The following is a 121896-nucleotide window of genomic DNA, read 5'->3' as shown; positions in this document are numbered from 1 at the left end:
GTTTGGTGGAAGAGGTTCCACAGTGATCACAAAAGCATTTATGAAGCCTTTGGGACATGGTTGTTGATCGTATAAGGTTATTAAAAAGGACCCTTGCTTCCTAAATTGTTTCAGTTAAACTTTAACACACATTCCACACACAAACCTCAGATCTATACACACCACGATGAGACTTGCCAAAAATATGATCCTCTCGAGAATCATAGATATTTGGCATGAGTCAATCTTTTTCTCTATCAATTTTTTGTGTGGAATATATTAAAAATAAATAATGACAGACCTCACAGCCAAAATGTGGCTTCTGAATATATTCTTAAATAAGATTTATTTTACACCTCAAAACAGAAAAGTATGGGGATCGGGCACGTGGTACATTGGGAATGTATTTACAACTGTAGTTTACATTTTTTTGGTGTAAGCTCAGAGAGAAATGTTAATACAGTCATAATAATTGCACTTCATAAATATCCACTGTTGCCAGCATTTCCACGTGACAAAGCCTCAGCGCTCTCTCCAGTTAATAAATTCAATTTACCAGTGAAATTTGACTGACCAAAGAAATGCTAATTTAGGACCATAGGACTGCTGCACTGATCAATTATTATAATTTGAAAAAATATTTTCACTCGAGTCCCTCAAGCCAAGGCATTAGACATTTCAGTAATTTAAGTGCAGTACATTCAAGGGAAACTCACAGTCATAATAAATATTTCAATGTTGTGAATCCTAAAGTCAACGAATGACTCGGGCTCAACGCGTCTCAACCATGGGCTGAAACGGACCAGGAAAAAGCAGTGTACCTTGTCTCATCTCACATCACCCGAGAGAACAGGGCATGATTGTTACACATCAAGACTCCCCTTTGGTCCCAGCTCTCACTCCTCCTATATGATAGTGCCCAAAAGTGAAAGGGATATCCCACTTCTACCATACTTATAAAAGGGAGGCATGACAGGATTAGCACTATAACGGAACGAGGTCAAAAGCCTCCCATAGCAAAAAGCTGATTCAGCCTCATTTTCAGATTCCTAAACTGGGGTTTCTTTGTTTTGGGGGGATGGGTGAGTTTAGGGGACACAAATCTAGGGATTAAAAGGAATATATTAAAATAAATATATTAAAAGATGTATAACTAAACCACACACAAGAGGTCATGCTGGAAAACCTCCCAATCATACAGTAACAATCTTCAAAAGTGAGGGGGGGGAAGCATTTTTTTTTTTTGCACATTTTTTTTTTGTAAGTGTTTTCAAAATGTACTGTAGATTCCAGTGTTGTTTAGAGAAGATAGCTCTCTGGCTAGGTTAAAGAACCAGAGCAGCGACTATGCCTTATACCAGGACATCAGAAACTGCACGTCAGCTTGAGGAGGAATAACAAGAAACAATAAAAAAGCATTTTGAGACACTTTTCCCCCATAGCAGCCTATGCATATAATATACCTACAAATATAGAAAACAACAAAAATAGGTTCAAGATTTCAAGTTTCTTAAATATATCATATCCAAACTACCCAATTCCAAACTCCAAAGTTAACAACGTTTTTAAACTCCAAGCAGTGCAATTTATGGGATCCATTATAACAACAATAATTACTAATATTGTCATATATTTTTCATTCAACATTGTGACGTTTGTGTGTACACGTCTGTGTTTGTGTATGAGTTTTTGAGTGTGTGCATGTGTATGTATGAAAATGTGTGCGAGTATGATGTATTTCTTTAGGGACTTTAGAAAGCAGCCCTACCCTTTGGCCCTTTGGGGCCTTCTTTGTGACTATAGCACCCCAGTTGCGTTGTATTTGGATGGGGGAACAACAGAGGTGGCTGTATGCACTTTCATATCAAGCTAGAATTCACCAAAAAAGTTGAATCAACTCAAAACAACAACATCAACAACAAAACAAGAAAGGAACAAATACAAATAAAATCACCCCCAAATTCCTGTTGGCAAACCACACTATGGGACATCTGGAGAATCTTCTGTCAGGGCACCCAAAACCACTGAAACCCTTTTTCTCCCTGACTGATAAATAACCCCTCTGGGCTGGGAGGGAGAAACCCCCCAGCCGTCACCCAATACAAGATCCACTCTCACACCATCGCTTCCCTCCCTGGCGCCCCCGAGCTGCTTCAAGCAGTGCCAGTCTCAACAAGCCTATACGTCCCCAGGAAATCAAGGTCTTCTTCTCTGTCCCTCAGCTTTTGATCCAGATTTCGCATCATTCATTCATTCATTCGTGTCCCCTGGCTCTCGCCCTCATCCTCCCACGCTCTATCTGTAAACTGGGAGGCGGATGTGCGCGTGCTGGTGGTCCAACAGCCGTGGCACTGACACTGTCTCGTAGCCTTTGCCCAGCATCTGCTCTTTGATGCAGGGCGGGTGGACGTCGTTGATCAGGTACTCCAGAGACTGCAGGCTGCTGCTCAGCACTGATGTGTTGCACAGCTGGCTCTTACTGGGCAAGCTGCAGCACAGGCATCCCCCGCTCCCGCTGTCTATTGCGGGGTGGTGGTGATGATGATGGTGGTGGTGATGGTGGGGATGATGGTGGTGGGGGTAGCCCATCTCCCTGTGCCCCCCTGTGGCTGGCCCTCGGGTGGTGGTCCCCAGGAGCTCCTGGTGCGGGTTGTAACAGTCACTGTCGGGGGTGACCAGCACGCTGTTCCAGGGTGGGGCAAAGTACTGGCCCACCGAGAAGTTCCCATGCATCCCCATGCAGTTCAGAGGGGAAGAGCTGACCTTGTCCAGGCACCCCCCACCCCCTCCACTTCCCCCCGTCAGGTGGTAGGGTCTGGAGGAGGAGGAGGATGACACCTGCGCCTGGGCCATGATCCCTGCTCCCCCCGGGGCACCACAGCTTTCAGGGGACTTACTGATGGCCCCTCCTCCCCCGCTGCCCCCACTGTACATGCGAAGCACAGCCTGCTGCTGCTGCTGTTGCTGTTTCTGCCACAGGATGTAGTCCATGCTGTCCGAGTATATCCCGGCCTTCATGGCCTCGCCACTGTGCACCGCCAGCGGCAGCCCTGCCCCTGTGTACACCAGGTTAGGCTGGGGCGCCATGCCGCCCACGTAGCCACCTCCCGAGGAGCAGGAGGATACCCCCATGATACCCTGCTTGGAGGGGCTGGGGTTGGTAGAGGGTGCGGTGGAGGAGTTTGCACCCTGGCACACCTGCTGCAGAGCCTGGGCCTGGCAGTGCTGGTTGATTTGATAGATGATGCTCTGGATGGAAGGAAGGTTGGACTGTGGGGGTAGCTGGACCAGGCCTCGTCCCCCTGTCACAGGGATCCCAGAGCCGGCCACAGTGACGTTAGGGGGCACCGAGAGGGAGAGGCCAGGGGCCTCGGGGGGCTTCGAGGGTCCAGTGTGGTACACCATCCGGCAGTGGCCATTGGCTAAAGTACTACTGCTAGGGGGAGGGTACGGGGCGACAGCTATTTGGGCTGGGGAGAGCTTAGTTCGCCTGCCTTCCGAGTTCTTGAGGACCCCCTTAGTGGGGGCGAAGGGGGAAGAGACCTTGACAATGGCCAGGAGGCCTGTGTAGCCGCCGGTATGGAGGTGTGGGTAGGGGCTGTAGCGCTGGCTACCTGTGGTGTCAAAGCCGTTCACAGTCCGGTTAAGGTGCTTGTGCTGGGGAACTCTGATGTTGGTGGGGAAGATCTTGATGGAGAGTGGGCTGCTCTGCGTCTTCTGGGCGAAGGCATCCAGCTCAGCCACGCTGGGGTAGCGGGGAGAATGCATGGGAACCACCATCTCACCTGCAAGATAAATAGACAAGAGACACATGGGAGTGAGCACAAGAGACAGAACTAAGCATGGGACAAAGTAAAGTGAGTACAGGTCACCATACTTATAGGTTAGGACATTCAACAAGCACAACACTTACACAAATGACTGATGATTAGCTGAGAGAAATTGATGATAAAAAGATTGTGGGAACTGTTTTGTTAGACTTCAGTGCGGCTTTTGACATTATCGATCTTAGTCTGCTGATGGAAAAACATGTGTGTTATGGCTTTAAACACCTTGCTATATTGTGGATAAAGATTTACCTGTCTAACAGAATACAGAGGGTGTTCTTTAATGGAAGCCTCTCCAACATAATCCAGGTAGAATCAGGAATTCCCCAGGGCAGTGGTCTAGGCCCCTTACTTTTTAAAATCCTTACTAATGAAATGCCACTGGCCTTGAATAATGCCAGTGTGTCGAGGTACACGGATGACTCAACACTATACAAGTCAGCTACTACAGCGAGTGAAATCACTGCTACGCTTAAGAAAGAACTGCAGTTTGTTTCAGAATGGGTGGCAAGGAGTAAGTTAGTCCTAAATATTTCCTAAACTAAAAGCATTGTACTTGGGAAAAATCATTCACTAAACCTTAAACCTCAAATAAATCTTGTAATAAATAATGTGGAAATTGAGCAAGTTGAGGTGACTAAACTACTGTAAACGCTCATGGTCAAAACATATTGATACAACAGTAGGTAAGATGGGGAGAAGTCTGTCCATAATAAAGCGCTGCTCTGCCTTAACAACACTGTCAACAAGGCAGGTCCTACAGGCCCTAGTTTTGTCGCACCTGGACTACTGTTCAGTCGTGTGGTCAGGTGCAACAAAGAGGGACCTTGGAAAATTACAATTGGCCCAGAACAGGTTAGCACGGCTGGCCCTTAAATGTAAAAGGAGAGCTAACATTAATAATATGCATGTAAATCTCTCATGGCACCAAGTGGAGAAGGAATGGACTTCATCACTACTTGTTTTTGTAAGAAGTGTTGACATGCTGAATGCACCGAGGTGTCTGTTTAAACTACTAGCACACAGCTCTGACACCCATGCATACCCTACAAGACATGCCACCAAAGGTCTCTTCACAATCCCCAAGTCAAGAACATACTATTGGAGGGGCAAAGTACTACATAGAGCCATGGCTACATGGAACTCTACTACACATCAGGTAACTGATGCAAGCAGTAGAATCAGATTTAAAAAACAGAAAAATACACCTTATGGAACAGCGAGGACTGTAAAGAGATACACACAGGCACAGACACACATACGACACGCACTCTACACACACATGGATTTTGTATTGTAGATATGTGATAGAGAGTAGTGGCCTGAGGGAACAGACTTAATGTGTTGTGAAGTGTTATGAAATGTAATGTCATGTAATATTTTAAATTGTATATAACTGCCTTAATGTTGCTGGACCCCAGGACCCCTCCATCTCATTTTCACCCCCTTATGTGAAAGTATATCCCTCGACGAATGGATCTTTAAAAAAAAAAAACTAATTCTGTTGAAGGCTGGCACCTTAGGCACTGTTAAATCAGTGCTTTGTGAAATTAATTCAGACTCTCTTTAGCGTCGAATTGGGTTAGCCTTTGATATGAGGAGAGGAGGGAGGAGGGGAAGGGGGTATAGAAGCATATTTAATTGCAGTGGCACAGTTGAGATTTATAAGTAGTATCGCTTACTGGGTTTTACCCTTCCTCAATGATTCGACCCAGGACTACTTGGAGATGGGGCGATGGAAACCCTAACTAAAATCACAATTAACCATCTGTAGGGAATTCTTAACCTTGTTTTAGGGTGAGCTAAATAATGAGAATAGCAAGTCACGTTTAATACAATGTGTTTCAACTCTGCTGTTACAAAACAATAAAGAATTAACATAGTAAAGTGTAACTCCAAAAGGTTTAGTTTTAAAATCTCTGAATTGTAAAGTTTAGATTAAAGTTGGCATATGGCTTATCTAGTTTTTATTTCTCTGTAATTTCAGTATTGGGGTCCACAGAATTAACTAGAACACATAGTAATATGCAGTCATATGTACATATGTATGACTTTAACACCAGCTAGATATCATGCCTAGTGCCAGAATTCCACTATCATAAGCAAGATCCTCTGTCACTCACAACTAAATGGTGGTTGTGGTATGCTACCTAGTACTTGGAGCCATTCCAACCCCCAAATGAAATCCCACAGCGTCTGAGTTCGGTCACACAGACTAGTATTATTGGCCTTTACTCAGGTAGCAACAGCTTAATCGACCCAGAGATAAGGTGGCAAATCAGGAAAATGTCCCTTTCTAAAAGCCCACCATTATTTGTCAGTGTTGGGCGGTAGGGTACAGAGATTGGATTTAAATGATATTCAAGCAATTTCATGGCTACTTAAAGTTGACAGACAAAGGTTTCCCTGTTTTTCCAAACCTTTCATCATACAACAGCTAAATACATCATAAAATGATCTGCAATAATATTTTGGTCGGGGTAGATGTTGTATCCTTGACATAACACTAAAACAGGCATGACTACATGTCAATATGCTCTTTTGGAAGGTCTGGAAAGGATGTCATTTGAGGGCATTGTGAAAATTGCAGAATTTGAAAATGTTCAAATTCCACATATCTCTGAGCTCACATGTTCGATATTGTACTGTTGAGAACATAATCAGAACTCAATTTCACATTTGATCAAGCTAATCTGTCAAGAGATAACCTTGATAGTCTGGCTGTAGCTAGCTACTAGGATTTCAAAGTAGTTTATATTTTTCACTCGTGCTGATATGACAGTCGGTGGTCGGAGCAGATTTATGCTGCAGAATGAGAAGACAAGAGGCTGTTCTTCTAGCTAACTATAATAAATCACTTGAAACGACACTACTGTTTACAGTGATCTTTATTAAGGGCCAGCTCAAAGTAGTAAGAGTATTTGTGTACGAGTATATGCTTTTCAAAACAATTTCACCAGGAGAGATCATGAATGTTATTGGCTAGCTAAACCACACTTGGGCTAGCTAATGTTTGCTTACTAGCTAGCTAACCTTGAGTTTACAGTACAATTAGTAAGAAAGGGTCTAGCTATCTATATATGGTAACATTTGATCAGAAATAGCTTCATTGTTTCCACATTTTGGTTAGCTAGTTAGCTTTCTGTCTGCAATGGCTGCAGCCAGTGTAGCTAGCTAGATAGTTTACTTCTTGGGAAACAATATGTATGCTAAGTTTATTAGCTAGGTAACTAGCTGGTTAACATTCATTATACATGTGTTGTTTCATACAACCAGTCTTACCAACTAAAACATTTAGCTAGCTAGTTAGCCAGCTAGTCTTAGCTGTTTGAATGGCAGCCTCAGCACATTAACTGGCAATACACTGTCTAGCTATAGCTATCTAGATTATATTATATTCAGATTATATAAATTATTATATTTCCATAACCAAAAATATAGCATTTTCAGCTGTTTAAAGCTGGTGTACAAAGACGCAAAAACGAAACTTAAGAACGGGAAGCATATAAATAGTGCACAAAGAACAGATCTACCACTTCTAAGACTTGCTTTCAGTGAGAATTTACAGATCTATACCTAACATTTCTATGTCAATTTGGTCGGGTCGCCAAAAAAGTTATTAATTATTAAGTGTTATGGTTTTTGTGGAGACCTTTGCCTGTCACCTTTAACTATGTACAACAAAAAGAGGGGTATCGGGGGAAGAACTCAATTTCACATAAATTTCAATAAATCATCTGCTACCAATGACTCGCAACCCCTTAACAAAATGACATTTTTATGCAAAAGCGAACAAAAAAAAACACCAAGACTAAACAAAATAGAAACGTGCCAGTCAGCGAAGGTCGTGGTGACCTGAGGAGTTTCGAGGCAGGGTGCTGTATGAGCGTGACTCACTCCATTTCAGTTTAAAGAGACTTTACAGCCAAGCAGTCACCAACTCTTATTCTTCTGCTCCCATTACTGATAGCATGGGAAGTTCATTTCTACTATCCAATGGGCCTCCAACTGTGAAAATGATTCAATCTACAAGATCCATATCATAAAGGAAATAAATTGGGAGTTAGAACGTGCATATTATTCGTGTCTGTGAAATTGTGAATGCTCCAACTACAAGACAGGAAAAGCATATTTTATTTAACCCTTATTTAAATAGGCAAGTCAGTTAAGAACAAATTGTTATTTTACAATGACGGCCTACCCCGGCCAAACCCTCCCCTAACCAGGGCGACGCTGGGCCAATTGTGCGTCGCCCTATGGGACTCCCGATCACGGCCGGTTGTGATACAGCCCAAGATCGAACCAGGGTTGTAGTGACGCACTGAGATGCAGTGCCTTAGACCGCTGTGCCACTTGGGAGATTGTTGAAGTAAATAAAACATATTGATGCTTCAAGCAAATATATTAGGTCTACACATCACAATCTTTTCAATAGTCAATGACAGTACTATCAGACTCCAGCATCACAATTGGTCCTAAATAAGACAAGAGAGGCAATGTAGTATCCCTGTCCTGGAGTCAAATGACCAAATCACCCTCTAGTTGCCTAATGAGGGGAATGTTACTCATATTTTTCATAATTTCATAATTAATCAAACAAATTGAAATGCTGAAAATCCAGTTTTCTACGTCAAACGGTTTTGTTATATTTTAGTCTTCTGTGATGTACGTATATAACGTGTAATATTGGGATGCAAACTCGAAATATAATATGTTTCAACTGTATATCTGACATGGTACAGGTGTTTTTAAACCCATAACCATGTGTGTGAGGTGTATACTTTTGTTTCAAAGTAGAGTTGTTTAAGACTATTAAGAAACACTGTGACCCTGATTTAGCCCACTGGAGTAAAAGGTAAACAAGAAATACAATGTTATGTTTATGGCTATAAATGAATCTGATCACATTGTAATGGGTTGTGCTGAAAGGGTCATATATGACTCAAACCAAGGATGACTGTCCTTAGAAGGACACAGTACATACGTAGGAATGTCCTAATATGGACACCTTACATGCATGAACATAGAGATCCAGATCAGAGGGCAGTAGGAATGGGGATGCCTGACTGGGGCACAATTCTCCCAACCTAACCTTCCCTGGTGACAGCTTTGGTTGCACCACTCTTTGATGTTCCCACAGGCAGGGGAAACTGACAGAAGACTTATTTAATGTGCTCCAAAGGAAAAAAATCTTGGCATTCGCCGGTCCACATGCAAAATGGGCCGGGTGCATTTTTAAATAAACATATTTGATCATCACATGGTTTAAATGAGGAGCGATATTCTGCTTTGGCATATCAAGGGGCTGTGCCCCTCCTCACCCCCCTGCAACATGCCCATCATTCCCCCTAATTACTGCCACATGAATAAAAAAAACTTTGCAAAACAACCAGAAAATTCATTCAAGGGTGGCTAATTCCCATTCCTTGTCAGTGACTGAGTCCATATTTTCCATGTCTGACTTTACTGTGCTGTCTCTCCTTCTGCTGCGGAGAAAAGTCCCACTACTCCCGATCTCCTCAGTCTCCTTCCATCTCTCCCTGGCTCGCCCGTTGTTTGTCAACAGGCAGAGCCTTTGGGGAGCGACCTGGCATCAAAGGGTTTCACACTTCAGAGGCCACAGGGATTAGGGGCTTGACAGGTCCCACAAAACCCATCTCAGCCCCACAAAAGCTTCTGGTTATTAGAGCCTACTGGCACTGAGGAAGAGGAGGCAAATGAGCGTCTGTGCTCTTTCGGATTCTAGTTGCCTACTATTCTGTTTGTTGCAGAGTTGATTAAATGTGACACGCACGCACAGGCACACACACACACACACACACACACACACACACACACACACACACACACACACACACACACACACACACTTTGACGTGCATGGCCAGGGCATCTTCATCCGTCTTCTCCCAGGAGGAGCTGTGGGTTTGCAGGATAAGGAAGCTAAGGGCATGGAGGAGGTGAAAGGAGAGCGCCTAGCGGTGTTGAGGCCAGCTCTGCAGCGCTGCGGGACTCATTGGCTCCAGCTACAGCGTACAGATGTTACTGGCTGATAAACAGCCACCGAGGTGCCCGCCACTGCCTCCGCTGAGCTTCCCTACCTCCTCCTCACAGGGCTAGGGTTTCCTGTACACACACTCATGTGTACACATGTACACACACATGCACCTACGTGCATATGCGCACACAAACACAGTAGCATCAGTGGAGCATGTTGTTATGCTCTGCTCTGTGCGCTCTGCTGAAATGTAGGGCAGGGACGACAACAGGTGCCTGTGCAGGCGACAGCCTGCAATGCCTCCTGGGCTAAATGCTTCACACTTGCTTCATTTCAACACACGACAGCCTTGTACGGATTAATTATTTCCCTTGGGGATGGAATAAGACACTTTTTATTTTCCACAACAAGGCATGAGGTGACGACCAGCACTCTCACATGCACATCTGAAACGGCATCTCCGAACAGAGAAAAGCCGGGAAAGACAAGCACGGCTTCATAGCGTAATGTTACAATATCACGATCCAAACCCAGACTTCATAGTGAGGTCATCCTCATACCATACGTTTCAATTGCGTATATACTATAGCAGTGAAGATAAAAGTGGTAGAGCCAGCACCATACAGCTAGTGGTGGTGAGAGCTGGGAGCTGGGTTGGGCTCCCACGCCAGGGAGAGGAGATGGCAGGGAGGCAATTAACGGACTGACCTTCGTCCTTAATCACCCAGCGCCTGGCACACAATGCCTGTGTGTCAGAGCAGGCACATCTCGAAATGCCATGGCTCATTAGCGCCTCACACCCAAGTGAGAGAGGCTATGTGTTTGTGTGTATACACTATAGCATGGCAAGACAGAACTGAAGTGAACTGAACAGCAGAGGGCCTTTTTCAACAGAATCGTGAAGCTCTTTAACCCCTAAGATTTATTAGCATAATCAAAAAAAATCCCCATAAAAATATGTCAGTTTAAGCTACAAATATATGTTTTTTTTGCATTGGATGAGTCTCAATCCACCAAATCCGCCTATGTCGCACTTCTGCATCTGCGGTGAAAGGTAACAGAGCTAGAGCAGTGTCTGTCAGACCATGAGACATCCCCTCTATGGAAAGATGAGACTCTCACAAACACAACAGTGTTCTCCGTTTTACTCTACAAGTGTCAGTCGGTAGAGCCGACCTGCCAACTTCTGTCTGTAGCCTCCAACCTGTTCGGGCTACACACTAATATTTTCATATTCAGGCCTCACAAGACTCCTCTGAAAGGTCCCCTGGTACTAGTTGAAAACATTCATTGAAGTATACAGTACCAATCAAAAGTTTGGACAGCTACTCATTCAAGGGTTTTTAACACACATGGAATCATGTAGTAAACCCAAAAAATGTTAAACAAATCAAAATATATTTGAGATTCTTCAAAGTAGCCACTCCTTGCCTTGATCACAGCTTTGCACACTCTTGGCATTCTCTCAACCAGCTTCACCTGGAATGCTTTTCCAACAGTCTTGAAGGAGTTCCCATATATGCTGAGCACTTGTTGGCTGCTTTTCCTTCACTCTGCGGTCCAACTCATCCCAAACCATCTCAATTGGGGCCGTCATTGTAAATAAGAATTTGTTCTTAACTGACTTGCCTAGTTAAACAAAAAAAATAAAAACAATTTGGGTTGAGGTCGGGCGATTGTGGAGGCCAGGTCATCTGATGCAGCACTTCATCACTCTCCTTCTTTGTCAAATAGTCCTTACAAAGGGTGGCTATTTTGAAGAATCTTAAATATAAAATATATTTTGATTTGTTTAACACTTTTTTGGTTACTACATGATTCCATATGTTATTTTACAGCATTCTGCAGAGATACACCATCCCATCTGGTTTGCCCTTAGTGGGACTATCATTTGCTTTTCAACAGGACAATGACCCAACACACCCCCAGGCTGTGTAAGGACTATTTGACCAAGTGCCTTTTTTGGGCTACATTTTTTTAAACAATATTTTTGAAACTTCAAGGGGTCTTAAAATTAAAAATCAAATAGCAAAATGATCCTTGTTATGACTTTCTTAAAACAATTCCATATACCTTAATAGTACCCTCCTCCCCCGGCTTAGACACTTATGGGTTAAAAGAACAAAGCAGAGGGGGTGGATGTAACTGTTCTCCCCTCTGTCTTTTGAGTGACGTGGAGCTCCCCAAGCACATCGTCCTTGGGGTGCCCTGTGCCATCTTTGTGGGTGGTTTGTGTGCGCGTGTGTTGCTCAATCCTGAACACTCAATTAACACTCCTTTAATTAGCCAGCGGTACTCTGAATTCTGATGAACTCATTTTTTCTGTGTATGGGGTTGGAGTCGGGAAGGGTACGAAACAGCAATAAGGAGAGAACTGGGAATGGGATCAGACTCTAAAAAAATCCATTGAATTTGGTGCACTTCTTCCAAGTGAGGGGTCAAATTGTGTTGATCAATAGAAGCCGTGGCAGATGGAGTGAGCAGGAGAACGTAGAGTTAGGCGAGGTGGAGGCAAAGGAGAAAGTGAGGGAGGGGAGGGAGGGAGGGGAGGGAGGGGAGGGAGGGAGGGACGGAGGGACGGAGTGAGGGAGGGAGGGAAGAAAAATCGGAGAGCAGAAAAGGAGAGACAGACAGGGATGAGGAGTCAGAGGTTGTGCAGAGAGAGTGCAGTATGAAATTCAGAGGAGCATAAAACTGCTTTGCATTCTAATTAGTGGCTTAATTGAATATTCACAGGAATAAGCCGGAAAGAACTGCCTGAAATCCTCTCCCTCCTTTCTCCCATTTATTAGAGCTCCAAATGTTCTAAAATCGTGAGCAGGTTGGAGACATTTCTAGTTAGTAGTGAAACCAACGGGTAACACCGACACATCAGATGTGAGCATCTGCTACGTTCTCAATCTTTACTCTCAGCCAGTGTCAGCAATGTGTTGCTTACTTATACACATTCATCCATCCCCTCTTTCCTTCCACAGCAACAAAGCCAAAGAAAATACAATTTCAGTTCAAAAAAGAGGGTTGTAAAGACCATGTGGTTGAGCGGTTTGCAATGATGTCTTCACAGAACGATGAGCACATAACACGCATTAGCTTTGACCAAATAAGCAGAGGCTGCGAGGATAACAGGGTTAGGGCAATTCCAACAGGAGTTGATTCGTAGTGAGAGAAAGAGCGAGAGAGAGATGAAAGAAAACACTAGGTCAGCAGCAGTGCAACATCCACCAGGTTCACCGGGAACTTTTTCTCCAGAGAAGAGAAGCTGCTGTTAAATGTGCATGAGCTGTCAGCACTAGCGAAGCCCAGAGAGGGCATTATCCACTGCAGCCCGGGGCCCCATCACCCACCCCCATGTGTCCTTTTAAAACCACAGGTCCCTATAAATTACAATGCTTTTAGGCCAAGCCATGCTAATCTACTTTTTTCCCCTTCCACCATCCTGCTGCATATTCAATCTATCCTGTCTCCACGGAGCAAGCAAGCGACGCGTTGCCCTTTCCACCTCATTGTTATGGAGCTACTCAAGTTAATAATTCATGTGTAGAACAGCCTTCGAATCCCTCATGCTTGAATCACTTACTTTGGAAAAAGTTTGACTTGTTCAAATGCATTGCCGTTCGGGAATGGAACGATTTGAAAGTGCATTGTTGCGAAGGGACACCCTTGACCCGTGCCTATCGTTTGGCCCTGGGCTAGATAGACCCTGATCCTATGACAGACATCCTCTCCGCCACCCTCTGTTACCAACACCGGACAAAAGCTGGGCTATGAAAGGAGGCGCAGGCGGGGGTGTATGGGGGAGCTGGAGACGGCTTTGCTCGCTGAACAATACCTGCCTTGTGCTAATGGAGGTGTCATCTGCCACAGGGCTGACTAGTTAGCGATTACAGGCTGGCCCTGGATTGCCGTGACAACTGCTGCAATGCACAATGGGCCCTGATAGAGCCAGCTGTTTGGTCCTCTGCAATTAACCCTGCATCCCTGTCGTCTCAGCCAGGGCGCCGCCTCTAATTGACTATTGGGCACACAAAGCAGGGGCTGTTGGCCAGACCCCCAGGACAGCACCCCCCCCACCTCCTCGTCGGAGGTAAAAACAATAGTAATAGTGCTCTGCCGACTCGGCCATCAGCCAATCAAAAACCTGGCTCCCCCGCAGGAGCGTTCTGAGGAGAGCGATGGAGAGAGAGACACTGCAGAAGAGAGGAGCATGTGTGAGCCAGCGATCAACAGGGAAGAGTTGCCTGGCGGCGGGGGGGGGGGGGGACACGTTGAATATGCCCTCAGCTAAGGAAACTAATCAATTCAAGTCCATGTGGGGGGGAGGGGGGAGGAACCCTGCTGCTTACTCTACTCGGCAACAGGAAAAAAAGGAAAAACATTCCAGGTGCACATCTATCTAGGTTCATCTCAAGGTTGATGATTATTTACTAGGAGACGGCGTAGAGTTTTTTTTATATATACGATTCAAAGATTAGGCTAGCTATAATTGTGCAAATTTGTATCAAAGCTCATGATGATGATATCTTGAATTATGATGATGATGATGATACATAGGTTCTACAACCCCACCCCCATCTGTGTACTCCCTGTCCCTGATGGTTACCCTGACTGAGTAACAGAGATATAGACATACTTCCTATAAGGCTTTGGAGGGAATTGAGAGTGTTCTACTAATGGCCGGTCGAGGCACTCTGCAATCTCCACCGTGATCTATCACAGCCAGCTACTGAGTCATAAGGGCTGTGTCAAAAATGGATTTAGAAATGAATATGGGAAAAAGCTCGGACATGACTCCCAAATGTAATATTTTATTTCATTAGAGTCTCTCGCCTCGGATTCAATCAATTAATTTCCCGGCAAAAGCTTTAGCCTTCGGACACTGTGAGCACCTTTCCTTTTCTCAGGGTCTCAGTATACTGGAGTATCTTAGGTTAGTCTTGGTTTGATCTGTATAAGCTTAGGTCTGGGAGATAAACTTCACTGTAATACATTAGCTTTAACAAGTAGACAAGACCATTTTCTCCTCATTTTAGCATTTGTTCCCCCCCAAAATCTTGATACAACATCTAATAAGTCTACACACTCCGTACACAGTCTTCACATTTTACTGCCTTGAAATTTAAAGGGAATAAATTCATCAAAAAAAAATTGGTACCGATGTCCACAACCTACTCCCGATTTTCAAAGTCAAACAAAAATGATTGAACATTTTGTAGAGGGCTGCATTCCCGACAGAGATCAATGCGGCGCGGTCTGCATTTTTTCATGCTGAGGACGGGGCCGGGCGGTCAGACAGAACCCCCCCGCAGATTATTTGGAAACGGCCGTCGTTCTGCTTTGTATGCGTCAGCCTACCTGTTATATTAAAATCACCTCTTTGTCACATTATTCACACACTCTCAGAACTCACCGGTTCAAGTTCAGTAGCCTACCACTCCTCCCCTAGTTGGGCCTGCGAGATCAAGTGCACCTACAGTACAGTAGACCTATGTGTGCGCTCAATGAAATAGAGTAGGCTGCCGAACTGCCAATCACGTGGCCAATCACTGTTCAAGGAAATGTACTTAAATATGATTAGGCAATAATTTACTACAGTGTCTGTAAATACAGTGCCTCCAGAAAGTATTCCTACCCCTCGACTTTCCCCACATTTTGTTGTGTTACAGCCTGAATTTAAAATTGATCAAATTTAGATGAGACACCCCATAATACCAAAGTGGAATTATTGTTTTTAGACATCATTTCTGGAGTCGGGTATTCAACCCATTTGTTATGGCAAGCTTAAATAAGTAAACATTTGCTGAACAAGTCACATAAGTTGTATAGTGATTAACATGATTTCTGGTCCCTCAGTCAAGCAGTGAATTTCAAACACAGATTCAACCACAAAGACCAGGAAGGTTTTCCAATGCCTCACAAAGAAGGGCACTTATTGGTAGATGGGTGACAATAAAAAAAAAGCAGACACTGAATATCCCTTTGAGCAAGGTGAAGTTATTAAATTACACGTTGGATGGTGTCTCAATACACCCAGTCTCTACAAAGATACAGGCGTCATTCCTAACTTGCCAGAGAGGAAGGAAACCGCTCAGGGATTTCACCATGAGGCCAAAGGTGACTTTACAACATTTACAGAGTTTAATGGTTGTGATAGGAGAAAACTGAGGATGAATCATAACATTGCAGTTACTCCACAAAACTAACCTAAATGATAGAATGAAAAGAAGGAAGCCTGTAGAGAATAAAAATATTCCAAAACATGCATTCATGTTTGCAACAAGGTAAAAGTAAAAGTGCAAAAAATGTGGCAAAGATACTGACTTTATGTCCTGAATACAAAGCGTTATATTTGGGGCATATCCAACAACACAATACTGAGTACCACTCTTTTCAAGCATGGTGGTGGCTGCATCATGTTATGGGTATGGCTAAAATGCTTGCTCGCTAGCCTAACTTCCTTTCATGGGCAACGATAAGGCAGCTAGTTTACATTAGACAATTACATCAAGCTACATATTGAACTACCATCCTCTCAGGCCAGGGGCACAATGTATACATTTATGTTTGGATCAGAATCGTCTTAAAAATATTTGGCCAAAACGTAGAATTAACCACAAGTCCAAATCCCTATCGCCATTCACGGATAATTTAGGAAAGGGTCAATTTTAGCTAGCTAGCAACTATCTAGACACCGGAAGAAAACAACATGAGATGCAAAAATTTAACTTTTTTCCGTCAATTAAGTTTTGCTTTTGATGTGATGTGATTGGTGGGAAGCCAAATCCAAACTGGCTTCCATTGACACTCTTTTTTTGGTGCGCCAGGACCATTCACAGTTGAACTCACTCAGTTTAGCTCAATGCTGATTGGCTATTCTTTTATACTTTTTTTAATCAAGGGAGGTCAAATGCTTGCTGGCTTCCCCTGCATTCAATGCTATGGGCGACAACAATGTTATAGTATTTTTGACCAGACAGCATCAGATAGATGGGCTACGCATACAGAGAGAGAGGGGCGCTGTTTCACTCGCTCGGATGCTTTCTCCGGAGAGATACAGTCAGCCTCTTGCAAATTGAAGGAAAGTTATGAAACACAGTGATATGAAAGATACATTACATAGCCAATTATTTGGGGAGCCTGGCTTCCCTTGGCATCCATCAATTCGCGCCACTGGTAGAATCTGGTTCAAAATTATTCACAGCTGTAATGGCTGCCAAAGGTGCATCCATCAAGTATTCACTATGGGGAGTGAAGACATATGCAATCAATATGCAATTATTTTTTAAAGAAAATGTTATTGCATTTTTCTTTCACTTTGAAAATGTGAAGTAGGTTGTGTACATCGGTGGGAAAACAACCCAATTTAATACATCTTTAGCTTTTAAGGCAGCAAAATGTGAAGATAGTGAAAGTCTTCACACCCATTGCACAAAGCACTGTATATAGCGCTAGATCAAACTACACTGAACCAAAATTTAAACCCAACATGTAAAGTGTTGGTTCCATGAGCTGAAATTTAAAAAAAATCACACTCACAAAATGCTAATTTCTCTCAAATGTTATGCACAAATGTGTTCACATCCCTGTTAGTGAGCATTTCTCATTTGCCAAGATAATCCATCCACCTGACAGGTGTGGTATATCAAGAAGTTGATTAAGCGGCAATATCATTACACAGGTGCACCTTGTGCTGGGGGCAATAAAAGGCCACTTTAAAATGTGCAGTTTTGTCACACAACACAACGACACAGATGTCTCAAGTTTTGAGGGAGCGTACAACTAGCAAGCTGACTGCAGGAATGTCCACTAGAGCTGTTGCCAGAGAATTTAATGTTCATTTCTCTACCATAAGCTGCTTCCAACATCGTTTAAGAGAATTTGGCAGTACGTCTAACCTGCCTCACAACCGCAGACCACGTGTAATGACACCAGTCATGTGAAATACATAGATTAGGGCCTAATTCATTTATTTCAATTAACTGATGTCCTTCTATAAACTGTAACTCAGTAAAATCTTTGTGTTTATATTTTGGTTCAGTATAATTAGCTGGTTTGATGTAGCAACCTGCTTTTTATGGGCTGTAGGAGAAATGACTGAGGACTGATTGTTTCTGAAGAAAACAGGGCCTAACACACACATGCGCACGCTTGCACGTACGTACGTACGCGCAGGCACACACCTACACCATCCTTTTCAGAACATATCCCCCAAACCTCAGCTCTTCAGCTGAACCTCACTTCCTCTAGTAACTAACACCGTGCATCATTTGAAGAAGTCTGGATTTTCTCCTTCCCTCTACCTCCTTTCCTCCTTCTATCTTTCAGTCTCCACCCCTCCCTTTACCCCTGCTCCACGTCTCTTCTCTCTCCTTGAGTAAGTGAGTTCCATTGGGGGTGCTCGCCGAGTGAAATCACCTCGGGCGAACACTTTATTATCTGTAGTCAAAGAGTCACCACAAATACCATTCTACACACACAAGTGTCACTTTCCATTTGTCCGCTCTCGGGCTGCATTAGCTCAGCCGAGCCTGGAGCAGAGCCTCGTCTCAAGCCCAGCCGAGCCTGGAGCAGAGCCTCGTCTCAAGCCCGGCCGAGCCTGGAGCAGAGCCTCGTCTCAAGCCCAGCCGAGCCTGGAGCAGAGCCTCGTCTCAAGCCCAGCCGAGCCTGGAGCAGAGCCTCGTCTCAAGCCCAGCCGAGCCTGGAGCAGAGCCTCGTCTCAAACGCGGCCGGCAGAGGAAAAGCAACAGCATGGGAAAGCACCACAGCATTCCTGCCCTGCAGAGCCCTGCACACACCTCTGCTACAGCTCCACTTGACCTGGAATTCCTCTTATCATTTATAGGATTATTATTAGAAGGAGGACAAATCCTAGTAGCGCTGGTGGCCATGTCATTATGGTGCCTCTATAGTCATTTTAATATACAGAAAGACCATTTCCATATGTCACGGTCAAAGAACTCCTATGGCTGAATATTCAATGAAGTTGCCGTATCTTGCTAAATATTCATGGATATTTCTTGTTGTTGGTCATCTTGGCTCCACGTAGTTCTGCCCTTGAGTTGTTACTGTCTATTGATGTTTCGTACCATGCCGTGTTTTACATTTCGTGTGGACCCCAAGACGAGTAGCTACTATGTTAGCAGCAGCCAATGTGGATCCTAATAAAGTACTCAAAACTAAAGCTCAGCGTTGTTTGTGCAGTGTGTCGTGTGTCATGGACAGCCTGTATGCACCCTATTCCATTTGGGCTCTAGTCAAGAGTAGTGCACTACATAGGGAGTAGGCTGCCATTTCAGATTGTGCCAAATACTTATGTTTAATCCCCACGGATAAAAAGGAGGTTGCTGACTATATTAAAACAGCGATTCTAGCCCTCCATCTCCCTGTTTGAGCAGCTAGCTAGACCAACAACAACAGGGAGAGATAGAGAGACACATACAGAGAGAGACAGAGAGAGACAGAGACAGAGAGAGACAGAGAGAGAGAGACACACACAGAGAGTGAGGCACAGAGAGAGAGAGACACACACACACACACACACACAGAGTAAAGAGACACAAGGAGAGAGAATGAAAGAGAGAGAGAGAGAGAGAGAAAGAGAGAGAGAGAGAGAGAAGAGAGAGAGAGAGAAGAGAGTGAGAGCTGGCCGAGCCGGTCCCTCTTTGTGCTGGCTGGGGAGGAAGAATGCAGTCTGTCAGCAGTAGCAGCCATGTCGGCTCTATTGTGGGACAGCGGCTTGTGCACCAAACAAACAGAGAATCTGGGGCAACATGTTAACCCCCACACTTCACGCGATACCCGACAAACAAAACAGGCCAAACAAAAAGAACTATGCATCGTTGTTTGTTCCCATGAAAGACAAAAAGGGTGTTCCAATCAATCCTGTAGAAAAAAAACGACTGAAAATGTTTCATCTCACACCGCCGGCAAAGCCTGTAGCCCCAAGCTCATTTCAAGCCCCGAGCCTCGCCAGTCTTTTTCTTTTCCATTTGCAATAATTTATGGGGCCCAACGGGTGACATAATAAATTAGAAATTGAAAGGAAAATTACTTTATTCACCGGCCTGTCCTTCGATTCGATTGGAGTATGGCTGTGACGAGACTGCCCCTCTCCCTGAAGCAAGCCTGGGCCACCCTCATTGTGCACACAGCATGGTCTAGAATGCAGAGCGTTATCAGCAAATACCCCGAGTCAGCAGCACTAGCTAGCGGCGGGCGGTTATGTGTTGCGACTGGCACACCAGCCGATATTGTCATGTGCGATTAGGCCTGTGCTCAGGAACCTGTGAACTCATTCCTGTGGCATCAAAGTCACCCCAGCCCCCTGCTCTCTCCCTCCCTCTCTGTCTCTTCCTCCCGCACTATTTATCTCCCTCTCTAGTCCCCGTCCAGCCCGGCCCCCTCCAACACAATGTCGTCCCCCCCCCCCCCCCCCATTGCGTTCTGTGTTTGAAGCTGCACTCCAGAGCTGAGGGATAAAGAGCCAACATTCAATATCAACCCAGACTGGTTTCCAATTCCAAAACAGTACTAATGGCCTTTTTTACATGTATATATATATACGCTAATGATCCCTGAGACATAGGGGTCACCCACAGCCAACGGACCAGCATGCACTGGGGCACTTGTTTCATCTCTTCACACCTCTCCAGATGATAGCCCTGATAAACCGGGACAAAGGGAGGCTCTGTGTTAAGCAGCGCACACGCACACTGTACCCGTCTATATCACCTGTGATGACAACGAGGCACCTCTCCTGTCCTGGCTGCCTTCCTTCAGTAGTATTTGCCACTGTGCTACACTATTCCCTCGAAAGCCTAGAAATGGACCCGAGAGCTGGCGGCAGCACGCGCGCACACACACTCCCTCCACGTACACAACCAAACCCAGAGTTTGAGTACGGGACCTGAGGACTGGAGATTGTAGGAGCACACAGAGACAGAGGTAAGAGATGAGGCAGAGCTGAACGGAGCAGCAGAGGGTGGGAAAGGGAGAGAGGGAGGGAGAGGGGGGGGGGGGGGGGGGGGGGGGGGGGCGGCCCTGGGCAGGGCTGTCAGACTGGAGGAAGCGCTGGTTCGCGGGCCTGCACGCAAATGGGAGAAGAGAGGCACCCGCAGGCTGCCTGAGGCAAAAGCCCGGGCCCTTCTGTTCTATCATTTAGGAGACAAGTCCTCCACTGATTCCCAATTAATATTTAACACTGCACAGACAACAAGGCCCCGGCTGTCTGCACTACACCAGCAGCCAGGGAAGAGAGAGAGACAGGGAGAAGGAGAGGGAGCTATAGGGAGGGAGGGAGCGAGCAAGGGAGCGAGAAGGGGAAAGAGAAAGGCCATAGATTTAGGAGAGCGACAGAGAGAGAAAAAGGGGGAAGAGCCAAAACAGACCGACAGATAGAAAGCAGCAGTAAAGATTACAGCTTTTCAGAAAAGAAACACCCTCCATTGACTCAAATCACTGTCCAATATGGATGGATACCGTGGTCTGGATATATGAGTAAGGAATTTCATTTGAATGTGTGGTTTGAATGGTTCCTTTTAGCCCTCAGGGACCCCCAAAGCAGAGGTGACAGTCAGGGTCAGCAAAAACACTCCATCCATGTTACACATCTGACACAGTTACTGAACACTGCTCTAGGTCTAATAGGTTGGATGGCCGACCCTCTGATAGTTACTGAACACTGCTCTAGGTCTAATAGGTTGGATGGCCGACCCTCTGACACAGTTACTGAACACTGCTCTAGGTCTAATAGGTTGGATGGCCGACCCTCTGACACAGTTACTGAACACTGCTCTAGGTCTAATAGGTTGGACGGCCGACCCTCTGACACAGTTACTGAACACTGCTCTAGGTCTAATAGGTTGGATGGCCGACCCTCTGACACAGTTACTGAACACTGCTCTAGGTCTAATAGCTTGGATGGCCGACCCTCTGACACAGTTACTGAACACTGCTCTAGGTCTAATAGCTTGGACGGCCGACCCTCTGACACAGTTACTGAACACTGCTCTAGGTCTAATAGGTTGGATGGCCGACCCTCTGACACAGTTACTGAACACTGCTCTAGGTCTAATAGCTTGGATGGCCGACCCTCTGACACAGTTTTTATTTATTTCACCTTTATTTAACCAGGTAGGCCAGTTAAGAACAAGTTCTCATTTACAACTGCAACCTGGCCAAGATAGAGCAAAGCAGTGCGACACAAACACAGAGTTACACATGGGATAAAAAAGTGTACACGCGCACGCACGTACACGCATATACAACACAGTTAAGATGGGCCACAATAATTCAAGTTAAAGGGGGAGCCATGCTTTTAGCATTGTGCTGTGGCCAACATTCGCTCAAGTGTTTTCACAGTCCATCCCTCTCCTCTCTCTCCTCCCCTCTCAGTCCATCCCTCTCAGTCCATCCCTCTCAGTCCATCCCTCTCAGTCCATCCCTCTCAGTCCATCCCTCTCAGTCCATCCCTCTCAGTCCATCCCTCTCAGTCCATCCCTCTCAGTCCATCCCTCTCAGTCCATCCCTCTCAGTCCATCCCTCTCCATCTTCTCAGTCCATCCCATCCCTCTCCATCTTCTCAGTCCATCTCCTCAGTCCATCCCTCTCCATCTTCTCAGTCCATCTCCTCAGTCCATCCCTCTCATCTTCTCAGTCCATCTCCTCAGTCCATCCCTCTCATCTTCTCAGTCCATCTCCTCAGTCCATCGCTCTCCATCTTCTCAGTCCATCCCCCTCTTCTCTCAGTCCATCCCTCTTCTCTCAGTCCATCCCTCTTCTCTCAGTCCATCCCCCTCTCCATCTTCTCAGTCCATCCCCCTCTCCATCTTCTCAGTCCATCCCCCTCTTCTCTCGCAGTCCATCCCCCTCTTCTCTCGCAGTCCATCCCCCTCTTCTCTCGCAGTCCATCCCCCTCTTCTCTCGCAGTCCATCCCCCTCTTCTCTCGCAGTCCATCCCCCTCTTCTCTCGCAGTCCATCCCCCTCTTCTCTCGCAGTCCACCCCCCTCTTCTCTCGCAGTCCACCCCCCTCTTCTCTCGCAGTCCACCCCCCTCTTCTCTCGCAGTCCACCCCCCTCTTCTCTCGCAGTCCACCCCCCTCTTCTCTCGCAGTCCACCCCCCTCTTCTCTCGCAGTCCACCCCCCTCTTCTCTCGCAGTCCATCCCCCTCTTCTCTCGCAGTCCATCCCCCTCTTCTCTCTCAGTCCATCCCCCTCTTCTCTCTCAGTCCATCCCCCTCTTCTCTCTCAGTCCATCCCCCTCTTCTCTCTCAGTCCATCCCCCTCTTCTCTCTCAGTCCATCCCCCTCTTCTCTCTCAGTCCATCCCCCTCTTCTCTCTCAGTCCATCCCCCTCTTCTCTCGCAGTCCATCCCCCTCTTCTCTCGCAGTCCATCCCCCTCTTCTCTCGCAGTCCATCCCCCTCTTCTCTCGCAGTCCATCCCCCTCTTCTCTCGCAGTCCATCCCCCTCTTCTCTCGCAGTCCATCCCCCTCTTCTCTCGCAGTCCATCCCCCTCTTCTCTCGCAGTCCATCCCCCTCTTCTCTCGCAGTCCATCCCCCTCTTCTCTCGCAGTCCATCCCCCTCTTCTCTCGCAGTCCATCCCCCTCTTCTCTCGCAGTCCATGCCCCTCTTCTCTCGCAGTCCATCCCCCTCTTCTCTCGCAGTCCATCCCCCTCTTCTCTCGCAGTCCATCCCCCTCTTCTCTCGCAGTCCATCCCCCTCTTCTCTCGCAGTCCATCCCCCTCTTCTCTCGCAGTCCATCCCCCTCTTCTCTCGCAGTCCATCCCCCTCTTCTCTCTCAGTCCATCCCCCTCTTCTCTCTCAGTCCATCCCCCTCTTCTCTCTCAGTCCATCTCCCTCTTCTCTCGCAGTCCATCCCCCTCTTCTCTCGCAGTCCATCCCCCTCTTCTCTCGCAGTCCATCCCCCTCTTCTCTCGCAGTCCATCCCCCTCTTCTCTCGCAGTCCATCCCCCTCTTCTCTCGCAGTCCATCCCCCTCTTCTCTCTCAGTCCATCCCCCTCTTCTCTCTCAGTCCATCCCCCTCTTCTCTCTCAGTCCATCTCCCTCTTCTCTCTCAGTCCATCCCTCTCTCTCAGTCCAACCCTCTCTTCTCTCAGTCCAACCCTCTCCTCTCTCTCCATCTTCTCAGTCCATCCCTTGCAGTCGTCCTTAACTGGACTGAATGGTCAGAGGCCAGGGGAAACCGGTCTCAGTCACCATAGACAGTGCTGGATATGGACAGCAACTGTAAAATGATTCATCCGAAAGATGGTGTCGTTAATAAGAGCATTACAATATTGTTTATGAAGAAAGAGTCCTAACCTTGGCAGTGACAACAGAATCTCACAGCCCCCATGATACCAATGTGCAACACCTCCGCAGCATCCTACGCTCCAGCGCACTGAGTGCTCAGCTCAAGAGATGGCGGGGGCTACCATGTCATTTCCTGTGGGACAGCAGGGGCCGTGGACACTCCTTCCCCTACTAGTAATATGGTGCCACTGTCATGCACCTGTGATGCGCAAATGCCAGCTAGCTGGGAGGGGGTTTGGCTTGGAACGGGAGCCGACAGTATGTTTCTAAACCAAGTCCCACTGTGGCCAAAACTAGAGCGGTGGCCTGCCTCCCAGAGCCTGACCGCACTATGCAGTAACAATACTCCACACCCCCACCCACACGCCACCTACTTGCCCCATTAACAGACGGCAGAGGGCAGAGCAAAGAGGCATGGCACTGTGGGATGCGGCCCGCCGGAAATGATCATCTGAGTGCCAGCGCTGAGATGCCCTCCACCATCCTGGCACAACAGAGTGGCAGTGAGCATGAGACAGGCTGCTGATGCTTGTACTGTTTGCTCAGACTGTGCCGGTCCTCAAAACCATGCTCAGACCTGGGTTCAAATAGTCTTTGATTTCTTTTCTTTTTTAAATGCCAAATTAGGGCGGGTTTGAACTTTTGGGACTATTCCATTGGTTCCATGGTGCCAAGCAAGCTCAATCAAGTGTAGGTAAAGTTGTTACCTCATGAAAACAAATTGGTGCATTCTAAAACAATTATTTTTATATGGGTGGCTGTTGTAGAGATACACTTAGGGATACTGAGAAGAGTGTATATCAGGGAGTGTGGGCAGGGGGTGGAGCATGGAACGCTTGGCTGTCAATCACCTCTCATTTTGAAGAAAATCCTTCTGACCTCTCTTTCCGCTAAAGCGGAATAAGTGGAATAATGACAGCGGCAGGCCGGCCATGTGCAGTGAGTCTGTGGAATTCCAAACAGGGGATGGAAAAGAGGCAGTTCAATCAGTGGGGAAAGGTCAAGTGCATGCAGATTCTCCCCGGGTCCACCGCTGCTTCTCTCCCTCTTCTATACCCTCCCTTTCTCTCTCCTCCTCTCTACATTTCCACTCCAATCCTCTCTCCCTCCGGGCTCACAGGCAATCAGGGAAAAGGTTGTTATTTCTGCTGCCACTCGTGACCACATTTAAATATTCTACAGAAACCCTTTCCCTTTCTCTCCCCACTTAACAGGTCGTGGAGGTACAGTACTCAAATTGGATATGGAAGGGTAATTCTACTGTCATGTCTACCTCTGGCTCAAACACGAGAGAGAGCGAGAGAGCGAGAGAGCGAGAGAGACAGAGAGACTGGAGTCATTATCTGGAACATAGGCTGTGTCTATATAGTACACTACTTTTTGACCAGGGCCCACAGAATATCAGCATCGAAAAAGAATGACTAGAACTGACATTCCCATTCTTTTATTTCTTGTTCTACTCATTCTCCATGCACCTCCCCGATTGGCTTCCAAGGACTGCTGGATGATGATGTCAGCATGCCTTCTGGACATTGGGTTTAGAGCCAGCGCCTGCTGTTGGCTGGAGGCATGACAGGGAGACACAGATTGAACCTGAAGTCTGATCCAATCACAGGACAGAGCCCGAGAGGTCTGATCCAATCACGGGGCAGACACAGGAGCGGCTGTGACATGTGCGGTCTAACGAGGGAAGGACCTACGGCGGTCCGACCGGGGAAAAGAAGAACCCACCAACGTACAGAACCCATTCTGACAGGCCTGTCACAAACACACCATATGGATAGCCACGAGCGTCATCGTCACTCCTGCTTATCTTGCCAACGTTAAACCCACCACACAAGAAAATAAATGACGTTACAGAGAATAAAATGGCCTGGACACATTCTTACATCCTTGTCAAATTGTAGACTGAAATCATGTAGGTGAAATGCTGTAGAGAGTACAGTACAGTGGCTTCTGTCTGGGACTAGAAAGAGGTGCTATGGAAGGGCTGCTGCGTGCTGCTGTGCCGTGGTCCCTCCTGCCCAGCCCTCTTAGAGCTACTAACTCAAACCTCAGAATCCTTCTCTGTCCACACATCCCTTTGTAGGGAGAGGCCAGTTCCACAAGGGTAGGGGGCTGAGTGGCATCCTTCTCCCCGAAAAGCCCAGGGCCTTCCCTCGCTCTCCTCTGACTGGGCTTCCCCTCCCTGGGGAAGTGCTTGACGAGAGACCCTGGCTCCACCGCCGTCTCCTCCCCTGCCTCCGTCTAGGGCAGCGTATACATTAGCTGCAGACAGACATGATGTGGGGGGGGGGGGGGGGTTGGACGCTACAAATGTCACCTACAAAGGGAGATTTAATAAAAAATGACAGGGCCTGGCGCAGGGAGAATGCAGCCACATACTCTGGGAATTTGGGGATGCTGAAAGCAAGTGTCTATGATTTATAATTTAAGTAATGCCTCCACACTCCTTTTAATTCCAAGGCCAGAAAGATAAAACGTTCACTCAGTTTCTTTCGTCTCTGTGTTTCATAACTTTCCTTCAATTTGCAAGAGGCTAAATGTATCTCACTGGAGAAAGCATCCGAGGGAGAGAAACGGAGCCCCTCTGTCTCTGTATGTGTAGGCCATCTATACTTACTTACTTACTGACTTTATTGTCCCCATGGGGAAATTTTGTTGCAGTGTCACGTACACATTTAAAGTGGCGTTAAATACAAAACAAGATTGACAATACAACTTTTAATAACAGTCACGCACCAATAAAATAAAATAAAAATAATAATAATAGTAAAAATAAGAAATAAAACATTTATAAAAAAAATTACATTTAAAAAAATTAAATTAAATTTAAAATTTAAAAAAAGAAAAGAAGAAAAGACTAGCCTGCTGGCCTTACGGGGTCAACGGGAACATTTGCCCGAGCTATTTAAGAGGGATATCACACCTGACACAAATGATTGTCTCGTTCTATTTTTCCTGCTGATGGGTGCCCTATACCTGCACCCAGAGGGGAGTAATTCAAAGTCCAGGTACAGGGGGTGACTTGGGTCTAAAATGATTTTGTGAGCCTTACAGAGGGCCCTGACCTTAAAGATCTCATCCAGGCCTGTCTGTTTGACTCCAAGTACCTTACTTGCTGTGGTAATAATCCTTCTCAGCATGTTTCTCTGACTGACAGTGGCATTGCCAAACCAACAAACAATACAAAAAGTTAAAATACTCTCAAAGTATCTAAAGTGCCATCTGGTCAAAAAGAGTATTACATTGTTGCTGCCCATAGCATTGAATGCAGGGGAAGCCAGAGACCACTTGGACCCTTGATATTTATTTTTTATAATAATAGCCGATCAGCATTGAGCTAAAGTGAGTGAGCTCAACTGTGAATGGTCCTGGCTCACCAAAAAAAAGTGTCAAGGGAAGCCAGTTTGGATTTGGCTTCACACCAATCCAATCACAAGCCAAACATAATTTACAGAAAAACTTGAATTGTTGTGTCTCTTTATGTCATTGTCCTCCGGTGGCTGGCTAGCTAGCTAAAATGGTCCCTTTCCTGAATTAGCCATGGATAGAGGTAGGGATTTAGACTTGTGGTTTTACTTAGTTCTCCGTACGATCAAATGATTATAACGGTGATTCTGATCCAACCACAAATTCATACATTGTTGTGCCCCTGGCCTGAGAAGATGACAGTTCAATATGTATTTAGATGTAGTAGGCTAATGTTAACTAGCTGGCCTAGTGCATCGTTACCGATGAACATAAGTTAGGCTAGCGAGCAAGCATTTTAGCCAGGTAGCCTAGGACAACAAAAACTAAAAGCGTGTACTATATGACAGAGTCATGAAAGAGAGGAGGATGGCATTTCTGGGAAAGTCAACATGTTTTTTTTCTACTCAATCCCTCACACACACACACTAGAGGTCGACCGATTATGATTTTTCAACGCCGATACCGATATTGATTTTAGCGGACCAAAAAAAGCCGATACCGATTAAATCGGGCAATTTTTATTTATTTATTTGTAATAATGACAATTACAACAATACTTATTTTAACTTAATATGATACATCAATAAAATTACTTTAGCCTCAAATAAATAATGAAACATGTTCAATTTGGTTTAAATAATGCAAAAACAAAGTGTTGGAGAAGAAAGTAAAAGTGCAATATGTGCTATGTAAGAAAGCTAACGCTTAAGTTCCTTGCTCAGAACATGAGAACATATGAAAGCTGGTGGTTCCTTTTAACATGAGTCGTCAATATTCCCAGGTAAGAAGTTTTAGGTTGTAGTTATTATAGGAATTATAGGACTCTCTATACCATTTGTATTTCATTACCCTTTGACTATTGGATGTTCTTATAGGTACTTTAGTATTGCCAGGGTAATAGTATAGCTTCCATCCCTCTCCTCGCCGCTACCTGGCCTCGAACCAGGAACACATCGACAACAGCCACCCCCGAAGCAGCGTTACCCATGCAGAGCAAGGGGAACAACTACTCCAAGTCTCAGAGCGAGTGACGTTTGAAACGCTATTAGCGCGCACCCCGCTAACTAGCTAGCCATTTCACATCGGTTACACCAGCCTAATCTCGGGAGTTGATAGGCTTGAATTCATAAACAGCAGAGCTGCTGGCAAAACGCACGAAAGTGCTGTTTGAATGAATGCTTACGAGCCTGCTGGTGCCCACCATCGCTCAGTCAGACTGCTCTATCAAATCATAGACTTAATTATAACATAATAACAACACACAGAAATACGAGCCTTAGGTCATTAATATGGTCGAATCCGGAAACTATCATCTCGAAAACAAAACATTAATTCTTTCACTGAAATATGGAACCGTTCCGTATTTTATCTAACAGGTGGCATCCATCAGTCTAAATATTCCTGTTACATTGCACAACCTTCAATGTTATGTCATAATTGCGTAAAATTCTGGCAAATTAGTTCGCAATGAGCCAGGCGGCCCTAACTGTTGCATATACCCTGACTCTGCGTGCAATGAACGCAAGAGAAGTGACACAATTTCACCTGGTTAATATTGCCTGCTAACCTGGATTTCTTTTAGCTAAATATGCAGGTTTAAAAATATATACTTCTGTGCATTGATTTTAAGAAAGGCATTGATGTTTATGGTTAGGTACACGTTGGAGCAATGACAGTCCTTTTTCGCGAATGCGCACTGCATCGATTATATGCAATGAAGGACACACTAGATAAACTAGTAATATCATCAACCATGTGTAGTTATAACTAGTGATTGTGATTGATTGATTGTTTTTTATAAGATAAGTTTAATGCTAGCTAGCAACTTACCTTGGCTTCTTACTGCATTCGCGTAACAGGCGGGCTTCTCGTGAGGCAGGTGGTTAGAGCGTTGGACTAGCTAACCGTAAGGTTGCAAGATTGAATCCCTGAGCTGACAAGGTAAAAATCTGTCATTCTGCCCCTGAACAAGGCAGTTAACCCACCGTTCCTAGGCCGTCATTGAAAATAAGAATGTGTTCTTAACTGACTTGCCTAGTTAAATAAAAGGTGTAAAAAAAAATCTTTTTCATTTTTTACAAATATTTATAAAAATAATAACAAATAAAAAGAATCGGCAAAATCGGCATCCAAAATTACCGATTTCCGATTGTTATGAAAACTTGAAATCTCCCCTAATTAATCGGCCCTAATTAATCGGCCATTCCGATTAATCGGTCAACCTCTAACACACACGCACGCGCATGCACACACACAGAAACCCATTGAACTAAATTGTTTTTGGTACACGATACATATAAAAGTATGTGGACATCCCTTCAAATTAGGTGATTTGGCTATTTCAGCCACACCCATTGCTGACAGGTGTATAAAATCAAGCACACAGCCACCCAATCTCCATAGAAAAGCATTGGCAGTAGAATGGTCTTACTGAAGAGCTCAATGACTTTCAACATGGCACCATCATAGGATGCCACCTTTCCAACAAGTCAGTTCGTCAAATATCTGCCCTGCTAGAGCTGCCCCAGTAAACTGTAAGTGCTATTATTATGATATGGAAATGTCTAGGATCAACAATGGCTCAGCCACAAAGTGTTAGGCCACACAAGCTCACAGAACGGGACCGCCGAGTGATGAAGCTCGTAGCGTGTACAGATTGTCTGTCCTCGGTTGCAACACTCACTACCGAGTTCCAAACTGCCTCGGGAAGCAACGTTGGTACAAGAACTGTTCGTCGGGGGCTTCATGAAATGGGTTTCAATGGCTGAGCAGCCACACACAAGCCAAAGATCACCATGCGCAATACAGGGTGTAGGCTGGAGTGGTTGAAACACGTTCTCTGGAGTGATGAATCACGCTTCACCAGCTGGCAGTCCGACAGAGGAGTTCGGTTAGGCGGATGCCAGGAGAACACTACCTGCCCCAATTTATAGTGCCAACTGTAAAGTTTGGTGGAGATCGAATAATGGTGTGGGGCTAGGATATCTTAACGCTAGAGCATACAATTACATTGTAGACGATTCCGTTTGGGGAAGGGCCTTTCCTGTTTCACCATGACAATGCCCCCATGCACAAAGCTAGGTCCATACAGAAATGGTTTGTCGAGATCGGTGTGGAAGAACTTGACTGGCCGGCACAGAGCCCTGACCTCAACCCTATCGAACACCTTTGGGATGAATTGGAACGCTGACTGCTAGCCAGGCCTAATCGCCCAACATCAGTGCCCGACCTCACTAATGCTCTTGTGGGGGAATGGAAGCAAGTCCCTGCAGCAATGCTCCAACATCTAGTGGAAGCATTCCCAGAAGAGTGGAGGCTGGGGGGGGACCAACTCCATATTAATGCCCATGATTTTGGAATGAGATGTGCGACGAGTAGGTGTCCACATACATGACCAAAAGTATCTTAGTTGTCACTGTATAGGTGATTTGATGATGAAATATTGAAATTGAAGTGGTGCTGGAATAGTGGAGGCAGCTCCTGTTTTCTTTGCGACTTGCGGTAAATCTCTGTGGTTCTAAATCAATAGTTGTTTAGTAGTCCGAAACGATCTGAAACATTAACTTGCTTTACCGTGCTGTAGTAGGTCATGTACAGTTGAAGTCGGAAATGTACATACACTTTAGCCAAATACATTTAAACTCAGTTTTTCACAATTCCTGATATTTAATCCTAGTAAAAAGTCCCTGTCGTAGGTCAGTTAGGATCACAGATTTAATTTAAGAATGTGAAATGTCAGAATAATAGTAAAGAGAATGATTTATTTCAGCTTTTATTTCTTTCATCACATTCCCAGTGGGTCAAAAGTTTACATACTGTAAACTCAATTAGTAATAGGTAGCATTGCTTTTACATTATTTTACTTGGGTCAAACGTTTCGGGTAGCCTTCCACAAGCTTCCCACAATAAATTGGGTAACTTTTGGCCCTAACCCACTTGCCAAAACTATAGTTTGTTAACAAGAAATGTGTGGAGTGGTTGAAAAACGAGTTTTAATGACTCCAACCTAAGTGTATGTAAACTTCCGACTTCAACTGTAACTGCTTGTTTGTCGACTTCACCAGACAGATGTTGCTCTCTGGTGTTGTTATAAACAAAGGTGGGGTTGAATTTATCTTGCCACTGTGTCTTCTTATTGTCTCAGCCTCAGGCCTATATATAACGGTGGCAAATAACTTATAGGTTATATTGCAAACAATGCAATTATCAAAACACATAGGTTGTAATATGGCTTTTTTCCCTGGCTTGGCTTCCTCAGTGATACTACCTACACACTGATATTTTTAACCCCCCCCCCCCCCCCCCCCTCCCGTTTCTCTCAGGGGAAATTGATTGTCTGGCGAGCCGATCTGAATGCTTCCCGCCAGTTAAGTCCTTTTTTATTGAGGGTATGAGGTATTTTTAATGGGAGTCACGTCAATGAACTGTGCAGCCCCTCGGCATTTACATGCAGGGGGGGTTCTAATACCTCTGCTGCCCCACTCCTCACCCTCTCAACCCCCCTACCCACCACCGCTTTCCTAAGCACCCACCCACCCTCCTCACTGCTTTTGTGCAAAGGACAGAAGATGCAAATGGGAGAGCAGCTCCCCTCTCCTGTCACTGCCAGGTAATAATCTCCCTCACACTCTCTTTCTCTCTGTGAGCGGTTGGAATCGTTCAGGCAGGCAGAGACAGGCAGCAGCATTCTACTGAGAGCCTGGGTCAACTTACCCCATAACGCCCCCTCCCCGTCCCTCATCTCTAACTGGGCCAAGGGTGATCGATCGACGATGACCTAGCTTTGCACGAGGGAGGCTCAGTGTGTGCCCACGTTCCCCCGGCCAAAGCCGACATCTGCCCCTCCGAACCCCTTTTGAGCCTGGCTGAACAATCCCCTCTCTCATTGAGGGGCAAGGGCTATAGAGTATAGTACAATTCTGAAATCCAACACACAGTCTCACCTCCGCCGGGACAGAAAGGAGGCCAGTCTTCTCAAATACACTCATTATAAACCTCAATGCGGCCACGGTGGTAATCTTTCAATCAACGGATTTAACAGGTGGGCAGAGAGAGAGAGAGAGAGAGAGAGACAGAGACAGACAGACAGAGAGACAGAGAAACAGAGATAGAGAGACAGAGAGACAGAGAGACAGAGAGACAGAGAGACAGAGAGACAGAGAGACAGAGAGACAGAGAGACAGAGAGACAGAGAGACAGAGAGACAGAAAGACAGAGAGACAGAGAGACAGAGAGACAGAGAGACAGAGAGACAGAAAGACAGAGAGACAGAGAGACAGACAGACAGAGAGACAGAGAGACAGAGAGACAGAGAGACAGAGAGACAGAGAGACAGAGAGACAGAGAGACAGAGAGACAGAGAGACAGAGAGACAGAGAGACAGAGAGACAGAGAGACAGAGAGACAGAGAGACAGAGAGACAGAGAGACAGAGAGACAGAGAGACAGAGAGACAGAGAGACAGAGAGACAGAGCGAGAGAGCGAGAGAGAGAGAGAGAGAGAGAGAGAGAGAGAGAGAGAGAGAGAGAGAGAGAGAGAGAGAGAGAGAGAAGGGGGGGACAAGGAGAAACTGTTCTTTTTATCTATTGATTCCAAATCCGACTCCCACTGGCTGCTCTTCAATAAGAGGTCCGGGGAGGAAGTGGGCTAATCCTGTCCAAATTGGAAGGAATCGATTAAGACGGCCATTCGAGGCCCGACCTCTTTTGTCCTCGCACTCTTCATTTCTCCCCTCTTAATCACTTTCTCATTCACTCAACTGGATGGGCTTCACTCCACTATAGGTCTGCTCCATCCTCATGGAACCAGGAAACACTAGCGTAGGTCTGAACAACCAGGTCCTCTCTTTACCTCTTCCCTTTGATAATTGACGCAAACAGGGGAAGGACATTGTTGAAAGCTAATTGGCCTGTCAGACCCAGGTTAGTATTTAATTTCTTGCCCTACAGCCAATCAGGGGCGTCGACAGCCTTTCAATTGGGAGCTGGGTAGGGCGAGGAAGGGGAGCAGGCACTGCTATCCCCATTAAAGGAGTAACATGTAACCTTTTAGCCATAATATTTGTGTTAAAAAATAAAAAAAACTTGAGAAAGCTGAGAATCGCTTTACAACCTTATCGTACTTTAAAAGACATCTGTTACAAGTTGTCAACCTTGCAAACAAGAATCAATCATGCAACAGTGAAAGGTGTACACAAGCTGGCCAGACCAATAAAGCTATTTTATTGTGGCATGCGGAAGTCAGAGAAGTATGTTTCCTTTACTACTAGTGATATGCTATTGAAAAGTAGGGCTATTAGCAGGTGAAATTGTTACATGTACAATAGTTCCTTTAAGCTTCCCTAAGCTGAGGTAGAAACTGCTAGGTTAGTGTGCTCCTTCTCTACTTCCCCTTTAATCGGCTTGTGAGGTACTAGGACTGCCACGCAAACGTAGAACGTTCCCAGAGTATTTAGTGGCCTATAAGCGTAACAGCCCCGCCCCCCCCCCCCCCCCCCCACCCCCCACCCCGACACACACAAACTGGACAGTTTTGTTCCACTAAAGGGTTAATCCTGAGGCTTCAGGGAATTTAGGCAGAAATTCACCTTCCAGCGGGAATACGGCAGCTTTCTTTAATCCTTAGCTGGTCCAAACCAGTTTCTAGTTTCTTTCCCCTCCCGTTTTACATAACTTCCCATGGACATACAGTGTTTCATGTGAGGGAAGTTGGAGGCTTGTGTTCTGGGCTCAAACAGAGCAGCTGTGGTGGTTTACAGCCAGCCTACCGGGCCGCAGAGGCAGGGGCCAGACACTGTAAATGTTTACACACCCCGAGGGTCCCCGAGGGTCACCCAGGGCAAGGGAGGCACATTAAACACTAACGCTGTTCAAACGCGGCGTTGCCAGGACTGCACAGTCAGCACAGCTAAACAGTCCCTCTCTTCACAATGAGGAACAACACAAGACGGCAACTCCAAAGTCTCACTTTACTGTAAGTGCACGCCACATCAAATACAGTGCCTTGACTTTTTCCACATTTGTTGTGTTACAGAGTGAATTTAAAACGGATTAAATCGAGATTGTGTGTCACTGATCTACACACAATATCCCATAATGTCAAAGTGGAGTAAAAATGTGCTTAACAAGTTACATAAGTGGCATAAACTCACTCTGCATGCAATAACAGTGGTTAAAATGATTTTTGAATGACTACCCCATCTCTGTACCACACATATATAATTATCTGTAAGGTACACAAAGACCAGGGACGTTATCCAAAGTCTCGCAAAGCAGGGCACCTATTGGTAGATGGGTGAAAATAAAAAAGCAGACACTGACTATCCCTTTGAGCATGGTAAAGTTATTAATTACACTTTGGATGGTGTACCACTACGCCCACTCACTAAAAAGATACAGACGTCCTTCCTAACTCAGCTGCTGGAGAGGAAGGAAACCGCTCAGGGATTTCACCATGAGGCCAATGGTGACTTTAAAACAGTTATAGAGTTTAATGGCTGTGATAGGAGAAAACTGAGGATGGATCAACAACATTGAAGTTACTCCTCACTACTAATCTAAATGACAAAGTGAAAAGAGGAAAGCCTGTACAGAAAACAATTATTCCAAAACATGCATCCTGTTTGCAATAAGGCACTAAAGTAATACTGCAAAAAATGTGGTAAAGAAATTCACTTTTGGTCATGAATACAAAGCATTGTTTGGGGCAAATCCAACATTTCACTGAGTAGCACTCTTCATATTTTCAATCATGGTGGTGGCTGCATCATGTTATAGGTATGCTTGTCATCGGCATGGACAAAGGAGTTTTTGGGGGATACAAAAAAACCTGGTTCAGTCTGCTTTCCAACAGACACTGGAAACAAATTCATCTTTCAGCAGGAAAATTACAAACATACACTGGAGTTACTTACCAAGACGACATTCAAATGTTCCTCAGTGGCCTAGTTAGTTTGCTCCTTGAAAACCTATAGCAAGACTTGAAAATGCCTGTCTAGCGATGATCAAGAACCAACTTGACAGAGCTTGAATTTTTTAAAGACTAAATGGGCAAATATTGTACAATCCAGGTATGCAAAGCTCTTGGAGACTTACCAAAAAACTCTCATAGCTGTAATCATTGCCAAAGAGGTTGAATACGTATCTAATCTTATTTTTCATAATCGTATAATTTTTCCTTCCAGTATGACATTAGAATATTGTGTGTAGATCATTGACAAAAAAGGACAATTAAATGCATTTTAATCTCACTTTCTAACATTCATTTTTTTGTAAAAAGTAGAGCTGACCCGAGTTAGTCGACTGGTCGAGTCATCAATTTATTCATTGTCTTTTGTTTGGAGTGCTCCTGTCAATCTTGAGTAAGGACACGCACCTGTTTATACATAGAAGTACAGTAGGCCTAGGCTACCTGGCCTGCACGCAAATGTAGGCTTGTAAATGTGCCCATTTGGGGATCTGATACTATTTCTGATTGACTTAACTCACCATCACCGTGGAGCTTCTCAAAGTATTTTTTAATTTGAATCAAACAGCAAGTAAACAAAGTCTGTTTGACCTCCATTGAGAATGACAATTGTTCCTTTGAAAATATTTCCAGCGCTCTCCCTTTCTATAACCACTCAGCATGAAAGGAGTAAAAATGTCATGCTCTGATCCGGTGGAAGCGTCATAAAATAGGCCTATCTGATTATTTCTTATACCTTGCACAAATAGCCGACAAGCTGTGGCTGTCTGTCTAGAGCTTAATGGCGCAGGAAACTCGCAGGGCCCAGAATATTTTATACAATGTGTCAAGTTTGCTATCACAAGATTTTGGATCAAGTTAATTGTTGATACAATGTTCCAAGTTCCTTGCAGACAGGCTATGCGTAGCCAATGTGATTTATAGGATATTTATCTTTATCGGGATATTTTCTACCTGCGGGCTGCAATGTTTTTACTTGTTGGCTTAACGTAGGCTATTTTTACATATTGGCAATGGCAATAGAAGTTACTTTAAGATTCGTATCATTTTCATTAAGATCGAATTTTGATTAACCACATGACATTGATTTATAGATATTTTGACTTTATTATAAATTAAATGAAACTGTTCCAAAGAAATGTGCATATGAAAATCATAACTGGCATGCAGATCAGTAGAAATGGTACGATAACATGGCACACCAATTGGAAAAGGTTACAGACTGTTGGTGTAGCCTATTACCAGCAACTTCAGGAGCGTAACGGCAGAATCTGCTAAGGCCAGTAGCAACGGGCAGCGGAGGGGGGGGGGGGGGGGGGGGGGGGGGGGGGGTCGGGGGGGAATTCGGGAACAGGTTTTTTTCTTCTGTTTAGGCTATATTGATCTCTGGCTCCCTCTTTAGTAATTTGGGTTTCTTAATTTTTCATCGAAGTGCATAAAGCATCAGACAAGCGCAGTAGCCTACATATAGTTGAATTTATTCAAACTGTGTGTCTATATATGTAAAAATACACATTTTAACATTTTGACCAATCGATTGGTTGACAGAACAGACGACTCTTGGTCGACCAAGATTTTCATTAGTCGGGGACAGCCCTAGTAAAAAGTAAAGGGGTGTGAATACTTTCTAAAGGCACTGTACATTTGGAAACAACAAATAACGCCAACCTAACAAAACCCTTGACCTTTCTTTTTCCCCCCTTGTCGTGGACTTACATTTTCGGCTGAGGGCTTGAGGCGGCTCCAGGGCCTTGCTAGCACACAGGGGGTGCTGGGAGGATGGGATGGGAGGGTTCTGCCTCCTCTGCAGGCAGGCCAGCATGGCGGGGGGGTGGGGAGACAACTACAGCCGGAGGACTGCCAAGGCCAACCTGGGGGAGAAAGAGAACGAGAGAAGGGAATGAAGAAAGAATGTGAGAAAAGCATCAGAACCCAAGAAGCAAAGCTTCACGGGCATGGAAGTCTGTAAAGCTCAGTAGCAGGCTGGGACAAGGACTGGCTCTATGCCGCCTACAACTGCCTGTCTTCTTAGGAACTCTGTGACATAATAAGTTGCATAGACTCACTCTGTATGCAATAGTGTTAAACATGATTGTTGAATGACTACCTCATCTCTGTACCACACACATACAATTATCTGTAAGGTTCCTTATTCGAACAGTGAATTTCAAACACAGATTCAAGCACTAAGGTTATACTAACAAATGTGGCAAAGCAATTAACGTTTTGTCCTGAATACAAAGTGTTATGTTTGGGGCAAATTCATTACAACACATTAATGAGTACCACACTCCATATTTTTGGCTTGTAATCGTTAAGGACTGGGGAGTTTTTCAGAATAAAAAAGAAACGGAGCTAAGCCCAGGCAAATCCTCAAGAAAAACCTAGTTCAGTCTGCTTTCCACCAGACACTGAGAGATGAATTCCCAGGACAATAACAGCACAATAACCTATTATCAGCAGGACAATAACATAAAACACAAGGCCAAATCTACACTGGAGTTGCTTACCAAGAAGACAGTGAATGTTCCTGAATGACCAAGTTACAGTTTTGACTAAAATCTACTTCAAAATCTATGGCAAGACCTGAAAATGGTTGACTAGCAATGATCAACAAACAATTTGACAGAGCTTGAAGAATTTTGAAAAGAATAAATGGGCAAATGTTGCACAATCCAGGTGTGGGAAGCTCTTAGAGACTTACCCAGAAAGACAGCTGTAATCGCTGCCAAAGGTGATTCTAAAGTGTATTGACTCAGGGGTGTGAATACTTATGTAAATTAGATATATTTCTGCATTTCATTTTCAATACATTTGCTAGAATTTCCCAAAACAAGTTTTCACTTTGTCATTATGCGTATTGTGTGTAGATGAGTGAGAATTATTATTATCTTTATTCAATTTTGAATTCAGGCTGTAAAACAACAATGTGGAATAAGTCAAGGGGTATGAATACTTTCTGAAGGCACTGTACAGTACATACACACACACACACACACACACGTCTGCGCCGTGGTGATTGATAGCATTATCTATGGACAACAAAAAAAATGGTAATGTTGAGAAACAGCAGTCTGTCTGTAGCAACTTAACATGCGACCGCTCTCGGAAACTGTCAGCAAAAGCCTGGGGGACCAAGGTCTGTGTGAACAGGCAAATGGGTGGGGAGGGGGATTGCCAACCCTGCATCAGGGCCAGTGAAGGCACTAATCAATCTCCCCGTAGGCTATAAATCTCCAGCTCTATGACCATAAAGACCCAAACGCCTCACAGAACGTAAGTTATTGTGTGTATAAACTCTATCGCCTCATTCGTTGTAGACTAAACACTGAATGTAAAAACAGTAGATCAGAACCTCAAACTATAAGTAAGTCTATAATGTTTAAAGCATGTGTCTGTGTGCACCTATTTCCATACCCCATTTAAAAAGGGACTTTTTTTTGTCTTGCCAATTCACCCTCTGAATGGAACACACACAATCCATGTTTCAATTGTCTCAAGGCTTAAAAATCCTTCTTAAACCTGTCTGCTCCCCTTAATCTACAATGATTAGAATTGGATTTAAAAACGGGTCGTGATTGAGAGTCCCATAGAGCGACGCACAATTGGCCCGGTGTCGTCCGAGTTAGGGTATGGCCGGGGTAGGCCGTCATTGTAAATAAGAATTTGTTCTTAACTGACTTGCCTAGTTAATAAAGGTTAAATAAACCAAATAAAAACAAGTGACAACAATAGGGAATCATAGCTTTCACCTGGATTCACCTGGTCATTCTGTGTCATGGAAAGAGCAAATGTTCCTAATGTTTTGTACACTCGGTGTATGTATATATAAAAGTTTTTTTGTTTTTTTGATTCTACATTTTCAGGATGGAAAAACACTTTCAGTGTAAACTTAAACTCCGATATAAAGTACGTAAAAAATATAATGGACTAACGTCTCACGTACCCAAGAGAGGTTAAACAAATCAAAATGTATTTTGTATTTGAGATTCTTCAAAGTAGCCACCCTTTGCCTTGATGACAGCTTGCAGGCGCCCGGCCTGCCAAAAGGAGTCACTAGAGCACGATGAGCCAACAAAACCCCCCCCGGCCAAACCCTCCCCTAACCCGGACGGCACTTGGCCAATTGTGCACCGACCCATAGGGCTCCCGGTCACTGCCGGCTGTGACACAGCTTGGGATCGAACCCCAGGCTGTAGTGGCACCTCAGCACTGGGATGCAGTGCCTTAGACCGCTGCGCCACTCTAAAATGTTCTCTAAAATTCAGCCGCTCCGATGGGCCGACCTTGCTGATTGCCACGCACCATGCCACGCACACCACCTAAGTCCCTTTTGGATGGACAAAAACCCCTGGCGTTCATGTGCTGTATGCATAGTCAAAGAAGACCTATTGATTGCAGTATGTGCATGCAAGCACATGCCAGGTGCCCCTGAAAAGCCTACTAGTGTGTGCAGTGCCATTTGCCCTCTCTCACACACACACACACACACACACACACACACACACACACACACACACACGTGGCAGGCCTGGCCCAAACACACAGGCACTTTGAGCTCATTACTGGCCATTCACAGGCTAAAAGCCTTTCTCTGTGTCCTCTCAGACCATTTATTAAAGGTCCAATACAGCCGTTTTTATCTCAATATCAAATCATTTCTGGTAACAATTAAGTTAGCAGCGTGCATGCCCCGCCCACCTGAGGATGTATTTTTCAGCCATCTATTTCCTGTGTTTGAGCGGTGCAAAATCTACTTGTCACTTACATCTCGCTGGATTGATATAGCTTTCACTTTACTAATGTGACTCTTTTTTGAGGCTCCAGTCTCTTCGGAGGCGTGGGTTCATATCCCACCGCTGCCACCAAATGTGAACTAGGTAACGTAGAGATGTGGTCTTAAGGGTAGATATTCAGGAGGCAGAAGGTTCTGTAACCCTTTACTTGAATAGTCCATCTGTAGACGTTCTACAGGCTATCAGTAACATTTCAACTAACTATATACTAACGCTAGCTCTAACCCTTATCCTAACTCTAAACTTAACCCTTATCCTAGCCCTTATTCTAAACCTTACCTTAACCATACCCTTAGCAAGCAGTTGCTTATCAACAGATCGTCAGATGCTTATGAACAGATAGTATGTCCATCATCTACAGATGGACTATCCAAATAAAGTGTGACTGAAGGTTTGGTGCAAAGGTGTCCATATTTATCCACAGTGTTCAATAGTGATAGCTGGCAAAGATATTTACAACACATACGGGTAGACAATAGACTTACTTCTCAAACAAAATAACAAACCGCATTACAGGTTAGGAGTGTACCTGGCTCAAGCAGACTCCCCACTTAAATTCTAAAGAAAAACTGAATTTCTCTCCAAAACGAGCCCATATACTGTATACCCAAAGAAAAGACCAAAATGTATGACAACATAACACCAACATCTGGCTAATACAGATGTATTAGATGTATTAGTAGGTTTGGAAATCAAGCCCAATCATCAAGTTTGCAGACGACAACAGTAGTAGGCTTGATTACCAACGATGACGAGACAGCCTACAGGGAGGTGAGGGCTCTGGGAGAGTGGTGTCTGGAAAACAACCTCTCACTCAACGTCAACAAAACAAAGGAGATGATCGTGGACTTCAGGAAACAGCAGTGGGCACACCCCTCTATCTACATCAACGGGGCCGCAGTGGAGAAGGTGGAAAGCTTCAAGTTCCTTGGTGTACACATCACTGACAAACTGAAATGGACCACCCACACAGACAGTGTGGTGAAGGTGCAACAGAGCCTCTTCAACCTCAGGAGGCTAAAGAAATGTGGCTTGTCACCTAAAACCCTCACAAACTTTTACAGATGCACAATTGAAAGCATCCGGTTGGGCTGTATCACCGCCTGGTACGGCAACTGCACCACCCGTAACTGCAAGGCTCTCCAGAGGGTGGTGCGATCTGCCCAACGCATTAGCGGGGGCAAACTACCTGCCCTCTAGGACACCTACAGCACCCGATGTCACAGGAAGGCCGAAAAGATCATCAAGGACATTAACCAACCGAGCCACTACCTGTTCACCCCGCTATCATCCAGAAGGCGAGGTCAGTACAGGTGCATCAAAGCTGGGACCGAGAGACTGAAAAACAGCTTCTAGCGCAAGGCCATCAGACTGTTAAACAGATATCACTAGCACATTAGAGGCTGCTGCCTATAGGCACAGACTAGAAATCCCTGGTCACTTTAGGGAATGGAACACTAGTCACTTTAATAAGGTTTACTTATCTGTCATTACTCATCTCATATTTATATACTGTATATTATACTATTCTACGGCATCTCATTCACTTAATAATGTTTACATATCTTGCATTACTCATATCATATGTACATACTGTATTCTATTCTACTTTATCTTAGTCCGGTCCGCTCTGACATCGCTCATCCATATGGATATAGTCTTAATTCATTCCTCCTTAGATTTGTGTGTATATGTTGTGTCATTTGTTAGATATTACCTGTTAGATATTACTGCACTGTCGGAGCTAGAAGCACAAGCATGAATTATATTGTGTCCGAAACAGACATGACCACTTTCACACAGTCAATGACAAAAAGCGCCATCTTTGGCATCATGGGTGGAATGTTAAGATTTTCATAATTGAATCATTAATAACAAATTCTGGTGTTTATGTCAAACAGTTTTGTTATATGTCAGTCTCCTGTGATGTATATAAAGTGTAATATTGGAATGCAAACTCAAAATGTAATAAATGTAAACTCTATATCTGACATGGTACAGGTGTCTTCTTTTCTTTTAAACCCATAACCATGTGTGTGAGGTGTATACTTTTGTTTCAAAGTAGATTTGTTTAACTCTACCAAGAATCACTCTGTGACCCTGATTTAGCCCACTGCAGTAAAATGTTAAATTGGGCACACGTTAAACAACATCATGAATGGTTACATGAATGGAACCAGTGAATGGCGTCCGGCAACCTAGTAGCATATAGTGGTGTGCAAAGGCGCGCGTGATCCTAGCGCACAACCCAAATGACAGACACATGGAACTCCAACAATTCCGGAAGTATGAACAAAGAAAAGCATTAACAGGCCGAAATAAACAGGTTTTAGCTTGTGGTGTTACGATGATTCTGTGCGCCGAAACAAAGTTTCATCCTTGAGTAGGCTTAGAGACGGGTAAATAACTGCATGTCTGTGTGGAACAGAATATATGAACATACCTTTCCATACAAACATTTTCCTACCGAACTGGGCATGAACTATAAAGTGTATCTTACTGCTAACAAAGGATCTAAATAATAATATAGTAATGTGCAGTATAATGTTTCTAGACAAAAAAGAGCAAATTGTATAAACGAAATGGAACTCACTCCCCCCATTTACATTACATCCGTGCCTTACCTTTCGTTGTCTGGCAACGTGACATTATTGCTCTGGGGCTCTAAATTTACCGTAAATATCAGTACCACAGTAGCCACCAGTAAGTCGCAAACTATTCAACAATGCAATAAACTTTTCCAACATTAACTACTGTTGAATAACGCAACCAAACCATATTGGCTACACTCTTCAACAATTCACAAGCGTGTGCAGATAATTAAAATGTTTATTTTCTCATTCTTACACGCATTGGCTAAATGTAGCTTGCATATAAATGTGGCTTGCATGACAATAAACACAGCTAGTTAGCAATGTTAGTATATTAAACATAAACGTTTACCCCTCTCATTTGAATATGTAAAAGTACAGTTCCACCGTATTAAAGCTATCTTAGAACAAACCAGGCTTAATTTTATCAATGCCATGAAGTCATTATATGAGGTAAACGAAAATGCGGATAATTCCCTTGGTGAGTTGATCAGCTTCTTGCATGGGTGGTGGCTCAGGCTGTTACTGCAATTTCAGGTGAAAACTCCGTCTAAAATATAATACAAATGTCTATACATTTCATCTGTTTCAAAAACAATGCTCTGCTATTAGTATTTTTACTGCACGAATGTTGGGCTCAACGAGACAATTCTGTTTCCACTGCCCAACTGTTGGGCAGGTGTCGTGCGCGACCGACAGAGGTAGCGTTCGAGACGTGAGAAATATACATTACAGTAATGTCTCTCGAGAATAGATATTAATTCTCGTCAATGAGAATGGACCCTCAGATTATAGGAGGATCGTCCCCCTGCACTCAGGGGGCTGTCTGCCTAGACAAGCATCCAACCAGGTTGGGAGCGCAACCACAGGAAAGGGCCTTGTACGCTCCAAAAGTGGAAGCCATTGTAAAAGAGTTGTGTGCATGTGTGTTTGCGACTGTCAGTCTGTTTGTGTGTGCAGCCCTGGTGATGCCACCCCCCCCCTTCCACCAGAGCAGGTCAGGTCTGGGAGCCTGGTGGCGGGCTGACTGGTAGTGGCCGTGCTTGGTGAACAGGGCGGGGCTTGGGCCTAATTGATTAGTGACCCACCGGCTCACTGTGGGATGCCCCATGCAGCGCTTTTAACAAGATGCTGTGTCTCCCCTGTTAATAAACCCAAACAAGTTAATCCAATCGACACACTCAAATCCCTTTATTTTTTCTTTAACAAGGCACTGCCTCTACCCCGCTGATCCCCCAGCTCCCCCTCATGAATAGCGGGAGAATGAAAGGCCCCATTACCATTAGGAATGGCTGGCAGTAAACTCCCCTGCCCTTTAACTTTCCTCCACACACAGCACTATGCACGCACGCACACATTCACGCACGCACACATTCACGCATACACACATTCACGCATACACACATTCACGCATACACACTCGTCTACGGTGGACAGGGCACACAATAGAAGAGCTACAGACCCCAATTTGGACACACAAACACAAAAGGGAGAAGCTCCCATAGATCGCAGACACACACTGCACCAGCACACACAAGTATAAACAACACACACATACAAATCCTGAGAGGGCATTTGCTGACAGGCACGCAAGCTGGGACATTAAATAAGGCATTGTTAACCAACCCTCACAGCTCCACTAACAAGAGACACCGATTCCCCAGAACAATACAGGCCCCTAGACACAGTCTACACTCAACAGTCCTGCACAACCCAATACAACCAGCAAAACAAAACTGGCCCAACAAAAGGACATTGTGTGCTAAAGCCTACCGGAACTATTTGGTAGGTGACACATTATTTCTAGAACACGTATGGAGAATGGTCAGTGCAGCAGGATCCATTCCCTTCACTGTTAGTAATCATGATCATTCGTAATACAGAATGACAATACTTACAAAGCCTTACCCTCTTTAAGGGTAAGTACGCCGAACAGAAAGCAGCCATTGTCACCGCACAGCCTAAATACCAGGGCCCAGTTTCCCAATAGTGATGGGGTTTAGGCTTACGGGTGTTTTACCGATGCATCTTTCCCACAACGGGCCGAAGACGCAACGCGCGTTTCCCAAAACACGCGGAGAGAACCAAGTGCGTCGTTGGAGCATGTGTCGCTACTGAAAGAAAGGCCATGCGGCTCTCGGATCAGCTTTCTCCATTCAAATCTTACCTTGAGATTATAATTGTTTCACAATACTGAAGACGGATCAGCTCCTAGAGAGATATTATCACCTATGGCTGGAAATATTGATGTGGCTTACCCTATAAAAATGCACTAAATCACCGATTTGGCACATCACTGCTCACATTAGGCTACGCATCATGAAATATACTGAGACAAATTATAGACAGTAGCCTACAAGTAGCAAAATAGAACTACATTTATTGAACATGACATGTATTTCAATATGATTAAAATAGGCCTATCGCTACAGTATTTATATTTAATGCAGTCGTCTCAGTTTTCATTTGAAGAATATTTTTTCTACGTCGCCCGTTTATCAATTGCAAAGACGTTTTAATTGTAGTCAACTTTGTTCTGAAGTTATCGAAGGTCAAGAGACGGATAAACCATATGATCCTATGTTTAGCGGAGAACTTCTGTGTATAAAGTGTTGCGGAAGGGCAAAAAAGCATTAACGACGCATTTAGCTGTTCTACGAGTGGTCTGAGGCAGGCGTTAGATTACAAGCGTTTTAAAGTGCAACGTCAATAACAATGGTTTTGGGACACAGCTCGGAGATTTAACGATGCTCCTAAAAAGGTTCCAAGGATTAATTTTGCTTTTGGGAAACCGGACATAGTTAAGTACAAGCTTAAACTGGGCTGTCAAATAAAATAAAGCAGTACCCTTTTGGTTCCATATTCCAGTCGGCATCAGTCTTTCAGTCATGGTTTTCTGTCAGTCCAAAAGCAGTGAGTAGACTGCCATCTCATATCACCACACGCTTGCATACACTAATGTCAACCATGTCATAGCAATGAGGACTAATTGACTTCTGGGCTGACTGCTGTGTCTCTGTGCAGGGCTAGTTCTATCATTAATGCCTAATAAAAGGCCACCCAAATGAGACAACCGTGAGACTCTGACCAAGCAACAACCCCTTTACGACAGTTCACATATGAAACATGCATACAGTTAGAACTATATATACGTATATACACACACACCTCTTAAAATGAGTGGATTTGGCTATTTCAGCCACACCAGTTGCTGACAGGTGTATAAAATTGAGCACACAGCCATGCAATCTCCGTAGCCAAAACATTGGCCATAGAATGGCCTTACTGAAGAGCTCAGTGACTTTCAACGTGACACTGTCATAGGATGCCACCTTTCCAACAAGTCGGTTCGTAACATTTCTGCCCTGCTAGAGCTGCCCCGGGCAACTGTAAGTGCTGTTATTGTGAAGTGGAAATGTCTAGGAGCAACAACGGCTCAGCCGCGAAGTGATAGTCCACACAAGCTCACAGGACCGTCCTCGGTTGTAACACTCACTACCGAGCTCCAAACTGCTTCTGGAAGCAACGTCAGCACAAGAACTGTTTGTGATGAAATGGGTTTCCATGGCCGAGGAGCCGCACATAAGCCTAAGATAACCATGCGCAATGCCAAGAGTCTGCTGGAGTGGTGTTAAGTATGCCACCATTTGACACTGGAGCAGTGGTGTCGCCCTCTCTGGAGTGAGGAACCACCGTCTGGCAGTCTGACGGACGAATCTGCGTTTGGCGAATGCCAGGAGAACGCTACCTGCCCCAATGCATAGTGCCAATAATGGTCTGGGGCTGTTTTTCATGGTTTGGGCTAGGCCCCTTAGTTCCAGTGAAGGGACATCTTAACACTACAGCATACAATGACATTCTAGACAATTCTGTGCTTCCAACTTTGTGGCAACAGTTTGGGGAAGGGCCTTTCCTGTTTCAGCATGACAATGCCACCGTGGACAAAGCGAGGTCCATACAGAAATTGTTCGTCGAGATTGGTGTGGAAGAACTTGACTGGCCTGCACAGAGTCCTGACCTCAACCCCATTGAACACCTTTGGGATGAATTGGAACGCCGACTGCGAGCCTGGCCTAATCGCCCAACATCAGTGCCCGACCTCACTAATGCTCTTGTGGCTGAATGGAGGCAAGTCGCTCCACCAATGTTCCAACATCTAGCGAAAAGCCTTCCAAGAAGAGCAGAGACCGTTATAGCAGCAAAGGGGTGACCAATTCCATATTAATTCCCATGATTTTGGAGCAGGTGTCCACATACTGTTTGTCATGTAGTGTATATTGGTGCTGCTGTCGGCCTGTAAGAAATAAAAACACAAGTATAGCCTGTCAGAGACGGCAGAGGAAACACAGGAGCAAGTAGCACTTAGTCTCAGTGGTCCACTGCAAAGATGTGACTTCCCTGTGACGCCCCCCATGATGCTTCCAGCTCTTGATGTGTCAGTGTACCACTTGGATTGCTCCATCGCCGACACCTCTAACCAACTGAGCACATGTTAAGGCAACCACTCAAGTAGGACTTAATTACTGTTAAAAGCTTACATTAAAATGATGCCTATATGCAAGTTTTTGCTCAGAGGGCTCTTACTTGACATAGTAACGGAACTGAATCTCCCCCCGTCTACCCTTCTCAATGCCTCGTCTCCAAACCCTGGTCCAAAGAAACCACAGAGAAGTTTCATATCCCAGGATATCACTGAATGTGTCACAGATAGATCTATTCATCGATTTACACAACAACACAGTCTATTCTAATACACCCCCCTCCTCTATGCTGCTGTGTTTGAATATTCAAAACACACAGCGTCGTCTTTAGCCGTTTTGTTCATTGTTTGTTGGTGCCATCGTTTCTCAGCTTGGCTCCGACAGATCAAAGAGAAGCCAACGTCAGTTTATGAAGAAATCAAAACACAGACAAAAAGAAAGACAGAAATGGCAAAGCCTTCTCACACACAGGCACCCACACGCACGCACCACGCACACACGCGTTCGCACAGAAAAGGCTTCCGCCTGAAAAGATGTAGGTCTGAAAATACATGTGTGGTGATCAATAAATCAATAGAATATAATTAAAAGGAAACATGATTTATTTCCTTGTTTCCTTCATGTTTAGTTCTGAAAAACACCACTCTGTGCTGGTATTCAGGTGACCCCAGGGTCTGACTGGAGGGCGTCACAGATCAAAATGGAGGTGCGGGGTTATGAGGGCCTCTTGATATATTGACACTGATCGTATTCAATCAAACTGACGGGTGACAGATTCATTTACCTTTGTGCTGTTGAATTTCATGTCCACACAGCAAAACACAGTTAGAAACCTAGCAGGTGTTTTCCTCCTCACAGGCACACTGAGTCATGTTTTTAGACCTGAGACTAGCAACAGTTATTGGGAAAAATGTACCGTTAATACCAAAATATGAATAAATGTAACTGTTGGACAATGGATGAAGATACTCAGTTCAGGCATTTTGGTGGGAATTAAGGTTTTACATTTATTGTAAAATGTCACTTTTTCCTTTCTTATAATGCACTCATATATACATGTTCTTAGTATACCAGTTATTTTTTAATACTTTGTGATAAAATAACAAAAATTAGATGTGCCTCTTTTGCATATACCGTATACACTGTGTATTTGCGTACATTAATAAATGAATATAAAAGGGCGGAACAGAGCTGCAACAACCAAAAATGTTCTCTGTCTAGGCTACTGATTCATGAATTATTCATTACTGTTGTGGTCACGTTCTATTGCATAACTCAACAAGTGTGTCAAGAGAAGGATACCCATAGATTTAATCTAAAAACGCTTGGTTCTAGATGACACCTATCTAAACCTACTTTACATTGTTTGTGAGATCCGACATAATATCACACTATAATCCCAGTGTTCATTTTCAGGAAGTTGCTCTCATTTCAGCATATCTGATTTGTAAACATTTCAACTGTATTAAATCATAACTCTTTTTTTCAAAAATCAATACCCGTCAAAACAAAGCTATTTCTTCTCTTTATTGTGAGGTAGGTGTCGAGACGCTCTTGTTAAATCCCCGACCACGCTTTAGTGTTCTTACAGATGCAACGGAAAGCCAATGTATTCAGCTGAGCCCATTGCAGCCATTACCGGAGTGTGTTTGACAGGTCATTACAAACGTTTCCGCGGTCGTTACATTAACGGAGAGAAACGAATGGTACAAGCAAGAGTGGGAAAGAGTCGCCAGAGTAAAATGAAAGCAATCAATCCAGCGAGATTTAAATGACAAGTGGATTTTGCACCCCTCAAACAGAGGAAATACTGAGACCCTCAACAACAGTCCTCCCTCTACTCTGTAATGCTGAGTAGAGACACCACCAAGCTGTTACCATGGAACAAGGAAACATTTGATAGAGACAGGTAGACGTGTCTCTCTGACTCACACAACACTGAGCTCTAAGACAAATCGGAGAGAACGAGTGTGTGGAAAGATGAACCGCAAATGTAGAGTGAGAGCGGCTGTCATCTAAAACAAAGAGGGAGAAAAAGGTGCGATGTTTCCCATGAGGATACTCTCCCATTAGCACAGCCCTTGTAGATACAAAAAGCCATCCCTTCTGGACTATGGGTCTTTTTGCATGGAGTGTGTGCTAAAAGAACCTTTTCCTAATGCCTATATACAGTTGAAGTCAGAAGTTTACATACACCTTAGCCAAATACATTTAAACTCACTTTTTCACAATTCCTGAAATCTAATCCTAGTAAAAATTCCCTGTCTTAGGTCAGTTAGTATCATCACTCTATTTTATGAATGTGAAATGTCAGAATAATAGCAGATAGAATGATTTATTTCAGCTTTTATTTCTTTCATCACATTCCCAGTGGGTCAAAAGTTTACATACACTCAATTAGTATTTGGTAGCATTGCCTTAAACAATTTAAACTCGGGTCAAATGTTTCAGGTAGCCTTCCACAAGCTTCCCACAATAAGTTGGGTGACTTTTGGCCCATTCCTCCTGACAGAGCTGGTGTAACTGAGTCAGGTTTGTAGGCCTCCTTGCTCGCACACACTTTTTCAGTTCTGCCCACAAATGTTCTATTGGATTGAGGTCAGGGCTTTGTGATGCCCACTCCAATACCTTGACTTTGTTGTCCTTAAGCCATTTTGCCATAACTTTGGAAGTATGCTTGGGGTCATTGTCCATTTGGAAGACCCATTTGCGACCAAGCTTTAACTTTCTGACTGATTTCTTGAGATGTTGCTTCAATATATCCACATAATTGTCCTACCTCATGATGCCATCTATTTTGTTTAGTGCACCAGTTCCTCCTGCAGCAAAGCACCCCCACAACATGATGCTGCCACTACCGTGCTTCATGGTTGGGATGAGGTTCTTCGGCTTGCAAGCCTCCCCCTTTTTCCTCCAAACATAACAATGGTCATTATGGCCAAACAGTTCTATTTTTGTTTCATCAGACCAGAGGACATTTATCGGGAAAGTACAATCTTTGTCTGCATGTGCAGTTGCAAACCGTAGTCTGGCTTTTTTCTGGCAGTTTTGGAGCAGTGGCTTCTTCCTTGCTGAGTGGCCTTTCAGGTTATGTCGATATAGGACTCGTTTTACTGTGGATATAGATACTTGTGTACCTGTTTCCTCCAGCATCTACACACGGTTATTTTCTGGTGTTCTGGGATTTGCGACCAAAGTACGTTCATCTCTAGGAGACAGAACGCATCTTCTACCTGAGCGATATGACGGCTGCGTGGTCCCATGGTGTTTATACTTGCGTACTATTGTTTGTACAGATGAACGTGGTACCTTTTAGGCATTTCGAAATTGCTCCCAAGGATGAACCAGACTTGTGGAGGTCTACAATTTTTTTCTGAGGTCTTGGCTGATTTCTTTTGATTTTCCCATGATGTCAAGCAAAAAGGCACTGAGTTTGAAGGTAGGCCTTGAAATACATCCACAGGTACACCTCCAATTGACTCAAATTATGTCAATTAGCCTATCAGAAGCCATAACATAATTTTCTGGAATTTTCCAAGATGTTTAAAGGCACAGTCAACTTAGTGTATGTAAACTTCTGACCCACTGGAATTGTGATACAGTGAATTATAAGTGAAATAATCTGTCTGTAAACAATTTTGGGGAAAATTACTTGCGTCATGCACAAAGTAGATGTCCTAACCGACTTGACAAAACTATAGTTTGTTAACAAGAAATGTGTGGAGTGGTTGAAAAACAAGTTTTAATGACTCCAACATAAGTGTATGTAAATTTCTGACTTCAACTGCACCTGCAAGGTCTTAGTGTATTTCTAGTTCAGTGATGAGTGAAAAACTGCCTGGGTCATAGCGATTTTAAAATGGTGAGCACTTTCCATGACAAAGGGAGTCTGATAAAGAGCCTTTTTATCAGTGAATGTGACCAGACATTTAGAGATAACAGCATGGGCTGACTGATTATTAGTCTCTTTTCCTTCTCAATAATTTGGAGAAGTTTGGTGCACAGGGGGAAAGAGAGAGAGATAGAGAGAGAGAAGGAACTTGGAAGTTGGATGAAGTCGTCCCCTTCATTGACGTCGCTCGTGAAGTTCAAGCTAGTCCGTGTCCCCGGCACATCAAAAAGGGCCCCTGAGACATCCATCTTCCTGTGGCCGCCTCTCCAGCAGATCAGTGGCTGCTGCTCCAGGTTGCATCCCTGTGAGTTACAGCTGTGTGCCCAGGTTTGTCCTTCACTGGAGACAGGTAGTGTTGCCAAGAGCCAGAAATTAGTGAAGATGGAGACCATTATACTATTTTCCTCTCCCAGCAGAAATGGCAAGGGGTGAATTCTATAAATTCCGGGATATGAATTAAATTTTAAACCACTCCAGAGTCTGACACCTTGCTGCAGGGCGAATATAAAGGAAGGGTGAGTGGCAGCATCTGTACCGCGTGACCTCTCTGAACATTGAAGTCCTTGACGTCACACACACGAAATCCCAATAACAACCTATCTCCTTTCTCTCTCCGAAACAAAACCAATTCTCACTCCTTATTCCTGACCTTAGCCATTACAACTGGGACCCTATCCATAATTAAACAGTAATCTAAAAACCCATTTTAGCTAGGTCGGTCGTTGTTCCTGCACCACCATGCCTCCCTCCCTCTCCTGCTTTTTTTCTCCCTTTTTTTTTGTTGAAGATCTAGTCGGAGAAGAACCATTAGCATGAGAAAGCAGCCTGGTAATTGTCTTCACCCCACTGAGTGATCCCTGGGTAGAGGATTAGCTAGAGAGAGCCCTGTTTCAACTCTGCACAGATGCTACTGCCTCCTGCTCAAAACCACCACCCACTCCACATTAGATAAAGACTGCAGAGGATGATGCCGAGCGACCCGTGACTTCAAACAATATGAAATCAAAACACACAGGAAGGAAGTGCACCGCCCCCATCCTACACAAGTGTTGACCCCCTCAGCTTTTTCTAAATGTCCTATTTTTTCCCAAATCTACTAGCTAATATGCTTTTCTGTTGAAAATGGGGATTAGAGTATAGGCAGCTTAAACTTTTTTTTCTCTCTCGCTCTCTCTCCTGTGGTGATATATGTGGTTTATTTAGAGCTGGATCTGCCTAAATCGGCCCCCGTGGGCCACCCTGTCCGCCTCTAATCCGCCTGGCCTACTCATATGGAGGTGTCACAATTCTGTCTCACTTTCCCGGGGATAAGCACTTCAAACACGGCTGCCTCTTCTCCTGACCTTTCCACGGAGATGATCGATTTAGCCCGATTGGATTGATTCCACAAACAGGCAACCATAGAAAAACAAGGAATTTACCCCTGAGGCACAACTTAAAATCCATAAGCTTCGCTGGCTTTCAATTTTCGTTGGTGGTTTCAACCCAATTTCTCGAATATATATATATACAATGAGTGTACAAAACATTAAGAACAACTTCCTAATATCGAGTTGCAACCACTTTTGCCGTCAGAACAGCCTCAATTCATTAGGGCATGGAGTTTAGAAGGCGTCGAAAGCATTCCACAGGGATGCTGGCCCATGTTGACTCCAAATGCTTCCCACAGCTGAGTCAAGTCGGCTGAATGTCCTTAGGGTGGTGGACCATTCTTGATACACACGGGAAACTGTAGAGCGTGAAAAACCCAGCAGCGTTGCAGTTCTTGACACATTCAAACCGGTGCGCCTGGCACGTAAAACCGTTCAATACATACACAATCCATGACTTTAAAATCCTTAAGTCTTTCTTTAACCTGTCTCCTCCCTTTCATCTACACTGATTGAAGTGGATTATTTTGTATTTTTTATTTAACCTTTATTTAACTAGCCTATAGATCCCTTTCAGTGGCGGTTTGGTATGGGCATTACGACAGAGTCAAAATCGGCATCAACAATCGCTGATGAACATCCCGATCCAGGGACCAACAGGCTCTTGAAAAGCCTCTATCCCCAAGCCATAAGACTGCTTAAATAGCGAACAAGCTACATAGACCATCTGAGTTGACCCTATACTTATATTTTTACACTGCCTCTATGAGCACTCACACGCAATTATACTGAATCTACACACACACACACACACACACACACTAGCATACAATCTTCCTCTACGCTGCTGCTACTCTGTTTATCATATATCCTGATGCCTAGCCCCCTATACATAGAGTATCTACCTCTATCTCGCCAGTATCCCTGCACATTGTATGGTATTAGAGCTGACCCTGTGTATAGCTTCTTACTTTCTCGTGTTCTTATTTCTCCTGCGTTTTTTGTTCTACCTTATGTTATTTTTAGTGTTACGTTGATATTGATTATTGCATTGTTGGGTTTAGAGCTTGCCAGGAAGGCATTTTCACTGTACTTGTGCACGTGACTTTACAACCTTAAACTCATAGGAAACAGGTCAGTGTTTTCAGTCTGACCCAGCAAACATACAACCACAACACAACGTTTGCCTCAATGTTGACTCCAAGCTGTGGCCCTCAATGTATCATTGCTGAGTGTCAATGTACCATTGCTGCCACTCAGCAATGATACAGTATGAGCAGCACTACAGACAGTAAAAGCTCTATCGCTCCCAAGCAGAAAAAGCCATTCAATTAGAGTTGTGCAGACTTCCTGCTTTCACGCCTTTCTATGTGCACTTTACGCAGGGACAAGACAAACAATCGGAAGAGAGCGAGAGCCAGAGAGACAGGGAGCTACAGGAGTAGAATACATCCCCCTAGAAAAAGGTTTCAGAAATCATTACATTTATAGGCCTACCAGACAAAAGCAAGCGTTATTGTTGAGTCTCCCCAATCACGGGTTGTGTTCATCAGAGCACATTGTATCAAAACGTTTCAAAATGTGTGCCTAAGGAAAATGACAAGAAGCATTTGTTATTGGACAAGTTCCGATAGAACCTCCCCATTTCACCCAGTTTCGGACCGTTTTCTTCCATTTCTTGTCTGCTGAACATGACCTCAATGGGTGTTTGGTCTGAATAGACTGGCCAGGGAGCCCTGCCTCTGAGAGACTATTACTCTGTGCTAATCACATTTCATTTGAATAATGAGGCGATAGCACCCCTCCCTCCTGCCCAGTCCCTCTGCATCCCCTTCACTGGAGTCTCTGATACACTCATTCTAGTTTCATCTATAAAGCTCCTCTCATGCATTTTTTATCAAATCTATTACTTTAGGATTAAATTATAAAAAGACTGTCCTCCTTAAATTTTTAATAGTTTGCATAATTGGTATCAGGGCCCCGAATGCGAGCTATAAAAATCCAGTACAGGACTAAGGTCCGGAATTATCCATACCAAGCCTACAGAGCACGGTCTGTACACAAATTACACATACACAAACTCTGGTATAATGAGTTTACCCATTTCTATATGAGGTGGGTAAGAGAAAGGGAGAGCGAGAGAGAGGATGGGGGGGGGTAGGAAACTGCAGTGACAGCACAGTGGTGAATAAATTGAAAAAGGCTCCCGTTAAAAATTGTCTATCACTCATGACAAACGATCTGATAGGGTGGAGCGCGGCAGCGGTTTCTCCTGACGACACATTCGTCCCCAATAGAGCTGTGAATAACCAGTCTATCGCCACAATGCTTAGCACCGGACCCGCCGCGCAGTTAATAATGCATACGCTGGTGGGAAATATATTCCTCCGGTTCAGATATGCAGTGGAGCTGCCACAGCACTAATTTGGAGAACAGTGACATGCCCAGATTTTCAAAGGGCGCTTTTGGTTTGAAGGATCTCACACACACACACACACACACACAGGTGTGGAGAGGGTGCTGTTGGTGGTGTTTAACCCCAGTTTGAACTGACTGAAATTGCCTGGAGGAGCCGCAAAGTGGTTGGTGACTGTGGGGATTGGTGAGCACCTGCTAAGTAGCTACCAGGTGACCTCCTTTCCTGCCCCCGGCTGTCTTCTGTTTCTTTCTGATACAGTCCCTCTTCCTCCCACAACCCAGCCTAAGGCTGCTCATGCCCCACTAAAGAGACTAAACAAATATATATTTCAATGGATCCTCGTAAATCAGCAGTGAAAAGACAGAGTGGATGACACCAGCGGTTTTGTTAGCCTTAATGCTAACTAAGACTAGTTTAACCTGCAAAGCAGTTTGGAGTGTTTCCCCCACACATTTCAGACATCCTTTAAAGCTTGATCCAGACAGCCTGAGCTGAATAGGCTGTGATGTGAAAGGGATAGATGCTAGAGATACACACACACACACACAGTGCCAACAATCCCACTGAGGGCAGCGTTTGTTTGAGGGACAAGGTGACCCTGTCGCTCGGGGGGCCTGTGAACAGACACAATGAAGGTCTCTCATCCTCCACGCACACACGAACGCACACACACACTCCCAGCCGGCTGCGTCGGTCGGGGCCTGCGACGGGACGAGAGAGGGGGGGGGGACGACAACACCCCAACGCAGCAGTGTTAAACCCCTATTCAGAGACAGAGAGCCCCCCCGAGATGGGCGCCTTTCAGATCTCGCACAGACGGTGTCAAATCCCCGCTTGCGACGCCCAGGCATGCAGCCGACAGATGGGGTGGCTATTGAGTGGCGGATCACCCTGGCAGAGGCGCCTGGGCTCCCCATCCATCCCCAGTGGAAACAATGGGGCGGCAGGTCAAGAGTGCTGTCTCAATGGGGAGGGGAGGTCAGGAGAGGTGGAGGATGCCTCTACACACTACTGTTGAGCTATGCATCACAACCCATTTGAAAGTGAAAGAAATTCAAGATTTTGCGGTGGAGGGAGAACTAGTGGCTGTGTGATCACATGACCACAGCGCTACTTGCGCTGCATTGCAGACATTGGTAGACTGAAGAGAGGCTGAATCTGGGACAGCAGTGTTTGTGTTGATTCTTATCTACTGCAAACAGGAACCCAAAAAAGAGGTCCCCTCACTGTGCGCTAACACACATCTGCCAGGTCAGGAGGAACATTGACACATACAGTCTCACAAAGGTAAACCTTCACTCACACACCTGCACACAAACATTTAACTAGGTATCCACAAAGAGCCAGGTTTGCATTAACTGCACTGGAAGTCATGAAAAAAAATCAGGGGAGCAAGACGTTCCAGGGGGTTTGTACAAAGCAAACTCATTATTAAGCCTGATCATGTGACAGCATTGTATCAGCATTGTAAAGACTCAACATTCTGTTAATCTAACGGTGATATTTCTGCAGAGCAAGTGAACATTTACCCCACATATACATGTACCACATTAGAATTCTGCAAGAATGGAATAGTTCAGACTAGAGCTTTACGTCATGGGTTGTATTGTTCTGAACTCTATACGTGTCTCATTATTAATGTATTGATTGACAGTGTTTTTCAGAATAGAAGACTATGAATAGCTCCGCGCGCAGACAGAGAGAGAGACCACAGAGCATGACAGTGGTGGTTGACCAGAGGGGGAAAGTCAATCCAACCCCATTGACCAGGATTGGGGTGTGGGGGTCTGGTTTAGGGAGCGCGGGAGAGAGCCAGAGAGGTAGGGGTGGGGGGGGGGGTTGGCCTGACCCAGACCTGGGTGTCTCAGTCAGCCCAGCCAGGCCGTCTGGAGCTGAGCCTGTCTGGTCAGGTTTCTAATGAGACCACAACCAGGGAGGACCCGACCAAACCGTCCTGGAGGGGAGGGCAGGGGAGACAAGGACACAAGTGCCCTGATAGCGTCTAGTATCGTCATACAAGAGCCACCATATCTCATAGAACAGCAACTATGGCTGCTGTATATTTATGTTATTTATGTGTATATTTCCACGTCATCCATTCTGAAATGAAGTGGGATTTAGTAGCAGTGCACACAGAGGCTTTCATGACAAATTAAAGTGTCAAGAAGGCTTTTCCTTGAAAAGGGGTAGTAATCTGGACTCAGAGAACGGACTTACTTCCCACTGTTAGGAAAATTAACACCAATTACATGAAATAGTAACCCACACACACACAAAAATAACCCTTAGCAACCACAAGTCAGACATCTTTCTTCTGAGAATAAAAAAGGATTGCGATGTAGACCACATGGGACCAGCTGTGATCTCCACAGAGATGGATGTAGGTTAGGAGAAATGGGCTGTTCTACAAGGTTGCTGTTCTGTTATGCACAGTGACTTGTTACTGTTGCATCTCTCAGCGAGAGATCCCTACAGCATGGATTTCTGAATATACTGTAGCAATATTGAAACATACTGCTACTACAGAATGTATGAAGTTCCATTCTCCCATAACAAAACGGATCAATCATTCCATATATGCTTAGGATTTTCTATAAATACAGGGAGTTCTATTCAGACTGCCATCTTCCAGATCTGAGTAGAGACTAGGGTTTCTGTTTGGAAAATGTTGCGCCATACATTTGACCAGCGCCATTTTAATTTACCGGGCATTTGATCAATTTACTGGACCCAATACAATGAGTGCGTGAACTGATTAGGGCGTCCACCCACGAGGCTCAGAATGACAGAAATCACTGTTAGATTATGGTAATGCGTATTAACAGAACATGCAAGTCAAGGATGCAACGATGTGTGGTCCTTCTTGCCGAATTCTGATGTGTACTTTGAAGATGTTAGAATAACTGTCCATATTTACTTTTTCTCAGCCAACAAGACGAGTAAACTAACAACCAAATCACTAGTCTATATTAATAGACTATCCCCATAATAGAAATATTGACCTATTCTATTGGTCAGCTTGTTGAGAAATAAAATAGCCTGTTCCAGACAGACACTAGGACAGTTGTGGGACGATAGATCCCAAATTCATACAGCCAATGTGCACAAGTCAGTAGGCGATGCGTGAATGTTCGTTACGTAAAGCAATTAGCGGGATAACACCATCAAAAAGCGCCCCACACACGAGAGTGGCGTCACGTGACAAGAGATGAAAATATCCGTAACAAATTTTAAAAGAGGGGCGATCTAATATGCAACAACTAGAATGGGTTGCTTATGTGGCCGATGTGAAATGGTTAGCGGTGGTGCACGCTAATAGAGTTTCAAATCGGTCACGTCACTCGCTCTGAGACCTAGAAGTAGTTGCTCCCCTTGCTCTGCAAGAGCCGCGGCTTTTGTGGCGCGATGGGTAACGATGCTTCGTAACTGTGACTGTGGTTGATGTGTGCAGAGGGTCCCTGGTTCGAGTCCAGGTTGGGGCGAGGAGAGGTACGGAAGCTATACTGTTACACTTATGTGGCAAGGATTGTGCCTTTGGCTACTGGACAATGAAAGAAAGTTGATATAAAACAATTGCCTCCACGGATATGGTCTGATTTTGTCTAGGCTACTTTGAAGCAAGGTAAGACATTCCTCATATTATGTCGTAAAACGTTCAGGTTTCGAACAATTGACTATGTTTTCAAAATGTATATGGCCTCCTGTTCATTGCAAAGGGGTGTGTGACGTGCTGATGAAACCTGGTTGCTGCTGTCTGACAGTGTTTTACGCTCAAAGGCGTTGTATCTGTATGCTGTACGCGTGTGATAAATAAGATACATAATGAATATACTGTACACACGGACCAATTTAATTCCACTAACTTTGCAAATTAACCTATAGACCGATAAGCATGACCAGTCAAATATATTTCCATCAACTGGTATTTCCATCAATGAATAAGCTAAAAAGCATTATTCCGCAATGGGATTTTGGATATCGCAATGGGACAATTGGCGGCAATTATATGTTTGCTGTTAGAAAAACAAAGAAAACGGCCAAAAACAAGATATTACCTTCTAATGGAAACCCTGGTACTGACACACCTACAGGAGAGGTGGAGGGTGTCCTAAATTGTTGACGCATTGGAGTATCAGGATGCTTCTGACTGCACTCAGGCCCAGTAGCGGTGTGTGGGTAAAATCACTGAGTTGTGATAATTGCATTGTTTGCTCTATAACCTGTTAGTTCATATGCGTTGCAACTGTGATATATGCTTAAGGCCAAGACAATAAGAAGACACAGTGGCAGAATAAATTCAACCAGACCTTTGTTTCATCACCAAACCGGAGCGCAAACTCTGCCATGTGAAGTTCACAAAGCATATTGCATGTAACAAACAGTTACATGACCTACAGCATGGTCAAGAAAGTAAATGTTTCCAGCATTTTCAGTCTATGACTCTGTCATACAGTACATGCTTTTATTTTTTGTTGTCCTAGGCTACCTGACCAAAATGCTTGCTAGACTAACTTCCTTTCATGGGCAGCGTTAGCTAGTTAACATTAGCCTTCTACATCTAGCTACATATTGAACTTCCATCTTCTCAGCTAATTTAGGAAAGGACGATTTCAGCTAGCTAGCTAGCCACCGGAGGACAACAACACAAGGTGATGCAGCAATTCAAGTTGTTTCTATCAATGTGATAGGAGTGAAACCAAATCCAAACTGGCTTCTCTTGACACTGGCTTCCCTTCACAGTTGAGCTCACTCAGTTTTACTCAATGCTGATTGCCTATAATTTTATACTTTTTTATCAAGGGAGGCCAAATGCTCGCTGGCTTCCCTTGGCTATATCGTCCACTAAGACAGGACTAGTAAAGGCCCAGTGCACTACTTTTGTGTATTTTTTGTGGAAAAATGTAGATTGTATATTAATTCAGATTTTTTCAGGGGGTGCTGCAGCACCCTCAACACCCCTATGGCTTCTTCACTCAGGCTCATCTTTAAAAGATTAATAGGGGATGCTGTCCTTGTGGCAGAAACGTAGTTGGAGGGGTTTCCGTGACAACAGGAAAAGTTTGAAAACAAAGCAGAGAGAGACACCATTGTCACGGTTACCAACTGGCTGCCGACGCCCAGCTCCATTGGTCTTTCAGCTCCAGCTGCCAATCACAGTGTTGGGGCATCAATGGAGAACATTTGAATGATAAAACCATAAGTCATGAACAGACCATTTCCTTGTCATCGGGGGGCTGGGTGGGGAGTGGCGGAATGGGGGCCAAGGGAGGAGAGGAGAGGTTTTACCACTACAGAGCCATATGGAATGTTGAGATTCCGGATTCACCCCCCAGTCAAGGCACAATGACGCTTAAATCACCAAACGCCTTCCTCTCAATCCCCTGGTACAATTAGCAGCACGACCACATCACCGTAGAACAGGAGTGTTAAACTAATTTTGCTGCGGGGGCCGCATTCGGTCTCCAACAAAGTCCGGAGGATCACACTGAAAGTGTGTTATATTTCATCGCAGTCAAAATTTGTACAAAATAACACCCCCTATCCATAGCTTTTTACATTTGATGCTCCCTGACTGTCTAGCTTTCATTTCGATTTTTAACAGGCTGGACACGGTCAAGAAACTGTATGAATGTAGGTCCATTATCATTTCTACACAGTTTCGAATTGATTTTAATACTTTTAAAGTACACTACATGAACTAAAGTATGTGGACAACTGCACGTCTAACATCTCATTCCAAAATCAGGGCATTGGTATGGAGTTGGTCCCCGTTTGCAGCTATAACAGCCTCCACTCTTCTGGGAAGGCTTTCCACTAGATGTTGGAAAATTGCTGCAGGGATTTGCTTTCATTCAGCCACAAGAGCATTAGTGACGTCGGGCACTGATGTTGGGCGATTAGGCCTGGCTCAGTCGGCTCTCCAATTCATCCCAAAGGTGTTTGATGGGGTTGAGGTCAGGGCTCTGTGCAGGCCAGTCAAGTTCTTCCACACCAATCCCACACCAACAATTTCTGTATGGACCTCGCTTTGTGCACGGTGGCATTGTCATGCTGAAACAGTTGCCACAAATCTGGAAGCACAGAATTGTCTAGATTGTCATTATATGCTGTTGCGTTAAGATTTCCCTTCACTGGAACTAAGGGGCCTAGCCCAAACCATGAAAAACAGCCCCAGACCATTACTGGCACTATGCATTTGGGCAGGTAGCGTTCTCGTGGTATCCGCCAAACCCAGATTCGTCCGTCGGACTGCCACATGGTGAAATGTGATTCATCACTCTAGAGAACACATTTCCGCTGATACAGAGTCCAATGGTGGTAAGCTTTACACGACTCCAGACGACGCTTGGCATTGCACATGGTGATCTTAGGCTTGTGTGCAGCTGTTCTGCCATGGAAACCCATTTCATGAAGCTCCTGACAAACAGTTATCGTGCTGATGTTGCTTCCAGAGGCAGTTTTGAACTCGGTAGCAAGTGTTGCAACCGAAGATAGGCGATTTCTACGCGCTACGTGCTTCAGCACTCGGCAGCTGAACCATTGTTGCTGCTAGATGTTTCCACTTCACAATAACAGCACTTATAGTTGACAGGGGGCAGCTTTAGCAGGGCAGAAATTTAACAAACTGATTTGTTGGAAAGGTGGCATCCAATGACGGTGCCACGTTGAAAGTCACTGAGCTTTTCAGTAAGGCCATTCTACTGACAATGTTTGTCTATGGAGATTGCATGGCTGTGTGCTTGATTTTATACACCTGTCAGCAACGGGTGTGGCTGAAATAGCCAAATCCACTCATTTGAAGGGTTGTCCACATACTTTTGTGTATACAGTGCCTTCGGAAAGTATTCAGACTTTTACTTTTTCCACATTTTGTTACTTTACAGCCTTATTCTAAAATCTATTAAATCGTTTTTTTCATCATCAATCTACACACAATACCCCATAATGACAGCTCTAGGAAGAGTCTTGGTGGTTCCAAACTTCTTCCAATTAAGAATGATTGAGGCCACTGTGTTCTTGGGGACCTTCAATGCTGCAGAAATGTTTTGGTACCCTTCCCCAGATCTGTGTATCGACACAATCCTGTCTCGGAGCTCTACAAAGAATTCCTTTGTCCTCATGGCTTGGTTTTTGCTATGACGTGCACTGTCAACTGTGGGACCTTGTATAGACAGGTGTGTGCCTTTCCAAATCATGTCCAATCAATTGAATTGACCACAGTTGGACTCCAATCAAGTTGTAGAAACATCTCAAGGATGATCAATGGGAACAGAGTGCAACTGAGCTCAATTTAGAGTCTCATAGCAAAGGGTCTGAAAACTTATGTAAATAAGGTATGTTTTTTCTTTTTAATACATTTGCTAAAATTACAAGGTATTGTTTGTAGATTGATGAAATTGTTTTATTTAATCCATTTTAAAATTATTCTGTAACGTAACAAAATGTTGAAAAACTCAAGGGCTCTGAATACTTTCCGAATGCCCTGTATAGTGTATATTGAGTTAGTTTAACCCTCCCTCCAAAAAATTCTAAAACATATACAGTACTATTCAAAAGTTTAGACACACCTACTCATTCAAGGGTTTTTCTTTATTTTTTACTATTTTCTATAATGTAGAAAAATAATGAAGGCATCAAAACTATGAAATAACACCTATGGAATCATGTAGCAACCAGAAAAGTGTTAAACAAAATCAAAATATTTTATATTTGAGATTCTTCAAAGTAGCCACCCTTGGTCTTGGTGACAGGGTTGCACACTCTTGGCATTCTCTCCACCAGCTTCATGAGGTAGTCATCTGGAATGCACTTCAATTAATAGGTGTGCCTTGCTAAAAATTCATTTGTGGAATTTATTTTTTTCTTAATGCGTTTGGGCCAATCAGTTGTGTTATAACAAGGTAGTGGTGGTATACAGAAGATAGCCCTATTTGGTAAAAGACCAAGTCCATATTATGGCAAGAACTGCTCAAATAAGCAAAGAGAAACAACAGTCCATCATTACTTTAAGACATGATAGTGAGTCACTATGGAACATTTCAAGAACTTTGAACGTTTCTTCAAGTGCAGTCGCAAAAACCATCAAGCGCCATGATGAAACTGGCTCTTATGAGGACCGCCACAGGAAAGGAAAACCCAGAGCATCCTCTGCTGCAGAAGATAAATTCATTAGAGTTACCAGCCTCAGAAATTCAAGTAACAGACACACCTCGACATCAACTGTTCAGAGGAGAATCAGTGAATCAGGCCTTCATGGTCGAATTGCTTCAAAGAAACCACTACTAAAGGACACCAATAAGAAGAAGACTTGCTTGGGCCAAGAAACACAAGCAATGGACATTAGACTGGTGGAAATCTTTCCTTTGGTCTGATGAGTCCAAATTTGACCACCCGCGGGCCGGATTGGACCCCCTCGCTGGCCGTATGTTTGACACCACTGCCGTAGATGGAGAACAATATGTAAATGGGTCTGGGAGACGAGCCTGAAGTGACACTTCGTTGGAGTCATCAAGGCATCCTCTCACTCAGCTCCAGTCAACAGTATCCATCAAACTTTGTTCGAAGCCAGCGCATCGCAGTTTCAGCAGCAGCTGTCTGTCTAGGGGTAGACGACCAGAGGTCTATGCCTGAGGCCTGTTTTAAAATAGTACAAGTCATTTACTACTTCTGTCTCATAACAAAAGCAGGAAGGTGGAAGAGGAAGGTGGATGGCAGTGTCATGACACTATGCTAAAACGAACCACTTCTTAGTCAGTCCATATAGAATTATATGCTACATGTTTCCTTTTCCATGTGCCATTCCACAAATCCACCAACAGCATAACAGAAGCTAAAAGACAGACAGCATCAGAGAGAGGGGGAGAGGAAAGAGCAAGCGATGCGTTGATGGAAAGAATAGGCAGAAAACAAGCCCAGTGAACAGATGCTGTCCTCCCTTTCCTTCACCACAGGATCGTCCCAGGAGGAAGTCCCATGTGCTCGCTCTCCCAGATCCTGGTTTGTGGCTGACAGAGGAGACTGGCACTCTGCTCTCCCCCACCCCACTCAGGCGGCTCTATGGGCCTCCTCCTCCTCTCCCTCTCTCCATGCTGCCAGGAGGTTGGGAGCGAGGGAGGGATGGAGAGGGGGGCTACATGAAGGAGAGAGTCTCCCAGTCGGTTGTTGTCAGGTCTAGGCCACTATCGCTGGGACTTTGTTTACACACACATGCACAATCCAGAGGTTGAGAATTGTTAGTAGGGATGGCGCTTAGAATGAGAACAGAAAGAATTGCAGACAGAGCCAATTCCCAAGGTATTTGACAATGTCCAAAACAGGAATCACACTCATCAGATAAAGAACACATGAAGGTGTGTGGGATTTCTATTTTTTTTTAGGTAGTTTATATTGACTCAACCAAAATGACAGGTTCCAAGATCCATTTCGGGTTGTTTAGCGCAGTACAGGGTGGATGCACTGTAGCACCATATCAACAAGTACAATTCCGTGTACTTGGTGAAAAGGTGTTCTGATGTTGCCTATGTATGCGCCGCCAAACAATAGGGTGGACGTATTACAGCGATAATGTAATAGTGTGACACTGCGTAACGAACAAACCCATCGATATGTCAATACCATGTCAGCCATACTGAATGTACCCATGGGATTGCAGTCAAATTGTCGTGTTCCCCCTCCTAGTGATTCTACTTACATGGTCAGTGCAGTGGTCATGTAGAGTGAACATGCTTGACACACTTCGGTGGTCTTCAGAAACTAGAGTAGAGGCATGCTGCCCCTTGCCCGTTCAGCCTCTACAGATGTTGCCTTGCTTGGATACCAGCTGACTGGCTGACTGTGGTGACAGCTGGACAGCTGTTCCTTCCCGGAGACGCAGTCACAGAACCATACCACAAAGGGAGGAGGGGTAGAATGTTTCATGTGTCTGTATGAAGTTCCCCGGACGAGGGAAGCTGTCAAAACATAGCAACGGATGTAGCAACGGTTTCTTGAGTCTGAATTTGCGAGAGATGGTACTAAACAGAAACCAGAGTGAGTGAAGCAGCACACAGTTGAGCGAACGCCAGACAGACGTGGATGAGACGCCCACTCTGCTCCTCAAAAAAATAAGCTAATACTTCCAAGACGTAATTCTACATTAAAATGTGCGCTTTTTAATGCAACACCATCCTGTACAATTTGTATTTGAACCCCAACTATTCTGGTCTGTATTCAGGTTTTCCTGATTGAAGATGTTCACGTTTTAATTTGAACTTCTAATGAATATTTTACCTCTACATACAAGGGGAAAATGAGGAGAGGGAGGGGTGATTTCAGAAGCAGGGAAGATAATTGGCCAGGCATTAAAATGATGCTGGACTTTGGCACACAAGAGTGACTGCTGGGACGAAAGCCTGTGTAAATTGCAGTCATGTTCAAATAATATGCCTTCATCCTGCCATTTAAATACAGACCTACCTACCATACCTACCCACCCCAAGTTACCTGCTCAATCAACAGAGCACAAATCTTAGGTTAAAAAGCTTGGATCCGTGCCAGTCATTTCTGCCAAAACTTGCACAGCAGGCAATTCATTATGCCACCAAGGGTCAGCAAGTCCTTCAACTCAATAAAAATGTTAATAAAACTAAGAGCTCACAAAAAGGAACGCTGATCCCCCCCCCCCCCCCCCTGGTCTCTGAATGTGTGTGTGTGTGTGTGTGTGTGTGTGTGTGTGTGTGTGTGTGTGTGTGTGTGTGTGTGTGTGTGTGTGTGTGTGTGTGTGTGTGTGTGTGTGTGTGTGTGTCAAACTCCAACTGCTCACTGCCAAAGTAGATAATGCATCGCCGTATATGCTACAGCAGGTGGTTTGAACTTATTGGGAAAAGGAACACACAAACACAGATTGAGTCAACCAATAGATCTCCAACCCTCAAACTCAAATCTCCAATTCCATATCCACCCCACTTCATCTAAATACATTTAAATACTATTAGGCAGATTTCACAGGATGGCAGTGGGTTTATAATTATACATGACATCTTTGAGAGATAAAAAGTGATTACTCTGGATGCCAGTCGGGCTGTGAGGGGGGACAGCAAAATGTTTTTGCTTAGCAACCAGTCGTTATACTCAGGAGTGGATCGAGGTGATACATCCGTCGAACTCTAGTGGCTCGCCTATCTCCCCTGCCCACCGCCCACCCCCCTCCATCTCGCTGCCTTCTCCCCGTCCGAATACAAACAGAGATAAAGAACTCCGCAATCGCTCTTGACACACAAATAGGTTAACACAATAAAGCCGGCTTTGACTGGCTCACTCGAGGGAGGAAAGCAATTCCAGCAGCAGGCAGGAGGTAATAAAACAGGCGCTAGGAGAGAGAAGTGGGTGTGTTTGTCCATATGTGTCCTCATGCCATTGTTTCTATGTTCCTGACTGTACGTGAGTGAAAGCATGCACAGAGAAGCCAAGGGGCCTCAGATCTTAATATCGCAAGGATTTCTAACAGTGGGTTTAGCCTAGAAACATATACCAACTACCCCCCCCCCCCATCCCACCCTCCTCACGTGCTCTCTCACAAATCTGTCTATAGCTGAAAAATTCTAAACAGGTCAAAGTAAATGACTTTTATCTGTGCATGCCTCGGCTTTCCACTCCGTGTCCCCGGTACTAGGACCGGCAATAAAAGATCCAAATCTCCAGAGTTTTATTAAATCGTGTTGCGTTCACGCTGAGCTGGGGAAACAAAGAGGGGTGGCTTCTCCAATTACCATGCCGAACAGACATTCTTTTCTCCAGTCAGTGGAAATTGTATTACTTTTACAGCAATGCCATTGGAATTGGGTAACGGACTCAATTTTCTTTTGTCACAGACGCTAACGGTCGCTGTGTCACCCCCGTATAAGTAGTATCCATTTGCAACAATCAAGTCATGTAGCCATTGTCACACACTCCCAAAGCCAGGCTTCTGAACACATTACAATCCCTATCGCTTTGAATTATATATCTGAATTGGCTGAGCAAAATTGCAGTATGTAGTTTATTTCTGAATGACTGCATTCTAATTAAACAAAATAGAACTATGAGACATCCATACTGCTGAAGCCAATCTACAGCACAGGCCCTGAGGGCATAGGATGACCTAGGTCATTCACATAGGGCCTCAAACCCCTGTGTAAAACGGCCAATATGTAAAGAGCACTTGGCTCCCATAGCCAGAGCTAACTAATCATTAAGGAAATGAATAAATAAATGGCAGACAAAAGTTCAACCCATTTAGGTCATATGGCTATTCGCAATTTTTACAATCATTGGCTCTGTTTATTCTTGCTGACAGCTCCAGCAACCAGGTGATCAACCAATCAGCAGATGAAAAGACATGTAAAGTGCGGGCTTCTGTCAACGGAGAATGACCAAAGCATAAAGACAAAACGTCCCACAAGGAAGGGCAACTGACCAAAATCAAACAGACGGAGATTAGGATGAGATGCAGTTCCTTGTTGCATTAAAGTTTGATCTTCCTCAATAAACGAGGTGAATCAGATAGTTCCCGTTCCAGATTAAAGTACACCAGCATTGGGGGAAGATAGATTAAATCAGACGCTTGCACGAGATTAAAAATAAAAAAAAACATCCCTTGCTGCTTCTGGTATGGAAACAACTGGCGATAAAGAGTTCAGGAGATAATACGCACGCGGGAAAGCACGACAGCAAATCAAGCGGCATCCAAGCCTTCGCAACGAATCAAAGCTTCCTTCATGCATAATTGTTGATGAGGCCAAGACACACACACGGGTTTCTGGAGGAATGAATGGCCCTAATATCCAAGGCCTTAGCGCAATGCAGAGGTGTAAGGAACCCCTTTTGGCTCAAGCACACCGCCAGAATGAAAACAATTGCTATATAGCCTTTTTAATGCACTGCTGAGGTGGCTTCAGTGAGCTTTTGAGTTGAGTTATCATTGTGCTGTGTCTCCATGGTCCCCCTCTCTCCCGCTCACAATCCTTGAGATCAATGTCATCACCAGGGTGATTTGAGAGCAGCCAGAACTGTCACACATGACAAATCAATGTTACCATGAGGCAAGGCCAGAGAGGCATCGTTTTTAAAGGAGAACAAATTTGCAGTTGGAGAGCTTGTCAGATTTGTTTTATCCTCTCCCTCTTTGTTGGAAAGTTTTGGCGGCAACACGTCCTTCCTTCACTCCGACTCGATTGGTTATAAACCTAGCAATATTCTGTATTGCCGCCTCAGCAGCTGAGAGTATTTCATTCAGCCTATTGATCTTCGTTGTGCAAACCTGAAACGTACAGGATTCACATAACTATCCTTACTGGGGACAAGGATCTCTCGGAGATTCCATCTTGTATCTTAAATTCATAACTGCATTCTGTATGTTAGGGTTCTATAGGACCCTTTTTGAGAGCTGGTTAGCTTATCACCGAGTAGGAATAGAGTGTCAACTGAGCCTGGTTCCATACTGTTGGATGTGTTAGTTATACTATAGTTTCACTCTTGATCCTGATGAAAAGCCCACTGCCTGCCAATGACTATGGGTTACAGTGGATGAACACTTGTTTGGGCACATCACCAACCTGTCCTCACAGTCCAAGGCAAGGTAATCATGTCTTGAGATTACCTGAAGGCACAGATATAATAAGGCTTAGAGAACAAAACCAGCTCGCCAACACACAGCAGCCAGTGGAGACACTGCAGGGTGGCATAAGCAATCAGGACTCACATATTTTTTTCTCTGCACTCTTAAATCCAAAAAGAGCCCATGTCTTCTGTTTCTCTCACCAGTTTTCTAAAATAAAAATGTGGGTCCTAGGCCGTCAAACAGGGCAACAAGGAGACGGCTGATATCAGTAGCCAAAAAGGAGGTGATATTGGGGGTGATTATAGAATTGATAGAAACAGATGTGATAAAAACTTTGTCAACAAATTAAAAATTAAATAGAATTCGGTTGTTAGGACGACTCATGTACATCATTCTGGTCCAACATCAACCTTATCCTTTAACAACAATCATTTCAGCCTCATTAAAGACCCAAGGAACGTCAAAACCACATGCCTGAAACTTGGTAAACTGTAACATATGATCGATCGTTCCTTAATCTTCACAAGTGGGCTAGACAAACCTCCTCTCTTTTTGTGTCCTTACATTGTTTGAAAATACAGTACGAACTAGCCACATCGACCGATCCATTTCCTGTTTAAGCCGTATTGTGCTAAGGCAGCAAGATCAGGGAAGAAATAGTGTCACACAGTGTTCCATCCTTCCTGACACTACCAACCACATGGGGATATGCACATAGCACATTACCTGTACCTCAAAATGGCAAACAATACAGGGCTGCTTGTGACACAAACCAATGCTCAAGGGAACATCTTTCTTTCATTCGTGTTCATTCATATGTAAATTGTGAACACAAATAATTGTGCACACTGTAGTCGGAGCAAATATATACAGTACACCAACTTCCTTGCATGAGGAACTCTTTGATCAATATCTAATGAGATGCCGTTTGGACGCCCTTGAGAGAGAAGTTTCATGGACCTAACTCCCAAATGCCCATGTGTCACATTACATTTTTTGCCTAAATGTATTTCCTGGGAAGAAAGAAGCAACTTAATATTGTCAGTGGTTGTGGAAGCTGTGCCACAAGATGAAGATATGAAAAGCAGTGATCCTTCCCTATACAAATTATAGCCTATACAGAATAAATCAAACACCTCTATCTGGAAAACAAATGTGCTATTGCGTTGCTGGAAATATATCACAAATAATTATGTTGGCACAGTAAGCTTATTTTATATTGAAGATAAACCAACGCAGAGGATTTAAAAAATATCATACAAGGTATGTTTGCAGTGGCACTGCACACACACTGTGCTAGTTGGGTTGTTGCCTCCGGGTCTGCATTTAGACAATCAAACCATAGTGGGATATAAAAAAGATGAATACATAGAACAGGAAATTAAAGTTTAGCTATTATAAAGATATTCATGAGCAAACCTTACTAATTCCCACATGACTGCAGTTAATAAGCAAGGAGTACAGTGCATTCACGCCAATGCTATCGATCAAATCCAAATAATATTTCAGTGTTGGAAATTGAAATAGTGCTTGGAATTGCTTAGTATAACTTCTGTTTTAATATCTTGCCAAAATGTAATCTGTCCTTCAACCAATATTCTGCGCACATTAAGAAGGATACTTGTTGAAAGTTCAGCCAACGGCATCAGGTTTGTTCTGCTTTTTAGATGGTTTTGGGAAGGCAATTAATCTAAACAAAGATGGACTTTGAAAGATAGGCTAGTCTTATTGCACTTACCCAACGTAGTGTTGAGTTTACCTAGGATGGAACCGTCTTAACCTTTCACTGCAATTGGCTAAATCAGGGTCACACAGAGGGTTTCTGGGTAATCTTAAAACAAATCTACGTGGAAACAAAAGTATACACCTCAAACACATGGTTATGGGCTTAAAAAAAAATAGAAGAAACCTGTACCATGTCAGATATATAGCTAAAATGTATTAAAAAGTTTGGTTTGCATCCCAATATTACACTTTATATACATTACAGAAGGCTGAAATATAACAAAACCATTTGACATAGAAACACCGGATGTTCTGAGTTTAAAAAATAAATGTTGATTCATTATGAAAAATATGAATAACATTCCACTCGTGAGACCACTAGAGTGCTTTGATCATTCGACCACAGCTAGAATCTTTAGTTTCTACATGCATTTTTGGACTTACTGTATAAATTAACGATATACAGTGCCTTCAGAAAGTATTCATAGCCCTCGACTACAGCCTGAAAAAAATACATATTTTTTCCCCCTCACCCATCTACACATAACACCCCATAATAAAATCAAAACATGTTTTTAGAAATGTGTGCAAATTTATTGAAAATTAAAATAAAAAAAATCTCATTTACATAAGTATTCACACCCCTAAGTCTATACATTGCAGAATAACCTTTGGCAGCGATTACAGCTATGAGTCTTTCTGTGTAAATCTCTAAGAGCTTTCCACACCTGGATTGTGCAACATTTGCCCAAGTTCTGTCAAATGAGTTGTAGACAATCATTTTCAGCTCTTGCCATAGATTTAACTAGATTTAAGACAAACGGTTACTTGGCCACTCAGGAACATTCACAGTCTTCTTGGTAAGCAACTCCAGTGTAGATTTGGCCTCGTGTTTTAGGTTATTGTCCTGCTGAAAGGTAAATTCATCTCCCGAGCCAAGTATTCCTCCATTCCATGTATTTTTTTTATCCTGAAAAATTCCCCAGTCAATTACAAGCATACCCATAACATGGTGCAGCCACCACTATGCTTGAAACTGTGGAAAGTGATGCCCAGTAAAGTGTTGCATTGGATTTGCCCCAAACATAACACTTTGTATTTAGGACAAAAAGTGAATTGCTTTGCCACATTTTTTGCAGTATTACTTTAGTGCCTTGTTTCAAACATGATGCATGTTTTGGAATATGTCTTTAATTATTTTCACTGTCAATTAGGTTAGTATTGTGGAGCAACTACAACATTTTTGAGGGATCTTACAGATAATTGTATGTGTGGGGTAGAGAAGAAAAAAAAATCATGCTAAACACTGACATTTTGGGGTATAAATGTAATCCATTTTAAATTCTGTTAGAGTCAAGGAATGTGAATACTTTCTGAAGGCACTGTATGCCAATTCATTCTTGAAGAATAGAAATGCCTCAACCGCTTAGTTTAACTGTTGTACCCCCATCAGAACCAAAAATGCTTTACTCTGAAATGTAAACAAAACACTGTACAGCCTCAAAACATGGTTCAAACTATACATTTAATACCATTGATGGCCAGTGCATTAATCCACAGTGCTGTCTGATTTTGAGAGTGGTTACATTTCTCCAGGCCAATCCCTCAGCATTTTAGCCTAACAGGGGCAGGGAGATTTCTTTGTTATGGTTTCATTTAAGGATGAATTGAATTTATAAAAAATTACAATAGAAACCTTGCTTTAGTTATTTTCTTTATGGATTTAGAATCCTGTGAATGAGATTACGACAGTAAAAACAATCAGCTGGGATATTTATTTTTGAATAAAATATGTCAGGATACTTAGTATCAAAATCCCAATTCCTAAGTAAACACTTTAAGGCCGCCATGTTTATTTTCAGCCTTCAGAGCAGGTAAGAGTCATGATATTTAGTTAAAAAAACAGAGCCAAAACAAAATCCAGGAGGTAAATCACTGACCTAGCCTACATATTAGGCTGTCCTTCTAGCACCAGTAGCTAGCCCCATCCTCCCCAGCTACCATCATGTTGAGTTAAGGTAAGGATTATGCTGGGGAGACTATTTGTTTTCGGTGAAGAGCAGCCGCAGCGCTAATATGAACACAATTTGCTCAGCGGGTCGTAGACGCCGAGTGGAGGAAGTAAATGAGGCGGCTCTGCCCCCTCAGGTGAAGCCTCGGCCTCATACATCACCCAATGTTTTATTCAATAGTAGCAAACAGGCGCCGTGCTATGCTATAGCAGGTGCCGCACAGGGCTGGTGACTCTAGGAGCCTGGCCCTGGATGTAGAGGGGCCCCGTGTTAGTTTATCAATGAGCAAGCGAGGGAAGGGAAAAGCTTCACTCTGCTCAACTGAAGGCTTCTCCACTATCCAGCCACTGAAACAATGCAGAGATTGCTTAAAGTATCTAAGGCCTGAAGTGGTCTATGAATAAATGGATTATCCAGAAGTATTAGCTAGCCACAAACTTCAGGATTTCCACATTGGGAAAAAAAACGATTTGCTTAAATTAGGGTTTGTGTGTCCATTGTAATGGCTGCAATGGAACCAAACACATGGAAACAACGCATTTGATTCCATTCCATTGATTCAATTCCAAACATTGCAATCAACCTGTCCTCCTATAGCTCCTCCCACCAGCCGCCTCTGGTGTGTGTGCGTGTGCGCCCTAATGGTCCCCATGTTAAATCCTAAACAGATAAAAAATATAATATAAATGTTTCCTGTCACCTGCTGTTTACAACACGTTCTAATTAAGCAATAAGGCACAAGGGGGTGTGGTATATGGCCAATATACCACAGCTAAGGGCTGTTCATGGCCATATACCACAAACCCCCAAGGTGCATTATTGCTGTTATAAACTGGTTACCAACGTAATTAGAGCATTAAAAATGATGAAATAGTATGAATAAATTCATCAAAATAACATTTACGAAAATGTCAATGTGTTGGTAACATATTGTATAAACGGGTCTAACACCCGTGTCAATATATCCTCCACACACAGGCATTATTACTTAAATAATGCCAGAGAAGCTGGTGTCGAGGAAATATTGACACGGCTGTTAGACGCGAGACTGTCGCAACAACGGGGGTTTGTAGAAACATTACAGACTGTCTCCTGACAAACATTTTGCAACATTGTTCCAATATTGAAATTCGATCTCCACTGTCCTGCTGAGAATGTAGCGTCAGGACAAGACTCATCTTTTCTCAGCTAGTCGAAATTATGAATCGGCATAATTCGGAAAGTATTCAGACCATTTACTCAGTACTTTGAAGCACCTTTGGCAAGGATTACAGCCTCAAGCCTTCTTGAGTATGAAGCTACCAAGCTTGGCACACCTGTATTAGGGGAGTTTCTCACATTCTTCTCTGTCGATCCAGTCAAGCTCTGTTAGGTTGGACAGGGAGTGTTGCTGTACAGCTACTTTCAGGTCTCGGGTTCAGCTATGTTCGATCGGGTTCAAGTCCGGGCTCTGGCTGGGCCACTTAAGGACATTCAGAGACTTGTCCCGAAGCCACTCCTGCATTGTCTTGGCTCTGTGCTTAGGGTCGTTTCCCTATTGGAAGGTGAACCTTAACCCCAGTCTGAGGTCCTGAGCACTGGAGCAGGTTCTCGTCAAGGATCTCTCTGTACTCTGCTCCGTTCATCTTTCCCTTTATCCTGACTAGTCTCTAATTCCCTGCCACCACCATAATTCACCATTGGAATGGTGCCAGGTTACCTCCAGACGTGACGCTTGGCATTCAGGCCAATGAGTTCAAATCAAATTTGTCACATACACATTTAGCAGGTTTATTGCGGGTGTAGCAAAATACTTGTGTTTCTAGCTCCAACAGTGCAATAATATCTAACAATAAACACAACCTAAAATTAAAAGAGCGGAATTAAGGAATATATATATATTAGGATGAGCGATGTTGGAGTGGCATAGAATAAAATACAGTAGAATAGAATACAGTATATACATGAGATGAGTAAAAGCAAAAATATGTAAACATTATTAAAGTGATCAGTGATTAAGTCCATGTATATGGGGCAGCAGCCTCTAAGGTGCAGGGTTACGTAACTGGGTGGAAGCCGCCTAGTGATGGCTATTTAACGGTCTGATGGCCTATAGATAGGAAGCTGTTTTCAGTCTCTCGGCCCCCGCTTTGATGCACCTGTACTGACCTCACCTTCTAGATGATAGCGGGGTGAACAGGCAGTGGCTCGGGTGGTTGTTGTCCTTGATTATACATTTGTCCTTCCTGTTACATCGTGTGCTGTAGGTGTCCTGGAGGGCAGGTAGTTTGCCCCCAGTGACACGTTGGGCAGACCGCACCACCCTCTGGAGAGCCCTACGGTTGTGGGCGGTGCAGTTGCCATACCAGGCTGTGATACAGCCCGACCGGAGGCTCTCTATTGTGAATCTGTAAAAGTTTGAAGGTTTTAGGTGCCAAGTCAAATTTTTTCAGCCTCCTGAGGTTGAAGAGGCTCTGTTGCGCCTTCACAACACTGTCTGGTTGGACCATTTCAGATCGTCAGTGATGTGTACACCGAGGAACTTGAAGCTTTCCAACTGCTCCACTGCGGTCCCAACGATGTGGATAGGGGCGTGCTCCCTCTGCTGTTTCCTGAAGTCCAAGATGAGCTCCTTTGTTTTGTCTACATTGAGTGAGAGGTTATTTTCCGGGCACCACACACCCAGGGCCCTCACCTCCTCTCTCTAGGCCGTCTCGTCCTTTTTGGTAATCAGGCCTACTACTGTTGTGTCGTCTTTAAACTTGATGATTGAGTTGGAGGGGTGCGTGGCCACACCATCATGGGTGAACAGGGAGAACAAGAGGGGGCTGAGCATGCACGCTTGTGGGGCCCCTGTGTTGAGGATCTGCAAAGTGGAGGTGTTGTTTCCTACCTTCACCACCTGGGGGTGGCCCGTCAGGAAGTCCAGGACCCAGTTGCACAGGGCGGGGTTCAGACCCAGGGCCCCGAGTTTAATGATGAGCTTGGAGGGTACTATGGTGTTGAATGCTGAGCTATAGTCAATTAATAGCATTCTTACATAGGTATTCCTCTTGTCCAGATGGCATAGAGTAGTGTGCAGAGCGTTGGCAATTGCATCGTCTGTGGACCTATTGGGGCGGTAACCAAATTGAATCTAGGGTGTCAGGTAAGGTAGAGGTGTTATGATCCTTAAACTAGCCTCAAAGCACTTCCTGATGACAGAAGTGAGTGCAACGGGGCAAAAATGATTTAGTTCAGTTAACTTTGCTTTCTTGGGGACAAGAACAATGGTGGACATCTTGAAGCAAGTGGGGACAGCAGACTGGGATAGGGAGAGATTGAATATGTCCATAAACAATCCAGCCAGCTGGTCTGCACATGCTCTGAGGACACCTTCTGGGCTGGCAGCCTTGCGAGGGTTAACACACTTAAATGTCTTACTCACGTCAGCCACAAAAAAAGGAGAGCCCACGGAGTGCCCACAGTCCTTGGTAACAGGACGCGTCGTTGCACTGTTATCCTCAAAGCGGGCGAAGGTGTTAAGCTTGTCCGGAAGCAAGACGTCGGTGTCCGCGACGTGGCTGGTTTTCTCTTTGTAGTCCGTGATTGTCTGTAGACCCTGCCACATGAGTCTTGTGTGTCTGAGCCGTTGATTTGCGACTCCACTTTGTATCTATACTGACGTTTTGCCTGTTTGATTGCCTTACTGAGGGAACAACTACACTGTTTGTATTCTGCCATTTTCCCATTCACCTTGCCATGGTTAAATGCGGTGGTTCGGGCTTTCAGTCCTGCACGAATGCTGGCATCTAGCCACGATTTCTGGTTAGGGTAGATTTTAATAGTCAGTGGGTACAACATCTCCTATACACTTCCTGATAAACTCAGTCACCGTATCTGTGTATTTGTCAATGTTATTCTCAGAGGCTACGCGGAACATATCCCATTCCGCGTGATCAAAACAATATTAAAGCGTGGATTCCGATTGGTCAGACCAGCATTGAATAGTCCTCATCACGGGTACTTCCTGTTTGAGTTTCTGCTTATAGGAAGGGAGGAGCAAAATGGAGACGTGATCAGATTTGCAGAAGGGAGGGTGGGGAGGGCCTTGTAGGCATCCTGGAAGTTGAAGTAGCACTGGTCGAGTGTTTTAGCAGTGCACGTACTACAGTCAATGTGTTGATAGGACTTCAGTAGCGTTTTCCTCAAATTTGCTTTGTTAAAATCCCCCAGCTACAATAAATACGTCCTCGGGATATGTGGTTTCCAGTTTGCATGAAGTCCAGGGTAGTTCTTTGAGGGCCGTTGTGGTATCAGCTTGATGGGGAATATACACGGCTGTGACTATAACCGAAGAGAATTCTCTTGGGAGGTAATACTGTCAGCATTTGATTGGGAGGTATTCTAGGTCGGCTGAACAAAATGACTTGAGCTTCTGTATGTTATCACAATCACACCATGAGTTGTTAATCATGATACATACACCCCTGCCTTTCTTCTTCCCGGAGAGTTCTTTATTCCTGTCTGCGCGATATGGTGAGAACCCAGCTGGCTGTATGGACAAAAGACAGAATATCCTGGGAGAGTCATGTTTCCTTGGAACAGATTATGTTACAATCCCTGATGTCTCTCTGGAAGGAAATTCTCACCCTGAGCTCGTCTACTTTATTATCCAGAGACTGAACATTAGCAAGTAATTTACTAAGAAGTGGTGGATGGTGTGCGCACCTCCTTAGTCGGACTAGAAAGTCCACTCCGAATACCTCTTTTCCACCAGTGGTGTTTTGACTCAGTCTCCGGAATCAGTTCAATTGCCCGGGGGGTTACGAACAAAGGGTCCAATTCAGGAAAGTCACATTCCCGGTCGTAATGCTGGTGAGTTACCGCCGCTCTGACATCCAAAAGTTATTTTGCAAAAAAACATTTCCTGGGCTCATAATGTATGAAATAACACACAAAAACAAAATACTGCAAAGTTGCTTAGGAGCTAGAAGCAGAGCTGCCCTATCTGTCGGCATCATCCCAATCCAAACCTTGATTTCATCAGACCAGAGAATCTTGTTTCTCATGGTCTGAGAGTCCTTTAGGTGCCTTTTGACAAACTCCAAGCGGCCTGTCATGTGCTTTTTACTGAGGAGTGGCTTCCGTCTGGCCACTCTACAGTAAAGTCACGATTTGTGGAGTGCTGCAGGGATGGTTGTCCTTCTGAAAGGTTCTCATCTCCACAAAGTAACTCTGGAGCTCTTTTAGAGTGACCATTGGGTTCTTGGTTACCACCCTGATCAAGGCCCTTCTCCCCCGATTGCTTGGTTTGGCCAGGTGGCCAACTCTAGGAAGATTCTTGGTGGTTCCAAACTTCTTCCATTTAAGAATGATGGAGAACACTGTGTTCCTGGGGACCTTCAATGATGCAGACATTTTTTGGTACCCTTCCCCAGATCTGTGCCTCGACACAATCCTGTCTCGGAGCTCTGCGGGCAATTCCTTTGACCACGTGGCTTGATTTTTGCTCTAACATGCACTGTCAACTGTGGGAGCTTATATAGACAGGTGTGTGCCTTTCCCATTCATGTCCGATCAAGTTAGAAAAACATATCAAGGATGTTCAATGGAAACAGGATGCACCTGAGCTCAATTTCAAGTCTCATAGAAAAGAGTCTGAATACTCATGTAAATAAGGTGTTTATTTTTAAATACAATTAGCTGGGGCTGAGGTCTAGTTTCCTGAATTTCTGCTGACTGATGTGCCCAAAGTAAACTGCTTGTTACTCAGGCCCAGAAGCCAGGATAAGCATATACTTGGTAGCATTGGATAGAAAACAGTTTAAATTTTCTAAAACTGAGACTATAACAGAATTGATATGGCAGGCTAAAATCCCAAGAAAATCCAACCAGAATTATTTTATTTTTAGCTCCCAGGCTCTTATTATGGAAACCTATTGTTTCTATGTACATCCGTCTCCGAGATTGAAAATCCTATGGCTTCCACTAGATGTCAGTCTTTATTCAAGGTTTCAGGATTATTTTTTGAAAAACAAACAAGTATTGAGTATTTGTTAGGGGAACACCTGAAGAAAATCAGTCTTTCGGCGTGCGAGGGAGTCAGTCTTTCGGCGTGCGAGGGAGTCAGTCTTTCGGCGCGCGCTTATGAATTTTCCTTTCCTATTGAACATACTACTTTCCGTATGAAATATTATAGTTTATTTACATTTTAGAGTACCTGAAGATTAAATAGAAATGTCGTTTAATTAATTCATTTTAGAATAAGGCTGTAACGTAACAAAATGTGGAAAAGGTCAAGGGGTCTGAAAATTTTTCAAATGCACCATGTACAAAGAAGTATCAATAGAAAAACAGGTCAAACGAAAGTAAATGCAGGATGTTTTTCCATCGGCAAGGACTGGGAAACTGGTCAGAATTGAAGGATGCGCTAAATACAGGGAAAGTGAGGGAAACTTGTTTCAGTCTCCCAGAGACTTGAGACTGGGACAGAGGTTCACCTTCCAGCAGGACAATGATCCTAAGCATAATGCCAAAGCAACACTTGAGTGGTTTAAGGGGAAACATTTAACTGTCTTGGAATGGCCCAGTCAAAGCCCAAACCTCAATCCAATTGAGAATCTGTGGTATGACTTAAATATTGCTGTACACCAGCATAACTCATGCAACTTGAAGGAGCTGGAGCAGTTTGCCTTGAAGAATGGGCAAAAATCACAGTGGCTAGATGTGCCAAGTTTATAGAGACATACCCCAAGAGACTTGCAGCTGTAATTGCTGCAAAAGGTGGCTCTACAAAGTATTGACTTTTGGGAGGGGGGGGGGGGGGTGAATAGTTATGCACGCTCAAGTTCTGTTTTTTAGTCTTGTTTCTTTCACAAGAAAAAATATTTGGTATCTTCAAAGTGGTAGGCATGCTGTGTAAATCAAATGATACAATCCCCCCCAAAAAATATGTTTTATTCCAGGTTGTAAGGCAACAAAATAGGAAAAAATGCCAAGGGGGTGAACACTTTCGCAAGCCACTGTAAGAGCGTTGCCATTAAGAAAGGACGACTGACTCGCATCCATAGATATAGAACAACAAAAAATGGGTCCATCTCAAACAACCTAGCTAACTGATAGAATGAATGGCCAGCAGGTTTGGCTAGCATCTATAGATGTATCGGGACTAGGCCAATAGTTTTGTTGAGGGATGAAATAGTAGCCTATGAATACATTTATCAAAATGTATTTAATACTTTGGTAACCCTTTGTGGGAAAGCTATTGTATACTCAAAGTTGTGTTAAACGACTTTGGCACGCTGTGCTAATCTAAAGTAGCCTATGGGGCCATGCCCCAAAACCTATGACCGCAGCACAGCGCTTCTAAAAATAAATCGTTTAGCACGCCCTCTCATTAACAATTGCTTTAATCTGAAACATTCAGACGATTTCCCCATTTTAGATTAGAGATAGTTAAAATGCGGATTTAGTCTTGGAAACTGTTCTTAGGCACATTTACTCCTCTGGCATAGTTTATACTTAATAGCTACATCGAATGGGACAGTGGTAGGCCTACCGGTAACACTAGGCATAGGTTACAAGGACCAACTGAAAAAGTTCTGAGGAATTACTCACTGGTGATGCTCTTTCATTTGAGGAAGAGAACATCGGAGAGCTCTGATCAACATCAGTGTATGACATTAACTATTTACAGAAACGCAGCGCCAGTTACACTTACGGAGAAATCTTTAATTTCCGGTGAAACTATATTTACCCACGGCTGATTAAAAATTATATGACGCACGGGGGCATACAGAAAGGAATTTCACACCCTAATTCTGAGCCTACTGTGCCAGTGCCTTGCATAGCCCACTTCCCGGCAATATACTTAATTGCTCCCAATCCTTGAAATACTACACATCAAAGCAGATCCTAAAGCCATTCAGTAACTGACATCGATTTTACAACGCTTCCTTTATTGTAGGTTAGACTATGCATGAAAACAAAGGTTTTCTAGCTATCCTATCCCAGAATCCTATCAACATCTATGCACCGTAGACCGAGCATTTTACATCCTCATTCTATTTTCTTACAACACTATCCATAAATTGTTATACACTGTGATGTCCTTCACTCCATCCATCAATTATGATATGCGGACATGTCGCCAAATGACCCAAACTGCCACTAGGCTGCAACAAAATCCCAAATTTACGCAAGCGATGAATTTATTACTAGGCAGATATGGTTTTGGCAGGTGAAGATTTAGTTAGAAAGGGGAACATATTTACCATAAATTGTTTCGTATTGCAGACTAGAATCCCATGCAGGTTAACTGGCGTTGAGCGGTCTGCTTTCAGAGCGTTGCCGTCCAGAGAGTAATCAAAAACGTTTCATCCCACTCTCCAAAACCACAAAACCACTCGTCGTTGATCAGCAATACAGTTTATTCTGCTTTTTTCAGTAGAGTGAATCGGATTCCAAACCGGAAAACCCAATAGTTAAGATAATTGCTCTTTCTGTCAAGGAACAATATTGTAACTGATACGTTTCGTTTCCTGGACTGGACGACGGTGTATTAAAATAACAGGTCGGCAAATCCAGGAGCGTTGCGTGTCAATCTCTCCAGTTAAACGGTGGTTTCACCTAACGCATAGCATACTCAACCTTTCGCCCTCCGAAACAAAGTAGCCTGTCAAAATTATCCGCTTTCGTGTTCTTTCTTCTCCTCGTTTCCTGGATAATATCTCCAAAAAGCCTTGTCACAAAACAGAATTGTCAATCCAAAATAATTGATATTATTTAGGCTATTGGCAAAGTGTTTCGCCTATTTAGTCTAATGAATCTGGATTTGTCAAAAAGACAAAATGTTTCAACGTAGTCTATGGCACCGAGTAACCGTACAGATTCCAAAGCTTGGCTTTGAAACAAATGCAGCTGTTGGAAATAAATGAATAGGTGCAATTAAATCCTGGGCGATGAAGCTCTTTTCGTCTTTTACACTTTCTCTGGCGATGTCTGGGCTAGAGCCTATCAGAAACCTCTGTCCTCCCGGTTACAGACTCGGATTTCCAATTGAGGTGACAAAACAAGCTCTAAACATTGCTCTGCGTTGTTCCTCTCTTTCATCTAAATACCAAGCGATATCGATAATGTTAGTCTGTTTCAGGCAGCTCACTGCGCTTCGAGATGCTGTCCTCTCCGTATGCCGAGCTGCCCAAACTGACAATAACCGGAACGATGCAGACTCTCCCAGCTCTTCAGACCGCCCACCAACCAATCATTGCACTGAGGGAATTGAAACGTTTGCACGGGTTAGCCTATCATTGGTAATTGGGGATTGTTACCACGGTGACGCCGTCAGCGTCCAGGCGTCTTTATTGAAACCACGTTGTTTATTCGCGGAAAATCTATCCAATTTAATGAAATTAGTAGACTAGTTGCCTAGAATGCAGAGATTCAGTCTAGGCGCCTAGACTGCACATTGTAAATAAGAAACGTGAATCCGTTTATTATAGCCCCTATAATAAACGGAATACAAGGCTTGACCATTCTCTCTTTATTATAGGCATAATAAAGCCCTCATAAGGGTCTCCTAATTTACGAAGGAGAAGCCATATACAGTAAATGTAGGCCTATTGTGTGCTTTAAACTCGTATTACAATTAGCCTATATATGTAACAAACTGTCTCATGGTTTTCACCATTTTTCAAACAAATGCCAGAGCCTGCTGCTGTGAACACTAAATAGGCATAGCCTGGCAACATAGGAGAGAGCAACCCAACCCACATGTTAAAAATCATCTGTTAACCTTTCCCATTTTTTGAAATACTTTAATTAAGACATCTTATTACATGTAGCATCCACAATAAAAATGTAAATTAAATAACGTACTCTGTCCACTTGAATTTGACCCCAACACCTTCTTGTCTATCCATCATTGGAATTCTGCTTGCTAAAATGCATTCCACATTTAGGAAACTATCTTAATGAACACAGGGAGCTACATGGAGTTTGCAGTGAGTGACGTGAGGGCATCTCCACAAGCACTCTGTCCAGCCGGCAGCCCGGCACACACATGCAGACCCTGCTGAAACACACAAAAGCAGTACAGGCAATCACATCATGGCCTCTCATAATAAGCTGACGCTGGGAAGTGGGTGATGCAGCCCTCAGCTTATGCCAGTGCCGATAAGAGCCTGAAAGTATTACCTCGCTGTGGCAGCCCGTTCTTCCAGAAATCCATCCTGAGCCAGGTCATCAATTCTGCCCTATCTGATTGCTCACCAATCCCCCTTGCACTGGCAGTTCCATGCTATGTTACTGGCTGTCCTGGCCTTTCCCTTGAAAATACTCTGTATGACTTGCACTTTCATGCTAGTTTCAGTGGGCTAAAAAGTAACGTCTCTTTGGAGAATACATACAGTATGTGGTCTTTTATGTGGTCTGAGACACTGGACACTACTCTCTGGGTATCATCCTCTAGGTAGTTAGTCACTGCTCACTGGGCACAGATGCCAGTTCAACATCTGGTTAAGATTTCTATTTGGTTGAGTTGTCAACTAACGTTAACTGTAAGTGAAATCAACAAAAAAATGCACCATGTCATTGGATTTTGGTTAAAAGTTGGGTGAAAAAAATACAAAATGCCCTTTACGTTGATGACTTTTTGTAAATCCAATCAGTTTTCCACATTGATTCAACATCATAACATGAACTTTTTGGGGGGGGTTGAAATGATGTGGAAAAAAACGTTGATTCAACCAGTTTTTGTCCAGCGGGTGGGTCTCTAATTGTTCCTCCCTTCTAGTCACCCTCCAGTTGTCATGCGCTTTCTTTATTGAAGGATCTGGCTGGTTTGTGAGAAACAATCCTATCTCGACGAACAGTGTACATTGACTACAGCCAGTCAATCAACTCAATATCTTATAAATTGAAAAATACTCAAGCAGAGCACTGTTGTGCCCAAGCGAGGCACGCAAGCAAGCTATTTGATTAGCTGATAAGCAGATGACTCAACTGTTAATTCTCAACAAATATTCAAAGCATGTTTACTCAGTTTTATTAGAATACGCCCAATACGCCAAAGAATGGACACAACTGTGATGTGAAAACAATTAGCTGTTCCAATCCCCCAAGGTAACATGAGGGCACATACAAATAATGAATTATGTATACAGGAGACAAGCACAATATCACAGTGGATCATTTTCTGTGTGGCTATATTAAATATAGTTTTCAAAATAATATGTCTGAGCTTGTGCATCAGCTGGAAATTATTCCCAATGATATCTGCATCTGTGCCATAAAGGCCTGATGATAGGCCTAGCAGATCCCATTGAACATTTCCCTGCCAAGAGACCTGGAAGTAAATCTTCCCCCATGCAATGCACTGGTAACGGTTGTTTTCTCCCTAAATGTTACTGATCCGAAATGGCCTGGGTACAGCTACAGCTATTTTCCTATTGGAGTTTTTTGGGTGGCCATCTGGCTAATATTGGATAGGCCACTACTGTAAATCTAGGGAGGTGGCTATGGTTTCCCATTTTTATCCAGGTTAGTCTCATTGAAATATATGAGAGACATTATTTCACAAGAGAGAACTTCTATCTTTGACTCAGCAATTGTATATCAACTTTGCAATAACATTAGTGAGAGTAGATCTAACCTCCAAAGACATCAAGTCCCAGTTCTTTTTTTTCATGGGGCACCTCATAAATAGTGTTTGTCTAAGCTTTGGCAGGGATTTGCTGTCTGTTACTCAGATACAAGCCTTGCCCTGTTACAATTTGCTCCCCAGGCAAAGTCAACTGGGGTTTAATTGAGCGAAATTCAAGTCTTCTCAAACACCAAAGTAACAGAAAATGTTTTTATGGCAGCAGAGGCATGGAAAAAAGAGATAGCATTGATTTATCTGCCATTGATTTGCGCGGGGATTGCTGCATTGTGGCCCACGGGTGAAACACACACTGTCTGCCAAATGATGGGATGAATCTGAAAAGGTGTCAAGTGGTTAGAGGACACAGGGGTGGATGATGAGGAGGGGAAGGGGGTGGGTGTGGGGTGGTGACAGGGAAAGGAGGGTAGACAGGGGTGTGGGCAAAGGCAAAAAGTATCAGATTGAAAAAGAGGGTGTGGATGGATCAGACTGGATAAGACTGGATCCCACTGGGCAAAAACTGCTTGAATCAACATTTTTCCCATGTAATTTCAACAACAACATTTTTAATGTGATGACGTTTAATCACAGTGGAAAGTTGGAAAGAGAATTTCGTATTTTTTACCTAAATCCTATGACATGGTGTCATTTTTGTTATTTTCATGTTGAATTCACATTAGTTGACAAGTCAACCAAATGTAAATCAAAACTAGATGATGAAATGACGTCTGTGCCCAGTGGGATGAGGTAGGCTATAGATGACTTGTGAGCTGCAAAAACTGGTTAGGGACAGATTCTGGAAACAGTGATGCTTTTAGGTGTCCAGGCCATGTGTGACATGGCTAAGGGGTGCTCAGGGTAAATCAACTACTGATTCCCTGGAAACCAAGAACGCATTACTAAGTACAGATGGAAAGTACTGACGGAAATTACTGTAGTACTGATGGAAAGTACTGAAGTACTGATGGAATGTACACACCATAATATGGCTTTATCCAGGATGCAGGTGTGGTACAGTATTAGTGTACACACATTTACACTGAGTGAACAAACATTAAAGACACCTGCTCTTTCCATGACATAGACTGACCAGGTGAATCCAGGTGAAAGCTATAATCCCTTATTGATGTCACTTGTTAAATCCATTTCATTCAGTGTAGATGAAGGGGAATGGACATGTTAACAAAGTATTTTAAAGTCTTGAGACAATGGATTGTGTATTTGTGCCATTCAGAGGGTGAATGGGCAAGACAAAAGATTTAAGTACCTGAAAGGGGTATGGTAGTAGGTGCCAGGCGTACCAGTTTGTGTGAAGAACTGCAACGCTCCTGGGATTTGATAATGTTCACATATTTTTGCTTTACTCATCTCATATACTGTATTCTATTCTATTGTATTTTAGTTAATGCCACTCCGACATTGCTCATCCTAATATTTATATATTCCTTAATTCCATTATTTTACTTTTAGGTTGTGTGTAGTGCGTGTATTGTGTGCATTGTTGTGAATTGTTAGATATTGTAAAGGCTGTCTAATGCCTCCTCCTCGGATGAGGAGGAGGAGTAAGGGTCGGACCAAAACGCAGCGTTGTATGTAGACATAATGATTTAATAGGCAAGACGAACACTGACACGAAATACACTTGAATAAGCTACAAAACAAGAAACGATGTGAACAAACCTGAACGAGATAACATAACGCACGAACAGGAACGAACACATACACGAACACAAACAAAACAGTCCCGTGTGGTGCGACATACACAGACACAGGAACAATCACCCACAAACAAACAGTGAGAACAGCCCTTAATATGGTTCTCAATCAGAGGAAACGTCAAACACCTGCCTCTAATTGAGAACCATATCAGGCAACACATTTAACCCCACATAGAAACACATAACATAGACTACCCACCCAGCTCACGTCCTGACCAACTAAACAAAGTTAAACAAAGGAAAATAAGGTCAGGAACGTGACAGTACCCCCCTCCCAAGATGCGGACTCCGGCCGCATAACTGAACCTCAAGGGGAGGGTCTGGGTGGGCATCTGTCCACGGTGGCGGCTCCGGCTCCGGCTCCGGACGTGGTCCCCACCCCACCATAGTCAATCCCCGCTTCCGTAGCCTCCTCCAAATGGCCACCCTCCAAATTAACCCCACTGGATTAAGGGGCAGCACCGGACTAAGGGGCAACACCGGAATGAGGGGAAACACCGGAATGAGGGGCAGCTCCGGAATGAGGGGCAGCTCCGGACTGAGGGGCAGCTCCGGACTGAGGGGCAGCTACGGACTGAGGGGCAGCTACGGACTGAGGGGCAGCACCTGGCTGGCTGGCGGATCCTGGCTGGCTGGCTCTGGCGGATCCTGGCTGGCTGGCTCTGGCGGATCCTGGCTGGCTGGCTCTGGCGGATCCTGGCTGGCTGGCTCTGGCGGATCCTGGCTGGCTGGCTCTGGCTGCTCATGGCTGGCTGGCGGCTCTGGCTGCTCATGGCTGGCTGGCGGCTCTGGCTGCTCATGGCTGGCTGGCGGCTCTGGCTGCTCATGGCTGGCTGGCGGCTCTTGCTGCTCATGGCTGGCTGGCGGCTCTTGCTGCTCATGGCTGGCTGGCGGCTCTTGCTGCTCATGGCTGGCTGGCGGCTCTGGCTGCTCATGGCTGGCTGGCGGCTCTGGCTGCTCATGGCTGGCTGGCGGCTCTGGCTGCTCATGGCTGGCTGGCGGCTCTGGCTGCTCATGGCTGGCTGGCGGCTCTGGCTGCTCATGGCTGGCTGGCGGCTCTGGCTGCTCATGGCTGGCTGGCGGCTCTGGCTGCTCATGGCTGGCTGGCGGCTCTGGCTGCTCCTGTCTGGCGGACGGCCCTGGCGGCTCCTGTCTGGCAGACGGCTCTGGTGGCTCCTGTGTGGCGGACGGCTCTAGCGGCTCCTGTCTGGCGGACGGCTCTGAAGGCTCAGTACAGACGGGCAGCTTTGAAGGCACAGTACAGACGGGCGGCTTTGCAGGCTCAGTACAGACGGGCGGCTTTGAAGGCTCAGTACAGACGGGCAGTTCATGCGGCGCTTGGCAGACGGACAGTTCAGATGGCGTTGGGCAGACGGGCAGTTCAGGCGCCGTTTGGCAGACGGGCAGTTCAGGCGCCGTTGGGCAGACGGGCAGTTCAGGCGCCGTTGGGCAGACGGGCAGTTCAGGCGCCGCTGGGCAGACGGGCATTTCAGGCGCCGCTGGGCAGACGGCAGACTCTGGCCGGCTGAGGCGCACTGTAGGCCTGGTGCGTGGTGCCGGAACTGGAGGTACCGGGCTAAGGACACGCACCTTCAGGCTAGTGCGGGCAGCAGCAACAGGACGCACAGGACTCTGGAGGCCCACAGGAGGCTTAGTGCGTGGTGTAGGCACTGGTGGTAATGGGCAGGAGACACGCACCATAGGGCTAGTGCGTGGAGGAGGAACAGGGCTCTAGAGACGCACAGGAGGCTTGGTGCGTGGTGCCGGCACTGGTGGTACTGGGCTGGGGCGGGGACGTGGCGCCGGATATACCGGACCATGCAGGCGTACTGGCTCCCTTGAGCACTGAGCCTGCCCAACCTTACCTGGTTGTATGCTCCCCGTCGCCCGACCAGTGCGGGGAGGTGGAATAACCCGCACTGGGCTGTGTATGCGAACCGGGGACACCATGCGTAAGGCTGGTGCCATGTATGCCGGCCCGAGGAGACGCACTGGTGGCCAGATGCGTTGGGCCGGCTTCATGACATCCGGCTCAATACTCAATCTAGCCCTGCCAGTGCGGGGAGGTGGAATAACCCGCACCGGGCTATGCACACGTACAGGAGACACCGTGCGCTCTACCGCATAACATGGTGTCTGCCCGTACTCTCGCTCTCCACGGTAAGCTCGGGGAGTTGGCGCAGGTCTCCTACCTGACTTCGCCACACTCCCTTGTAGCCCCCCCCAAGAAATGTTTGGGCTTGACTCACAGGTTTCCAGCCTCGCTTCCGTGCTGCCTCCTCATACCACCGCCTCTCGGCTTTAGCTGCCTCCAGCTCTTCACGAGGGCGGCGATATTCTCCTGGCTGTGCCCATGGACCTTTTCCGTCCAATGTTTCCTCCCATGTCCATGAATCCTGCGATCGCTGTTGCTTTCTCCCACGCCGCTTTGTCCTTTGTTGGTGGGTGATTCTGTAATGGCTGTCTAATGCCTCCTCCTCGGATGAGGAGGAGGAGTAAGGGTCGGACCAAAACGCAGCGTTGTATGTAGACATAATGATTTAATAGGCAAGACGAACACTGACACGAAATACACTTGAATAAGCTACAAAACAAGAAACGATGTGAACAAACCTGAACGAGATAACATAACGCACGAACAGGAACGAACACATACACGAACACAAACAAAACAGTCCCGTGTGGTGCGACATACACAGACACAGGAACAATCACCCACAAACAAACAGTGAAAACAGCCTACCTTAATATGGTTCTCAATCAGAGGAAACGTCAAACACCTGCCTCTAATTGAGAACCATATCAGGCAACACATTTAACCCCACATAGAAACACATAACATAGACTACCCACTCAGCTCACGTCCTGACCAACTAAACAAAGTTAAACAAAGGAAAATAAGGTCAGGAACGTGACAGATATTACTCCAATGTTGGAGCTAGAAACACAAGCATTTCGCTACACCCGCAATAACATCTGCTAAACATGTGTATGTGACAAAAAATAAAATTTGATTCGATTTTTATTTTCACCCTCAACAATTTACCGTGTGTATCAAGAATGGTCCACAACCCAAAGGACATCCAGCCAACTTGACACAACTGTGGGAAGCATTGGGGTGTGGGGGGTGGCAGATAGCCTAGTGGTCAGAGCGTTGGACTAGTAACCGAAAAGTTGCAAGATCGAAGATCCCCAAGCTGACATGGTAAAAATCTGTCGTTCTGCCCCTGAACAAGGCAGTTAACCCACTGTTCCTAGGCCGTCACTGAAAATAAGAATTTGTTCTTAATTGACTTGCCTAGTTAAATAAAGGTAAAATAAAAAATAATTGGAGTCAATATGGGCCAGCATCCTTGCGGAACGAATTGAGGATATTCTGAGGGCAAAAGGCAAGGGGCAACTCAATATTAGAGAGGTGTTTCGTACACTCAGTGTATATCTTTAATAGATTTGGCTTACTGTAGAATTAGATCACAAAATATGTAAAGTTTCAAGGGTCAATCATCAACAGATTCTCAAATAGAATGACATTTTGTAAGATATTCAACTTCAAATGTCATGCCTAATTATTCAGAAAGTTTTTGACTGATATAGTGGGTCAAATTGTCCCAGGGTATTCCAGCTCTCTGTCTTTCAACTCATTCCCATGCATATAAAGGAATACATACGTAGCTGTATGCATGAATTACTTTATTTGAGAGGTAATATTCATGACACAAAGTTGACATGTATTTGTCTGGTATCCAAAGTGATTTTCCTGTGACTTGACTTGTAACCAGCAGCACACCAAAGAGGAGTGGGAAGGTCAGACAGAGTGTGACTCCTCTCGCCTGAGGTGTGAAAGGTCATACGGCCTTTCTACACTTGTTAAACAGGAGCTGGGCTTTCATCCATATGGTTATGGTCACGGCATAACCATATGGATGTCATATTCAGTACTAAAGCACTAAAAACGGTTTCCTGCTTTACACATGAGTACAACACAACGGGATGCATCAGTTTTATGTGATATGGTTATGTACAGTATATTTACATTTGACATGTAGATGCTCAAACACAACCTTTCCCCTATAGCGCTCTGTCTGTACAAGAGTCAGATTGTTGAACACGTCAACTAAAGAGACATAATGTGCAAACCCTCTCCATGCATTAGGTAAACTACTTTATGAAACGATTCAGGAAGCTATGTCATCATCTCAAATGTTTAGAGGTTAGAGTGGAGTGGACTTGTCCTGGGTATTTTACACATAGAAGTGTGAAATGTCTTAGGGTCAAAAGTGACAACAGTTGTTTTGGACGGTCTTGCCAACAGCACAACAAACTTTGTTTGTTCTTTGTGAAAGCCGTGGTAGCATCTCTAACCCTCTCCTCTTAGACAAGGCCATTGTTCCCCGATACCTCGATGTGACAGTTAAGAGGGCTGTCCATCACAACCAGCATACTCATACAGAAGCCTGGCAAAACATTGTCACCAATTACTGCTGTTACTCTTGCTGTCTTCCCCAAATAACACACTAATGGTAGGATATGCTAGAACATAGAAGCCCAAAGTAAATGTAATATGAATATAATAAACAGAATAGAATATTGAGAATTCATTACCGGTTATTATTGTTATTAATAGTGAGTTTCTTTATAGGTGTTTTATTCAGTAGCGTTATTGTTGCCGTTTCTAACTACATTGGTGATTTATGGAGGAGTTTTTGTAGTTACACCTGGAGATTCGGCTGGAGACACCGTCCTTCCTTCTGTCTCCCCTCCATCTCTGTCAGTCAGGCTCCAGTGGACAGAAGGACCATCATCCTTTGCTTCGCGCAACGCTCGGCTCAGCCCAATTTTGCACCTCCGTTCGCAAGTGATAGAGTACTATCAGTTCTGACAGCCCCCCAGAGCCATTGGGATTTGAGTGCTCCCTCTTTTCACCCACTGCCCCCCCCCCCCCCCCCCCCCCCCCTCTCTCTTCTGTTTGTCTGTCTCTAAAAAAAGGACAGGGTCTGGAGATGATAGGCGGAACAAAAGCTGTCAGAGAAAGACAGAGAAACAGAGAAGCGAGGGAGAGAGAGATCTGCAGGGGATGTGGAGGACAATGGGCTACTTTGTCCCTGGTTTCATGATTGTTTAATTTCAACCAGACAGCTAATCGCATTCGAGACAACCTCTCTCTCTCTCTCTCTCTCTAGAACACTACAACACACCCTTCTCCATGAAAGTCCAATTAATATTTTCTCCTCAGTCTCCTTCCTCACAAATGGTCCTAGTTCAGAGTGGAACGACTGACTATGAGGGTTAGACTCCCTGCCATACTTCTAAATATCTGCCGAGTAGTGTATTATCCTTTCGGTTGGACGACATCGCTTGCAGGAATTGTCCTCCTAAAGCATCATCACTGGGTGTCAAACATTTTCAGTAGGGAACATTTGATGATGATGATGATGATGATGATGGAGACATTGTTGCATGCTCATTCCAATCTCTGAAATGATGCCCCTAATGTCACTGTTACAGTATATCGATTCTTCAGCCTTTTTACATGATGCCGAATGAAGCCAGAAGACTCTGACTAGGATGACATCTGTGGTTCCTTTGGTATCCTAGCTGATGCTCAGTGGTACATCTACGGAATGCTCACAAACGAATGCTCACAAAATCCCTGTATATAGCCATGATACTTATACTCGTTATTCACTGTGTATTTATTCATCATGTCACTATTTATATGTTTTTTTATTTTACTTTTTATCTTTTACTCTGCATTGTTGGAAAAGGACTTGCAAGTAAGCCTTTCACTGTTAGTCTCCATCTGTTGTCTACGAACCATGTGACAAGCAAAAATAGATTAGAATATATTTTTTACATCATTGTGTTCATTAAGGTGCACAACAGACACCTTTTATCATTTGGCAAGAAAATGAACATTTCTAATTGGACAGGTTGTGACACCATCCCTGTTTTAGTTGTTTTTCTTCCATTTTGTGTCCAATGAACAGCTCTGGTAGCTGGGCAAAAGCACTGTGGAACTTCGTGAAATGAAGTACACAAAGTATGAATGAGGACAGAGAGAGGGGGCTAAAATCAGGGTCCTGGGGGTGGAGAGTGGAAGAGCCAGAGCAGAAAAGAAACATGCAATCACTACACAAGGGGGAACCCAGTTCAAACAAGCAACATGCAATTAGAAAGGGTTACAGGATGGAGGTCTGTACAATTAAATAGTCCATTTCCCATTTCACAGGATATAATTGACTCCCAGAGTGATTGTGTGCTATTCAGCTGATGTTGCTCTAAAAAAAGAGACAAAATTGAGCTTTTTGGATAACGGAGAGCCAGGTGCTCATTTTCATTCCATCATATCCCACCGTCTAGAAACAGCTGTAAACCTCTGTTACATGGTGCGCTTGGTCATGCTAATTAGGACACACCGTATGAATATTTTAAAACATTTTGAAATGGAAAATGAAAGTTCAGGTAGTCCTTCCCTGTTTCAGTCTGCTTTCTTCTGTTTGGTGCCAAATGAACACGACCCTGGAGTTCAAAAGTTAATTGGCCTCTTTTCTCTCTGAAAAGAGGCCAAAAGAGGCCAATCTTTCTCCCTAAAACTGGAACTATGTTGCTCTGTGTGATATCCACATGCTCACCATCTTTACCTTAATTGCCCCTCTCTCCCTTTATTTTCCTGCTCTTCTTTCCAATCTTTTTAAACCTTCAACATTTTCTGCCATTCTTTTATCTATTTTTCTCAGCAATGTATATTCAGTACACATCCTTACATCTTAAGCATTTGTCTTCCCTCTTAATAAAAATCAAAGTTTATTGGTTGCGTACACAGTTTTTTTGTATTTTTTTGTCAGACATGTCAGAATGAGCATTATCAGAATGAGCAATGTCAGAGTCCGGAATATAAATATATATATACACACCTACTCATTCAAGGGTTTTCCTTTATTTTTTAAACTATTTTCTACATTGTAGAATATTAGTGAAGACATCAAAATTAGGAAATAACACATATGGAATCATGTAGTTGTTTTGTTTCTGTTTTTAATTACCGTTTATATTTTTAGTTTTTCCATCGCAACTTTTTTCCCTCATTCAACTTTTTCACTCCGGACGCTTTATCTGGACATGGTTCGTCAACACCTTCAACAGCCGAAGCTAAGTAGTAACATTAACATGATGTCTTCTAATTGCAGTCGCTGTACTCATAATATACAGGAGAACGATCGCCTTACGGCGAAAATAGCTGTGCTGCAAGCCCAGCTTCAGACGCAATCGTTAGGCAAGGGTATTTTCAGTGTAGGAAAGGAAGAAACAGCGTCTGTGCCACCAGTAAGTACAGATAGTAACGTTAGTATAAATCCCCCCGCACAGTCCCCGCAGCCGGACAACTTTCTCATGGCTTCTGGAGGGAAATGCTGTTGGAATGCTCAACCGGTGTCGCTCATTCAGCAGACAGAAACTTTCAACCGGTTTTCCCCATTATGTAGCGAGTCGGAATCTGAGTCTGAGTCTTCTCTTGTCTCTACTCCTCCCGTTACGGGGTCTGAGACGCCGAAGGCTCCCACCGTTAGCTCTGACAAATTGAAAACCCTAGTCATTGGCGACTCCATTACCCGCAGTATTAGACTTAAAACGAATCACCCAGCGATCATACACTGTTTACCAGGGGGCAGGGCTACCGACGTTAAGGCTAATCTTAAGATGGTGCTGGCTAAAGCTAATTCTGGCGAGTGTAGAGAGTATAGAGATATTGTTATCCACGTCGGCACCAACGATGTTAGGATGAAACAGTCAGAGGTCACCAAGTGCAACATAGCTTCAGCGTGTAAATCAGCTAGAAAGATGTGTCGGCATCGAGTAATTGTCTCTGGCCCCCTCCCAGTTAGGGGGAGTGACGAGCTCTACAGCAGAGTCTCAGCACTCAATCGCTGGTTGAAAACTGTTTTCTGCCCCTCCCAAAAGATAGAATTTGTAGATAATTGGCCCTCTTTCTGGGACTCACCCACAAACAGGACCAAGCCTGACCTGCTAAGGAGTGACGGACTCCATCCTACCTGGAGGGGTGCTCTCATCTTATCTACCAACATAGATAGGGCTCTAACTCCTTTAGCCCCACAATGAAATAGGGTGCAGGCCAGGCAGCAGGCTGTTAGCCAACCTGCCAGCTTAGTGGAGTCTGCCAATAGCACAGTCAGTGTAGTCAGCTCAGCCATACCCATTGAGACTGTGTCTGTGCCTCGACCTAGGTTGGGCAAAACTAAACATGGCGGTGTTCGCCTTAGCAATCTTATTAGGATAAAGACCTCCTCCATTCCTGCCATTATTGAAAGAGATCGTGATACCTCACATCTCAAAATAGGGTTACTTAATGTTAGATCCCTCACTTCAAAGGCAGTCATAGTCAATGAACTAATCACTGATCATAATCTTGATGTGATTGGCCTGACTGAAACATGGCTTAAGCCTGATGAATTTACTGTGTTAAATGAGGCCTCACCTCCTGGTTACACTAGTGACCATATCCCCCGTGCATCCCGCAAAGGCGGAGGTGTTGCTAACATCTACGATAGCAAATTTCAATTTACAAAAAAAAAAATGGCGTTTTCGTCTTTTGAGCTTCTAGTCATGAAATCTATGCAGCCTACTCAATCACTTTTTATAGCTACTGTTTACAGGCCTCCTGGGCCATATACAGCGTTCCTCTCTGAGTTTCCTGAATTCCTATCAGACCTTGTAGTCATAGCAGATCATATTCTAATTTTTGGTGATTTTAATATTCACATGGAGAAGTCCACAGACCCACTCCAAAAGTCTTTCGGAGCCATCATCGACTCAGTGGGTTTTGTCCAACATGTCTCTGGACCTACTCACTGCCACAGTCATACTCTGGACCTAGTTTTGTCCCATGGAATAAATGTTGTAGATCTTAATGTTTTTCCACATAATCCTGGACTATCGGACCACCATTTTATTACGTTTGCAATCGCAACAAATAATCTGCTCAGACCCCAACCAAGGAGCATCAAAAGTCGTGCTATAAATTCTCAGACAACACAAAAATTCCTTGATGCCCTTCCAGACTCCTTCTGCCTACCCAAGGACGTCAGAGGACAAAAATCAGTTAACCACTTAACTGAGGAACTCAATTTAACCTTGCGCAATACCCTAGATGCAGTTGCACCCCTAAAAACGAAAAACATTTGTCATAAGAAACTAGCTCCCTGGTATACAGAAAATACCCGAGCTTTGAAGCAAGCTTCCAGGAAATTGGAACGGAAATGGCGCCACACAAAACTGGAAGTCTTCCGACTAGCTTGGAAAGACAGTACCGTGCAGTACCGAAGAGCCCTCACTGCTGCTCGATCATCCTACTTTTCCAACTTAATCGAGGAAAATAAGAACAATCCAAAATTTCTTTTTGATACTGTTGCAACGCTAACTAAAAAGCAGCATTCCCCAAGAGAGGATGGCTTTCACTTCAGCAGTAATAAATTCATGAACTTCTTTGAGGAAAAGATCATGACCATTAGAAAGCAAATTACGGACTCCTCTTTGAATCTGCGTATTCCTCCAGGGCTTAGCTGTCCTGGATCTGCACAGCTCTGCGAGGGCCTGGGATCGGGAGAGACACTTAAGTGTTTTAGTACTATATCTCTTGACACAATGATGAAAATAATCATGGCCTCTAAACCTTCAAGCTGCATACTGGATCCTATTCCTACTAAACTGCTGAAGGAGCTGCTTCCTGTGCTTGGCCCTCCTATGTTGAACATAATAAACAGCTCTCTATCCACCGGATGTGTACCAAACTCACTAAAAGTGGCAGTGATAAAGCCTCTCTTGAAAAAGCCAAACCTTGACCCGGAAAATATAAAAAACTATCGGCCTATATCGAATCTTCCATTCCTCTCAAAAAATTTAGAAAAAGCTGTTGCGCAGCAACTCACTGCCTTTCTGAAGACAAACAATGTATACGAAATGCTTCAGTCTGGTTTTAGACCCCATCATAGCACTGAGACTGCACTTGTGAAGGTGGTAAATGACCTTTTAATGGCGTCAGACCGAGGCTCTGCATCTGTCCTCGTGCTACTAGACCTTAGTGCTGTCTTTGACACCATCGATCACCACATTCTTTTGGAGAGACTGGAAACCCAAATTGGTCTACACGGACAAGTTCTGGCCTGGTTTAGATCTTACCTGTCGGAAAGATATCAGTTTGTCTCTGTGAATGGTCTGTCCTCTGACAAATCAACTGTACATTTCGGTGTTCCTCAAGGTTCCGTTTTAGGACCACTATTGTTTTCACTATATATTTTACCTCTTGGGGATGTTATTCGAAAACATAATGTTAACTTTCACTGCTATGCGGATGACACACAGCTGTACATTTCAATGAAACATGGTGAAGCCCCAAAATTGCACTCGCTAGAAGCCTGTGTTTCAGACATAAGGAAGTGGATGGCTGAAAACTTTCTACTTTTAAACTCGGACAAAACAGAGATGCTTGTTCTAGGTCCCAAGAAACAAAGAGATCTTCTGTTAAATCTGACAATTAATCTTGATGGTTGTAAAGTCGTCTCAAATAAAACTGTGAAGGACCTCGGCGTTACTCTTGACCCTGATCTCTCTTTTGACGAACATATCAAGACTGTTTCAAGGACAGCTTTTTTCCATCTACATAACATTGCAAAAATCAGAAATTTTCTGTCCAAAAATGATGCAGAAAAATTAATCCATGCATTTGTTACTTCTAGGTTAGACTACTGCAATGCTCTACTTTCCGGCTACCCGGATAAAGCACTAAATAAACTTCAGTTAGTGCTAAATACGGCTGCTAGAATCCTGACTAGAACCAAGAAATTTGATCATATTACTCCAGTGCTAGCTTCCCTACACTGGCTTCCCGTTAAGGCAAGGGCTGATTTCAAGGTTTTACTGTTAACCTATAAAGCGTTACATGGGCTTGCTCCTACCTATCTTTCCGAGTTGGTCCTGCCGTACATACCTACACGCACGCTACGGTCACAAGACGCAGGCCTCCTAATTGTCCCTAAAATTTCTAAGCAAACAGCTGGAGGCAGGGCTTTCTCCTATAGATCTCCATTTTTATGGAACAGTCTGCCTACCCATGTGAGAGACGCAGACTCGGTCTCAACCTTTAAGTCTTTACTGAAGACTTATCGCTTCAGTAGGTCATATGATTGAGTGTAGTCTGGCCCAGGAGTGTGAAGGTGAACGGAAAGGCTCTGGAGCAACGAACCGCCCTTGCTGTCTCTCCAGGGCCGGTTCCCCTCTTTCCACTGGGATTCTCTGCCTCTAACCCTGTTACTGGGGCTGAGTCACTGGCTTGCTGGTGCTCTTTCATGCCGTCCCTAGGAGGGGTGCGTCACTTGAGTGGGTTGAGTTACTGACGTGAACTTCCTGTCTGGGTTGGCGCCCCCCCTTGGTTGTGCTGTGGTGGAGACCTTTGTGGGCTATACTCGGCCTTGTCTCAGGATTGTAAGTTGGTGGTTGAGGATATCCCTCTAGTGGTGTGGGGGCTGTGCTTTGGCAGAGTGGGTGGGGTTATATCCTTCCTGTTTGGCCCTGTCCGGGGGTTTCTTCGGATGGGGCCACAGTGTCTCCTGACCGCTCCTGTCTCAGCCTCCAGTATTTATGCTGCAGTAGTTTATGTGTCGGGGGGCTGGGGTCAGTTGGTTATACCTGGAGTACTTCTCCTGTCTTATCCAGTGTCCTGTGTGAATTTAAGTATGCTCTCTTTAATTCTCTCGTTCTCTCTTTCTCTCTGAGAACCTGAGCCCTAGGACCATACGTCAGGACTACCGGGCATGCTGACACCTTGCTGTCCCCAGTCCACCCGGCCTTGCTGCTATTCCAGTTTCAACTGTTTCTGCCTGCGGTTACGAAACCCCTACCTGTCCCAGACCTGCTGTTTTCAACTCTTAACCTGTTGGGGATGGGGGCGCTGTTTAGACTATTTATGCTAATGTGGCTAATTTTTTAAACGGCTTCCCACAAAATCCTTGATCGTACAATATGCATATTATTATTATTATTGGATAGAAAACAGTCTATAGTTTCTATAGGAGTTGAAATTTTGTCTCTAAGTGGAACAGAGCCCATTCTACAGCAATTTCCCTGACATGGAGTCAGATTTGAGAAACGTTGGCCACTTTTCTGAAGTCATTTAAAAGGGCTCTGTCGTTGCTATGACTATACGGACACTTCTTACGTCTTCCCCTGGATGCCTTTACGTGATGACGATTCCAACGGGCTCGATTGCTCGTTCACAGGCCCTACAAATGAAAAAAACCTTTAGCTAGCAAGTCTTTTCTTGCTGCGTAACGCGCGTGGAAGACACCGACCCTCTCCTGTTCCAAGCGTTAGTTTAGCCTGTTATATTTCTCCGGTCATCTTTTCACTCGTTATAGGAGTTACAAACATCACAAAGTAGTTAATTTAAAGCGTTTTATAGCAATTTATATCCGTTTAGTGCGATTTTGGGACTATTATTTTTGCAACGATGTGAAAAGTTGGACACGCTTTTCAGTTCATCCCGAACGTAGTTGACATTTCCACATGGCAAGAGGACAGCTTTCCACCAAAAGACGATTTCTCCCAAGAAAGGATCCTTTGCCCAAGATACTGATGGAAGAACAGCTCAAGGTAGGACATTTTTATTATGATAAATCGTGTTTCTGTCGAAACATTTTAGTGGCTTAGGACGCCATGTTTTTTGACGTAGCTTCGCTTGGCGCAAACTGTATTGAAAAGTAAGGATAAATTAAAAAATGTAATAACGCAATTGTATTAAGAATTAAATTGTCTATCAATCCCTGTCCACCCTATATTTTTTAGTCACGTTTATGAGTATTTATGTATAAGAGTAGATCACTGTCTAAGTGGCGCAAGGACGTTTTCTTTACCAGCTTGTCTACATTTCACATTGTCTAACCATGATTTTGGTGGCTAAATATAAACATTTTCGATCAAACTGTATATGCATGTTGTAATGTGATGTTACAGGAGTGTCATCGGAAGAATTCTGAGAAGGTTAGTGAAAAAATTAATATCTTTTGGCGATGTTGACTTTTATCGCTCACTTTGGCTAGAATCAATGCTGGGCTGCTAATTGCTATGTGCTAAGCTAATATAACGATTTATTGTGTTTTCGCTGTAAGACACTTAGAAAATCTGAAATATTGTCTGTATTCACAGGATCTGTGTCTTTCGATTCGTGTATGCTGTGTATTTTTACGAAATGTTTGATGATTAGTAGTTAGGTAAACACGTTGCTCATTGTAATTATTCTAGTCCATTTGTGATGGTGGGTGCAATTGTAAACTATGCCATATACCTGAAATATGCACTTTTTTCTAACAAAACCTATCCCATACCATAAATATGTTATCAGACTGTCATCTAATGAGTTTTTTTGTTGGTTAGGGGCTATAAATATCTTAGTTTAGCCGAATTGGTGATGGCTACTGGTGTTGGTGGACAAATAAAAGATGGTGGATTATGCTAATGTGTTTTTAGGTAATAGATGTACATCTTTACATATTGTGTCTTCCCTGTAAAACATTTTAAAAATCGGAAATGTTGACTGGATTCATAAGATCTGTGTCTTTCATTAGCTGTATTGGACTTTAATGTGTGAAAGTTAAATATTTTAAAAAAATATTTTTTTTGAATTTCGCGGCACTGGTTTTTCAGTGGGGGGGGGGGGGGGGTGCCGCTAGCGCCACGCTGATCCTAGACAGGTTAATGATCGGCTATGAAAAGCCAACTGAGATTTATTCCTGATTATTATTTGACCATGCTTGTCATTTATGAACATTTTGAAAATCTTGGCTCTCTCTAATTTTCTCCTTCTCTCGGAGGACCTGAGCCCTAGGACCATACGTCGGGACTACCGGCCGTGGTGACTCCTTGCTGCCCCCAGTCCGCCTGGCCTTGCTGCTATTCCAGTTTCAAGTCTTCTGCCTGCGGTTATGGAACCCCTACCTGTCCCAGACCTGCTGTTTTCAACTCTTAATGATCGGCTATGAAAAGCCAACTGAGATTTATTCCTGATTATTATTTGACCATGCTTGTCATTTATGAACATTTTGAAAATCTTGGCTCTCTCTAATTTTCTCCTTCTCTCTTTCTTTCTCTCGGAGGACCTGGGCCCTAGGACCATGCGTCGGGACTGCCGCCCGTGGTGACTCCTTGCTGTCCCCAGTCCGCCTGGCCTTGCTGCTATTCCAGTTTCAGCTGTTCTGCCTGCGGTTATGGAACCGCCACCTGTCCCAGACCTGTTGTTTTTCAACTCTTAATGATCAGCTATGAAAAGCCAACTGAAAATTATTCATGATTATTATTTGACCATGCTTGTCACTTATGAACATTTTTGAACATCTTGGCATAGTTCTGTTATAATCTCCACCCGGCACAGCCAGAAGAGGACTGGCCACCCCTCATAGCCTGGTTCCTCTCTAGGTTTCTTCCTAGGTTTTGGCCTTTCTAGGGAGTTTTTCCTAGCCACCGTGCTTCTACACCTGCATTCTAGCTGTTTGGGGTTTTAGGCTGGGTTTCTGTACAGCACTTCGAGATATTATCTGATGTACGAAGGGCTATATAAAATAAAATTGATTGATTGATTGATGTAGTAACCAAAAAAGTGTTAAACAAATCAAAATATATTTTATATTTGAGATTCTTCAAAGTAGCCACTCTTTGCCTTGATGACAGCTTTGCACACTCTTGGCATTCTCTCAACCAGCGTCATGAGGTAGTCACCTGGAATGCATTTCAATTAACAGGTGTGCCTTGTTAAAAGTTCATTTGTGGAATTTCTTTATCTCTTAATGAGTTTGAGCCAATCAGTGGTGTTGTGACTGTAACGGTAGTCCTCCTCCTCTTCAACCGAAAAGGAGGAGTAGTGATGGAACCAAGGCGCAGCGGGTTGTGAACACATAATTTATTTAAAGACAAGACGAAAAAACACGAACTTCACTATAACTAACAAAACAACAAACGGAGTAGACAGACCTGGACGACGAACTTACATTAAACACGAAGAACGCACGAACAGGGAAAATAGACTACACAAAATGACGATGTACAAAAACAACCCGAACAGTCCCGTATGGTGCGACAAACACTGACACAGGAGACAACCACCCACAATGAACACTGTGAAACAACCTACCTAAATATGACTCTCAATTAGAGGAACGCCAAACACCTGCCTCTAATTAAGAGCCATACCAGGCAACCCTAAACCAACATAGAAACAGAAAACATAGAATGCCCACCCAAACTTACGTCCTGACCAACTAACACATACAACAAACTAACAGAAATAGGTCAGGAACGTGACATAACCCCCCCCTTAAGGTGCGAACTCCGGGCGCACCAGCACAAAGTCTAGGGCAGGGTCTGGGTGGGCATCTGACCACGGTGGTGGCTCAGGCTCAGGGCGAGGTCCCCACCCCACCATAGTCAATCCCAGCTTACATCTCCCCTACAAATGACCACCCTCATATTACACCCACTTAATCCTTTGGGTAACATCGAGACAAGGGGCAGCACCGGGATAGAGGGATAGCTCAGGACAGAGGGATAGCTCAGGACAGAGGGATAGCTCAGGATAGAGAGGTAGCTCAGGATAGAGAGGTAGCTCATGATAGAGAGGCAACTCCGGACTGAAAGGCAGCTCCGGACAGAGAGACAGCTCTGGACTGAGGGGCAGTTCTGGATAAATAGCCGCTCTGGGCTGAGGGACAGCTCATGACTGGCTGACGGCTCTGGACGCTCATGGCTGGCTGACGGCTCTGGACGCTCATGGCTGGCTGACGGCTCTGGACGCTCATGGCTGGCTGACAGCTCTGGACGCTCATGGCTGGCTGACGGCTCTGGACGCTCATGGCTGGCTGACGGCTCTGGACGCTCATGGCTGGCTGACGGCTCTGGACGCTCATGGCTGGCTGACGGCTCTGGACGCTCATGGCTCACTGACGGCTCTGGACGCTCATGGCTCACTGACGGCTCTGGCAGATCCTGTCTGGTTGGCGGCTCTGGCAGATCCTGTCTGGTTGGCTGCTCTGGCAGATCCTGTCTGGTTGGCGGCCCTGGCAGATCCTGTCTGGTTGGCGGCTCTGGCAGATCCTGTCTGGTTGGCGGCTCTGGCAGATCCTGACTGACGAATGGCTCTAGCGGCTCCTGACTGACTAACGGCTCTGACGGCTCGGGACAGACGGGCGGCTCTAATGGCTCGGGACAGACGGATGGCTCAGACGGAGCTGGGGAGACGGATGGCTCAGATGGCGCTGAGGAGACGGATGGCTCAGATGGCGCTGCGGAGACGGATGGCTCAGATGGCGCTGCGGAGACGGATGGCTCAGATGGCGCTGCGGAGACGGATGGCTCAGACTGATCCTGTCTGGCGGAAGGCTTTGGCTGCTCCTGTCTGTCGGAAGGCTCTGTAGGCTCATGGCAGACGGACAGTTCAGGCGCCGTTGGGCAGACGGCAGACTCTGGCTGGCTGAGACGCACTGTAGGCCTGGTGCGTGGTGCCGGAACTGGAGGCACCGGACTGGAGACACGCACTTCAAGCCTAATGCGGGGAGCAGGGACAGGGCACACTGGACTCTCAAAGCGTACTATATGCCTGGTGCGTGGTACCGGCACTGGTGGCACCGGGCTGAGTGCACGCACATCAGGACGAGTACGGGGAGAAGGAACAGTGTGTACAGGGCTCTGGAGACACACAGGTGTCTTAGTGCGTGGTGCCGGAACTGGAGGCACCGGACTGGAGACACGCACCATAGAGAGAGTGCGTGGAGGAGGAACAGGGCTCTGGAAACGCACTGGAAGCCTGGTGCGTGGTGTAGGCACTGGTGGTACTGGGCTGGGGCGGGGAGGTAGCGCCGGAAATACCGGACCGTGCAGGCGTATTGGCTCCCTTGAACACCGAGCCTGCCCAACCTTACCTGGCTGAATGCTCCCCTTCGCCTGACCAGTGCGGGGAGGTGGAATAACCGCACCGGGCTATGTAGGCGAACCGGGAACACCATGCGTAAGGCTGGTGCCATGTAAGCCGGCCCAAGGAGACGTACTGGTGGCCAGATATGTAGAGCCGGCTTCATGGCACTTGGCTCAATACTCAATCTAGCCCTACCAGTGCGGGGAGGTGGAATAACCCGCACCGGGCTATGCACACGTACAGGAGACACCATGCGCTCTACTGCGTAACACGGCGTCTGCCCGTACTCACGCTCTCCACGGTTAGCCTGGGAAGTGGGCGCAGGTCTCCTACCTGCCCTTGGCCCACTACCTCTTAGCCCCCCCCCCCCAAGAAATTTTTGGGTGGTACTCACGGGCTTTTCGGGCTTCCGTGCAAGACGCATCCCCTCATAACGCCGGTTCCCTTCTCCGGTTGCCTCTGCTCTCCTCAGTGCCTCCAGCTGTTCCCATGGGAGGCGATCCCTTCCAGCCAGGATCTCCTCCCATGTGTAACAACCTTTACCGTCCAAAACATCGTCCCAAGTCCATTCCTCCTTCTTGTGCTGTCCCTTCCTCCGATTACACCGCTGCTTGATTCTGGATTGGTGGGTGGTTCTGTAACGGTAGTCCTCCTCCTCTTCAACCGAAAAGGAGGAGTAGTGATGGAACCAAGGCGCAGCGGGTTGTGAACACATAATTTATTTAAAGACAAGACGAAAAAACACGAACTTCACTATAACTAACAAAACAACAAACGGAGTAGACAGACCTGGACGACGAACTTACATTAAACACGAAGAACGCACGAACAGGGAAAATAGACTACACAAAATGACGATGTACAAAAACAACCCGAACAGTCCCGTATGGTGCGACAAACACTGACACAGGAGACAACCACCCACAACGAACACTGTGAAACAACCTACCTAAATATGACTCTCAATTAGAGGAACGCCAAACACCTGCCTCTAATTAAGAGCCATACCAGGCAACCCTAAACCAACATAGAAACAGAAAACATAGAATGCCCACCCAAACTCACGTCCTGACCAACTAACACATACAACAAACTAACAGAAATAGGTCAGGAATGTGACAGTGACAAGGTAGGGGTGGTATACAAAAGATAGGTAAAAGACTATTTGGTAAAAGACCAAGTCCATATTATGGTAAGAACTGCTCAAATAAACAAAGCAAAACGACAGTCAGTCATTACTATAAGAACTTTGAAAGTTTCTTCAAGTGCAGTTGCAAAAACCATCAAGCGCTATGATGAAACTGGCTCTCATGAGGACCGCCACGGGGAAAAAGAAGACTCAGAGTTACCTTTTCTGCATAGGATAAGTTCATTATAGTTACCAGCCTCAGAAATTGCAGCCCAAAATAAATGCTTCACAGAGTTCAAGTAACCGACACATCTCAACATCAACTGTTCAGAGGAGACTGCGTGAATCAGGCCTTCATGGTCGAGTTTCTGTAAAGAAACCACTACTAAAGGACACCAATAAAAAGTAGAGACTTGCTTGGGCCAAGAAACACAAGCAATGGACATTAGACCAGTGGAAATCTGTCCTTTGGTCTGATGAGTCCAAATTTTAGATTTTTGATTCCAACCGGCGTGTATTTGTGAGACGCAGAGTAGGTGAACGGATCTCCGCATGTGTGGTTCCCACCATGAAGCATGGAGGGAGGTGTGATGGTGTGGGGGTGCTTTGCTGGTGACACTGTCAGTGATTTATTTAGAATTCAAGGCACACTTAACCAGCATGGCTACCACAGCATTCTGCTGCGATACACCATCCAATCTCGTTTGCGCTTATTGTGACTATAATTTGTTTTTCAACTGGACAATGATTCCATATGTGTTATTTCATAGTTTTGATGTTTTCACTATTATTCTACAATGTAGAAAATAGTAAAAATAAAGAAAAACCTTGAATGAGTAGGTGTGTCCAAACTTTTGACTGGTACTGTATGTGAATGGTGTATATAGACAGCAGTGGAGGCTCCTCAGAGGAGGAAGGGGAGACCATCCTCCACAGTGAATTTCATGAAAATAAAATTGTAAAACATTAAAAAAATATATCCTTTTTAATATAAAACTATACTAAATACACTGCTCAAAAAAATAAAGGGAACACTTAAACAACACAATGTAACTCCAAGTCAATCACACTTCTGTGAAATCAAACTGTCCACTTAGGAAGCAACACTGATTGACAATAAATTTCACATGCTGTTGTGCAAATGGAATAGACAAAAGGTGGAAATTATAGGCAATTAGCAAGACAACCCCCAAAACAGGAGTGATTCTGCAGGTGGTGACCACAGACCACTTCTCAGTTCCTATGCTTCCTGGCTGATGTTTTGGTCCCTTTTGAATGCTGGCGGTGCTCTCACTCTAGTGGTAGCATGAGACGGAGTCTACAACCCACACAAGTGGCTCAGGTAGTGCAGTTCATCCAGGATGGCACATCAATGCGAACTGTGGCAAAAAGGTTTGCTGTGTCTGTCAGCGCAGTGTCCAGAGCATGCAGGCGCTACCAGGAGACAGGCCAGTACATCAGGAGACGTGGAGGAGGCCGTAGGAGGGCAACAACCCAGCAGCAGGACCGGTACCTCCGCCTTTGTGCCAGGAGGTGCACTGCCAGAGCCCTGCAAAATGACCTCCAGCAGGCCACAAATGTGCATGTGTAAGTCTGGAATAGACAAAAGGTGGAAATTATAGGCAATTAGCAGGGTACATTTTTTTTAATACATTAAACGGCACCAACTGCCACTGATAGACAGTATGGACAGTATATGAAAAGGTGTGTACAGCAGTAGCTATATAGGATGAGCAATGACTTAAATAGTATGTACGTATAATGTGAGTAAAACAGTATGGAAACATTTTTAAAGTGACCAGTGTTCAATGACTCTGTGTACATAGGTTAGCAGTCACTAAGGTGCGGAGTAGAGAAACGGGTGTTAGCCGGCTAGTGACAGTGTCTAAGGTTCAGGGCAGGGTACTGTTTGGAGGCCGGCTAGTGATGACTGTGTAACAGTCTGATGGCCTGGAGATTGAAGCTGTTTATCAGTCTCTCGGTCCCAGATTTGATGCACCTGTACAGTCTCCGCTTTCTAGTTGGTAGCGGGGTGAACAGGCCGTGGCTCGGATGGCTGAGGTCCTTGATGATCTTCTTGGCCTTCCTGTGACACAAGGTGCTTTAAATGTCCTGGAGGGCAGGCAGTGTGCCCCCGATGATGCGTTGGGCTGACCGCAACACCCTCTGGAGAGCCCTGGAGTTTCGGGCAGTGCAGTTTCCATACCAGAAATTTGTGAGAGTCTTAGGGGCCAAGCCGAATTCCTGCAGAGGAACTTGAAGCTTTTGACCCTCTCCACTCCAGTCCTGTCGATGTGGATGATGGCGTGCTTTCTCTGCTATCTCCTGTGGTCCATGGTCGGCTCCTTTATTTTGTTGAGGGAAAGGTTATTTTCCTGGCATCACTCCGCCAGGGCTCTCACCTTCTCCCTGTAGGCTGTCTCATTGTTTTTGGTAATCAGGTCTACCGCAGTTGTGTCGTCAGCAAGCTTGATGTTTGAGTCTGAGATATGATTGGCCACGCAGTTATTGGTGAACAGGGAGTACAGGAGGGGGTTGAACACGCACCCCTGTGGGGCCCCTGTGCTGAGGATCAGCATGGCGGAGGTGTTGTTGCCGGCCTACACCACCTGCAGTCAGCCCATCAGGAAGTTTAGGACCCAGTTTCACAGGGAGGGATTCAAACTCAGATGGATGTCCAGGTGGGATAGGGCAGTATGCAGTGAATTGGAGATTGCGTCATCTGTGGATCTGTTAGGGCGGTATTGAAAATTGTAGTGGGTCTACGGTGTTCCGTAAGTGGAGGTTATATGATCCATAACTACCTTCTCAGAGCACTTTATGATGACAGAAGTTAGAGCAACGGGGTGATAGTCATTTAGTTAATTTACCTTCGCTTTCTTGTGTACATGAACAATGGTGGACATCTTGACGCAAGTGGGGACAGCAGACTGGCATAGGGAGGGATTGAATATGTCCATACACCCTCCAGCCAGCTGGGGTGCACATGCTCTAAGGATGCGGCTTGGAATACCGTTTGGGCCAGCAGCCTTGTGAGGTTTAACACGCTTTAATGTCTTACTCATTTCTGCCACCGTGATTGGAAGCAGTCCTCGTGAGCGGTGGGGGACCACGTCTGTGTTGTTATCCTCAAAGCAGGTGATGGTGTTTAGCTTGTTTGTGAACGAGGCATCGGTGTCCACCACGTGGCTGGCTATCCCTTTATGATCTGTGATTGTCTGGAGTCCCTGCCACATGCGCCTCGTGTCTGAGCCATTGAATTTCGACTCCACTTTGTCCCTGTACTGTCATTTTGCCTCTTTGATTGCCTTACAGAGGTCATAGCTGGTCTGTGTGTACACATTCATATTCCTAGTCACCTTGCGATGGTTAAGTGTGGTGGTTGTCGCTTTCAGTTTTGTGCAAATGCTGCCATCTATCCACGCTTTTTGGTTTGGATAAGTTCTAATCATCACAGTAGGAACAACATCCTCTATGCACTTCCTGAAGAACCGAGTCACCGAGTCAGTGTATTCTCAGAGGCAACCCAGAACATCTCCCAGTGCAGGTGATCAAAACAGTCTTGAAGAATAGATTCCGATTGGTCAGACCAACGTTGAACAGACCTTACCACGGGTGCTTTCTCTTTACATTTCTGCCTATAGCGGGGAGGAGTAGGATGGAGGTGTGGTCTGATTTGCTGAAGGGAGGACTTGTAGCCATCCTGGAAGGGAGAGTAACAATGGTCAAGCGCTTTCTCGCCACATATAACACAGGAGAAGTGTTGACAGAATTTTGGGAGTGTTTTACTCAGATTTCCTTTATTAAAGTCCCCAGATTAATGTGGCCTCAGAATATGCGGTTTCCAGTTTCCACAAAGTCTAGTGTAGTTCCTTGAGAGCTGTCGGGGTGTCGGCTTGGGGGGGGGAATATACACTGCAGTGAAAATGACCAAATAAAATTAACTCGGGAGGTAATGCGGTCGGCATTTGATGGTGTAGTATTCCAAATCGAGAGAACAAAAGGACTGGAGTTCCTGTACGTTACCACAATAGCACCATGAGTTGTTAATCATGAGACATACCCTTCCACCTCTGTTCTTTTTTCCTGTGCTCATGATGAACTGAGAACCCCGCTTGCAGTATGAACGGGGACAATATTTCTCGGAGAGAGCCATGTATCCGAAAACCGAATATGTTACAGTCCCGTGTCTCTCTGAAAGGAGATCCTCACCCTGAGCCCGTCTACTTTGTTGTCCAGGGACTGAATGTTATATACTCGGAAGCGGTGGATGGTTTGCTCGCCACCTGACCCTGACTAGGACCCCTCTTCTATGTCTACGTTTTGGTGTAGCACCCGGGATGAATGGGTCAGCCTCAGGGAGTCAGAAACAAAGAATCCAGGTCAGGGAAGTCATATTTCTGGTCTAGTTTTTGGTGAGTGACTGCCAATCGAATGTCCAAAAGTAATTTTCGGCTGTAGGTAATAATACAAAAAGCATTCTGAATAAAATATTGTCAGAAAAAATATATATATACTGCAAAGATGGCTAGGAGCTAGAAACAGGGCGACCGTGTCTGTCGGTGCCATCTTGTCTTTTGTCTCTGACCCCAAAATATCACTCTTTTCCTGGTGAATTATTATCCTGTCTTCTGCGAGACCCTGCCAATCTATTAATCTATCTTGCCATTTGACTGTATTTTTTTCTTCCCCTGGCTCTGTTAAAGGTTGGCTGCCTCCTCTCTCTCTCTCTCTCTCGCTTTCTCTCTCCATCTGTCAGTCAGTCTTTGTGTGCAAATCCCACTTCTTTCTTTCGCAGACTGCATTATTCAATTTTGACGCCACTTGTTTCACAGCTGGCAGGAGAGGGACGGTATATGCATTCTCCTCTGTGTAGACCATGGTGCTAATCATCCACAACCCCCCCTCCCCCCCATTTCTATTTCACATCCATTTCTCTTCCTCACCGTTAGTGCCTGTGATGAGAACAAATCCTCACTTGAACATTTCAACATTGCCCCATATTTACAGTTTTCTTTTTAATCGCTTCGGGACTATTTTCACAACTCTTAGTACAAAACTCCAAAATGGTCACACTTGTAACGCGGCCAGTCTTTCATTCAAAACCCGTCAATGTGCATTCATTTGGATTATAAATATCACACACCACACAACCATTGATAAAAAATATAAGTTTATTGTGAAATGTAATAAGAACATTGGTTTAAATGAATCACCAAAACACAACATGATATCTTTTCAATCTAGTCATTTTAACTAGTTAATCCAATAGCAAACAATGCAAGATACGTGTGGCAAGCTCATGGGGATGGCGATCGCACACCTTCCTTCTCTATGATGAAAAGAATATCCTCAATAGGGTTGAGGAAAGGAGACTATGGGTGCAGGTATTAGGTCACAAATCGTGGATGGGCCTGAAACCATGCCTGCTACTCTCTGTTATTAACTATGCATAGTCACTTGAATTACTCTACCTACATGTACATATTACCTCAATTACCTCAACACCGGTGCCCCCTCACGTTGACATTGACTCTGTACCGGTACCCCCTGTACATAGCCCCGCTATTGTTATTTACTGCTGCTCTTTAATTATTTGTTATTCTTATCGCTGACTTTTTTTTTCTAGGTATTTTCTTAAAACTGCATTGTTGGTTAAGGGCTTGTAAGTAAGCATTTGATTTGATTTGAACCACCTCTGCATGGGGGAACCTGACATAGTCCTACATAACGACACAGGTTACCCCTTCACCTTGACGGGCCTGCTCAATTTCATTGAGAAGCACAATGAGGTGTGCAGCGTTGTAAGATCCAAGTAATGGCCTACTTCCTACCACACCATCTTCAGAGATAGCTGCACACATGGAGATGCTTCCCCCACGCTGTCCAAGCACTTGGACGGTCGCCCGTTGGCCTATGAGGTTCCACCCACAGCGCTGAGTTTTGGCCAGGTTAAAGCCTGGTTCATCAACAAAGATATATTTGTTCGCAGTGGCATCAAGCACCATCACCCTCTAAAAATACATTTTGTTTATACTTTGGTTTTCTTTATACTTTTTACCCTTTTCTTCTCCCCAATTGGTAGTTACAGTCTTGTCCCATCGCTGCAACTCCCGTACAGACTCGGGAGAGGCAAAGGTCGAGTGCCATGCATCCTCCGAAACACGACCCTGCCAAGCCACACAGCTCACTTAACCCTGAAACCAGCCGCACCAATGTGTCGGAGGAAACACCGTACAACTGGTGACCGTGTCAGCGTGCACTGCACCCAGCCCAACACAAGGAGTCGCTAGAGCATGACGGGACAAGGACATCCCGGCCGGCACAACCCTCCCGTAACCCGTACGATGCTGGGCCAATTGTGTGCCAGCCTGGGATCGAACTCGGGTCTGTAGTGACACCTCTTGAACTGTGATGCAGTGCCTTAGACCTTTGTGTCACTCGGGAGGCCTGATAGTTAGTGATTTTTACAGTAGTGTCTAGTAACTGAGTGTTTGTATCTGAATTGGTATTGGCTGAAGAGGTAATTGTAGGCCCCTCCCACTAAATTAGATAATGAGCTCCACCTGTTTAAATGTTTGTCGTCGAGTACCAGTAGGGGAGAGAGGTAAGCAAGGATAGACCAGTGAAGATGATTATTTTATTCTTGGTCTTAATCTTTTAGTCTTTGTTTTTACCATTTTAACTCTTTGCTATTATGAAGCCTGTTTTTGTATTTGTATATTTATTGGAACTAAATCTCAAAATTGAGAAGAAACTGTTCCAGTTATTTTAGTGAAACCTTTTTTTATGTGAAGGGCATCTGCCGGCCCTCTCACAGCGTCACATATGTGTGAAGACGGATTGAGGTGTAGCAACCTCCTGGGGAAGCTCAGTGTTTCACACCTGGAAATCAATTTGTTCGAGACGAGCGTTTCCATGAAAGGCGCTATTATGATTCACTAATACCCCTGGTGCAGGGGTCGTGGGGTCTGCGCCCGCTCCATACCTCTTAATTGGGTTCTTCGGAAAAGCGTGACTCACCTTACAGAACACAGAAAAAGGTTAGTCACGTTTCCGTTGCGATGCCACAATGTTGCGAGAGAATATGCAAATAGCCTTGACTCAAGGATATATTTTTTTTATTCACTTGGACATGGTGATTTACTACATGAAGGTGAATACATCACATTGTATGGAAATCTTTGGTTGCGGCTCACTGAAGCCAGCGGGATTGGATTGGATTGTCACAGGATTGAAATATTTATGAGTGCATCCAAGGGGCAACATGATTCTCCATTTTGATGTATTTTTAAATTGAATGAATCTATAGTGACAGAAGATACTTTTAAATATAGTCAACCTGAGTAGGCCTGTTGGTCTGGTTATCTCTAAGTGGAACATTGTACCAAAATGCAAACTGTCTATTAAATGCAGTTCCCATAGAGATGTGGACCCAATTTCATTTGAAATGTCACCAAAGGACCAACATCCTTTTGTCAGTGTCATACACTTGTCCTCTATTCTCTGGGTTCTGACAAATGTGGCCCCTGGGGCCTGTCTCCTTCCCCATGCCATGGGCTTCAGCTTCTCTAGTAACACCTCTGCTCCAACTGCGAATGGAGGCAATCTGTTGCCTGGGCAACACACTACCCTCCTGGCTTCTGTCATGCAAATCCATCTGAAGAAAGGACACAAAGTCAAGGAAGCCAAAACAGCCACTGTGCACTGTCTTGTGAGAGGGACAGTATTTAAACAAATATATATTACAGAAGGACTCTTGACAATAGAGGCCTTGGGTCTGTATCCTGTTTTTATCCCTCCCCACCTCTCCCCATAGGTGGTCAATTGAGTAAAGAAATCATTTTTTACCACAGCTCCATTGCTTCCTCTTTTAGACACGCACCCTCACACAGGAACAACGTTTACCTCTTGAAACATTTCCGCAACCTAAAAATGTACTGCACTTTTATCTTAAATTTCAAACGGGAATTGAAAAAACAGCCTATAAAGCTCCAAATAATATATATAAAAAGATTCTAACCTATGTCAAATTAAATGTCGGAGTGCCTCTGTGTACCCAGAGGACCGTAACGTGGGAATTTTCTCCTCTCTGGCCTAATGCACTCTCTCACCTAATGGAAGGGAAGTAGAACAGATGGGACACAAATTGCACTTTCATACACCTTGAGGTTCAAGGCAATTTCCCCTCTTCCCCTGTGAAGTTCTCGGATTGCCTCTCCAGCCCTTTGAGCTGTGCACTCTTCAAAGGGGTTTGGTTTGTTCTGTGCCCGAGCATCCGCCTCCTCCAAAGTACTCGTTCGCACCCGACGTTAGTTTTCACAGTCACTGTACATTTGGTGTGACCACACAACAACGTGTCCATGACTGTATAGTTGGGTGTTGGTGCTAACGGCACCTCGCCACTCTAAAGTGACCAATCCCATACATTTTGGCGTCCCAATAGCACTGCTTTTGTATGACACTCAGGCAGATTATTACAGCTAGGAAAGACCGATGTGTTTTTAAGGGGAACAGCATTGGTGGTATAATTAAATTGAGGAGATTTGTTTCCTTTGATGTCACCACTCGTCGTCTATGGTTCAATGGTCCAGGTGCTGGAGGAGCAGAGTGGAGGGAGCTGCTGAGGTAATGAAAGACCTCCAGCACCATTGTTTACTGCTCCATTAACAAACAAACATCAGGGCTCATTTGACTAAAAACTGCTGACAGAGAAGGCAGTGATTAATTGCTATGGCAACCGCCACTGGTTAATAAAGTGCTGGATGCTTTAGGGAAGGGAAAATAAAACATTTTTTGAAAGGGGATGGGTTTGTGTGAGTGTGAGTGTGTGCGTGCGTGTGCAGGTGAGTGTTTGGGAGGGTGATTTAAAAACAAAAAAAAAAGTGCTCTGTTTTATTTGCGCCCTTTGTCCGATGAAGGGAGGAGTATGCCTGCTCTGCATACCAATCGAAGGGTTAACCGTGCAACGCAATTACAACCAATTGTGGCGGTAGTTAGCAATTAGTGGATTAAATGTAATGAGTATGTCGTTGCCATGACAACGTCGTTTTAGATGATACTTGTCAAAATGAAGAGCACTTGAGAAAAGAGAGACGTTTCAGCTGTTGCAGCCTCCATCCATTAGACGTGGGTTTTGCGTCATGTCCATAATCATCAGTTAGGTGATGAACACGATTTGTTTTCTAGTTGTAAAGGCTATTGCTGTGGGCGGCATGAAATCAGCCAGTAGGCGAAGATCCTTCATTGCTAAGATAATTGTATTAAGTACAGCAGATCCTGGTTGCCATCAGAATAGTTTTGATGGCCATGGTCTGTGGTAGGATTACAACATGATATACGTGTGTGTGTGTGTGTGTGTGTGTGTGTGTGTGTGTATATACACGGAGTATACAAAACATTAGGAACACCTGATCCTTCCATAACATAGACTAACCAGGTGAATACATGTGAAAGCTATTAACCCTTATTGATGTCACTTGTTAAATCCACTTCAATCAGTGTAGATGAAGGGGAGGAGACAGGTTAAAGAAGGATTTTAAAGCCTTGAAACAATTGAGACATGGATTATGGATGTGGATGTGCCCATTCACCACTTGAATGGCAAAAGACAAAAAAAAAGTAAGTGCCTTTGAACGGGGTATGGTAGTAGGTGCCAGGTGCACCGGTTTGTGTCAAGAACTGCAATGCTGCTGGGTTTTTCACGCTCAACACTTTCCCATGTGTATCAAGAATGGTCCACTACCCAAAGGACATACAGTCAATTTGACACAACTGTGGGAAGCATTGGAGTCAACATGGGCCGGCACATTCCACTGTGGAATGCTTTCGACACCTTATAGAGTCCATGCCCTGATGAATTGAGGCTGTTCTGAGGGCAAGTCAATATTAGGAAGGTGTTCCTAATGTTTTGTCCACTCACTGTATATGGTGGAATAATGTATTATTATTCCTAAGCATGTCCTGTGACCTAATTATCAATCATTTATTCCATTCCATTCTGCAAGAGTGTGGCTCTGCATTAGTGTGGCTCTGTATTAGTGTGGCTCTGCAAGAGTGTGGCTCTGCATTAGTGTGGCTCTGCATTAGTGTGGCTCTGCATTAGTGTGGCTCTGCATTAGTGTGGCTCTGCATTAGTGGGGCTCTGCAAGAGTGTGGCTCTGCATTGGTGTGGCTCTGCAAGAGTGGGGCTCTGCAAGAGTATGGCTCTGCAAGAGTGTGGCTCTGGAGGGTCAGAGGTAAAAGCAGAGGAAAGGTATTCCGACTTGTTCTTGGCTCAGACCTATTGATCTTTTATTGTGTCTTCTTAGTACTTTTGTAGACGGAAGCAATATGGCTATAGACAAACGATTACATTTTGAAACCTATTGAAATATATTGTGACGGGGGGGAGAGAGAGAGAAATAAAAAGAGAACACCGAACACCTTTTTGTTTTGCAAATGCAATTTATTCCGGATATGTGACCATTTTGTCCGTGCCTTTTTCCTGTTTCTTTCTCAAAGTATCTGTGCGACCGGAGCCAGAGTCCAGAGATGATTTATGACAGATTTATGAAGAGAGGCCGAGGGGGGAGAAACAGATTAGGACAAAATCTGGAGAGATAAAGATGAGACGTCTGTCTGCTGCTAAGGGCAACGAGACGAGCCCGGGCCCCCATCTGTATTGGGCTCAAGGAAATGAGCTCAGGGCTCTGACAGACATCAGAAGATCTCAGAGCAGACAACTTGACAACAGGGATGCAGTCAGCATCTTTTGATTTCGTTTTCTTGGGGTGTGTGTGTGTGCGACGACGTAGACACAGACATATAATTGCCATATGTCTCATTTCGGAGCAGACTGGATGCAAATTACAATAACAAATGCCCTCTCCTGGGTTCCTTCAGAGCAGTGTTTCCCAACGGCCCCCGAGTAACCTCAACAGTACTACTTGTCAACTAATCATAAAGCACTTGACAAGTTGAATCAGGTTTGTGTGCTGTCGGGAGTACTCAAGGACCGGAGTTGGGAAAAACACTGCTTTAGAACATGTTGCCTATTCCCAAAATGAGCTCGCTACACAGGTTATAATAGAGATGCAGCAAAACCCTAGAAAACATATTAGTAGGAGGATTTTTGAATTGTTTCATTCTTTCTAAGTTCTCTTCAAATAAATGAGGACCATCCTCTTCTTCCCTGGACGGACCTCCTGTGGTATGGAATCCACACACTGCATAGCTCCTAAAGGTTCTTCTGCGGTGAGATCATCTGATAGCAGCTGCGTAGGAGAGGTTTGATCCACTCAGCTGAGCTCATAAAAGAATAGACAGCATGATTTATCCAGTCTGCTGCTACTTTGGCTGCCAGAGGGAAGCAACAGTAGCAACAAAGGAGATAGCATGAGAGAGCCATGGCACGCATGCCAGGAGTCTACATTAAAGCAGTCAAAAAGCCTGTTTTTTTGGGGGGGGGGAAACGGCCAATACATCCCTGTCTGTGTTTCATCCTGGGGAACATCATCAACGTTACGTCGTCTGCTTCTAAAAAGAAGCCAGAGGGACTTTGTCATCTGGCCACGTTGAAAAGTTTTGATGTTATCGTACTGAGAGAGAAAAAAACTACAATTGTGCTGACGAATCACCATTGATCTGCGCTGATTCAGCCTGTTTCCACTGCCTTCAGCTTCAATCTCCCTTTCATTTCTCCCCGTCGCACAGGTAGGATGACTGTCAGCCATAATGCCAGTCAGCATGAGCTGGGCACAGCTGAACTTGGGCAGGGAGCTGGAAGGGCCTATGTGATTACCCATGCCCCCCTGCTTGGAGCCACTGCAGCGGCAGAAGTAAAGAGAGGGAAGGGAGAGAGTGGCAAGCTTTTAATACCAGGCACAATAGGGCACCCCGACCACAGACAGGCACCATATTTACACAAAGCGCAGGCTTCTCCCTGAGCCTTATGACAGAGCAGGCGGGATGATGGCCCTTATGCCTCACAGCCAGCCAGGGATCCATAATTCATGAGGTGAGGTGGATGGGGGCTGTTAACAGGGGCCATGCTTGCCAGGGGGGTGGGGGGGGGGGGGGGGGGGGGGGGGGCACCGCCTGAGCAGTGTGCCCTGAGCCCTCTGTGTCTAAGTAATTAAATGGGATTAGGTATGCGCTGAACCCATTTTCAGAGAGATTGGCTGGCAATGCCATTATTATTGGAAAGGATCAGACGGGCTTATAGGCACTGGGAAGAAAGGTAACTGAAGAGAGAGGTTAGAGGAGACGTTTTAAAAGAAAAAAAGAAAAATGACTCTCTCGACTGGAAACACTTTTTTCTCTCACTCTTTTTCTCCCCAGGATGGAGGTGAGACACATGGTTCAGTGGACCCTGTCTTTGTGGGGAGGTGGCCATCACATCAAAGGAAGCCCAGGGCTCAGTGGGTCCGCAGTCCGCACCTCTCCTCAGCCCCTAAACGGACGTTTCTCATTTGTGTAACAATGCACCGCGTGAATGGCACCTGATTTGCAAGAGGATGCCTGGAGCTGGTCTCATTTGAATATGCACACATCTGGGTTATCTGGGATCAGGAGACAGACAGAGCTCCCTGCCAGACAGAGACAAAATACACAGGCACAAACAGAAACACATACAGATGAACAGAGCTCCCAGACAGACATAAAGACAGACAGACAGACATGGCACAACCTCTTTCCTCTGCGTCTCTGAACACCTTTAACACCCCTGGCTAACTAACAGTTCTGTGTGCACCTGGACTTAGTGAAAACTCAACGTGCACAGCTAACAAATAGCTCCCCACTCGGTCTGCCATGTAACACCACATTTTGTTCTCCAATCTGAATGGATGACAATTCCAGGCGAGCGTGTCCTACTGAACGGTGATTTCCTCCTCCTGTTGAAACAGCTGAAGCTAGTTCTTGTTTGTGCCTCTTCCAGTTGTAGTTTTTTTCCTTCTTTCTTTCCAGAGAGAACCTTTCAGCGACAGCAACCCCGGGAGAGATGCAGAGAGCACGTCCCCCAGGGAGAAAAGCTGCCTCGGGCTTCAGAAAGCCTATTTACAACAAGCTGTGCTTGTTCCTTTCATCAAAATAGAGCGCTGAGCTTTTCTTCTGCCTTGTTTTCTTCCTTTGCACTTTTGACGGAAGGTTGTTATTGTAAAGCACCAAGTCTGACTCCGTTGTGCTCAAGGTTGCGGTGAGAGCCTAGCTTTCCCTTATCTGAGGAGAGGAAAGGAGAGGAGGAAGATTGGAGAGAGAGAGAGAGCGAGAGGATAACACCTTTTCTCTCGCTCCCCCTGTTTAATGGACCGTGGAGTGTTTTTCAAAGAAGGAGAGAAACCTGCTATGTCACTAAATTTCCCCAACCTGTGATCCTCAGCTGTACTCCATCAGGTTCAATTAGAGAGGATCGCTGGTCTCTGGCGGCCCCGTCTGTCATAATCTATCGGGTACGCCGCATTCCAAATATTGAAGGTGAGGACAGAAAATCAATAGACTGAATTGGGGCTGCCAGGCCCAGAGGGAGGTCTCCTTAGCCCTGCTCACCTGTCCAGCCTAAACTCTCTTCTCCTCCAAGGCTCTCTCTCTTCTGCTCTGTTCTTTTGTGGCTATCAAATTGAAAATGGAATTTCAGCAGTTGTTTGTTCTTCCACAGCCGCACCCCTCCAATTTCCCCTTACAACCTCCCCACCCCCCAACAGACAAATATCCACTGAGTGTACAAAACATTAGGATATTCACTCTTTCCATGAAATAGACTGGCCTGGTGAATACAGGTGAAAGCTATGACAGCTTATTGACTTCAATGAGTGTTGATGAAGGGGATGAGACAGGTTAAAGAATGATTTTTAAGCCTTGAGACAACTGAGACATGGATTGTGTATGTGTGCCATTCAGAGGATGAATGGGCAAGATAAAATATTTAAGTGCCTTTGATCTGAGTTTTTCACTCTTAAAAGATTTGCGTGTGTATCAACAATCAAACCAAATTGTATTTGTCCCATGTACTGAATACAGCAGGTGTAGACCTTACCGTGAAATGCTTACTTACAAGCCCTTAACCAACCAATGCATTTCAAGAAATAGAGTTAAGAAAATACTTACGAGATAAACTAAAGTAAAATGTTTTAATAAAATCAGTAACAAGAAAATTACATAACAATAAATAGGCTATATACAGGGTGTACCGGTACCGAGTCAATGTGCGGGGGTACAGGTTAGTCGAGGCCATTTTGTAAAGTGACTATGCATAGATAATAAACAGTGAGTAGCGGCAGTGAAAAAACAAAGAGGGGGGGTGGCCATTTTATTAATTGTTCAACAGTTTTATGGCTTGAGGGTAGAAGCTGTTAAGGAGCCTTTTGGTCCTAGACTTGGCTCTCTGGTACCGTTTGCCGTGCAGTAGCAGAGAGAACAGTCTATGACTTGGGTGACTGGAGACTTTGACAATTTTTGGGGCCTTCATCTGACACCCCCTAGTATATAAGTCCTTGATGTCAGGAAGCTTGGCACCAGTGATGTACTGGGCCGTATGTACTACCCTCTGTAGCGCCTTACATACAGATGCCGAGTAGTTGCCATACCAACCAGTGATGCAACCGGTTAGGATGCTCTCGATGGTGCACCAGTTTTGAGGATCTGGGGACCCATGCCAAATATTTTCAGTCTCCTGAGGGGAAAAAGGTGGTTTCGTGCTCTCTTCACAACTGTCTTGGTGTGTTTGGACCATGATAGTTCATTGGGGATGTGGACACCAAGGAACTTGAAACTCTCGACCCGCTCCACTACAGCCCTGTTGATGTTAATGGGGGCCTGTTCGGCCCTCCTTTTCTTATAGTCCACGATCAGCTGCTTTGTCTTGCTCACATTGAGGGAGAGGTTGTTGTCCTGGAACCACACTGCCAGGTCTCTGACCTCCTCCCCATAGGCTGTCTCGTTGTTGGTGATCAGGCCTACCACTGTTGTGTCGTCAGCAAACTAAAAGATGGCGTTGGAGTCGTGCTTGGCCACGCAGTCGTGGGTGAACAGGGAGTACAGGAGGGGCCTAAGCACGCTCCCCTGAGGGGCCCCTGTGTTGAGGATCAGCGTGGCAGATGTGTTGTTGCCTACCCTTACCAACTGGGGGCGGCCTGTCAGGAAGTCCAGGATCCATTTGCAGAGGGAGGTGTTTAGTCCCAGGATCCTTAGCATAGTGATGAGCTTTGAGGGTACTATGGTGTTGAACGCTGAGCTGTAGTCAGTGAACAGCATTTTAACATAGGTGTTCCTTTTGTCCAGGTGGGGAAGGGCAGTGTGGAATGTGATTGAGATTGCATCACCAGTGGATCTGTTGGGGCGGTATGCAAATTTAAGTGGGTCTAGGGTTTCCGGCATGATGGTGTTGATGTGAGCCATGACCAGCCTTTCAAAGCACTCATGGATACCGACATGACTGCTACTGGGCGGTAATCATTTAGACAAGTTACCTTCACTTTCTTGGGCACAGGGACAATGGTGGTCTGTTTGAAACATGTTGGTATTACAGACTCAGTCAGGGAGAGGTTGAAAATGTCAGTGATGACTTTTGCCAGTTGGTCCGCGCATGCTTTGAGTACACGTCCTGGTAATCTGTCTGGCCCCACGGATTTGTGAATGTTGACCTGCTTAAAGGTCTTGCTCACATAGGATACGGAGAGCATGATCACACAATCATCCGGAACAGCTGTTGCTCTCCTGTGTGCTTCAGTGTTTTTTGCCTTGAGGCGAGCATAAAAGGAATTCAGCTCGTCTGGAATGCTCGGGTCCACCACCCAAAGGAAATCCAGCCAACTTCACACAACTGTGGGAAACATTGGCGTCAACATGTGCCAGCATCCCTGTGGAACTCTTTCGACACCTTATAGAGTCCATGCCCTGACGAATTGAGGCTGTTCTGGGGGCAAAAGGGGGGGTGCACTCAATATTAGGAAGGTGCAATTTTTTTGCCTAGAGGGTTTCTCCTCTTCTATGTGTCCACCATTCTTAGGTTGTCACATTATTCACTGTGATTTCTTTTTCTTTTACAGATATGACAATATTGATGACTATGGCGTGAAAATAACCTCAGAGGTGAAACCTGAGTTGATACATGTTTCTGTACCAACAATATTAGTAAATAAATGCTCTGGCTAAAGAGTAATGCAATAATAATAGCAGTAAGTAACCTTTCAAACAAAGTTAAAAGGAAAGCTCACACAATCTTAATGAAATGTCCAAAGACTAGTGTAAAGATCTACAGATGTAGGTGCTTATTTTGATAACCCTGTTGTTCCTGCACTGGAGGAAATGCAAACATATAATTTATTTGAGGTTTTAGAAAGGCTTCTAAAGTTTGTAATTTCCATGAACAAATTTCAGACTTGATTTGCCTTAACAAAAGAACATATCAACCCCTTCAAAAATATAATTATAATCCACACAGTATTTCACATTTCCTGTTGCTGCATGATTATTTTCCTGCCGTGAGAAACTGGTCAAATTTAGATCCCACATCTGTACTAAAGTGTCAACACAAGACTCCCAGGTGAAAGGGCAGATAGGAACTATAGGAGGAATCAAGGTCACATCAAGGTCAAGGTAACTCCTTAACAAACCGTTCCGTCTGTGAAGTATTATCATGGCCATTACTTGCTCACGTCAACGGCCACGTTTTTTTACTCCATCGCCATAGTAATTGATTCATTGTTTGTTGGGCCAATCATTCCTGGACGATTACCCCTTGATGATGTGATATCAGTGGGTGTGTGTCAGCAACAGTGTGTGTTTGTTTGCATGTGCTTTGCCTTACCAGGCCACCCCAAGGACACTGTCCAATCCCTCCACCACAGTAGACAAAGCAGCAGTGTTGCAGGGGATATCGATCATCCTCTTCCCATCAAGTGTATGGGGGAGCTCCATGTAGAAGAACGGTAATTTTGTGCATATGGTTTTGAAAGCCCGCATTGTCAACTCTAAAAATGGAAAGCGTTTCTTATCTCCAAGTAGACGCTCCCCGTTTCTGTTCAAGTTCTTTCTGTTTGGTGCCAATTAACATGGCTCGAGTGTTCCCGACTTTCCCCTCTCCTCTCTTCATGTCTTCAAGTATGCAGAACAAACAATGAAAGAAATATCCCCCGAAGGAGGTGGTCCACCTCAAAATCCATAAAGTCCTCCATCAAAATCAGCTCCCCCCGCTTTACGAGGACATTCATCTGCTGGCGTGGCACACTGCTCTGCTCTTCAAAGCACCTTGACAATGCCATTGTCCTTTCCTCAGCTGCTGAGGTTTCTTGTGTGCTTTGTTATGGGAAATGAGAATCTCAATAGTTTATCAAACAGACAGAGAGAGAGTGTGTGTGTGTGTTTGTGTGTATGTAAAAGACAGAGAGAGGAGAGTGAGAGGGGAACAAACATGGAGATGAAAAGAGAGGGGAAAAAGAGAAAGAGAGAAGAAAGAGTATTGCCTCTGAGCAACAGCCCTGCCAAAAGAAGCCCCCCAAGGAAAAACAAAATATCCCTCTAAAATAAAAGTCTTAACATCGCCTTCCAAAAATCCCTGCTACCTCCATCTATTACTCTCAAGTGTTAGATACATGTCTGGAGAGAGATGGAGGAGTCGTCCTTGTGGTTGTGCTTTCTGCACACACACACACACACACACACACACACACACACACACACACACACACACACACACACACACACACACACACACACACACACACCTCCTGCACAATCACACACACACACACACACACACACACACACACACACACACACACACACACACACACACACACACACACACACACACACACACACACACACACACACACACACACCTCTTGCACAATCACACACACACACACACACACCTCCTGCACAATCACACACACACACACACACACCTCTTGCACAATCACACACACACACACACACACCTCCTGCACAATCACACACACACACACACCTCCTGCACAATCACACACGCACCTCCCACACACACACACACACACACACACACACACACACACACACACACACACACACACACACACACACACACACACACACTAACACACACACACCT

At 44.8% G+C, this 121896-nt stretch overlaps 1 protein-coding gene across 1 annotated transcript; it reads right to left on the bottom strand.

Moving 5' to 3' along the window:
- Positions 1 to 308: 308 nt before the first annotated feature.
- On the bottom strand, positions 309 to 81601 carry fam222aa (family with sequence similarity 222 member Aa). Its single transcript, XM_055886269.1, has 3 exons — positions 80649 to 81601; positions 37269 to 37423; positions 309 to 3764 (listed from the first exon to the last, which is right to left on the bottom strand). The coding sequence occupies exons 2-3, from the start codon at positions 37372 to 37374 to the stop codon at positions 2275 to 2277; spliced, it is 1596 nt and encodes a 531-aa protein (XP_055742244.1). The 5' UTR covers positions 37375 to 37423; positions 80649 to 81601; the 3' UTR covers positions 309 to 2274.
- Between the last annotated feature and the right edge of the window lie 40295 nt (positions 81602 to 121896).

The sequence above is a fragment of the Salvelinus fontinalis genome, chromosome 28, assembly GCF_029448725.1.
Source record: "Salvelinus fontinalis isolate EN_2023a chromosome 28, ASM2944872v1, whole genome shotgun sequence".
Taxonomy (NCBI): Eukaryota; Metazoa; Chordata; class Actinopteri; order Salmoniformes; family Salmonidae; genus Salvelinus; species Salvelinus fontinalis.
The sequence above is the reverse complement of the archived record's forward strand: the minus strand, read 5'-3'. Positions and strand labels throughout refer to the sequence as shown.

Coding starts and splice junctions, on each gene's coding strand:
- fam222aa (XM_055886269.1), bottom strand. CDS start 37,374: ATGCTGGCCTGCCTGCAGAGGAGGCAGAACCCTCCCATCCCATCCTCC. Junction 3,765..37,268: donor TCAAGCCCTCAGCCGAAAAT/GTAAGTCCACGA, acceptor TTTATCTTGCAG/GTGAGATGGTGGTTCCCATG.